The sequence below is a fragment of the Camellia sinensis genome, chromosome 8 (assembly GCF_055761805.1).
Source record: "Camellia sinensis isolate YWXY chromosome 8, ASM5576180v1, whole genome shotgun sequence".
NCBI classification, from domain to species: Eukaryota; Viridiplantae; Streptophyta; class Magnoliopsida; order Ericales; family Theaceae; genus Camellia; species Camellia sinensis.
The window spans coordinates 132,603,392-132,747,570 of NC_138968.1; the positions used below are offsets into that span (position 1 = coordinate 132,603,392).

General features: G+C 36.6%; 7 protein-coding genes, 1 non-coding gene and 3 pseudogenes across 14 annotated transcripts; 6 read left to right on the forward strand and 5 right to left on the reverse strand.

Annotated features, from left to right (window-relative positions):
* Positions 1 to 13,419: 13,419 nt before the first annotated feature.
* Positions 13,420 to 18,583, reverse strand: LOC114292068 (rust resistance kinase Lr10). Its single transcript, XM_082883504.1, has 4 exons — positions 18,511 to 18,583; positions 15,169 to 15,194; positions 14,773 to 14,805; positions 13,420 to 14,692 (listed from the first exon to the last, which is right to left on the reverse strand). Exon 4 carries the CDS (start codon positions 14,652 to 14,654, stop codon positions 13,593 to 13,595), a length of 1,062 nt encoding a protein of 353 aa, XP_082739630.1. The 5' UTR covers positions 14,655 to 14,692; positions 14,773 to 14,805; positions 15,169 to 15,194; positions 18,511 to 18,583; the 3' UTR covers positions 13,420 to 13,592.
* On the forward strand, positions 16,749 to 16,833 carry LOC114256716 (small nucleolar RNA Z102/R77; annotated as a pseudogene).
* Positions 17,165 to 17,251, forward strand: LOC114256717 (small nucleolar RNA Z102/R77). Its single transcript, XR_003627298.2, has one exon. It is a non-coding gene; the product is annotated as a small nucleolar RNA Z102/R77 (small nucleolar RNA).
* A 6,184-nt stretch (positions 18,584 to 24,767) lies between the features above and the next one.
* On the forward strand, positions 24,768 to 34,311 carry LOC114278458 (rust resistance kinase Lr10). Its single transcript, XM_082883503.1, has 4 exons — positions 24,768 to 25,702; positions 32,478 to 32,501; positions 32,582 to 32,611; positions 33,030 to 34,311. Exons 1-4 carry the CDS (start codon positions 24,868 to 24,870, stop codon positions 34,091 to 34,093), a joined length of 1,953 nt encoding a protein of 650 aa, XP_082739629.1. The 5' UTR covers positions 24,768 to 24,867; the 3' UTR covers positions 34,094 to 34,311.
* Positions 27,361 to 28,954, forward strand: LOC145797443 (S-adenosylmethionine decarboxylase proenzyme-like; annotated as a pseudogene).
* A 3,109-nt stretch (positions 34,312 to 37,420) lies between the features above and the next one.
* LOC145788800 (rust resistance kinase Lr10-like) lies at positions 37,421 to 39,816 on the reverse strand. The gene is made up of 3 exons (XM_082883505.1): positions 39,074 to 39,816; positions 38,779 to 38,805; positions 37,421 to 38,676 (listed from the first exon to the last, which is right to left on the reverse strand). Exons 1-3 carry the CDS (start codon positions 39,657 to 39,659, stop codon positions 37,550 to 37,552), a joined length of 1,740 nt encoding a protein of 579 aa, XP_082739631.1. The 5' UTR covers positions 39,660 to 39,816; the 3' UTR covers positions 37,421 to 37,549.
* Positions 39,817 to 41,168: 1,352 nt separating this feature from the next.
* Positions 41,169 to 69,186, forward strand: LOC114265566 (LEAF RUST 10 DISEASE-RESISTANCE LOCUS RECEPTOR-LIKE PROTEIN KINASE-like 2.5). 2 transcript variants are annotated; one of them, XM_028206394.2, is made up of 4 exons: positions 41,169 to 42,195; positions 67,460 to 67,480; positions 67,780 to 67,809; positions 67,989 to 69,186. In XM_028206394.2, the coding sequence occupies exons 1-4, from the start codon at positions 41,325 to 41,327 to the stop codon at positions 68,882 to 68,884; spliced, it is 1,818 nt and encodes a 605-aa protein (XP_028062195.2). In that variant the 5' UTR covers positions 41,169 to 41,324; the 3' UTR covers positions 68,885 to 69,186. The 2 variants fall into 2 exon arrangements, with proteins under 2 accessions (XP_028062195.2, XP_082739633.1); XM_082883507.1 differs by lacking the exon at positions 67,460 to 67,480.
* On the reverse strand, positions 69,146 to 80,700 carry LOC114265564 (zinc finger BED domain-containing protein RICESLEEPER 2). Of its 6 annotated transcripts, none has more exons than XM_028206387.2 (4): positions 80,564 to 80,700; positions 72,198 to 74,179; positions 70,221 to 70,288; positions 69,146 to 69,573 (listed from the first exon to the last, which is right to left on the reverse strand). In XM_028206387.2, the coding sequence occupies exons 2-3, from the start codon at positions 74,170 to 74,172 to the stop codon at positions 70,233 to 70,235; spliced, it is 2,031 nt and encodes a 676-aa protein (XP_028062188.2). In that variant the 5' UTR covers positions 74,173 to 74,179; positions 80,564 to 80,700; the 3' UTR covers positions 69,146 to 69,573; positions 70,221 to 70,232. The 6 variants fall into 6 exon arrangements, with proteins under 6 accessions (XP_028062188.2, XP_028062191.2, XP_028062193.2 ...); XM_028206390.2 differs by having other exon boundaries at positions 69,146 to 69,653; XM_028206392.2 differs by lacking the exon at positions 70,221 to 70,288.
* Positions 80,701 to 86,440: 5,740 nt separating this feature from the next.
* On the reverse strand, positions 86,441 to 121,270 carry LOC114265563 (uncharacterized). Its single transcript, XM_028206384.2, has 5 exons — positions 120,998 to 121,270; positions 120,615 to 120,684; positions 119,843 to 120,518; positions 86,862 to 89,845; positions 86,441 to 86,765 (listed from the first exon to the last, which is right to left on the reverse strand). The coding sequence occupies exons 2-4, from the start codon at positions 120,644 to 120,646 to the stop codon at positions 86,864 to 86,866; spliced, it is 3,690 nt and encodes a 1,229-aa protein (XP_028062185.2). The 5' UTR covers positions 120,647 to 120,684; positions 120,998 to 121,270; the 3' UTR covers positions 86,441 to 86,765; positions 86,862 to 86,863.
* On the reverse strand, positions 93,287 to 94,390 carry LOC145797444 (ribosomal RNA small subunit methyltransferase, mitochondrial pseudogene; annotated as a pseudogene).
* Positions 121,271 to 137,905: 16,635 nt separating the features above from the next.
* LOC145798061 (uncharacterized) lies at positions 137,906 to 138,586 on the forward strand. The gene has a single exon (XM_082885522.1). It carries the CDS (start codon positions 137,906 to 137,908, stop codon positions 138,584 to 138,586), a length of 681 nt encoding a protein of 226 aa, XP_082741648.1.
* The last annotated feature ends 5,593 nt before the right edge of the window (positions 138,587 to 144,179 follow it).

Here is a 144,179-nt window from a genome sequence, read left to right on the forward strand (position 1 = left end):
CAACCACTCCATCCTCTTTATCTTTGAAGGCCAATACTACTCCTAACCTGACGAATCTGATTCACAAAATCATTTATAGAATAGAACCTCCCAATTGAATGTGATTTCAGCCAAAGGCCTACCCTGGTTAATATGAGTTCACAGAGTTCCTCATTGTCTGGTTGCATCCCATAAAATATGCAGTCATTTCTATACTTCCACAAAGACCATAGGGTAGGGATAGTTCTCCAAATCTGACTTTCTCCCTTTCTAAATCTCCAGCCACACCACCAAAAGTAGCAAACTAGTCACTGATCTAGGGGTTAACCATTGCATACCACACCAATTCATAATTTTTGACCAGATTCTCCATACAAAGGGGCAAAGCACCATCACATGATCCACTGACTCAATCTCAGAGTGGCAGAAAACACATTCAAGATTCACTTCATCACTTAGAATACCAATTGTCACGCCCCCAAACCGCCCCTAGTAGTTTGGTGCCGTGATGGCCAGTAACCCGAGGTTACCGAAGGCCGTCTTACAAAAATCACACACAATCAGAGTATGAAATATGGGGCTTACAAGAGCGGAAGCAAAATATACATATAAACCGAGTTGTCCATGAGAGCCGTGCATAAGTCCAATGGAATGCCATACATCAAACATCTTTACAAGTCTTACAATTTTAGATACAACAAAATGGAACACAAAATACATCCTGACCAAAAGGCTTCTCAAGCCGACATATGCCAAAACAAACAAAGAAAACATAAGCCGAGAAGCATAATCTTCAAGACGATGCAAAACGCAAATCCAAAACATGTCGGCAAAGCACCCAAAACACATCGGCAATCACGTCTAGGCCTCAATGCCTTCTTGTTCATCACCTACATATATATAGAGAGGGTGAGCTTGGATACTCAGTGAATGATACTAGAAATAAAGGTTTTGCATGATTGATATCCAAGATTTCTTTCAAAACTATACATAGCATACTTTTCGATCAAGAGGGAAATCAAGTTCATTTGCCGGCTTTCAGGTTCTTGGATGTTAATAACATCTACTTATTTCAAGGGGTGATGACATATCAAGACAAGAGTTTCAAGACAAGCTGTGCTGCGAAAGTTTAGAGTCCTCTAGCACTAAGGACTGTCAAGACAAGCTGTGCTGCGAAAGTTTATAGTCCTCTAGCACTAAGGACTGTCAAGACAAGCTGTGCTGCGAAAGTTTAGAGTCCTCTAGCACTAAGGACTGTCAAGACAAGCTGTGCTGCAAAAGTTTAGAGTCCTCTAGCACTAAGGACTGTCAAGACAAGTCATCAAAACAAGATAGCATTTGGTATACAAAATAGGGATAGTCATTCATGCTAGATCAAGTACTTTTCAAAACAAGGCAAGACGAGATTTATGAAAGCAAGTGTAACATAGCTTTATTAAAAATACCACTCACATCGTTTCTTCACACGTCGGGGTCGAGACAAGCCCAAGTCCTACAACACATGGCAAAGCCTATTGAATGCGCTTTCAAACGAGTCTCTCATGTACACAAATGTTTTCGGAAAACATGCTGGGCACCAACCAGGTCTAGGCCGATGTTCCACACCTCCTTGCCGAGGTGTGTTCCCGAGGGCCACATGCAAGGAAAAGAGGTCGGGAAACTCTGGGTTCCCCTCTGTTGATGAACATGAAGAACATGGGTGTGAAAACATGAAAAATACGAATGTTTGATCATAATCTGCCATCACAAATCTGGGATTTTCGTGCTATGAGTTTGAAAACATGGACCTGGGTACCCGTGCTTGAAATCCTTGCGGAAACAAACACAAAATCATGATTCTTTATGCAAGCTTTCGGATCAAACAAGACTTTTCTTGAAGAACACATGAATGTCATTTTCTCTTTCTAAAATCGAGCTTCAAAACGATGCATGGCTTACAAATCATTTTCAATCATGCAATGCAATAACATAAACATAAAGAACATTACGAGTAGATCAAGAATCTAACCTTAGAATGCGGATCTAACGGTTGGATCTCTAGAAATCAAGCTTGAAGATCTACTTCTCTCTCAAGAACTCTTCTCCCTCTTCTAGAGCTTCTCTCTCTCTACAAGGCAAGTTTATGATACCAAATGATAGTTTTCTATACCCGGTTCTGGGGTTAACCCTCTGCTGAGACACGTGGCGGCGATTGGTTGGGTTCATCCTGAAAAGGTGGCTGACAGGCCAGACAAAGCATGGTGGAAGGGTGTTCAACAAGCAAAGCGGTATGGGCTCTCTGACAGGCTATGACATCGGCTAACAACGAGGCATACTAAGATGACAATGACCTCGGCTAGGAGGGACAACACTTTGACTAAGCTGTGCCACATCTTGGCCTAGATGTGCCACACCTCGGCCTAGGTCATACCGCTCCAGGACGAGATCACTTGGGTGCAAGGTATCATCTCGGCTAATGTGGTCAAGGCAAGGACTGAGGTCAACAAGGGGTTTCAAGATACTAATACTAGACTAAGGATGACCTCGGCATTGGAATAACATCGGCTAGTATAACTCAAGCAAGGCGTAACCTAGGTTTCGCATTAAGGGAGAAACAAGACAAGCACACTACACTTAGACAAATCACAAGGCTTCAAATCAAGACATGGATCGCATTAGCTCAAGCGAAACAAATCACAACATACACATGCAAGCTAAACAAGTCATAATCTTACCGATGCTCATGAACATGATGAGGACATAAAGTGTGGGTTCCTACACCAATTCTATGCAAATGTTCAATTTTCTTTAACTTACCTTTCCATGCAAGCCAAGAAAAAAATTGTGCTTTAGGTGGAGAAGAGTTGTTTCAGATCATGCCTAGTGTAATATCACTAGGGCACAAAGACTCCTCACACCATTTATAAGCAGAGCATACTTTGAAACCACCTGAAGAGTCAACCACCCAACTGATGTAGTCCCTAGTACCCATCCTTAGAACAGGGCCCTCACGAAGTTCTATTATCATTTTGTGCTCTTCTTCTTCATTCCATGCCAACAATGCTCTTTTAAAATTAAATGACCAAGAATTCTAAGTTCTTCTTTTTGTCAATTGCATACTCAAATTTAATTCTTTTTCCAATGATAAATAGAATAGTCTTGGGAATTAAGACTTTAAGCAGGTAGTACCCCTCCAATTATCCACCCAGAAATCGATTCTCTCTCTCCATCCCCGATGTTGATCATTATATTATTCATATAGAAGTTAAATAGCCTTGTATTAGACTGGCCTACAAATAAGATTTCACTCCGCACCCTTGAAATGTAATTTGCTTCCACAAAGAATGGGAACCATTTGCCACCCTCTGGCTTGTATGTGCTACAGATAAGTTCCTTCCACAGTGAATCATTTTCTAGCCCAAACCACCAACACCATTTAGCTAGTAGGCAATCATTGACAACCCTTGTGTTTCTGATCCCCAAACGACCATGCTTCTTGTTCTTTGTAATTTCCTTCCATTTCACAAGATGGACCTTCATTTTGGTATCAGAATCTCCCCATAAAAATGCTGCTTGGATCGTATCTATTTCCTTGTCAACACACTTTGGCATCCTAAACAATGATATATAATAAACTGGAAATGAAGAAAGGACTAATTTAGTAAGTGTCACTCTACCTGCAAAGAACAGTAGCCTCCTCTTCCACCCAGTTAGTTTCTTCTTAAATTTCTCCACCACAGGTTTCCATGTTGCTCTCCTAGATGGGTTAGCACCCAATGGCATCCCAATATACTTTAAGGGTAATTTCTAGTAAGTGTAATTTAATCTTGAAGCATACTCAACAACCATTTCTTCAAGTAATCCTATTCCACACACCACACTCTTGTGCAGGGCCGACCCTAAGATTTGTGAGGCACGAACTATGAAAATGGGACCCCTTTAATATATATATATATATATATATATATGTATATATATTTTTTAATAAAAAATTTATGCATAAAATGATAAGTATCAATAAATTTTTTTATTTAAGTTTACTTGCACATATAATTATGACTACAATCACAAGCGCTTCAATCCACAAATCACAATCCACTGATTATCCTGATAGCAAATAAATTATAAAAAAAAAAACAATTTAATGAAACAAAATTAGGACAAAAAAATTAGGAAAAAATTATTCAATTAAAACTAATAAAGACCTAGGCAAAAAAATTAGGGCAAAATTATTTATTCCACTAAAATCTAATAGATAAAGAAGGTTAAAAAAAAATTAGGACAAATTTATTATTCGACTAACTAATAAAGAAAGAATGTATAAAAAAATTAGGGCAACTTTATTTAATAAAATCTAATAGTGAGGAGAGGACTTACCATGAGAGAGAGAGTGTGTGTGAGAGAGTGAGTCGCCAAAGGAGTGTGTGTGTGAGAGACAGTGAGTCGCCAAAGGAGTGTGTGTGTGAGAGAGAGTGAGTCGCCAAAGGAGTGTGTGTGTGAGAGAGAGATAGAGAGAAAGAGAGTGAGTCGCTCAGTACTGTGCTCTTTGCGTCTGTCTGCCCTGCTTTATGCTTGCTTAGTATATGCTTCCTTCTTCATCACTATGTGTGTGTGTGAGAGAGAGAGAGAGAGCACTAAGCAATGTATATTTTATGTGTTGTTCTTCTTGGGCCTAAACACTTTTTTTATTATTATATATTTTTATTTTAATAAATATGGATCAAACCACACTTATAAATAAATATAGGCTAAACCATATATGGCCTTAATAAAATATTTTGGGACCCTTTAAATTGATCCTTAAAAAATAAAATAAAATTGGACCTATAAAATTCTACTAAATTTGGGGGCCCTATTTTTTAGCCAAAATTTTGGAGTCTAAGGCACATGCCTTACTAGCCTTAGGCCAAGGCCGGCCCTGCTCTTGTGGAAATTAATTATCAAACCTAATCAGCTTGTTTGGTTTCGTTTTTTTGAAAACAGTTTTCAAAAAATTCTATTTTCTTATTTTCCGTGTTATTTTGTTTTTAATGAATTTTTTTAATATTTTAAGCAATTTTTTTAATTTTTAGATATACCTAACATACATATACCTAAAAAGTAAAACATTTGTGAAAAAAACCTTTTAAAAATTTACTAAATACCAAAAATACAAAAAAATACGAATTCAGTACATTTTTTGTATTTTTATGTATTTAATAATTTTTTAAAATATTTTTTCACAAATTTTTTTATTTTTTAGATACATCTAAGTAAGGTACATCTAAAAAACTAAAAAAAATGTTTAAAATTTTAAAAATATTCACTAAAAACAAAAAAACACAAAAAACAAAAAACTTAATTTTCAAAAAACTTAATTCAAAAAACTCAAACCAAACACACAAAATATTATTTCAAAACACCTCGGGATCCTCTTGACTTCTGCCACTTCAGCTCACTTAGCTTCACATGATGGTATCATCTGCAAACTGCAGATGTGAGATATTAACTCTATTTGTGCCTACAGAGACTCCCTTAAGTGGGCCCAACTCCTTTGCTCTTACAATAACAAATTCAGTCGCCCAATTACAATATTGAAGAGGAAGGGTGATAGTGGATCCCCTTGCCTCAACCCTTTTTGTGGACAGAATTTAGATGTAGGAGACCCATTAACAAGCACAGATACTAACGCAGCGGAATACACGGGGACTAGATATCGTTCTAATAGACGAAATAGGCTCTCGAATCCACGAGAAAAATAGAACCTTGAATCCACAAGGAAGAGAAATATTATTAAATGAATGAATAAAAGTTGTATAAAAATTGTCTTTGCCATGAGGCTTACATAGCTATTTATAATAAACTAAATCTAATACTTGTAGGAAAAATAATTCTAAAATAAACTAGGAAAGTTAAATCAACATAAATTAGGAGACCTAAGAGAATAGGAAACTAGAATTCTTAACTATTTAAAATCCTAGTCAAAATCTAATTCTAAAATAATAAAATTAAGAAACCTAATAATTCTAAATTATTTATACTAAATTACAAGATTCCTAATGAAATAATTTATCAAAAATATTAAAGCTAAAAATACAAAAAGTCTTAAAATCTTGTCCTACATCAGTCTCCTCTTCTTTGAAAGAACTCGCCCTCGAGTTCATATTAGAGATCTGCCATCTTCCATGCCAAATAAACAGATATTTTGAATTTTTCAGTTGCTTGCCCCTCTTCCAAAAGTTGTATATAGGAAAGTTTTCTTTCTGAAGGTTCTTCTCTATATGCTTCAACTGGTTGACAAAATTAATTAAACAAGCATTGAAAATCAAATTAAATTGCTCTACACCAAGAAAATCAACCAAATTTACTTTGTGTAGAACTTGCATGCTCTCTTGATGTTGCACCATCTCAGATTCAATTGATTCTTCAACTATCAACCTTGGAATATCAAGTGTAGCATCAACCAATTTCTTTTTTGCACACAGCGGTTGTATTATCTCTTCTTCTGTTTTCACTTTGTTACTGGGCTCAATCAGATCTCCTTCTTCTTCAATATTTTTATGATTTGTTTGTAAACCTTTCTCCTCAATATTCAAATTACCATGTGTTGATGTATTATCAACACTCGAACAAGATTTTGTATCTTCTTTATTAGTTTTACAACTAATATCACCACAAATAATATTTTGATGCGAATTTTTTTCTTTTTCAACTACAATTTCATGGCAATGTTTTACCAACTCCATAGAAGTATCTTAATTTGTATATGACAATATATCTTCATGACCATGAAAGTAAAATTTTGTTGCCAAAAACTTTTTCATTGTTAACCATGAATGAAATTTGTCTTTACCTTTGCAAACTCGATAATCTTGTAATCCATTCTACCACTTCAATGCAATTTTATCAAGTTTGTATGATGCAAATATAACCTTCTTTTCATGAGGAATCTTCATGATTTCAAGGAAATTTTCAAGATCAAGCAACCAATCAAGAAAATCTTCTTTTTGAAACTTACTTGAACCATTAAAATATGAAATTTCTGCAAAATAACGTAAGCTAACAGGTTGGCCTCGGGTGAATCCTCCGGTGCAACTGCTGCCAACTATTGGTTGCCTCTAGTTGACGATTAGTCCCAAATCGGCAAGTAGATTACAAATCTCATTGCGAAGTTCGTGCACCTCTAGCCGATGTTCCTCAATCACATCCCATATGGCTTCCACCCTACGATCAACGTCAGTAGGGATTGTGTGTGCTCCATTGTCTTGTGTAATTGAGCTAGGCGAATCCATGCTCTGATACCACTTGACGCAGCGGAATACACGGGAACTAGATATCGTTCTAGTAGACGAAAGGGGCTCCCGAATGCACGAGAAAAATAAAACCTTGAATCCACAAGGAAGAGAAATATTATTGAATGAATGAATAAAAGTTGTATAAAAGTTGTCTTTGCCATGAGGCTTACATAACTATTTATAATAAACTAAATCTAATACTTGTAGGAAAAATAATTCTAAAATAAACTAGGAAAGTTAAATCAACATAAATTAGGAGACCTAAGAGAATAGGAAACTAGAATTCTTAACTATTTAAAATCTTAGTCAAAATCTAATTCTAAAATAATAAAATTAAGAAACCTAATAATTCTAAATTATTCATACTAAATTACAAGATTCCTAATAAAATAATTTATCAAAAATATTAAAACTAAAAATACAAAAAATCTTAAAATCTTGTCCTACATCAAATACTCTAGCAAAATTAATGCAAGTTCTAATCCAGTTGACCCACATAGGACCAAAACCAACATTTGAAAGCATATGCAACAAAAAATTCAAATTCACTTTTTTCTGGATTTTCTCCACCAATCCACCACTTCATTGAAGATCAAGACCCCATCCATGATGTATCTCCTCCAAAAAGACAGATTGTGCTTTATCAATCATTGCTGGTAACACTTTTTTCAGCCTATTAGCAAAAACTTTAGAGAGTATCTTGTAAGTAGAATTTATGAGCCTCATTGGTCTATAGTCCTGTAGGCTTGGTCTGTAGTCCTATTGTTGCTATTTTTTTGAATTTTAAGTAAATTTAAACACCGCTTGGCTTGCAAAAAGCACTTTTTAATAGTCTTTAATGCTGGGTTTTGTCTATATGCTTATTTTGCATTGAAATTTTAAAATATTATAACTTAAGTATATATTTAGCTATTTCAAATAAGATTCATGTTAAGTATGAAATTTTAAAATAGCATATGTTCAATATAAGACAGTTAAGCATGCATAGATAATTAAGCTTATCTAATTTTTTGTTTTTTTATTCTTAAATACATTTGGCACTTCCAAATTAAAAAATGGTTATATCCACTTTCAAATTGTAAACCTTAAAATAAAAAATTAAAAAAAAAAAAAAAAGAACGTGACATTCTTTCAAAAATTTTACACTCAACATTGAATATTGTTTGAAAGATATCAAAAAGTTAAATAATTTTATTTTAATTTTATTAAAAATGAAATTTTAGAATTAAAGTTATAGTTTTTAAAAGATTCTAGAATAAAATATAGATAAAAGACAAAGATGCCATGAAGATCCCACAAAAATGTTAATTTAAAAATCAAACGACAACATGTGACCTGCTTACTTCGTTGTTCAAACAAATAAGTCGGGAGTTATTGTTTAAGAGTAATTTTTAAAAATTATTACAACTTCATCAAATATTTATAATATTTAATTATTTGCCGTAAAATTGTTGGGGACCTTAAAATGGGAAAACACTACTCTGTCCTGCAACCACATTTTTTGTAAAGACCTTTCACTAATTTGTTAAGAAGTTTTCTCTGAAGACTGAAATCCTTACATTGCTATATTTTCTTGAGGTTCTTTTTTTTTTTATCAATGTATTTTCTTGAGGTTGAGACACTTTATTAGGTGCTTGTCGGTTTTTATTATTTTATTATTCACTGCAATTGAATTTCCAAGTTCAGGAAAATGTCATCGTCAAGTATAGTAATTCTTAAAAGTCCCAAGGTCATTTACATAGGGATTTATCGTGCAAGTCCAAAGAGTTTATGAAATGTTGATTTGAAATAGAGTTTGATTTTGGTCACAAATAGTTGTAAATGAAAGTTTTAATGAGATTAAGGTTCAGAGATCCACTCAATTGAGTTTCATACAAAAATTGATCTCAATCGGAAAGTTTAACAATTTATTTCATGAACAATATTTTTCAAAAGATGATTTCATAAAAGCTTGATTGGCTCAACATGTCAAAACTAGTAATTTAATTCACAAGGAATTCTAAGCATTCATCGTACCCGAAGTTAACGATAAATCAAAGAATTATACAGAATAAAAAAAAATCCAAATAAAATAACCAACAAAATAAAATGAAACCTTACATTAAAATCATGAAGAATAGTTGGCAAATATCAAACACTTGTTGTGGCTTCACTCCTTACCTTATGTCACTCCTTACCTTATGAAAATGCTTAACTACTCATAGTTAAAAACACAAACTTAAAATATAGAAAATATAAATAAAAAGAGAATGAAGACTTTGTTTGGAGATTAAAGTTACACTCTCCGCGTTCTCCAATTGAGCCCCCATCCTCTCTATTTATAGACCAAGAGAAGAACAAAACTGTTAGAATATATAATATATTATGTTAGTATAATATTATGTATATTATTATGTTTAGCTTTAGCTTTAATAATTAGTGTAGCATTAGCTTTATGCTTTCGGTGGCTCTCTCTCCAATGTATCACAGGCTATAAGAAGAGAGCTAGGCTCCCTTTGTAAATCAATCTATGAAATACACATTTCATTTATTCACTTGTTCTCTCTCTCTATCAATTTTATCTAATATGGTATCAGAGCTATAGGTTAAACTCTTGGTGTTCTTCGTCTTCCGGCGGGCGGCAACCTTGCCTTGACCGTCCGCCGGGCCTCAACCTATTCTCCTTTTGAACTTGTTGACAGTTGTATATATCGACAACAGCTCTACAATATTGACACTTGAGTTCACTACTCGGCATGTCTCAAGCCCATGCACCATCATCTTGCTTCTGCACACCAACATTACTGGTTACTCCGTGATCTCCGGCTTAGCCATGGGCATGGAACCCATGCACCATCATCTTGCTTCTCTCAATGCCAAGATTTGTGCTGCTTCCACCATGTATTGTCGAGCACCTCCATTGTAAAACCCATCTGCGAAAATGCAGATTACAACACTCCTTAGCACTACAAATGAATCAAGTGCCTCTGGGTGTTGACACTCTTCTATGTATGTCCAGCTTCGACATCCTTAGCGTCGCAGACTTCATTTTCATCTACAGGCGAGTCCTCGACCCTCTAATCGCCAGGCTACGAAAACCTAGCCCTTAGAGGCCTCACCGAGCTTCCAAGAATGGGGTCATGCACACTCGAACGGCGGCAACATTTCTCCCACTCGAACACCCACAAAACAACTCCAACGACACCACGGTACCTGCTGGAGCGGCGCGACTGAAATTGGGCAACAAGGCCAATCCATCTGCTATTGCTCCCGAGTCTCAGGCGGGCTTGCCTTCATCTCGCAGCCCGATTCGGAGCCTTGCACTGCCGTAGGAATACTTTAACCATCAGCACCTACTCTCTCTCTCCCTAAACTGTTATTCTCTCTTATACAATGGATTCCGGCGGCGACAGTCCGACGGAAAACACATTCCGGAACCCTCGCCGGAGCTCCAACACCCAGAGATCCCATTGAACTCCATAATCTCCAGCAATAGATTCTCCTCTTGGTTCTGTTGTTCTTCACCTCTGAAACTCTCTCAAACAGTGCGTTGCACACTACCCCAGGAATGATGATCACTCTCCTGGGCCCCATGCACATGCACCTTGAGAGACCGATGTAGTGGTGTTGCGCTTCTTTTTCTTTTATTATTAAAAACTTAGTTGGTGAGCCCCTTTCACACCCATGTTTCCCACTACCCACATACCCACCACACTTTTTTAATATTTCCACCTTTTCGTTTTGTTTTTATTTTTTTTTATTCATCAACCCATCTGGGCATGTCTCATCCGGGTGCTTATTTTATTTTCTTTTCTTATCTCTCTTTTTGACCATTACAACACAGCACCAGCACATTAGTTTTCCATAATCAACTCCCGGCATCACTCCATTTTCCAGTTCAGCTTTCACCCCAAAAACAACCACACAAAAAAAAAAAAAAAAAAAAAAACTTCTAAATCCTTATTCAAAGCAGCCTCTCTTTGCTCTTGAGGCTGTGATCATTACCGATAAGAACACTGATTCCTCATCACCATTCTACATCCAAAAACAAAAACAAAAAATACCAACATACAACAGTATTTTGCTCCACTTTATCAATCCCTTTGTTTCAACCTCAAATAGGTTTCTATCTTCACACCTATTTGAGTTTGAGGGGGGGTTATACATATATCATGGTGAGCATGGTTACACACCATGGTGAGCATGGTTACACACCATGCGAACCACTCAAGCTGGTGAGCATGGTTACACACCATGCGAACCACTCAAGCTGGTGAGCATGGTTATACACCATGGGAACCACTCAAGCCACCCCATGGCGCACTCTCTAAGTCGCCTCCTTGGTGCACCACCACAATCTTCTACAACGGTCCGGCATGACCCCATAAACTGTCCCGACATTGATTCCGGTCAGCTTCTACAACGGTCCGGCATGACCCCATAACCTGTCCCGACATTGATTCCGGTTAGCTTCTACATCGGTCCGGCATGACCTCGTAAACTGTCCTGCTACAACGGTCTAACATGACCATACAGTGTCTTCACCAACAGTCCGACACGACCATACAGTGTCTACTATCCTCTTTTATTTTATGTATTAGTTTATCTTCATGTTTTGTTCCTTTCCAAACTCAAGTTGGTTTTACCTATCCTCCTTGAGTTTGAGGGGGGATGTTAGAATATATAATATATTATGTTAGTATAATATTATGTATATTATTATGTTTAGCTTTAGCTTTAATAATTAGTGTAGCATTAGCTTTATGCTTTCGGTGGCTCTCTCTCCAATGTATCACAGGCTATAAGAAGAGAGCTAGGCTCCCTTTGTAAATCAATCTATGAAATACACATCTCATTTATTCACTTGTTCTCTCTCTCTCTATCAATTTTATCTAATAAAAACCAAACAAAAATACAAATCTGCTAATTTACGTTTTTCTATAAATAGGTGACTGTTCCACTGAATTTTTGTCCCCCCCTAGATGATAAAATCATGTTTTCCTCAAAGCATAAGAGTTTTAGGTCTGTGAGTATTCTTTCCAGGGATATAAAGTTCACCTAAATCAAATTTCTAAGTTGAAAGTTATGGCCAAATTAATGAAGCCGGACAGTTTAGTCAACAATGATGGCTGGAGTTCATCTGAAGTTGCAGCTCGTTTTTGACCTTGCAGAAGCTGGAATGGGAAGTTTTGTAAAAGATGAAAGTTGTAGATCTCTGATATATCTATCTACAGATGCAAACCTCATCCGAATCTGAATTTTGAGTCAAAATTTGTGGCCATATTAATGAAGCTGTCCAGAACAGATTTTTCATCTTCATTCCATTTCTTTTTACCTTGTTCAGCAGAACTCAAAACCCAACGTTATAACATGAGTGATGTCTTCTTTCATTTTCTTTTTAAAAATCAAAAGTCAACCCAAAATTTTATTTATATACAAATTATTCTGCAAAACGTAAATTTAATCTATTAAGCTCATAACTACAAATAAAAAGAGAGAATTAACATCATAAAAGTGTATTAATATCTAAAAATAATAGAATAATTATATTCATTCATCTTTAGGCTTGTGTTGTTATTATCCAATGGTTTGACAATTGCTTTTATGGTTGCTTTTAATTTTTTTTTTTAATACCATTTGCTGTATTTTTTATTTTTATTTTTGGGTAAGACCAATTTGTTTTTTAATTTTTAAATAATATGAAATATTATGTTCAAAGTGTATTGGAGTTTTTTTTTTTAAATCTAAAAATTGATTGGACACATGTCTAACGCACATTTAGGACCACCAGTCCTGAGTTTTTTTGGGCCCTAAACAAAATCTAAAAATAAATATTAGTGATGAGAGAGTATGCTGTGGCTGGCCTTTTGGACGAAACACAACTAGATCATTGACATTAGTAAGGGAAGTCTGAGAAGGGTTGGAAGAAAAGAAGTGGCATGGTGAACCTCTTTATGCATTAATCTAATGATCAATCTAATTTTTTGTTTGTTTCACTGTTTCATTCTATGTTTATAAGTAAGACAATTCTTGTTCAAAGATTGTATAATGGTTAGTCATGGTCTGAGTTGTACAGCTAGAAAGGTTTTTGTTCAAAGATTGTATTGGTTAGTCATGGTCTGAGTTGTACAGCTAGAAAGGTCTTTGTTTTTGTTTTTGTTTTTGTGAGAACTAGTTGTCGGACAACTCCTTTTACAATAACAGCAAATGCAAGCAAAACTATTTGAGAGCTGGTACACCAGATGTATTATTTGATAAGCTGTAAGAGTAGATAGATGATCACACAATCGTTCCTATTCTGATTAACTGAAACAAGATTTTTACTATAAATACAAAACTGATTAAAAAAATTCTAACACGAGCAATACTAATTTGATTATCTCACTCAGATTCAGAAATGACTTCTAACTTGCTGTAAAAAGACTTTCCACCTGCAGCAGTTCTGGGATTTGTGGTGGTAAATGGATTGGGGGGCATGGCCAGCGTGTCTCCATCTCCTTCTAGCATTTGAACCACAACTGTCATCGAAGGCCGGTCTCCTGGGTACCACTGAATGCACCAAAGTCCCACAATTGTTATTTTCTTCACAATCTTAGCATCTCCATCTTCCTCAACCACAATCCCCTGTTCATGATTTAAACGGTCATAGATCCATTCAGGGAAGTAAACTTCTCTGGTATTCTGTGTTGTAACATGGGTATTCTTCCTCCCTCCAACCATTTCAAGCAACAACATTCCAAAACTGTAGACATCTGATTTGTATGATACGTTCCCGAAGTTCCTGGAGAACACTTCAGGTGCAATATAGCCTACGGTGCCCCTAGCAGCAGTCATGGAAACAGCACTTTGTTCTTTCGAACACAACTTGGCTAGACCAAAATCAGAAATCTTAGGATTGAAGTTGTGGTCCAACAAGATGTTATGAGGTTTAATATCGAAATGAAGGATTCGTTGATCACATCCTTGATGAAGATATTCAATACCTTTGGCTATCCCAAGAGCAATACCTTGCAGCCTCTCCCAACCAAGTGAACATTTTTCCTGATTGGATGATATAAACTTCTCTAACGAATCATTTGGCAAGTACTCATAAACGAGAGCTCTTTTAAATCCATCAGCACAGTATCCGACCAAGCGAACCACGTTGATGTGGTGAATTCTGCCTATTGTTCCAACTTCGTTGATGAAGTCGTCCCCATTCCCCTTGACATCGTTGAGGATCTTGGCTGCAATGTGAACGTCATTGGAAAACTTTCCCTTGTACACTGTTCCATAACCTCCTTGGCCTAGTTTTTCCTTAAAATTATCAGTAATTTTCTTAATCTCTACATAAGTGTATCTTGTAGGCTTGAGAGCTCTGTAATCCTCCAAAAATCTTTCAATTTTCATTTGATCCTCTTTCTTTGATTTATTTGATCTGTGGACAAGATATACTGTTACCATGACTACAAGAAGAAGAAACAAGCCGGAAGGGATCACACCTGCAAATTTAAACAACCAAATTAGGAGGGAAGACTCCTTCTCTAGAAAAATCAAGGGAAGAGGCATATAGAAAATTCACCTTTAAGAACTGGGCTTGGGCTTTTTGTTTCACCTGTAAAAGAAAGACAAGATCAAACAGTTTGTCATTCATAAAATTATATAATTTATTTGCTATAGGTTTTCAGGATGAAAGCTCTTTCATTTGTCAGCAAGTGTCATAGTTTGTGGAGAGATCTGATGGTTACTCCAATGAGTCACATGACAGCGAAAATCACCTAATTAATTTGTAGGCCTATGTGACTCCTAGGACTCTGTTTGGATCATGATTTTCGAAATAGAAATGGGAAAGGTGAGGAAGATGTGAATGAAATACAACCTAAATTTTTTTATTTTTCTTTTCCAAATTTCTATCCAAAATCCTTGATACTGAAAGTAAAACACGGGGAAAACTAGTCGTAGAGGGACAGAGGAGTACCTGTAGCTTGTTTGCCAAGTGAAGGAGTACACTACTACAAAAATAGTTAAAGATCACACTTTGACAAAAAAAAAGATCTCACTTTTATTGAAAGTGTGATAAAAAAAATTAGATTGATATTTTAATCACACTTAATTTGATTGAGTGTGATAATATTTATTTTTTATGTCACTTTTCAATTAAGTGTGATTATATATATATTTTTTAATCACACCTTTTAATTAAAAGTGTGATTATATATACACTACTACTTTTTAATCACACTTTTTAAAACAAGTGTGATTATATATATATTTTTTAATCACACATTCTAATTAAAGTGTGATTGTTTATATATTTTTTAATCACACCTTTTAATTAAAGTGTGATTATATATACACTACTACTTTTTAATCACACTTTTTAAGTAAGTGTGATTATATATATATTTTTTAATCACACATTCTAATTAAAGTGTGATTGTTTATATATTTTTTAATCACACCTTTTAATTAAAGTGTGATTATATATACACTACTACTTTTTAATCACACTTTTTAAGTAAGTGTGATTATATATATATTTTTTAATCACACATTCTAATTAAAGTGTGATTGTTTATATATTTTTTAATCACACCTTTTAATTAAAGTGTGATTATATATACACTACTACTTTTTAATCACACTTTTTAAGTAAGTGTGATTATCTATATATTTTTTAATCACACATTCTAATTAAAGTGTGATTATTTATATATTTTTTAATCACACTTTTTTAATTAAAGTGTGATTATATATACACTACTACTTTTTAATCACACTTTTTAAATAAGTGTGATTATATATATTTTTTAATCACACATTCTAATTAAAGTGTGATTATTTATATATTTTTTAATCACACTTTTTTAATTAAAGTGTAATTATATATATACTACTACTTTTTAATCACACTTTTTAAATAAGTGTGATTATATATATTTTTTAATCACACATTCTAATTAAAGTGTGATTATTTATATATTTTTTAATCACACTTTTTTAATTAAAGTGTGATTATATATATACTACTACTTTTTAATCACAGTTTTTAAATAAATGTGATTATATATATTTTTTAATCACACATTCTAATTAAAGTGTGATTATTTATATATTTTTTAATCACACTTTTTTAATTCTCTCACTGACAATCTCCTCATATTATTAATCTCATCCATTCCAATGCTAAAAACAAACGGCACCTTAGGTTTAGGGTTTCCTAGTTATAAATACATCTTACTTTGACCTAGTTCACACAAATCCTAAACTCTTCTTCTTATTTCTGCAACTAGGCCCGCCGTCACTCCACACATTCTTCGCCCTCTCGACAACTTAGGGTATGTTCTCTTTCTTTCTCACTTCTTAAATGATCAGTTTCTAAAGTTGAAACTCAGAACGACGATGTCTTTCATACAAAGATTTCAACTTTATAATTTCACTATATTATGAATTAATTTAGTGAAAGATATTATTTTTTATGTTTCCTACTTTAATTGATACAACTGTTTGTTTGTTTTATACTAGAATTTGGATGAGGGAAATCTGATGTTGGCATGAGAATGAGATGATGATCATGATTTTATTTCCCTATTGGTTTGATCGCCTATATGATGGCATTTGTATTAGCTCTATCTGATCATTCTCTTTAAATACAACCATCTTGTTTGTTTATCTTTACATTGTTCTGTTTATTCTTAAACGCTCTGTCTTTTAGAATATTATGCAATATTTCTGGCTTTTGTATCATGGACGGATCATGGATTAGGGTGCGAAAGTATGTTTGGGGCCTTATAATTTTAAATTATTTTAAAATTTTCAGTATAATATTTGATATTTTTCAAATTTTTGGAGATGTAGATCCATCCTTGTTTTGCATCATGACTAATTGTATGAAAAACACCAAACGATTACTTTGTGCATTTTAATATTTGTGAGACGTGCAAAGATTTTATTCTTAAGAAAGTTGCTCGAGAGAATGAGATGATGATTATATTTGTTTCCCTATTGGTTTGATCACCAGGATGATGGTTTTGTTTCTGGGTGGGTAAATTTGATCATCAAATCTTGGGCGGGTTATGCAGATTGAAATCTTTTCTCAGCTTATTAGTATCTGTTATCATAATGTGAAATTCTTACTTTTTTACTATAAGTAAAGGTTTATATTATTTGATGGATTGGTGGTTTCTGGGGGGGATCATTACATAATTAACCCTTTCAGCAGCCCTTCATGGGAATTGCAAATGCAAAGTCAAATAAAGTATATTTAAGCTTCATGCTTGTTTAATCTGTTACGAAAGTTTTGGATAGTGACTTCATTTGCCTGATTTTATGTGGCTGCCCTATAATAATCCGACTATATTTGACATTTGTTCGGATCTCTTTGTCATTGTAAGTAGATCATTAATTTAATTTAATTTATTTAATTTAGTTTGGTGTGGCTTTTCATCCGAGTTGTTGAATTAATTTGTGTTTTTTTTTTTTCAGGTTAGAAATTTCTTGGAGAGATGCAAAATATGATCAAAGAATTCAAAGACTTAATTTTTCAAGTTTTTTTTATTTTTATTTTTAATATATGTAAGCACAGTTTAAATTTTTTTATTTAATTCCTTTGTATATACTTTTGAACATATTTAACTTTCATTTATGAAATATATGGCGCGATTCCATTGAATATGTGGTTATGATTCAAAGTATAGTATATAGTGTGTATTACATTCTTGAAATACACGTACAAAAATAATATTGATTATTCTTCAAATATGTCGAATCTTTTTAGTAATTAATCACATTTAAAAGATGTGATCTAAATATTATTAATCACAGGTTTTATTAGTTTTTAATCACACTTAAAAGATGCGATCTAAATGTTTTTAATCACACTTAAAAGATGTGATCTAAAGTTTATTATCACAGGTTTTATTAGTTTTTAATCACACTTAAAAGGTGTGATCTAAATGTTTTTAATCACACTTAAAAGGTGTGATCTAAAGTTTATTATCACAGGTTTTATTAGTTTTTAATCACACTTAAAAGATGTGATCTAAATGTTTTTAATCACACTTAAAAGGTGTGATCTAAAGTTTATTATCACAGGTTTTATTAGTTTTTAATCACACTTAAAAGATGTGATCTAAATGTTTTTAATCACACTTAAAAGATGTGATCTAAATGTTTTTAATCACACTTAAAAGGTGTGATTAAAAATGACCATTTTTAATCACACTCCCAAAGATCACACTTCAATAAAACTTAAAAAGTGTGATTAAATAACAAACATCACACAAAAAAAGTGTGATCTTTATCTGTTTTTGTAGTAGTGGTATCCGTAATATTATTGTGAGAACATTCAGTTTCATCATGTTTTCTGCTGCTGCTGTTATTCCTCCTCCGCAATCTACAATACTTGCCTATTTCTTCACACCTCGTACATATGGGCTTGGACCAACTCAATTGAAGTTCATTAGTATATAGAGAGCATCTCCAACCCACTAGGCATATGATGCTTGTTAGTCAAAATGCCTAATGTGACTCACTTTTTTCAACTCCAATGCACTAGGCATATGCTTAGGCATTTTGGCTCAGCTCACATTCACTAGCTACATGTAGCTAGCCTTCAAGGCTAGGCAAAATGTATTTAATCATTAAGATTATTTCCCTCCATCTTTGTTGCTGACGTGGCATTCTATAAAGTTAATAGTATTTGGATGAATAGCTAAAATAAAGAGCATGGTTGGGGTAAAAACATGAAATCGTTGACAGGCAAAATAAAATGTATACTTTATAGTAATATTTAGATAGGTAAAATGCCTACTACCATTGGAGATGCTAACTTTCTGCAAGATAATAGGAACTGCTGGATTAAAAAAATATCAGGTACCGCATAGACTGCGTGACCTTGGCTGCTGTTATGGCAATTATTTGTGATTGGAAACATTGAATTACTGAAATCTGCATTTTCTTTGTTATACCAATCCAAAGGGTAGGTTTGCTTTGTTGAGAAGGGACAACTGAAAAGGCTAAACTTACGTCGGTAATGTGGTAAAAATTCGAAGAGAGAGGGTTGGTAAAGTGGTGAAAAATTGACGGGAAAGGGTAGGTAAAGTGGAGAAAATTTGAAGGGAGTGGCCGATAAATTGTGGTTTAGATTTAGGAGAAGTTGTTCGAGAAAGCAATCACTGGGGTCATGTTGTTGTTAGGGAAAATCCGAGATTCCCTAACAACTGGTATCAGAGCTTACGATTTATTTGGGTTTAGTTATTTGTGTAAATCAATGGAGGGGAATGTGGGTCGTATGTCTAGCTTCAATGGAAGTAATTGGGTAACTTGGAAAACTAAAATGGAGGACCTATTATTTTGTAAAGATTTGTATGGACCCATTGAGGGTGCTAGTGGCAAACCCGAGGGTATGAAAGATGATGAATGGAATAGGCTTAATCGAAAAGCCGTTGGTGTTATCCGTCAATGGATTGATGACAGTGTGTTTCATCATGTTGCTACTGAAACTTCAGCACATGATTTATGGAAAAAATTAGAGGGCCTTTATGATAGGAAATCAGCCACAAATAAAGCCTTTCTGTTTCGTAAGTTGGTTAATTTAAAATATAAAGAGGGCAGCCCTATTCCGGAACATCTGAATGAAATAAAGAGTATTGTTAACCAACTTGCTTCTATGAAAATTGTTTTTGATGATGAGTTGCAGGCTTTGATGCTACTTAGTTCTTTGCCCGAAAGTTGGGAGACTTTGGTTGTGACCGTCAGTAATTCAGCGCCCGATGGAGTTGTCACAATGGGCCAAGTCACTAGTAGCCTGTTGAATGAAGAAACTAGAAGAAAATCAGCAGGCTCTTCTCATTCGGAAGCATTTGTTGTGAGAGGCCGAAGCAAAACAAGGGGGAGGAGTAAGACTCCTCATGGTCGTGATCAAAGCCGTGACAAGTCAAGAGATGGCTCTTTTTCAAAGAAAGACGTTGAGTGTTATTATTGCCATGAGAAAGGGCACATGAAGCGAGAATGCCGAAAGCTCAAGAACAAGGAGAAAAGGCGTGATAAAAGTGTGGATAAGAAGCAAGAAGACACAACAGCAGTTACTACCAATGGTGATCTCATGGTCGTTTGTGAAGATGATTGTATCAATTTTGTGGGCCAAGAGAGCAATTGGGTGATTGATTCTGGTGCTTCTTTTCATGTGACTTCTCGAGTTGATTTCTTCACTACCTACACTGCAGGAGATTATGGTTCTGTTCGAATGGGTAATGAAGGTTTGTCCAAGATTATCGGCATGGGTGATGTTTGCTTGGAAACAAATCTGAGCTGCAAGTTGTTGCTTAAAGATGTGAGGCATGTTCCCGACATTCGCCTCAATTTGATCTCTACCGGGAAGCTAGATGATGAAGGCTACAACAACAAATTTGGTGATGGAATATGGAAGCTCACAAAGGGTTCCTTGGTGGTGGCTAAGTGTAAGAAGACTCATACACTTTATTCGATGCAAGGAAAAATTTGTAAAGGTGTTGTCAATGCACTTGAAGAAGATACTTCTACTGAATTATGGCACAAGCGGCTTGGCCATATGAGTGAAAAGGGGCTGCAAGTATTGTTCAAGAAAGAGCTTCTACCCGGTTTGAAAGGTACACATCTTAAAACTTGTGTTCATTGTTTGGCGGGTAAACAACATAGAGTTTCTTTTCATAAAAATGTTGCTTCTAGAAAAGAAAATGTTTTGGAGTTGATTCACTCAGATGTTTGTGGTCCTTTAAAAGTTAGAACACATGGCGGTGCACTTTATTTTGTTACTTTCATTGATGATTATTCAAGGAAAGTTTGGGCTTTTTTACTAAAAACTAAAGATCAAGTTCTAGAAGTATTTAAGCATTTTCAGGCTATGGTTGAAAGAGAAACAGGGCAGAAATTGAAGTGCATCCGATCAGACAATGGTGGTGAATACATTGGGCCATTTGATGAGTATTGTCGCAGCCAAGGTATTCGGCACCAAAAGACAGTTAAGAAGACTCCTCAACAAAATGGAGTTGCCGAGAGAATGAACCGCACCATTGTGGAAAGAACAAGGTGTTTGCTTTCACAAGCTAAATTGCCAAGATCCTTTTGGGGTGAGGCATTGAAGACGGCAGTTGACGTGATCAATTTGTCTCCTTCCTATCCTTTGAATGGTGATGTTCCAGAAAGAGTTTGGACCAGTAAAGATGTATCTTATGCGCACTTGAGAGTGTTTGGTTGCCGAGCTTTTGTTCACATTCCAAAAGATGAGAGGTCCAAGCTTGATAGCAAGTCAAGACAATGTATTTTTCTTGGCTATGGGCGTGATGAATTTGGTTATAGATTGTGGGATCCGGTCGACAAGAAAGTCATTCGAAGCCGTGATGTTGTGTTTCTTGAAGACCAAACAATTGAAGACTTTGGCAAAGGTGATCAACCGGAGCCAAAAGCTAGTGATCTCATTGACATGGATTTACCTCCTTCATCTTCAGTTGATGATGAAAACGGGGGAGATGTGCAGCCACCTATTGAAGATGTAGAGGATGATGCTAATTCTAATGAAGTTGAGCCAGAAATTGAGGAAGAGCATCCAACTCAAGAACTACCACCACAACTTGAGTTGAGGAAATCTACAAGGGACCGACAACCTTCAAGAAAGTATCCTCCCAATGAATTTGTGTTGATTTCTGATCAAGGGGAGCCGGAGAGCTACCAAGAAGCAATTGAGCATACAAAGAAAGGTGATTGGAAAAAGGCCATGGAAGAGGAGATGAATTCCTTGCTTGAAAACCAGACTTATGATTTAGTGAAGTTGCCTAAGGGGAGGAAAATTCTGAAAAATAAGTGGGTCTTCAAATTGAAGAATGATGGCAAGAATCTGAGGTACAAGGCACGTCTTGTCGTGAAAGGCTTTGGGCAAAAGAAAGGTATTGATTTTGATGAAATTTTCTCGCCAGTTGTAAAGATGTCTTCTATTCGGGTTGTACTTGGCATGGCTGCAAGTATGAACCTTGAAGTTGAGCAACTTGATGTGAAGACCGCATTTCTTCATGGTGACCTTGAAGAAGAAATTTACATGGAGCAACCGGAAGGCTTTGTGGAAAAAGGGAAAGAGAAATTTGTTTGCAAATTGAAGAAAAGTTTGTATGGTCTCAAGCAAGCCCCGCGGCAATGGTACAAAAAATTTGACTCTTTCATGATGAATAATGGTTTTTCTAAAACCACTTCGGACCATTGTGTGTTTGTGAAAAATTTTCCGGATGGAAAATTTATTATTCTTTTACTTTATGTTGATGACATGTTAATTGTGGGTCAAGATTCTACCATGATAAACAGGTTGAAATTGGAGTTGAGTAAGTCTTTTGCTATGAAAGATTTGGGACCGGCAAAGCAAATTCTTGGTATGAAAATTGTTCGTGATCGCAAAGAGGGGCTGATTTGGTTGTCTCAAGAAAGCTACATTGAGAAAGTTCTTGAGAGGTTCAATATGGATAAAGCGAAGCCGGTTGGTTGTCCACTTGCGGGTCACTTCAAGCTTAGTTCGAATCAATGTCCTATAAGTGAGAAAGACAAAGAAGAGATGTTGAAAGTTCCTTATGCTTCAGCAGTTGGTTCTTTGATGTACGCCATGGTTTGTACAAGGCCGGATATTGCTCACGCAGTTGGTGTGGTGAGTCGGTTTCTCTCTAATCCGGGTAAAGAACATTGGGCAGCGGTAAAATGGATTCTAAGGTATCTTCGAGGGACTTCGAAGGTGTGTTTGTGTTTTGGGGATGGTAAGCCGATGCTTGATGGGTTCACAGATTCTGACATGGCTAGTGATGTTGATTCTCGGAAATCTACTTCGGGGTATTTGATGACTTTTGCAGGGGGAGCTGTGGCATGGCAGTCTAAATTACAAAAATGTGTTGCTCTCTCAACTACCGAAGCTGAATTTATTGCCATTACGGAAGCTTGCAAAGAAGAGTTATGGTTAAAGAAATTTTTGCAAGAGTTGGGTTTAAAGCAAGAAAAGTATGTGCTTTATTGTGATAGTCAAAGTGCTATTCACTTGAGTAAAAATTCTACTTTTCATTCGAGATCGAAACACATTGATGTGAGATACCATTGGATTCGTGATGTGTTAGATTCAAAATTGTTACAACTCGAAAAGGTTCACACAGATGATAATATTTCAGACATGTTGACAAAGACTTTGTCGAGGGACAAACATTTAAAGTGTCGAACTTTGGCGGGTATGGTTGATATCTCCACCTAAGTCGGTAGGGGGAGAATTGTTGGATATACCTCCTTATTGGAGTGTGGGACTCAATTGATTTATTAAAAGAGTTTGATTTAGTTTGGTATTAGTTATAATATATTTTTATATATTATATCTAATTTTGTGGAGACCTAATCCAATTTGAAAACAATTTGGGTTTGATTACAAAACCCTAGATTCACAATACATATTGGGGGTATTGTTTTTCCCAAAGAAAAAAACGTGAGCGGCAGCAGCTTTGGTGCTTTGCTTCAATTGGTATTGTTTGTAATTCTTGATTTGACTTGGTCAATCAAAAAATTGGTGCTTTGATTTGTGAAGAAGTTTGGTTCAATTTTCGGTTCTGATTTGGTTCGTTATTTTGGATCTTCTTCAACTCTGATTCTGAAGATTTTGGTTCTTCTATTTGGTGAGGTCTTTCCTCTTTGTTTATTTGTGATTATTTGGAATTCACCTAAGGGTGATTTTGTGAGACTATTAGTGTCTCGTTTGTAATCGTTTGGAATTATTTGGTTGATAGTGGAATCGGATTTCGATCCCGTGGACGTACCTCACATTGAGGGAACCACGTAAAAATTCTTGTGTTGTCTTTGATTTAATTTTTCCGCATTAGTTTTTATTCCCATTGATTGATTTACTTGTGGAGAATCACATCGATTTTTCCTAACACATGTATATATAACGACTGGTCTGTGTAATCGATTCGCATGACGAATACCTTGGCAGTCCCAAAAAATGGGAGGTCAAGCAGGGTATCTTTGGTTGGGGAGCAGGATAGTTGAAATCCAGGATACCCACAGTGATTTGGCTGATGGTCCTTTAGCCAGAATGGGAACCCTATGTCTGGGCCATTGTCCCCACACCTCCGTGTCACCGCGCATTCATCTGAATCTCGTGGACGTGGTTGTGGTTGTGGTTGTGGTTGTGGTTGTGGTGCTCCTCCAACTCCAAGAAATCCTGCTGCCAATACTACTGCTTGGAGTTGGAACAACAACAAGAGAAAGACCGAGAACAAGAGGAAGAAGAACATCATGGCCATTTCCAATTTTAATTTCCTTTGTGGAGTTCCAAATTCAATGCCTCGTCCTCATCCTCATCCTGTCTTTCTATATTGATGCTCATTGCTCGCTTGACTTCAAGTCCTCATCTTCTCTCTCTCTCTCTCTCTCTCTCTCTCTCTCTCTCACTGTGTATTGATGCTAATTGCTTGCTTGACTTCAAGTCAAACCCACTTCGTTGCAATTACTTGGTTAGTATCTATTGTTTTCATTGACTTGGACTTTTCAGGCAACGACTTACTTTACTAGCCCAAATCACATTCCAGTGATAATATTATAATGTGGACCTTGAACTTATTATTATCCACAGCAATTGGACTTGGGCAGATCTGATACCATCGCCTTTCCCGTCCATCATCCATCAATGTCTTGGCTTCTTTCCTCCATTCTTCTTCTTGTTCTTCTTCATGTCCTGTTTTTAGTAAATTGCGATGCTTTAAGAAGTGATGGGAACTGTGATTCTTCTTGTGGGAACATTCAAAACATCAGATACCCATTTCGATTTGAAGGTGATCCAGAAAATTGCGGAAAAAAGATATATGAACTGGCCTGCCACAACAATCGTCCACTGCTTAACTTATTCTCCAGCGGTAAATACTACTACGTGACGGCAATCAACTACAACAACTACACAATCCGACTCGTGGATGTGGGCATTCAAAACGGAAAGTGCTCCTCCCTCCCTCTTTATTCTTTATCCTCCGGAGACTTTTCTAGTGGTTATAATTCATATTATTATAATCCATCTAGTCCATATGAGCTCCAACGGGGGTTTACCCTTGATGCTGTAGCAGTGTTGATGGAATGTGAAAATCCAGTGAATTCTCCACTATACATGAACACCAGTAACAGTGCCTATACTAGTTGTATTAATAAAACAGTCGAGTCTACTTCGCAAACCCATTATTATTATTCTTACTTTCTGTTCGGGAACTTGAGAGCGTCGGATGTGGCAGACCTGTGCAGAATAGATGAGATAGTTGCAACTACCTTGTGGTCTCCAACAACAACAGCAAGTTACAACTCTTCCAGTAAATTCATGGAGTTCCACGCACAGTTGGCGTATGGATTTGAGCTTTCATGGGTCCGCAGTCTCTGTAAACAATGCACAGGCTATTGCTTCACTGATCCTACTACCAATTACACGACCGTCACTTGTTTCAACTACTGCGATTCCCAATTCAAGTTGACCTTTCCATGTGCGTAAGATTTTCTGCATTTTTTTTTTCTCAATAAATCTGCTTACACAGAACTGTAAAAATATATGTATTATTGATTGAATTTGATAGTTGTTTATTCTGTTTACAATGATTCATATATAGAAGAGAAGAAGGTCGTAGGTGAAGGGGTAGTGGAGGTGGTAGGTGGAGTGAGTGTTAGTGGAGGTGGTAGGTGGAGTGGGGTATGGTAAATTCTAACAGCCCCGCAAACTCAAGGAGGATAGAAACTAACCAACTTGAGTTTGAAGAGAGGAATAAAACAAGAAAATACATAAAAATAAAAAAAAATAGGAGACACTGTATGGTCGTGTCAGACCATTGGTGAAGACACTGAAAGGTGGTGTCATAACGTGGTAGAGGACACTGGATGGTGGTGTCATAACGTTGTAGAGGACACTGTATGGTGGTGTCATAACGTGTAGAGGACACTGTATGGTAGTGTCATAACGTGGTAGAGGACACTGTATGCTAACCGGAATCAAATGTCGGGACAGTTTATGGGGTCTTGTCGGACCGTTGTAAAAGGCTAACCGGAATCAATGTCGGGACAGTTTATAGGGTCATGTCGGACCGTTGAAAAAGGCTAACCGGAATCAATGTCGGGACAGTTTATGGGATCATGTCGGACCGTTGAAAAAGCTAACCGGAATCAAATGTCGGGACAGTTTATGGGGTCATGTTGGACCGTTGGAGATGCTAACCGGAATCAAATGTCGGGACAGTTTATAGGGTCATGTCGGACCGTTGGTGAAAGTTGCACCCTCAAAAGGTGTGCCCAATGTTGTCAAAAGGCGTGCCATCAAAAGGTGTACCCACTTTATCAAAAGATGTGCCATGAAAAGGCGTGCCAGTTTGTCGGGCGTCAAGAGGCGCGCGATGCGCGTGGCTGCCTCGGCTATTTAACCACGACGGAGCTTGAGGCCGAGGCAGAGGCAAAAAAAACTGAGAGAAACCTCTGAAAAATTCTTCGTTTTGCCGAGAAAGATACTCTGTAACACTCTATTGCCCAGAAAAATGGCCTCGTCCTCGTCTTCCCGTGGACTGCTCACCCTCTTTCCCGACCTCAACGAGTCAACAAGAGAGAGAACTGGTGCGGTGGCACTGGAACCTCAACCAAGCGCCCCGGAGTTTGCTCCGTTGAACTTTCCGATGCGGTCGGTGGAGCAAAGGATGGCAGTGCAGTCAGATGTGGAGGCCAATCAGTATACCTTGAAGTCATGTGTGGAAACCATGACGGCGGTTACAAATTTGTCGAACCGGCTGCAGAGTAGGACAAATGAGGTGCAGCATTTAAACTCCCAGCTGGCTCTACTCCAACGCATGTATAAGGATGCGCGAACAGAGATAAGTGTGCTAAAGGCAGAAAACAAGGAACTGAAGCGGAAGGCCACCGTGATGTTTCGATTCGGAGGTCCGCCATATGCTGCAGTGGAGGAGTATGGGGGAGTGAACGTGCTCGGTGGACTAGGAAGCACGGAGGCAACACCGTCAAGGGCCGCCCAGGACGGAGGCAAGAAGAAGAGACCTGCAATAGAGTAGAGAAGGGAAAAGAAAAATCCCACTGTGGGTGTGGTTGTTTGTTTTTTTTTTTTTTTTTTTTTTTTTTTTTTTTTTTTTTTTTTTGGTTGTGGTGTAAAATGGTGATCGGGGTTCCCGGAGAGGAATAAAATATGGGTGTTGTGCAAATTTGTAAATTGTTTTTTTTTTTTTTTTTTTTAGTGATTTATGTATTGATTTATTTATTTATTTATTTATTTATTTATTTATTTATTTATTTTTTAAAAAAAAATAAATAAATAAATAAAAGAAAGGAAAAGATATAAACAGATATATAGAAAATAAAAGAAAGGAAAAAGCAGACGGAATGGGATGATTAAAAAAAACCAAAAGAAGGCATGGGTGGGTGGAAAGGAAATAAAATAAAATAGGATGATAGTGGTGTCCACTGAGATCAAAACACCATAGGGGAATGGGAATGGGTTTGGACAAAATAATAATAAAGGAGTGGAGAAGGTTGGAGGGAAAAGGTGTTCATTCCAGGGTGGTGGGGTTTGCCCGAAGAGCGTGCATGGGGGACATTATTCTGTGTGGCGCACGGGGGTGGGAAGAGGTGTGCTGTGCCAGAGTGCACAAAGAGTGCACGGGGTCGGACTTGATATTTGTGTCCGTCACGGTGGCGGACATTATTCTGTGTTGGCCTCTGTCTTCTACAAAAATCAATCAGGCTCTGCTGCTGTCATGACCTATTCCTCTGGTATAAGAAAGATTCTTCCAGATTCTCAAATATGCGATTTTGATTTTGATCCCTGCGGTTATTCCATGAATTCCATTTGAAGGAGCTGCAATTTCAACCATTCATGTTACACCGGAGGATGGTTTCAGTTATGCAAGCTTTGAAACGGTTGGATATGATCTGAAAGTTGTGAAACTCGACCATCTGGTGGAGAGAGCATTGGCATGTTTTCTTCCAAGTGAATTCTCTGTAGCTGTGCATGCTGATGTTGGGATGAAGTCACTAGTGGAGCAGACGTGTTTGCTTGGTGTGAAGGGCTACTGCCTCGAAGATGTGAGCTACGAAGAGCTTGGAATGGGTGGTTCAATTGTGTATCAGAAGTTTGTCAAGATTGTTGACTGTGGATCTCCCAGATCTATTCTGAAGGGTGGTTGGAAAGAGGACGATGAAGAAGACGAGGACGGTGAAATGATCCGCGAGGAAAATCAGATCCCGGTGTCCGACTACGATTTCGTCATCGACGCTCTTCCCTTGGGGACGATCAGCGATCTGACAATTAGGTATGTATATTTATGTATTGATAGAGATGTCAGCGGAATAGGTTGAGGTCCGGCGGGCGGCCAAGGCGAGGTTGCCGCCCGCCGGTGAAGCGAAAAATATTAAGTGCTTAACCTCGCTCTGATACCATGTAAAAATATATGTATTATTGATTGAATTTGATAGTTGTTTATTCTGTTTACAATGATTCATATATAGAAGAGAAGAAGGTCGTAGGTGAAGGGGTAGTGGAGGTGGTAGGTGGAGTGAGTGTTAGTGGAGGTGGTAGGTGGAGTGGGGTATGGTAAATTCTAACAAGAACCATGTGGCTAAATCTGTTTTATGTGTTTGGTTGTGTACTGATTTTGTGTCCATAATCTTCGTTAGCCAAATTACACAAATAGTTGGGATTTGTATCACTTTGATCCTTTACTTTTAATTTTGATATATTTTATCTTGAATTTTAAATCTTATTTTAAATAAGAACAATTGAAGATATTGTTACTCCATTTGAAGGACAAAATCGTTTGTGTTGGTTAACTTATACATTGTTTGAAATATAATGGCATTTATTTTGATGAATAATGTTGAAATTTTTTTGGCTATAAAGTTCTGTTTGGTTTGATTTTTAAAATCTTTTTTCAGAAATTTTTTCTAAGAAACTAAATATTATTTTTATATAATTTTATATAAAAAAATAAAAATATATATTATTTTTATATAATTTTATCTTTTGGGAAGGTAGAAATAATTTTTTTATATTTATTTTTGTTAAATTAGTTTTTATTTTTTCAAAAGTCAAACATGGTAATAACTTTAATATCATTATTAAATCAATCCATTAAATTAAAAAATCCAAAACTAAAAACATTTATATATTAAACATATCGATTATACATTAAAAGCTTAATAATCATTCATTACATGATAACTATCATAAAATATCTATTAACAACAAATATAACCATATATTACATGGTAACCAAAAAAAAAAATATCAACAAAACATCCACCCATTACATGATTATCATCCAAACACATACTAAAATTAATTTGGTAAAAAAATTAAAAAATAAAAATAAAAATGTAAAAGATTTATCATTTTCATAGACTTTGGTGAGTAGAAACAATTTTTAAAATTTTAAAAATAATTTTTTGACATTTGTTTTTGTCACATTAGTTTATATTTTATCAAATTGATGAATTTTCCCTTGAAATGAAGCAACAATATATTCAATTATCCTTATTAGAAACAAGATTCAAAATTTAAAGTTAAATGTATCATAATTGAAAGGTCAAGAACCAAAGTTACATAAGTTTCAAACTACGTGAATCGTTAGTGTAATTCGCCCTTATATTATTTTGATCTCTACATTTTTAATTAGCTTAATTTTAACTCTTAATTTTATATTTTGTGTCAATTTAGTCTAATTAATAACATGCTAGCAATGATGGACCTAGAGGGGCCGATCGCCCCATGTGATTTCAAAAAAAAATCATTTGTTATAATAGTGTTAATTATAATTATCTTCAAATTATAGAGGCTCGTTTGACTTACAAATTTTAAATGGTCATCTTTTCTAGATATTTTTTAAAATTTAAGTGGCTGCTCTTTGTATCTATAAAACATTGGATCAAAGTATAAAATTAGACAAAATATAATAAAAAAAATTAGTTTCATATAACTACCATTGATTACAAGTCTTATTTCCAGTTAATAAAATAAGGAATTAGCTAGGTATTGATCAAATTCATTGATGAAGACATTATGCAAGATTTTAAAATCAATTCTATTATAGATATTTTTAATAGTATGAAAGAGTATCAAGCACAACTCAATATAGTTCACTTTGTAAATAGATTATTTTTTTATAGTTGCCTTTTGTAACTCAATGTGGATAAAAAGAATGGAAACACTTATAACTATAAAAAAATAAAATAAAGTAGCATAATTTTAATTTTTTGAGTCATAACTAAATATAAATAAAATAAAATAAAATAAATTGTCATAACTAAACATAACATAAGGTATAACTAAAAAAAAAATTAATCATAACCAAATGTGCATATAGTACACCTTTTTTAATGGGGTGTATATTACAATATTTTTTAAAATAAATGCTTATTTATATATATTTTCATCTTATTTTTGTTTTTTATATATCAGTAAAAAATTGTTATTTGTTATTCATATTTTCTATTTGAAATTTTTGTTAGTATTTATATGTTTGCCCCCTGTATGAAAATTCTGGGTCTGTCCCTAGCTATTAGTGTTTTTGACGGAAAATGATCATTGATTTGGTTGAAAGTTACTCACTAAATTGAACAAGTTCGTACTTTTGCCTCTAAAAGCATGATACTTGTAATTTACCGTGCACATTTTCTATTAAAAAAAACTAACCGTTGTAATCAGTTTGATTAAATTAAGACAAAATCATAAATTTATTATCAAAATTGAGTTAATTGAACTTACAATGACTAAAATGACACAATAACCAAAATACAACATAATTTGCCCATCTTTTCTTTTGTTTTTGATCAGCAAAATGAAACTTTATTAATGAAGAAAGCAAAAATGCTAAAAACTTACATCAATAAAGATGGAAAGTGCCAAAAGCATCATCGCTAACCTTAATAATCCCAACTAGGTTGGTACCACTAAGGAAGCACAATCATATGCAAGCACTAACCCGAAGATTGGTGAGAAGCCAATCAAGAGGAACATAATTTGCCCATCTTTTTTTGGTAGCAGTAAGGAAAGAAAAATAGGAGTTTTTCATTTTGGTTTTTTTATTTTCACAAATTGTTAGGTGTGTATGGATCGGTTTGATTCAAGTATCAATTCAAAATTTTTGGATCTACGACTAGACCAATCTTTCATTAAATTCAAACCAAACTAACAAAGAAACTCAATAAAACTTGAGTTAATTTGGATTGGAACGCGATTCCACTTTACTAAAAATAAGTGAATAATTTATTTTTAAAGAAAGTAGCCTCCATTTCAATCTTCCTTCATTATAAGTCATATATTTTTGTACGTAAATAAATAATCAACAATAAAAGTTTACGATAAACAAGTCTGGGTCATTTTAACATAATTCAAAAGAAAGCACAGCATTATTTCAAGTTTTAATACAAGCTAAATACCATAAACATTCACCATAATTCCAATACAAATATACGATGGTAAAAAAAAAAGGTCTGATTTATTTATTTATTTATTTTTTTCTTCTTCTCTTACAAGGCATGATTAGATATAGCAATATCTACCTTAGTATTTACTTCATACAAATTATATGAAAACAACTTAGCATAAATATACTTTTATTAATATATGTAAGTTTGGGACTTGGGGTGGGTCAATTTAAACATGTCCTAAATCAAGAACCAAATCAATACTATCGAATCCATGATTTTAAGACATAGAACCAAACAAAAATATTGGGGAAAAAAAAACCAACCAATGGATAGAGGTTAGTTTTCCAAGTTTTTTTTGTATGCTTATAATTACTACTCAAATTCAAAATTCTACTGAATGTTAGTCCAAAACTTAGTTGTCTTCAAACAAGATTTTTTACGAAAGCGAGATTTATAAATATTTTTTGTAAGAGGAATACTAGGTGTACAGAAATAAAGCACATAAATAAATGTTTACAGGCAAATTCAATGTGTGAACCCACCACAGCAAAACTAAGCACACAGAGTTTGTGTACTTTTTTTTTGGCTTATTTCTGCGCATTGATTTTTTCTGTTTCTATAATTTAACAGGCACCTAAACTGATGTTTAAAGGCCAAAAAATGTAAGGCTGCCATGTAACATATTGTGTCTGGGGATTAGCCTCAAAGATTTTATTTTATTTTTTATTTTTGAGAGAGAGATACCTTAAACTATCTCCTCAGTTTTTGTTTTTGTTTTTAATATATTTTAAGATTAATGACTTTAGTTTGCTAACATGATTTGTTTGTCCAAAAAAAAAAATGCAGGTCGCTTGGAGATGATTGCATACTGTAAGCACTCTTTAGTTTACTTTTTTTTTTTTAACTGCCTTGGTCACTTCACTGAATCTTTGGTACATTTTTTCTTTCAGCTTACGTCATTCCTTCACTACAAATCACAGGTAACATTTCTTCTTTTTACTATAAAGCTCGAAAATCTGAAGTTAAGGCTGCCTTTGTTTTATGAATTTGAGGGGAGATTTAAAAAGGGAAAAGGAAAAGATAGGTAAAATGTGAATGAAATATTATTTCACCTACGTTTCTTTGCCCTGTCCCTTTCCAAATCCCTCCCAAAATCTATGAATCAAACACAACCTAAAAGATAGGTAAAATGTGAATGAAATATTATTTCACCTACGTTTCTTTGCCCTGTCCCTTTCCAAATCCCTCCCAAAATCTATGAATCAAACACAACTTAAAAGACATGAAGAACCAAAATCCAATAACAAAAGATAGAAGAATTCGACGTACAATTCTATTGGTAGAGAAAAACGATTTCTTCTTCTTCTTATTTGTTCATGTTTTGATCTCCCTGGGCAGGAAAAATACTTGGAGTCAGAGCTTCATGTGGGATGCTATGCTTATTCGCATTTTTAATCTATAAGTTTCGGACAAGGCATTTATCAATGTTCGATACCATTGAAGGTTTCTTACGAAGTCAGAATAACCTCATGCCTATTAGGTACTCTTATTGGAACATTAAGATGATGACCAAAGGTTTCAAGGACAAGTTGGGGGAAGGAGGCTTTGGTTGTGTATACAAAGGAAAACTTCGAAGTGATCATATTGTGGCAATAAAGATATTAAATAAGCCCAAAGCTAATGGCCAAGATTTCATCAATGAAGTTGCTACCATTGGAAGAATTCATCATGTCAATGTGGTACAACTAATCGGATTTTGTGCTGACGGATCTAAGCGTGCTCTTGTCTATGACTTCATGCCTAATGGGTCTCTTGAAAAGTACATTTTTTCCCAAGAAGGAAATATCTCCTTGAGTTGCAAGCAAATGTATGAGATTTCTCTTGGCGTGGCCCGTGGGATTGAATATTTGCATCGGGGTTGTGATATGCAAATTTTACATTTTGACATCAAGCCTCACAACATTCTTTTAGACGAGAATTTCACTCCAAAAGTTTCCGACTTTGGGCTTGCGAAATTGTATCCAACAGATAATAGCATTGTGTATGTGACTGCAGCAAGAGGAACAATGGGCTACATGGCTCCAGAATTGTTCTACAAAAATATTGGACGTGTTTCCTACAAAGTTGATGTTTATAGTTTCGGAATGTTGTTGATGGAAATGGCAGGTAGAAGGAGGAACTTGAATGCATTTGCTGATCATACAAGCCAAATTTACTTCCCTTCTTGGGTTTATGACCAATTTAAAGAAGGGAAGGACGTGGAAATGGGAGAGAGCACAGAAGAAGAACGGCAAATGATAAGAAAAATGATAATAACAGCATTATGGTGCATACAAATGAAGCCTGATGATCGTCCTGCAATGAATAAAGTTGTAGAAATGCTTGAAGGAAATATTGAACTTGTGCAAATGCCTCCGAAGCCTTTCCTAACTCCTCAAGAGATGCCAACTGAAGATAACTGAATGAACCCCTTTCCTAACTCCAATAATTTGGAATAATAAATGTTGTACTATTGCAATAGTATGTATGTACTATATTGGGGTTGGGGTTGGGGTTGGGGTTGGGGTTGAGGGGGGGGGGGGGGGGGGGGGGGGGGAATCCTCACAACAATAAATAAATCTTCTTCCAGACATGATTGTTTCATAAATTTATATTTATGAAATAGTAAATTTTTAATAAATTTATTTTGCAGTGTATGAAATCTAACTTGGTTTGTCACTATTTAGCAAAAAATGCTCAAACAATGCTCAGGAGAAATGCTCAAAAGTTTGAATGTAGATTAATGCTTATAAATCTGTATTAGTTTTATTTTATTATTGATTAATTTGTCCACACTTGTAAAGTGTATTGGAGTCTAAAAAAAATCTAAAAGCAAATGACACATTTGGACACGTGCCTGACAAGTATTGCGAAGCATGAGTGTTGATGTTCACCTGTCCGACACACACATTTAGTACCAGTCCTGGGTTTTTTAGGTCCTAAGCAAAATCTTTAAAAGGTGCATATGGGTAATGAGAGAGTATGGTGTGGCTGGCCTTTTAGACTAAACAACTAGATATTGACAGTGAAGAAATAGAAGAAGGAGAAAGGGAAAGCAAATAAGAAGCAGAGAACAGGCAATATAAACTCTCTCTCTCTCTCTTTTCTCTTTTCTTTTTTTCTTCTGGTGCAGCTTTTGTATCTGCTATTCTCAAATTTTGTCACCGTTAAAAGTATTGTATTGACATGAGGCTGCGTATGTTGTGGCCCTACCTGGCTTTGAAGACTTCGTTTCTGCTATTCTCAAAGTTAATCAAAGTTATGAGTTCAATTGTGGAGTAGATTTTAGACATTAATTTTAGTGCCTAATGTGAGAGGGTTGTGGCTGGACTGCAGGATCAAATTGAGGAAGCAAAGAAAGTTTGACAAGGTTTGGAAGAAAAGATGTGACATGGTGAACCTCCTTATGCTTTAATCTACCGACCAAAAAAAAAAAAAAAAACTCTTGATTCTTTAATCTAGCTACTAGTTTAGTTAAGGTTTGTGTGTAGGATATACATGTTATTAACCCTTTCTTTAAGGGGATTTATGAATTTAAGATTTACTTTAAGGGGCATTTGAGGGAGCTTCTATTTCCACACAACAATTACACTCTATACACATCTTTTTTAATAAATAATTGGTTCGGAAGTAACATTCCGAAAATAAACAATTGGTTCGGAAGTAGCATTCCGAAAATAAACAATTTGTTCGGAAGTAGAATTCCGATTTTTTTTTTATTTTTTTGACATTCAACTTCTGAATGTGTTTATTTGATGTCCATAATAGTAATTTCACTTGAAAATAAAATTATAATAAAAATAATTATTATTAAGTGTGTGCAAAGAGGGGAATAGGGATGTGCTCATATCTTCATCAATCATATAGACCTTGAGCATAATTTGCGTGGTTGTCCTATTTTATCACTGTTACTCTGAAAACTGTAATCCTTTATTGCCTTTAAGGGAATATATGCTGTGCCATGGTAATGACTTGGTGTTTTCAGAAATATTGTCTATAACCATAGAAGCATAGTCACCCCTTTTTATTTCGAGACATTTGAAGGAAAATCAAGGAGAATGATATCTTCAATCTTGTGCAATTACCTGTTTTAATTTCTCAAAAAATTATATCGAAAATTTGAAGCTTTTTTTTTATTTTTTATATGGCTTGTTGAACTATAGTATACAAGAGTTTTATCTAATTATCATCCTAACAATCTCTGTTTACTTTTATAGGATATAATTTCTTATTTTCCACATAATTTAAAAAAATTGAGGCATGTTTCTTTGATGGCTTATGGATCTTTATAAAGACAGTGACAGGTAATCAGTTTCACTGTTTCATTCTATGTTTTTATATGGCATAAGACTATTCTTGTTCAAAGATTATAATGGTTAGTTATGGTCCGAGATGAGCAGCTAAGAATGGTCAGAGCATATTTGGGAAACAAAAAGGTAACATCCAGTTTTTCCTGCTTGCTTCCAGTCAAGAGGAGAACTAGTCGTTGGACCACACACCACTCCTATAATTTATTGAGTCCCCTCATCAAGCAGACTAGGAAATCATTTAATAATAGGTTTTTTTATTATTTGGCACAACTCGATGAATTTAGTAAAACCTTTTAAGATAACAATATGAGGAAAGTTCCCACCAGGTAACAACAACTCGACTTAATCCTACCTAAGCATATTCATATTATGTCACTGAGGACTTGGTGTGAAGCCTTGAAGCCCTTCTCATGGGTAAACCTCAGGTTCCTTGGGTCCTTGGAATTTTAAAATGTTTCACATTTTACTATTTTAATAGTTGAATAAAGTACATGAAGCTGATGAGAACATTCGTAAATGTAATATATCTTGAATTACTAAGGGCATCTCTATTGGTGTAGTGTTTTTTGTGTTATTTTCAACAAAAGTGCATTTTATATAGATTGTTATAAGCTGCTGTACTAGTGTGTAGTATTTACTGTGCTAAAATAGCACAGATACTTCAACAATGTAAATTTGTGTGTGTGCGCGCGTTTTTTCCCACTACCTATCAATCACAAACTTAAGTCAAAGTTACAAAATAAATAAAAATTGTTAAACAAAATAAAACACAAGACATAATCATTTAAAATTATAAAATAAAAATAAGATATGATTTCTATCAAAATCAGAGTTTGTTGAGAATATTATTACCCCACAAAGCGAAAACTCGAATCTTCTGCTATTTTGTTCTTTCTATGCAATTCCTTTTTCACCTCTCTTCCATTAAGCCTTTGAGTTCTTGCAGAATCAACTCCACAATCAATTGGATCTTGATTGGGATCTAGATAAATAGGTGAAAAAGAATCTTGGTGAGGATTCAATCGATAGGTGAAGATTTCAATTGCTTAATTTATTTGATTAATAATGAAACAGTAATAAATTAGTGATAAATTAAACTCCAATTATATTGATATAGTTGTAATTTTATTTTTTTAAAACAATCATATAGTCAAAGTTGTAGTATAAAATAGCATTGTGCTATATGGTGTGTCAAATTTGGCATAGGAAATAGGACTACAATATTTTTAGACAACAAATACAACACTGCTGGAGTGAATGTTTTAGTTACAATATCAACTTTCTTGGGTGCTGTTAAGAATGTCGTAATTCATTTGTGGGACAAGTCCTTGCCAAGAGCCTTCTGCTGCCAAGGCCTTTCTAACTAATAACACTGATTAGATATGTATATTTTGTTGCTTTCCAATGCATAGTACAATAATAGCAAATGAAAACAAAACATTTCAAAGCCTATACACCAGATGTATTATTTTCACACAATTGTTCCTATTCTGATTGATAGAAACAAGATTTCTACCAGATATACAAACCGATAAAAAGTTCAACACAAACAACACTAATTTGATTCTCTCACTCAGATTCAGTTTCAGTTTCAGATTCAGAAATGGCTTCTAACTTGCTGTCAAAAGACTTTCGATCACTAGCAGTCATTTGATTTGTGGTGGTAAATGGATTGGGTGGCATAGTCAGAGTGTCTCCATCATCTCCTTCCAACATTTGAACCACAACTTTCATTGAAGGCCGGTCTCCTGGGTACCACTGAATGCACCAAAGTCCCACAATTGTTAGTTTCTTCACAATCTTAGCATCTCCATCTTCCTCAATCACGATCCCCTGTTCTTCTTCATGATTTAAACGGTTATAGATCCATTCGGGGAAGTAAACTTCGCTTGTGTTCTGTGTTGTAACATGGGTATTCGTCCTCCCTCCAACCATTTCAAGCAACAACATTCCAAAACTATAGACATCTGACTTGTATGACACGTTCCCAAAGTTCCTAGAGAACACTTCAGGTGCAATGTAGCCTATGGTGCCCCTAGCAGCAGTCATAGATATGGCACTTTGTTCTTTCAAACACAACTTGGCTAGACCAAAATCAGAGATCTTGGGATTGAAGTTGTGGTCCAACAAGATGTTATGAGGTTTAATATCGAAATGAAGGATTCTTTGATCACACCCTTGATGAAGATATTCAATACCTTTGGCTATGCCAAGAGCAATACCTTGTAGCTTCTCCCAACCAAGTGAACATTTTTCCTGATTAGATGATATAAACTTCTCTAACGAATCATTTGGCAAGTACTCATAAACGAGAGCTCTTTTAAATCCATCAGCACAGTATCCGACCAGGCGAACCACATTGATGTGGTGGATTCTGCCTAATGTTCCCACTTCGTTGATGAAGTCGTCCCCATTCCCCCTGACATCGTTGAGGATCTTGGCTGCAATGTGGATGTCATTGGAAAGTTTTCCCTTGTACACTGTTCCATAACCTCCTTGGCCTAGTTTTTCCTTAAAATTGTTAGTAATTTTCTTAATCTCGGCATAAGTGTATCTAGTAGGTTTGAGAGTTATGTAATCCTCCAAAAATCTTTCAATTTTTACTTGATCCTCTTTCTTTAATTTATTTGATCTGTGGACAAAATATATTGTGACCATGAGTACAAGAAGAAGAATCAAGCCGGGTGGTATCACACCTGCAATTTTAACCAACAAAAATTAGGAGTGAAAATTCCTTCTCCAGAAAAAGAAGGAAAAAAAAAAAAAAAAAGCCACGGGGGGGTAGACAGATAATTCACCTTTAAGCACTAGGATTTTTGTTTCACCTGTAAAAGATAGACATGACCAGAATGTTTGTCATTCATAAAAATATATAATGTTTCTTATCTATAATTTATTTCCTAAAAGTTTTCAAGATATATGTAAGCTCTCTTTCAGTTGTCAACAAGGATCATAATTTATAGAGAGATCTGATAGATACTCCAATGAGTCTCATGACAGCTGAAAATCACGATTAATTTGTAGGCTTAAGTGACTCCTAACTGAAAGTAAAACACAAGGGAAAACTAATAGAGGAAGGAGTACTTGAAATACCAGTAGTAATTGGTGGTGGGTTATGTATGTTATTGTCAAAGCATTCAATTTCATCATGTTTCCTGCTGCTGTTGTTGCTGTTATTCCTCCTCCTCAATCTACAACACTTGCCTACTTCTTCACACCTCCCACATATGGGCTTGGACCAACTCAATCGAAGTTCATTAGTATCTAAATCAGGAGAACCATATAGAGGGGAATCTATTGATGTTACTGCATATAACTTTCCGCAAGATAATAGAAACTGCTGGATTAAAAAATCATCAGGTACCACATAGACCACATGACCTTGGCTGCCGTTATGGCAATTATTTGTGATTGGAAATGGTGAATGTCTATAATATGCATATTTTATATCATACCATTCGAATGGGTAGGTTTGCATTGTTGAGGAGGGACAACTGAAAAAGCTAAAATTACCTGGGTAATAATGTGGTGAGAATTTGAAGGGAGAGGCCGATAAACTGTGGTTTAGATTTAGGAGAAGCTGTTCCGGAAAGCAACTGCTGGGGTCACTTATATATAAAGACTGGTCTATGTAATTGATTTGCTGGACAAATACAGTTACAGTCACGAGCTCAAGCATGGTAAGGTTGGTTGGGGAGCAGGATAGTTAAAACCCGGGATAGCCACAGTGATTTGGCTGGTGATCCTTTAGCCAGAATGGGAACCTGATGTCTGGACCATATTCCCCAAACCTCTGTGTCACCGTACATTCATCTGAATTTAGTGGTCGTGCTCGTGGTGCTTGTGGTGCTTCTGCTGCCAATACTACTCCTTGGAGTTGGAACAATAACAAGAGAAAAAGAAAGATGAGGAAGAAGAAGATCATGGCCATTTGCATACTAATTTCCTTGTGGAGTTTCAAATTCAATGCCTCCTCATCCTCATCCTCATTTGTCACTTTCTTCAAGTCAACATCCTCTTTGCAGAGCCGGCCCTGGACAAAGGCAAGCAAGGCAGCCGCCTTGGGCTCCCAAATTTCGATAAATTTTAAAAATATGTCCAAATCAACTCATTTAACTTCACAATCTAAATTTAAGGTTTTTAGAGCATGTTTAACTCTTTATTTTTTTCCCAATTTAATTTGATTATAGATTTGAGTACAAACTTGATTTAAATAAATGATTTTTTTATTACTTATACATGAAGGGCCCCAATTTTAAGACTCCGCCTTCGATCTCAAAAATCCTATCGCCAGCCTTGTCTCTATCTTAATGTCAAATTCCTCATCCTGTATCTATCTTCAAGCAGTGTGTGACAAAATCAAAACAAAACTGCCATAGTTTGAAGTTTAACCCACTTCGTTGCATTTTCTAGGCTGGTATCATTTTCTATGTGACTATTTTAATTTCGAGCAACGAAATAGTTGGCCAAATCACATTCCAGTGATAATATAATAGAGGTGATGTGAGTATATGGTTTGATTTGGTTCGGTTCAATTTAGGAACAAATCAAGAACCAAACCACTACTTACCATTCAACTCTCTGAAATTTAGAACCAAACCAAATTATAAAAATTTTAAAACCAAATCAAACCGAATCAATAAAACGTGGTTCGATTTGGATTAAAGCCACGATTCTCACAAAATATTGATTACAACTTGCTCAAATGTCAAACAATATGCCGTTAGTTTTCAAACAAAAATTATTTAAATAATGAAGAGTGATGGAGACCCCCTCCAATCACCACCCCACCACCCCACACACATGTGGCAGGTGGTGATTGGAGGACAAGGGAAACAAAAAAAAAAAAAAGAAAAAAGAAAATCCGACCAATGAGAGAGAGAGGGGGTCAAAGGGGGTGGGGAAAAAAGAGGGTCTTAGACATTTTTGTTAAATAATTATGTAGAAGTAATTTTACCACTAATTACAAGCCTAAGTCTACTTTTCTTAAATTTGGATACTTTTTTAGGTAACATAAGTTGCAGAAAGTTATTAATAACTTGTGTATATGTGGTGGGGGTATTAATCAAGTAGTTGGGGGTATTATTAACAAAATATATATATTTAAACGGTTTGATTAGGACCCATTGAGAAAACTAAACTAATCCTTACAATCCAGTTTACAATTTTTTTTATTTTTTTATTTATTTTTTTTATTTTTTTGATATTTTTCCTTAGCCCTTTAATATAATATTATAACACAAGCCTTGAAATTACTAGCCACAACAAGGGGATTTGGGCAACTGCGAACAGACTCACTCTGATATGATTTCCCTTCCCTTCTCTTCCCTTCCATCATCCATCCATGTCTAGGCTTCTTTTCTGCATTCTTCTGTTTGTCCTGTTTTTAGTGAATTGTGATGCTTTAAGAACAAGTGATAGGAACTGTGATTCTTCGTCTTGTGGGAACATTCAAAACATCAGATACCCATTTCGATATGAAGGTGACCCAGAAAATTGCGGAAACAAGAGATATGAACTGGCCTGCCACAACAATCGTCCACTGCTTGACTTATCATCTGCGGGTGATCCTAAATACTACTATGTGCAGGCAATCAACTACAACAACTACACAATCCGAGTCGTGGATATGGGCATTCAAAATGGAAGTTGCTCCTCCCTCCCTCTTTATTCTTTATCCTTTGAAAACTTTACTGGTCCTGCTTTTTCTTATGATGATTATAATTCATATGGTTCATATAATCCAGATGAGTTCCAATGGGAGTTTCCCTGTCTTGAAGCTGTAGCAGTGCTGGTGGAATGTGAAAATCCAGTGAATTCTCCACTATACATGAACACTAGTAGGACTACTTATACTAGTTGTATTAATAAGTCTTCTTCGCATACCCATTACTACTCTTACTTTCTGTTTGGAAACTTGAGAGCATCAGATGTGGCTGATCTGTGCAGAATAGATGAGATAGTTGCAGCAACCTTGTGGTCACCTTTACCTCCAACAACAGCAGCAGCAGCAGCAGCAGCAGCAGCAAATTATAACTTTTCCAGTAACTTCATGGAATTCCACGCACAGTTAGCCTCTGGATTTGAGCTTTCGTGGGCCAAAATTCTATGTGAAAATTGCTCAAGAGGAGGCAGTTGCTTCATTGATCCTACTTCCAATTACACTGTCACTTGTTACAACTTCTGCGATTCCCAAATCAAGTTGACCTTTCTATGTGCGTAAGATTTTCTCTTACATAGCATGATTAGATATAGCAATATCTACCTTAGTATTTACTTCATGCTAATTATATGAAAGCAACTTAGCATAAATATAATTTTATAATAGGTTTGAGTCTTGGGTGGGTCGATTTAAGCATGGTCTAAACTAAGAACCAAACTAATCCTATTGAGTCCACGATTTTAAGACATAGAACCGAACCAAAATATTGAAAAAAACCAAACCAAACGAATGCATAGAGGTCTGTTTTTTGAGTTTCTTTGTACACTTCTAATTACTACGAAAATCCAAAATTCAAATACAAACAAGATGTTAGTCCAAAACTTTGTTAGTTAACATGAGTAATGGTTTCTTCAAACAAAATTTTTTAAGAAAGAGAGATTTATAAATATTTTTTGTAAGAGGAATACTAGGTACAGAGAAATAAAGCACATAAATAAATGTTTCCAGGAAAATTCAGTGTGTGAACCCACCACAACAAAACTAAATCTGATCCACACATAGTTTATGTGTACATTTTTTCTTTTTTTGCATATTTCTGTGCATTTATTTATTTATTTATTTTTTCATTCTGTAATTTAAGTGGCACCTAAACTGATGTTGTAAAACCCAAGTTGTGTGTAGGATTATTTTATTGGATAGATTAGTAATTAAATTAATTTATATGGGTCATTTATTAATATCAAAGAATTAGTTGTGAGATGGCATTATATTTCCTATTACTTAGATGGGTAATTTTGTAACTTTGTGAAATTAGGTTAATAAGCCCACCTATTGTGGCTTAAAGTCTTGGAAAACAAACGAAACAGAGGCTATGAATTGCTCCATAGGCGGCTAGGGTTTGAGAAGGTAAAAGAAAAAAGAAAAGAAAAAGAGAAGAGAGGTTCAAGTGAGGCTACAATAGGGATTGAAGGCAGCACGTTGGTGATTTTGGGACACCCATTGGTTAAGGTAAAATCTGTCTTTACTATTAATTATTAAGTTTATGTTGAGGAATTTAACAATCAATGCATTAAGGAGATTTGGAAGATCTATAAGTGCCTACTTAGGTTTTGAGAATTGGGTGCAATGTGTAAGTGTAACTTTGGGTGGGTAATAGAAACAATGGAGTTTTGTATCATGGGTAAAGGTGTGTTTGGCTATAAAGTTGGGTTGAATGGTTTGATCTCTTGGATATTAAAGTAATACATTAATCTAATATAGTGGTGCTTTTGTGGGTGTTTGTAACATGTAAAAAAATATTAATTTATTTGCGGTGTAATATTTTATTAGGTTTGTGAGATTGAGGTGGATCTTGGTAAATTGATATTAGCTTGGAAAATATTATTTTAGCTGTTTGAAGGTAAGTAACCCTCTATCACTGTTGGTTCATTTTTATTCCTATCGAATCGTTTAAAATCAGAAATATTTATTTATATCCTTCATGTTCTCTTAAAATAAAATATGGGTCAAGTATAAAACAACATCGAATATTATTATGAAAATTATTTGAATATTTGATGAAACTATTTTGAAAATTGTACTAAACATTTATTCTGAAAATATCGAATGTTTTATTTGAAAGTTGTGTATTGTTTGAATTTTGAACATCACTCTAGTCTGACTATGATTTGGACCCTAGCCAATGGGGGTTACTTATTGGCACAGAAACTAGTTTCTTTTGGGGCTTTACCACCGGCCTATGTGTGGTTCTGGGCCTTGTCACGGGCTAAGTGACCGTAGTCACCAAGACTTGGGTTTTGTGAATTGCATCATTGAACCATTTGATTATCGAACCATCAATTTTGAACAACGAAATTTCATTGAATTACCTCATTGTCTTTTCAATTAAAATGTATTGCTACACTGTTTATTTTCAGCTACGAAACATCTTACAAAATAATTGTTCATTTATTGAATGGTAGCAAAAAATATATTTATTGGTTATCGATTATTTTTTTTTGTATACTTGATCCAGCTAACAGTGATGGTTGGTTATTTACTGGGCTGTCTAGCTTACCCTTATTTTATTTTTCAGATTCTGAGGAGTAGAGCTGCGCGGGGTTTTTACGTGTGGGAGTGCCGAGAGTAGGACTATGATTTAAGTACTTGGATTATTATTATTATTTCTTTTATTAGTGGACTTGGTGGACAATTTCATATGATAAGAATTATCTATTTGTATGGTTTTTAGCATTATGATATTTAAGGATTTAATCTGAGTATTTTACATTGTTGGTTATGTGTTGGACTCTTAGCCTTGCATGCTCACTTAAATGAGTGTGCGGCGTTGTCACGGAGCTTGGGGCGTGACAATTTTATGGTATCAGAGCCAGGTTGTAATTTTAAAAGTTGGTATAGAATAGTGGTGAGATTGGGCAGATGTAGGATTGGGAACGCTTATAATTTGGTATAATGTTAATTTTATTTACATGTTGTAGGGACTTGAGAATAGAATAAGATGAGGTTTTATTATTGATGCATATAGGTTGCAATGGAACATGAGGAGACATTGGGAAATCTCGTGTGGTTAGTACAGATAGCAGGAGATTGCTTGTAGACTTGACTGTTTTAGATATGCAGGACTTTGACATAATTCTTGGAATGGATTGGTTGGAAACCAATTATGCTTCTGTTGATTGTCGAGGCAAAAGGGTAGTATTTCAATTTCCTGATCAACTAGAATTTTGTTTTCTGGGTAGTGGACTTAACACTCCTCCTTTGGTAGTCTCAGCTTTGCAAGCTAGACGATTGTTGAGGAATGGTTGCGAGGATTATTTTGCATCTGTGAGAGGTATTCATGAGACTGGATTGAAGTTAGAGGATATTCTAGTTGCAAAGGAATTTCCCGATGTTTTTCCTGACGACTTACCGGGTTGCCACCAGATAGAGAGATTGAGTTTGTCATCAAATTGATACTCGGCACGGGTCCTATCTCTAGGGCTCCGTATCGAATGGCCCAGCAGAGTTGAAAGAGTTGAAGGAACAATTACAAGAGTTACTAGATAAGGACTTTATTAAGCCTAGTGTTTTTCCTTGGGGTGCGCCCGTTTTATTTGTGAAAAAGAATAATGGTAGTTTTCGCCTTTGCTTTGATTATCGAGAGTTAAACAAGGTGATAATTCGAAATAAACATCCTTTGCCTAGGATAAATGACCTATTTGATCAGTTGCCAGGAGCACAAGTCTTTTCTAAGATTGACCTTCGTTCTGGCTATCATCAGTTGAAGGTTAAGGCAGAAGATATACCTAAGACAGCCTTCCGAACTAGGTATGGGCATTATGAATTTTTAGTGATGCCGTTTGGGTTGACCAATGCGCCTGCAGTTTTTATGGATTTAATGAGCAGAGTATTTAAACCCTTCTTAGATCAGTTTATGGTAATTTTTATTTATGACATTCTTGTGTACTCGAAGAGTAAAGAGCAGCACAAAGAACATCTGAGAATAGTGTTGCAGATATTAAGGGAGAATAAATTATTTGCTAAATTAAAGAAGTGTGAATTTTGGCTGGAGAGTGTATCATTTTTGGGTCATGTGATATCTAGAGATGGGGTGTCTGTTGACCCCAAGAAAGTGGAGGCGGTGGTAGAGTGGAATAGGCCTACTAGTGTCACTGAAATTCGTAGCTTCTTGGGTTTAGCAGGTTATTATAGAAGGTTTGTTGAGGAATTTTCCCGAATTTCTATGCCTTTGACTCGTTTAACACAAAAAGGGGTTAAATTTGAATGGTCTGATGATTGTGGGAAGAGTTTTCAGGATCTAAAGAGTCGATTGGTGTCTGCTCCAGTACTTGTAGTTTCGTCCGGAGATGAAGGTTTTACCATCTATAGTGACGTATCGAAGATGGGCTTGGGTTGTGTCCTGATGCAGAATGATAAGGTAGTGGCATATGCGTCTAGGCAGTTGAAGCCATATGAGCAAAATTATCCTACGCATGATTTGGAGTTGGCTGCCGTGGTGTTTGCATTGAAAATCTGGAGGCACTATTTGTATGGGGTGAAATGTGAGATATTCACTGATCATAAAAGTTTGAAGTATATTTTCACTCAAAAAGAATTGAATATGAGGCAAAGGCGATGGTTGGAGCTATTAAAGGACTATGATTTGACTATCAATTATCATCCAGGAAAAGCCAATGTAGTGGCGGATGCCTTGAGTAGAAAGGCCCAGAGTAATTTGGCTACCTTGATCACTGACCAAAAGAATATCTTGGAGGACTTGCAGAGGTTGAATATTGAGATTAGATGGCATAGCCATGGAGTGCAGTTGGCAAACCTTAGAGTTCAACCCACCTTGATTGATAGAATTCAAGATGCTCAGGGAAGAGATCCTCAGTTGTAAAAACTTAAGGCTGAAATGGAAATAGGGCTACAGATGGACTTTTGTATGCATAAAGATGGAAGCTTGAGATTTGGGGAGAGGTTGTGTGTGCCTAATGATTTAGAGCTCAAGAGAGAAATCCTGAGAGAAGCTCATAGTTCAGGATATACTGTATATCCAGGGAGCACTAAAATGTATAAAGACTTGAAGAGGAACTTTTGGTGGAATAATATGAAGAGAGAAATTGCTCAGTATGTTGCTCAATGTTTGGTATGTCAACAAGTGAAAGTTGAACATCAGAGACCTGCAGGTATGTTACAACCTCTTCCTATTCCCGAGTGGAAGTGGGAACATATTACCATGGATTTTGTGACAGGGTTGCCTAGGACCCAAGGTGGTAACAATGCTATTTGGGTTATCATTGATCGATTGACCAAATCCGCTCACTTTCTAGCTTTTAAGGTAGGGTTCTCCTTAGAGAAGTTTGCAAAATTGTATATCAAGGAGATTGTGAAGTTGCATGGTATTCCGGTGACCATAGTGTCTGATAGAGATATCAGATTTGTATCTATGTTTTGGAGGAGTTTGCATACAGCTTTGGGTACTAGTTTGAATTTTAGCATGACCTTTCATCCTCAAAGTGATGGATAGTCAGAGAGAACTATTCAGACTCTTGAAGACATGTTGAGGGCCTGTATTAATGATCTTGGAGGTTCTCGGGATGAGCATTTGGCCTTAGTGGAATTCTCTTATAATAATAGTTATTATGCGAGCATTCAGATGGCACCATATGAGGCTTTATATGGACGAAAGTGTAGATCACCTATTTGTTGGGATGATGCGGGCAAAAGAAAGTTGTTAGGGCCTGAGATTGTGCAACAAACAGTGGACAAGATCAATCTTATTAGAGAGCAACTTCGCACTACACAGAGTAGACAGAAAAGTTATGCAGACAACAGGAGACGCGATTTGGTGTTTGGGGTTGGAGACCATGTGTTCCTTAATGTGTCTCCTATGAAAAGAGTAATGAGGTTTGGTGTTCGTGGTAAATTGAGTCCTAGATTTATTGGACCATTTGAGGTTTTAGATCGAATTGGAGAGGTAGCTTACAGACTTACCCTACCACCTTCACTAGTTGGAGTTCATAATGTCTTTCATGTTTTGATGTTGAGGAAGTATATACCGAATCCCAATCATGTGATTGATTATGCACCGTTGTAGTTTAAGGAGGATTTGACCTATGAAGAACACCTTGTAAGAATTGTTGATAAGAAGGAGCAAGTTTTGAGGCGTCGAGTCATCCACTACGTTAAGGTTCAATGGAGCAATCACTCGGAGAGAGAAGCTACTTGGGAACTTGAGAATGAAATAAGACAAAAGTATCCACAACTTTTTGAGACTACAGGTATGTCAAATTTCGAGGACGAAATTTCTTTTAAGAGGGGAAGAATGTAAAACCCAAGTTGTGTGTAGGATTATTTTATTGGATAGATTAGTAATTAAATTAATTTATATGGGTCATTTATTAATATCAAAGAATTAGTTGTGAGATGGCATTATATTTCCTATTACTTAGATGGGTAATTTTGTAACTTTGTGAAATTAGGTTAATAAGCCCACCTATTGTGGCTTAAAGTCTTGGAAAACAAACGAAACAGAGGCTATGAATTGCTCCATAGGCGGCTAGGGTTTGAGAAGGTAAAAGAAAAAAGAAAAGAAAAAGAGAAGAGAGGCTTGTGCTGCAGAAAGGGTTTGGAAGAGTTGAAGGTGAAGGCAGCAAGCAAGGGTTTGGAAAAGTTTAAAATTAAAGAAAAGAAACCCAAACCAAGGAAGAGGGAAGATTCATAAGAGTGGTGGTTTTGCTTTATTCATCACTTAGGTAAGATTTATTTTATTGTATTCCTATCTATGATTTTAGTGTTAATATATCGATAGATGATTTTATGGGCATATATGATTAAATAGATATATTGATGTAGTCTATGTTGGGGGTCTCAATTTTGCTCAATTTTAGAGTGTATTTTGCATCCCATTTGGGTGGTTCATATTTTGAGATTGATATGTGATGGGTTAAGTTTAATGGTGGTGTATTTGTGGGATACACGATTGACTACAAGCAATTACAAATTTTTACGTGTATATAAACAACAATAGAATAATATGGGTTGAGAATTTCCGAAACCGTGATGGCTTTGTTTTGATGCTAAATTGTGGGAGTTCTTAATAGGCAATTGGGTTAATTTATTTTATTGTTGTTACAAGAAGAGATAGATAGGTGCACATAATAATTGTTTATGCGGTGTAATATTTTATTAGGTTTGTGAGGTTGAGGTGGATCTTGGTAAATTGAGATTAGCTTGGAAAATATTATTTTAGCTGTTTGAAGGTAAGTAACCCTCTATCACTGTTGGTTCATTTTTATTCCTACTAAATCGTTTAAAATTATAAATATTTATTTATAGCTTTCATGTTCTCTTAAAATAAAATATGGGTCAAGTATAAAACAACATCGAATATTATTATGAAAGTTATTTGAATATTTTGTGAAACTATTCTGAAAATTGTATCAAATGTTTATTCCGAAAATATCGAACATTGTATTTAAAAGTTGTGTATTGTTTGAATTTTGAACATCACTCTAGTCTGACTATGATTTGGACCCTAGCCAATGGGGGTTATTTATTGGCACAGAAACTAGTTTCTTTTGGGGCTTTACCACCGGCCTATGTGTGGTTCTGGGCCTTGTCACGGGCTAAGTGACCATAGTCATTAAGACATGGGTTTTGTGAATCAAATCATTGAACCATCTGAATATCGAGCCATCGATTTGAACAACGAATTACTTTGAATTATCTTGTTGGCTTTTCATTTAAAATGTATTGTACATTGTTTATTTTTAGCCGTGAAACCACTTTACAAATAATTGTTCATCTATTGAACTATAGAAAAAATTATATTTATTGGTTATCGATTTTTTTTTTTTTTTTTGTATACTTGATCCAGCTAGCAGTGATGGTTGGTTATTTACTGGGCTATCTAGCTTACCCTTATTTTTTTTCAGATTCTGAAGAGTAGAGCTGTGCGGGATTTTTTTTACGTGTGGGAGTGCCGAGAGTAGGACTATGATTTAAGTACTTGGATTATTGTTTTGTTAGTGGATTAATTTAGTGGACTTGGTGGACATTTTCTTATAAGAACTATTTATTTTTATGGATTTTGGCATTATGACAATTAAGGATTTAATTTGAGTATTTTACATTGTGGGTTATGTGATTAGATTCTTAGCCTTGCATGCTCACTTATATGAGTGTGCGGCGTTGTCACGAAGCTTGGGGCGTGACAATTTTGTGGTATCAGAGCCAGGTTGTAATTTTAAAAGTTGGTATAAAATAGTGGTAAGATTGGGTAGATGTAGGATTGGGAACGCTTATAATTTAGTAAAATGTTAATTTTATTTACGTGCTATAGGGACTTGAGAATAGAATAAGATGAGGTTTTATTATTGATGCATATAAGTTGCAATGAAACATGAGGAGACATTGGCAAATATGGCTAGGAATACACACTAGGGTTAAACGAATCGACGGACTGGTAATAATAATCAGTGAAGGAATGTGACTAATATTGGTAGTGGTTCTCAAGCAGTCGGAGAAAATCAGGGGCAAGAGTTGAAGGAACAATTACAAGAGTTACTAGATAAGGGCTTATTTAGGCCTAGTGTTTCTCCTTGTGGTGTGCCCGTTTTATTTGTGAAAAAGAAGGATGGTAGTTTTCACCTTTGCATTGATTATCAAGAGTTAAACAAGGTGACAATTCGAAATAAATATCCTTTGCCTAGGATAAATGACCTATTTGATCAATTGCAAGGAGCACAAGCTTTTCTAAGATTGACCTTCGTTCTAGATATCATCAGTTGAAGGTTAAGGTGGAAGATATACCTAAGACAGCCTTCCGAACTAGGTATGGGCATTTTGAATTTTTAGTGATGCCGTTTGGGTTGACCAATGCGCCTGCAGCTTTTATGGATTTAATGAACAGAGTATTTAAACCCTTCTTAGATCAGTTTGTGGTAGTTTTTATTGATGACATTCTTGTGTACTCAAAGAGTAAAGAGCAGCACGAAGAACATCTGAGAATAGTGTTGCAGATATTAAGGGAGAAGAAATTATTTGCTAAATTAAAGAAGTGTGAATTTTGGCTGGAGAGTGTATCATTTTTGGGTCATGTGATATCTAAAGACGGGGTGTCTCTTGACCCCAAGAAAGTGAGGCGGTGGTAGAGTGGAATAGGCCTACTAGTGTCACTGAAATTCGTAATTTCTTGGGTTTAGCAGGATATTATAGAAGGTTTATTGAGGGATTTTCCCGAATTTCTATGCCTTTGACTCGTTTAACACAAAAAAGGGTTAAATTTGAATGGTCCGATGATTGTGAAAAGAGTTTTCAGGATCTAAAGAGTCGATTAGTGTGTGCTCTAGTACTTATAGTTCCGTCCAGAGATGAAGGTTTTACCATCTATAGTGATACATCAAAGATGGGCTTGGGTTGTGTCCTGATGCAGAACGATAAGGTAGTGGAATATGCATCTAGGCAGTTGAAGCCATATGAGCAGATTATCCTACGCATGATTTGGAGTTGGCTACAGTGGTGTTTGCATTGAAAATCTGGAGGCACTAACTGTATGGGGTGAAATGTGAGATATTCACTGATCATAAAAGTCTGAAGTATATTTTCACTCAAAAAGAATTGAATATGAGGCAAAGGCGATGGTTGTAGCTATTAAAGGACTATGATTTGACTATCAATTATCATTCAGGAAAAGCCAATGCAGTGGCTAATGCCTTGAGTAGAAAGACGCCAAGTAATTTAGCTACCTTGATCACTAACCAAAAGAATATCTTGGAGGACTTGCGAAGGTTGAATATCGAGATTAAATGGCATAACCATGGAGTGCAATTGGCAAACCTTAGAGTTCAACCCATATTGATTGATAGAATTAAAGATGCTCAGGGAAGAGGTCCTCAGTTGCAAAAACTTAAGGCTGAAATGGAAACAGGGCTACAGATGGAATTTTGTATGCATAAAGATGGAACCTTGAGATTTGGAGAGAGGTTGTGTGTGCCTAATGATTTAGAGCTCAAGAGAAAATCCTGAGAGAAGCTCACAGTTCAGGATATACTATACATCCAGGGAGCACTAAAATGTATAAAGACTTGAAGAGGAACTTTTGGTGGAATAATATGAAGAGGGAAATTGCTCAGTATGTTGCTCAATGTTTGGTATGTCAACAAGTGAAAGTTGAACATCAGAGACCTGCAGGTAAGTTACAACCTCTTCCTATTCCCGAGTGGAAGCGGGAACATATTACCATGGATTTTGTGACAGGGTTGCCTAGGACCCAAGGTGGTAACAATGCTATTTGGGTTATCATTGATCGATTGACCAAATGCGCTCACTCTCTAGCTTTTAAGGTAGGGTTCTCCTTAGAGAAGTTTGCAAAATTGTATATCAAGGAGATTGTGAAGTTGCATGGTATTCCGGTGACCATAGTATCTGATAGAGATAACAGATTTGTATCTATGTTTTGGAGGAGTTTGCATACAACTTTGGGCACTAGTTTGAATTTTAGCACTGCCTTTCATCCTTAAACTGATGGACAGTCAAAGAGAACTATTCAAACCTTGGAAGACATGTTGAGGGCTTGTGTTATTGATCTTGGAGGTTCTTGGGATGAGCATTTGGCCTTAGTGGAATTCTCTTATAATAACAGTTATCATGCGAGCACTCAGATGGCACCATATAAGGCTTTATATGGACGAAAGTGTAGATCACCTATTTGTTGGGATGATGTGGGTGAAAGGAAGTTATTAGGGCCTGAGATTGTGCAACAAACAGTGGACAAGATCAATCTTATTAGAGAGCGACTTCGCACGGCACAGAGTAGACATAAAAGTTATGCAGATAACAGGAGACGCAATTTGGTGTTTGGGGTTGGAGACCATATGTTCCTTAAGGTGTCTCCTATGAAAAGAGTAATGAGGTTTGGTGTTCGTGGTAAATTGAGTCCTAGATTTATTGGACCATTTGAGGTTTTAGATCAAATTGGAGAGGTAGCTTCCAGACTTGCCCTACCACCTTCACTAGTTAGAGTTCATAATGTCTTCCATGTTTCGATGTTGAGGAAGTATATACCGAATCCCAATCATGTGATTGATTATGCACCGTTGCAAAGGATTTGACCTATGAAGAACACCCTGTAAGAATTGTTGATAAGAAGGAGCAGGTTTTGAGGCGTCGAGTCATCCACTACGTTACGGTTTAATGGAGCAATCACTCGGAAAGAGAAGCTACTTGGGAACTTGAGGATGAAATGAGACAAAAGTATCCACAACTTTTTGAAACTACAGGTATGTCAAATTTCGAGGACGAAATTTCTTTTAAAGAGGGAAGGATGTAATACCCAAGTTTTAAATATGATTATTTTATTGGATAAATTAGTAATTAAATTAATTTATATGGGTCATTTATTAATATCAAAGAATTAGTTATGAGATGACATTATATTTCCTATTACTTAGATGGGTAATTTTGTAACTTTGCGAAATTAGGTTAATAAGCCCACCTATTGTGGCTTTAAGTCTTGGAAAACAAACAAAACAGAGGCTGTGAATTGCTCCATAGGCGGCTAGGGTTTGAGAAGGTAAAAGAAAAAAGAAAAGAAAAAGAGAAGAGAGGCTTGTGCTGCAGAAAGGGTTTGGAAGAGTTGAAGGTGAAGGCAGCAAGCAAGGGTTTGGAAAAGTTTAAAATTAAAGAAAAGAAACCCAAACCAAGGAAGAGGGAAGATTCATAAGAGTGGTGGTTTTGCTTTATTCATCACTTAGGTAAGATTTATTTTATTGTATTCCTATCTATGATTTTAGTGTTAATATATCGATAGATGATTTTATGGGCATATATGATTAAATAGATATATTGATGTAGTCTATGTTGGGGGTCTCAATTTTGCTCAATTTTAGAGTGTATTTTGCATCCCATTTGGGTGGTTCATATTTTGAGATTGATATGTGATGGGTTAAGTTTAATGGTGGTGTATTTGTGGGATACACGATTGACTACAAGCAATTACAAATTTTTACGTGTATATAAACAACAATAGAATAATATGGGTTGAGAATTTCCGAAACCGTGATGGCTTTGTTTTGATGCTAAATTGTGGGAGTTCTTAATAGGCAATTGGGTTAATTTATTTTATTGTTGTTACAAGAAGAGATAGATAGGTGCACATAATAATTGTTTATGCGGTGTAATATTTTATTAGGTTTGTGAGGTTGAGGTGGATCTTGGTAAATTGAGATTAGCTTGGAAAATATTATTTTAGCTGTTTGAAGGTAAGTAACCCTCTATCACTGTTGGTTCATTTTTATTCCTACTAAATCGTTTAAAATTATAAATATTTATTTATAGCTTTCATGTTCTCTTAAAATAAAATATGGGTCAAGTATAAAACAACATCGAATATTATTATGAAAGTTATTTGAATATTTTGTGAAACTATTCTGAAAATTGTATCAAATGTTTATTCCGAAAATATCGAACATTGTATTTAAAAGTTGTGTATTGTTTGAATTTTGAACATCACTCTATTCTGACTATGATTTGGACCCTAGCCAATGGGGGTTATTTATTGGCACAGAAACTAGTTTCTTTTGGGGCTTTACCACCGGCCTATGTGTGGTTCTGGGCCTTGTCACGGGCTAAGTGACCATAGTCATTAAGACATGGGTTTTGTGAATCAAATCATTGAACCATCTGAATATCGAGCCATCGATTTGAACAACGAATTACTTTGAATTATCTTGTTGGCTTTTCATTTAAAATGTATTGTACATTGTTTATTTTTAGCCGTGAAACCACTTTACAAATAATTGTTCATCTATTGAACTGTAGAAAAAATTATATTTATTGGTTATCGATTTTTTTTTTTTTTTTTTGTATACTTGATCCAGCTAGCAGTGATGGTTGGTTATTTACTGGGCTATCTAGCTTACCCTTATTTTTTTTCAGATTCTGAAGAGTAGAGCTGTGCGGGATTTTTTTTACGTGTGGGAGTGCCGAGAGTAGGACTATGATTTAAGTACTTGGATTATTGTTTTGTTAGTGGATTAATTTAGTGGACTTGGTGGACATTTTCTTATAAGAACTATTTATTTTTATGGATTTTGGCATTATGACAATTAAGGATTTAATTTGAGTATTTTACATTGTGGGTTATGTGATTAGATTCTTAGCCTTGCATGCTCACTTATATGAGTGTGCGGCGTTGTCACGAAGCTTGGGGCGTGACAATTTTGTGGTATCAGAGCCAGGTTGTAATTTTAAAAGTTGGTATAAAATAGTGGTAAGATTGGGTAGATGTAGGATTGGGAACGCTTATAATTTAGTAAAATGTTAATTTTATTTACGTGCTATAGGGACTTGAGAATAGAATAAGATGAGGTTTTATTATTGATGCATATAAGTTGCAATGAAACATGAGGAGACATTGGCAAATATGGCTAGGAATACACACTAGGGTTAAACGAATCGACGGACTGGTAATAATAATCAGTGAAGGAATGTGACTAATATTGGTAGTGGTTCTCAAGCAGTCGGAGAAAATCAGGGGCAAGAGTTGAAGGAACAATTACAAGAGTTACTAGATAAGGGCTTATTTAGGCCTAGTGTTTCTCCTTGTGGTGTGCCCGTTTTATTTGTGAAAAAGAAGGATGGTAGTTTTCACCTTTGCATTGATTATCAAGAGTTAAACAAGGTGACAATTCGAAATAAATATCCTTTGCCTAGGATAAATGACCTATTTGATCAATTGCAAGGAGCACAAGCTTTTCTAAGATTGACCTTCGTTCTAGATATCATCAGTTGAAGGTTAAGGTGGAAGATATACCTAAGACAGCCTTCCGAACTAGGTATGGGCATTTTGAATTTTTAGTGATGCCGTTTGGGTTGACCAATGCGCCTGCAGCTTTTATGGATTTAATGAACAGAGTATTTAAACCCTTCTTAGATCAGTTTGTGGTAGTTTTTATTGATGACATTCTTGTGTACTCAAAGAGTAAAGAGCAGCACGAAGAACATCTGAGAATAGTGTTGCAGATATTAAGGGAGAAGAAATTATTTGCTAAATTAAAGAAGTGTGAATTTTGGCTGGAGAGTGTATCATTTTTGGGTCATGTGATATCTAAAGACGGGGTGTCTCTTGACCCCAAGAAAGTGAGGCGGTGGTAGAGTGGAATAGGCCTACTAGTGTCACTGAAATTCGTAATTTCTTGGGTTTAGCAGGATATTATAGAAGGTTTATTGAGGGATTTTCCCGAATTTCTATGCCTTTGACTCGTTTAACACAAAAAAGGGTTAAATTTGAATGGTCCGATGATTGTGAAAAGAGTTTTCAGGATCTAAAGAGTCGATTAGTGTGTGCTCTAGTACTTATAGTTCCGTCCAGAGATGAAGGTTTTACCATCTATAGTGATACATCAAAGATGGGCTTGGGTTGTGTCCTGATGCAGAACGATAAGGTAGTGGAATATGCATCTAGGCAGTTGAAGCCATATGAGCAGATTATCCTACGCATGATTTGGAGTTGGCTACAGTGGTGTTTGCATTGAAAATCTGGAGGCACTAACTGTATGGGGTGAAATGTGAGATATTCACTGATCATAAAAGTCTGAAGTATATTTTCACTCAAAAAGAATTGAATATGAGGCAAAGGCGATGGTTGTAGCTATTAAAGGACTATGATTTGACTATCAATTATCATTCAGGAAAAGCCAATGCAGTGGCTAATGCCTTGAGTAGAAAGACGCCAAGTAATTTAGCTACCTTGATCACTAACCAAAAGAATATCTTGGAGGACTTGCGAAGGTTGAATATCGAGATTAAATGGCATAACCATGGAGTGCAATTGGCAAACCTTAGAGTTCAACCCATATTGATTGATAGAATTAAAGATGCTCAGGGAAGAGGTCCTCAGTTGCAAAAACTTAAGGCTGAAATGGAAACAGGGCTACAGATGGAATTTTGTATGCATAAAGATGGAACCTTGAGATTTGGAGAGAGGTTGTGTGTGCCTAATGATTTAGAGCTCAAGAGAAAATCCTGAGAGAAGCTCACAGTTCAGGATATACTATACATCCAGGGAGCACTAAAATGTATAAAGACTTGAAGAGGAACTTTTGGTGGAATAATATGAAGAGGGAAATTGCTCAGTATGTTGCTCAATGTTTGGTATGTCAACAAGTGAAAGTTGAACATCAGAGACCTGCAGGTAAGTTACAACCTCTTCCTATTCCCGAGTGGAAGCGGGAACATATTACCATGGATTTTGTGACAGGGTTGCCTAGGACCCAAGGTGGTAACAATGCTATTTGGGTTATCATTGATCGATTGACCAAATGCGTTCACTCTCTAGCTTTTAAGGTAGGGTTCTCCTTAGAGAAGTTTGCAAAATTGTATATCAAGGAGATTGTGAAGTTGCATGGTATTCCGGTGACCATAGTATCTGATAGAGATAACAGATTTGTATCTATGTTTTGGAGGAGTTTGCATACAACTTTGGGCACTAGTTTGAATTTTAGCACTGCCTTTCATCCTTAAACTGATGGACAGTCAAAGAGAACTATTCAAACCTTGGAAGACATGTTGAGGGCTTGTGTTATTGATCTTGGAGGTTCTTGGGATGAGCATTTGGCCTTAGTGGAATTCTCTTATAATAACAGTTATCATGCGAGCACTCAGATGGCACCATATAAGGCTTTATATGGACGAAAGTGTAGATCACCTATTTGTTGGGATGATGTGGGTGAAAGGAAGTTATTAGGGCCTGAGATTGTGCAACAAACAGTGGACAAGATCAATCTTATTAGAGAGCGACTTCGCACGGCACAGAGTAGACATAAAAGTTATGCAGATAACAGGAGACGCAATTTGGTGTTTGGGGTTGGAGACCATATGTTCCTTAAGGTGTCTCCTATGAAAAGAGTAATGAGGTTTGGTGTTCGTGGTAAATTGAGTCCTAGATTTATTGGACCATTTGAGGTTTTAGATCAAATTGGAGAGGTAGCTTCCAGACTTGCCCTACCACCTTCACTAGTTAGAGTTCATAATGTCTTCCATGTTTCGATGTTGAGGAAGTATATACCGAATCCCAATCATGTGATTGATTATGCACCGTTGCAGAGGATTTGACCTATGAAGAACACCCTGTAAGAATTGTTGATAAGAAGGAGCAGGTTTTGAGGCGTCGAGTCATCCACTACGTTACGGTTTAATGGAGCAATCACTCGGAAAGAGAAGCTACTTGGGAACTTGAGGATGAAATGAGACAAAAGTATCCACAACTTTTTGAAACTACAGGTATGTCAAATTTCGAGGACGAAATTTCTTTTAAAGAGGGAAGGATGTAATACCCAAGTTTTAAATATGATTATTTTATTGGATAAATTAGTAATTAAATTAATTTATATGGGTCATTTATTAATATCAAAGAATTAGTTATGAGATGACATTATATTTCCTATTACTTAGATGGGTAATTTTGTAACTTTGCGAAATTAGGTTAATAAGCCCACCTATTGTGGCTTTAAGTCTTGGAAAACAAACAAAACAGAGGCTGTGAATTGCTCCATAGGCGGCTAGGGTTTGAGAAGGTAAAAGAAAAAAGAAAAGAAAAAGAGAAGAGAGGCTTGTGCTGCAGAAAGGGTTTGGAAGAGTTGAAGGTGAAGGCAGCAAGCAAGGGTTTGGAAAAGTTTAAAATTAAAGAAAAGAAACCCAAACCAAGGAAGAGGGAAGATTCATAAGAGTGGTGGTTTTGCTTTATTCATCACTTAGGTAAGATTTATTTTATTGTATTCCTATCTATGATTTTAGTGTTAATATATCGATAGATGATTTTATGGGCATATATGATTAAATAGATATATTGATGTAGTCTATGTTGGGGGTCTCAATTTTGCTCAATTTTAGAGTGTATTTTGCATCCCATTTGGGTGGTTCATATTTTGAGATTGATATGTGATGGGTTAAGTTTAATGGTGGTGTATTTGTGGGATACACGATTGACTACAAGCAATTACAAATTTTTACGTGTATATAAACAACAATAGAATAATATGGGTTGAGAATTTCCGAAACCGTGATGGCTTTGTTTTGATGCTAAATTGTGGGAGTTCTTAATAGGCAATTGGGTTAATTTATTTTATTGTTGTTACAAGAAGAGATAGATAGGTGCACATAATAATTGTTTATGCGGTGTAATATTTTATTAGGTTTGTGAGGTTGAGGTGGATCTTGGTAAATTGAGATTAGCTTGGAAAATATTATTTTAGCTGTTTGAAGGTAAGTAACCCTCTATCACTGTTGGTTCATTTTTATTCCTACTAAATCGTTTAAAATTATAAATATTTATTTATAGCTTTCATGTTCTCTTAAAATAAAATATGGGTCAAGTATAAAACAACATCGAATATTATTATGAAAGTTATTTGAATATTTTGTGAAACTATTCTGAAAATTGTATCAAATGTTTATTCCGAAAATATCGAACATTGTATTTAAAAGTTGTGTATTGTTTGAATTTTGAACATCACTCTAGTCTGACTATGATTTGGACCCTAGCCAATGGGGGTTATTTATTGGCACAGAAACTAGTTTCTTTTGGGGCTTTACCACCGGCCTATGTGTGGTTCTGGGCCTTGTCACGGGCTAAGTGACCATAGTCATTAAGACATGGGTTTTGTGAATCAAATCATTGAACCATCTGAATATCGAGCCATCGATTTGAACAACGAATTACTTTGAATTATCTTGTTGGCTTTTCATTTAAAATGTATTGTACATTGTTTATTTTTAGCCGTGAAACCACTTTACAAATAATTGTTCATCTATTGAACTGTAGAAAAAATTATATTTATTGGTTATCGATTTTTTTTTTTTTTTTTTGTATACTTGATCCAGCTAGCAGTGATGGTTGGTTATTTACTGGGCTATCTAGCTTACCCTTATTTTTTTTCAGATTCTGAAGAGTAGAGCTGTGCGGGATTTTTTTTACGTGTGGGAGTGCCGAGAGTAGGACTATGATTTAAGTACTTGGATTATTGTTTTGTTAGTGGATTAATTTAGTGGACTTGGTGGACATTTTCTTATAAGAACTATTTATTTTTATGGATTTTGGCATTATGACAATTAAGGATTTAATTTGAGTATTTTACATTGTGGGTTATGTGATTAGATTCTTAGCCTTGCATGCTCACTTATATGAGTGTGCGGCGTTGTCACGAAGCTTGGGGCGTGACAATTTTGTGGTATCAGAGCCAGGTTGTAATTTTAAAAGTTGGTATAAAATAGTGGTAAGATTGGGTAGATGTAGGATTGGGAACGCTTATAATTTAGTAAAATGTTAATTTTATTTACGTGCTATAGGGACTTGAGAATAGAATAAGATGAGGTTTTATTATTGATGCATATAAGTTGCAATGAAACATGAGGAGACATTGGCAAATATGGCTAGGAATACACACTAGGGTTAAACGAATCGACGGACTGGTAATAATAATCAGTGAAGGAATGTGACTAATATTGGTAGTGGTTCTCAAGCAGTCGGAGAAAATCAGGGGCAAGAGTTGAAGGAACAATTACAAGAGTTACTAGATAAGGGCTTATTTAGGCCTAGTGTTTCTCCTTGTGGTGTGCCCGTTTTATTTGTGAAAAAGAAGGATGGTAGTTTTCACCTTTGCATTGATTATCAAGAGTTAAACAAGGTGACAATTCGAAATAAATATCCTTTGCCTAGGATAAATGACCTATTTGATCAATTGCAAGGAGCACAAGCTTTTCTAAGATTGACCTTCGTTCTAGATATCATCAGTTGAAGGTTAAGGTGGAAGATATACCTAAGACAGCCTTCCGAACTAGGTATGGGCATTTTGAATTTTTAGTGATGCCGTTTGGGTTGACCAATGCGCCTGCAGCTTTTATGGATTTAATGAACAGAGTATTTAAACCCTTCTTAGATCAGTTTGTGGTAGTTTTTATTGATGACATTCTTGTGTACTCAAAGAGTAAAGAGCAGCACGAAGAACATCTGAGAATAGTGTTGCAGATATTAAGGGAGAAGAAATTATTTGCTAAATTAAAGAAGTGTGAATTTTGGCTGGAGAGTGTATCATTTTTGGGTCATGTGATATCTAAAGACGGGGTGTCTCTTGACCCCAAGAAAGTGAGGCGGTGGTAGAGTGGAATAGGCCTACTAGTGTCACTGAAATTCGTAATTTCTTGGGTTTAGCAGGATATTATAGAAGGTTTATTGAGGGATTTTCCCGAATTTCTATGCCTTTGACTCGTTTAACACAAAAAAGGGTTAAATTTGAATGGTCCGATGATTGTGAAAAGAGTTTTCAGGATCTAAAGAGTCGATTAGTGTGTGCTCTAGTACTTATAGTTCCGTCCAGAGATGAAGGTTTTACCATCTATAGTGATACATCAAAGATGGGCTTGGGTTGTGTCCTGATGCAGAACGATAAGGTAGTGGAATATGCATCTAGGCAGTTGAAGCCATATGAGCAGATTATCCTACGCATGATTTGGAGTTGGCTACAGTGGTGTTTGCATTGAAAATCTGGAGGCACTAACTGTATGGGGTGAAATGTGAGATATTCACTGATCATAAAAGTCTGAAGTATATTTTCACTCAAAAAGAATTGAATATGAGGCAAAGGCGATGGTTGTAGCTATTAAAGGACTATGATTTGACTATCAATTATCATTCAGGAAAAGCCAATGCAGTGGCTAATGCCTTGAGTAGAAAGACGCCAAGTAATTTAGCTACCTTGATCACTAACCAAAAGAATATCTTGGAGGACTTGCGAAGGTTGAATATCGAGATTAAATGGCATAACCATGGAGTGCAATTGGCAAACCTTAGAGTTCAACCCATATTGATTGATAGAATTAAAGATGCTCAGGGAAGAGGTCCTCAGTTGCAAAAACTTAAGGCTGAAATGGAAACAGGGCTACAGATGGAATTTTGTATGCATAAAGATGGAACCTTGAGATTTGGAGAGAGGTTGTGTGTGCCTAATGATTTAGAGCTCAAGAGAAAATCCTGAGAGAAGCTCACAGTTCAGGATATACTATACATCCAGGGAGCACTAAAATGTATAAAGACTTGAAGAGGAACTTTTGGTGGAATAATATGAAGAGGGAAATTGCTCAGTATGTTGCTCAATGTTTGGTATGTCAACAAGTGAAAGTTGAACATCAGAGACCTGCAGGTAAGTTACAACCTCTTCCTATTCCCGAGTGGAAGCGGGAACATATTACCATGGATTTTGTGACAGGGTTGCCTAGGACCCAAGGTGGTAACAATGCTATTTGGGTTATCATTGATCGATTGACCAAATGCGTTCACTCTCTAGCTTTTAAGGTAGGGTTCTCCTTAGAGAAGTTTGCAAAATTGTATATCAAGGAGATTGTGAAGTTGCATGGTATTCCGGTGACCATAGTATCTGATAGAGATAACAGATTTGTATCTATGTTTTGGAGGAGTTTGCATACAACTTTGGGCACTAGTTTGAATTTTAGCACTGCCTTTCATCCTTAAACTGATGGACAGTCAAAGAGAACTATTCAAACCTTGGAAGACATGTTGAGGGCTTGTGTTATTGATCTTGGAGGTTCTTGGGATGAGCATTTGGCCTTAGTGGAATTCTCTTATAATAACAGTTATCATGCGAGCACTCAGATGGCACCATATAAGGCTTTATATGGACGAAAGTGTAGATCACCTATTTGTTGGGATGATGTGGGTGAAAGGAAGTTATTAGGGCCTGAGATTGTGCAACAAACAGTGGACAAGATCAATCTTATTAGAGAGCGACTTCGCACGGCACAGAGTAGACATAAAAGTTATGCAGATAACAGGAGACGCAATTTGGTGTTTGGGGTTGGAGACCATATGTTCCTTAAGGTGTCTCCTATGAAAAGAGTAATGAGGTTTGGTGTTCGTGGTAAATTGAGTCCTAGATTTATTGGACCATTTGAGGTTTTAGATCAAATTGGAGAGGTAGCTTCCAGACTTGCCCTACCACCTTCACTAGTTAGAGTTCATAATGTCTTCCATGTTTCGATGTTGAGGAAGTATATACCGAATCCCAATCATGTGATTGATTATGCACCGTTGCAGAGGATTTGACCTATGAAGAACACCCTGTAAGAATTGTTGATAAGAAGGAGCAGGTTTTGAGGCGTCGAGTCATCCACTACGTTACGGTTTAATGGAGCAATCACTCGGAAAGAGAAGCTACTTGGGAACTTGAGGATGAAATGAGACAAAAGTATCCACAACTTTTTGAAACTACAGGTATGTCAAATTTCGAGGACGAAATTTCTTTTAAAGAGGGAAGGATGTAATACCCAAGTTTTAAATATGATTATTTTATTGGATAAATTAGTAATTAAATTAATTTATATGGGTCATTTATTAATATCAAAGAATTAGTTATGAGATGACATTATATTTCCTATTACTTAGATGGGTAATTTTGTAACTTTGCGAAATTAGGTTAATAAGCCCACCTATTGTGGCTTTAAGTCTTGGAAAACAAACAAAACAGAGGCTGTGAATTGCTCCATAGGCGGCTAGGGTTTGAGAAGGTAAAAGAAAAAAGAAAAGAAAAAGAGAAGAGAGGCTTGTGCTGCAGAAAGGGTTTGGAAGAGTTGAAGGTGAAGGCAGCAAGCAAGGGTTTGGAAAAGTTTAAAATTAAAGAAAAGAAACCCAAACCAAGGAAGAGGGAAGATTCATAAGAGTGGTGGTTTTGCTTTATTCATCACTTAGGTAAGATTTATTTTATTGTATTCCTATCTATGATTTTAGTGTTAATATATCGATAGATGATTTTATGGGCATATATGATTAAATAGATATATTGATGTAGTCTATGTTGGGGGTCTCAATTTTGCTCAATTTTAGAGTGTATTTTGCATCCCATTTGGGTGGTTCATATTTTGAGATTGATATGTGATGGGTTAAGTTTAATGGTGGTGTATTTGTGGGATACACGATTGACTACAAGCAATTACAAATTTTTACGTGTATATAAACAACAATAGAATAATATGGGTTGAGAATTTCCGAAACCGTGATGGCTTTGTTTTGATGCTAAATTGTGGGAGTTCTTAATAGGCAATTGGGTTAATTTATTTTATTGTTGTTACAAGAAGAGATAGATAGGTGCACATAATAATTGTTTATGCGGTGTAATATTTTATTAGGTTTGTGAGGTTGAGGTGGATCTTGGTAAATTGAGATTAGCTTGGAAAATATTATTTTAGCTGTTTGAAGGTAAGTAACCCTCTATCACTGTTGGTTCATTTTTATTCCTACTAAATCGTTTAAAATTATAAATATTTATTTATAGCTTTCATGTTCTCTTAAAATAAAATATGGGTCAAGTATAAAACAACATCGAATATTATTATGAAAGTTATTTGAATATTTTGTGAAACTATTCTGAAAATTGTATCAAATGTTTATTCCGAAAATATCGAACATTGTATTTAAAAGTTGTGTATTGTTTGAATTTTGAACATCACTCTAGTCTGACTATGATTTGGACCCTAGCCAATGGGGGTTATTTATTGGCACAGAAACTAGTTTCTTTTGGGGCTTTACCACCGGCCTATGTGTGGTTCTGGGCCTTGTCACGGGCTAAGTGACCATAGTCATTAAGACATGGGTTTTGTGAATCAAATCATTGAACCATCTGAATATCGAGCCATCGATTTGAACAACGAATTACTTTGAATTATCTTGTTGGCTTTTCATTTAAAATGTATTGTACATTGTTTATTTTTAGCCGTGAAACCACTTTACAAATAATTGTTCATCTATTGAACTGTAGAAAAAATTATATTTATTGGTTATCGATTTTTTTTTTTTTTTTTTGTATACTTGATCCAGCTAGCAGTGATGGTTGGTTATTTACTGGGCTATCTAGCTTACCCTTATTTTTTTTCAGATTCTGAAGAGTAGAGCTGTGCGGGATTTTTTTTACGTGTGGGAGTGCCGAGAGTAGGACTATGATTTAAGTACTTGGATTATTGTTTTGTTAGTGGATTAATTTAGTGGACTTGGTGGACATTTTCTTATAAGAACTATTTATTTTTATGGATTTTGGCATTATGACAATTAAGGATTTAATTTGAGTATTTTACATTGTGGGTTATGTGATTAGATTCTTAGCCTTGCATGCTCACTTATATGAGTGTGCGGCGTTGTCACGAAGCTTGGGGCGTGACAATTTTGTGGTATCAGAGCCAGGTTGTAATTTTAAAAGTTGGTATAAAATAGTGGTAAGATTGGGTAGATGTAGGATTGGGAACGCTTATAATTTAGTAAAATGTTAATTTTATTTACGTGCTATAGGGACTTGAGAATAGAATAAGATGAGGTTTTATTATTGATGCATATAAGTTGCAATGAAACATGAGGAGACATTGGCAAATATGGCTAGGAATACACACTAGGGTTAAACGAATCGACGGACTGGTAATAATAATCAGTGAAGGAATGTGACTAATATTGGTAGTGGTTCTCAAGCAGTCGGAGAAAATCAGGGGCAAGAGTTGAAGGAACAATTACAAGAGTTACTAGATAAGGGCTTATTTAGGCCTAGTGTTTCTCCTTGTGGTGTGCCCGTTTTATTTGTGAAAAAGAAGGATGGTAGTTTTCACCTTTGCATTGATTATCAAGAGTTAAACAAGGTGACAATTCGAAATAAATATCCTTTGCCTAGGATAAATGACCTATTTGATCAATTGCAAGGAGCACAAGCTTTTCTAAGATTGACCTTCGTTCTAGATATCATCAGTTGAAGGTTAAGGTGGAAGATATACCTAAGACAGCCTTCCGAACTAGGTATGGGCATTTTGAATTTTTAGTGATGCCGTTTGGGTTGACCAATGCGCCTGCAGCTTTTATGGATTTAATGAACAGAGTATTTAAACCCTTCTTAGATCAGTTTGTGGTAGTTTTTATTGATGACATTCTTGTGTACTCAAAGAGTAAAGAGCAGCACGAAGAACATCTGAGAATAGTGTTGCAGATATTAAGGGAGAAGAAATTATTTGCTAAATTAAAGAAGTGTGAATTTTGGCTGGAGAGTGTATCATTTTTGGGTCATGTGATATCTAAAGACGGGGTGTCTCTTGACCCCAAGAAAGTGAGGCGGTGGTAGAGTGGAATAGGCCTACTAGTGTCACTGAAATTCGTAATTTCTTGGGTTTAGCAGGATATTATAGAAGGTTTATTGAGGGATTTTCCCGAATTTCTATGCCTTTGACTCGTTTAACACAAAAAAGGGTTAAATTTGAATGGTCCGATGATTGTGAAAAGAGTTTTCAGGATCTAAAGAGTCGATTAGTGTGTGCTCTAGTACTTATAGTTCCGTCCAGAGATGAAGGTTTTACCATCTATAGTGATACATCAAAGATGGGCTTGGGTTGTGTCCTGATGCAGAACGATAAGGTAGTGGAATATGCATCTAGGCAGTTGAAGCCATATGAGCAGATTATCCTACGCATGATTTGGAGTTGGCTACAGTGGTGTTTGCATTGAAAATCTGGAGGCACTAACTGTATGGGGTGAAATGTGAGATATTCACTGATCATAAAAGTCTGAAGTATATTTTCACTCAAAAAGAATTGAATATGAGGCAAAGGCGATGGTTGGAGCTATTAAAGGACTATGATTTGACTATCAATTATCATTCAGGAAAAGCCAATGCAGTGGCTAATGCCTTGAGTAGAAAGACGCCAAGTAATTTAGCTACCTTGATCACTAACCAAAAGAATATCTTGGAGGACTTGCGAAGGTTGAATATCGAGATTAAATGGCATAACCATGGAGTGCAATTGGCAAACCTTAGAGTTCAACCCATATTGATTGATAGAATTAAAGATGCTCAGGGAAGAGGTCCTCAGTTGCAAAAACTTAAGGCTGAAATGGAAACAGGGCTACAGATGGAATTTTGTATGCATAAAGATGGAACCTTGAGATTTGGAGAGAGGTTGTGTGTGCCTAATGATTTAGAGCTCAAGAGAAAATCCTGAGAGAAGCTCACAGTTCAGGATATACTATACATCCAGGGAGCACTAAAATGTATAAAGACTTGAAGAGGAACTTTTGGTGGAATAATATGAAGAGGGAAATTGCTCAGTATGTTGCTCAATGTTTGGTATGTCAACAAGTGAAAGTTGAACATCAGAGACCTGCAGGTAAGTTACAACCTCTTCCTATTGAATTGTAGAAAAAATTATATTTATTGGTTATCGATTTATTTTTATTTTTTTTGTATACTTGATCCAGCTAGCAGTGATGGTTGGTTATTTACTGGGCTATCTAGCTTACCCTTATTTTTTTTCAGATTCTGAAGAGTAGAGCTGTGCGGGATTTTTTTTACATGTGGGAGTGCCGAGAGTAGGACTATGATTTAAGTACTTGGATTATTGTTTTGTTAGTGGATTAATTTAGTGGACTTGGTGGACATTTTCTTATAAGAACTATTTATTTTTATGGATTTTGGCATTATGACAATTAAGGATTTAATTTGAGTATTTTACATTGTGGGTTATGTGATTAGATTCTTAGCCTTGCATGCTCACTTATATGAGTGTGCGGCGTTGTCACGAAGCTTGGGGCGTGACAATACATATGCTAAGTAATTTAAAATTGATATAAAGAGAGAGAAACTATGAACATAGTGAGAAATTAGGATATGTTGTGCTAAACATTAAATTCAACTATCTCCCCAGTTTTTGTTTTTGTTTTTTTTTTTTTTTTTTTTTTTTTTTTGTAAGATTAATGACTTTAGTTTGCTAACATAATTTATATGTCAAAAAAAAAATTGCAGGTGCCTTGGAGCTGATTTACAGTAAGCGCTCTTTATTTCTCATCCATAATTATTTCATTATTTACAATCTTGCGATCACCTCACATTTCCAACCCAATTTTGCAATTCCTGTCTGTTGTGCAATAGTAGTATCATCATGAGAACTAAAATTTTCTTGTAAGGTTTTTTCAAATCTAAAGGCCTTCAATCACCTGATAAATGTTCAAAGCCTATAAATTCTTCCTTAGATTGACTAGCTTCTTCATTTCTTTTTTTATTTTTTTTAATTGCCTTATTGCCTTAGTCACTTCACTGAATCTTTGGTACATTTTTTCTTTCAGCGGATGTCATTTACTTGCTCACAATCATAGGTAACATTTCTTCCTTCTACTGTTAAGCTTGAAAATCTTAAGAATTTATACGAACCAAAATCCAATGATAAAAGCTGGAAGAATTCAACATACGATTCTATTGGTAGAGAAAAACAAAGGTCTTTTTTCTTTTCTTTTTTTCCTTTATTATTTGTTCATGTTTTGATCTCCCTGTGCAGGATTTATTCTTGGAGCTAGAACATTTTGTGGGATGCTATGCTTATTCGCATTTTTAATCTATAAGTTTCGGACAAGGCATTTATCAATGTTTGATACCATTGAAGGTTTCTTGCAAAGTCAGAACAACCTCATGCCTATTAGGTACTCTTATTTGAACATTAAGATGATGACCAAAGGTTTCAAGGACAAGTTGGGGGAAGGAGGCTTTGGTTGTGTATACAAAGGAAAACTTCGGAGTGATCATATTGTGGCAATAAAGATATTAAATAAGCCCAAAGCTAATGGCCAAGATTTCATCAATGAAGTTGCTACCATTGGAAGAATTCATCATGTCAATGTGGTAAAACTAATCGGATTTTGTGTTGACGGATCTAAGCGTGCTCTTGTCTATGACTTCATGCCTAATGGGTCTCTTGAAAAGTACATTTTTTCCCAAGAAGGAAATATCTCCTTGAGTTACAAGCAAATGTATGAAATTTCTCTTGGCGTGGCCCGTGGGATTGAATATTTGCATTGGGGTTGTGATATGCAAATTTTACATTTCGACATCAAGCCTCACAACATTCTTTTAGATGAGAATTTCACTCCAAAAGTTTCCGACTTTGGGCTTGCGAAATTGTATCCAACAGATAACAGCATTGTGTATTTGACTGCAGCAAGAGGAACAATGGGCTACATGGCTCCAGAATTGTTCTACAAAAATATTGGACGTGTTTCCTACAAAGTTGATGTTTATAGTTTCGGAACGTTGTTGATGGAAATGGCAAGTAGAAGGAGGAACTTGAATGCATTTGCTGATCATACAAGCCAAATTTACTTCCCTTCTTGGGTTTATGACCAATTTAAAGAAGGGAAGGACGTGGAAATGGGAGAGAGCACAGAGGAAGAAAGGTAGATGATAAGAAAAATGATAATAACAGCGTTATGGTGCATACAAATGAAGCCTGATGATCGTCCTGCAATGAATAAAGTTATAAAAATGCTTGAAGGAAATATTGAACTTGTGCAAATGCCTCCGAAGCCTTTCCTAACTCCTCAAGAGATGCCAACTGAAGATAACTGAATGAACCCCTTTCCTAACTCCAATAATTTGGAATGATAAATGTTGTACTCTTGTAGTATTATGCATGTACTGTATTAGAGGGGGGAAAAAATATCACATCCTCAAATAATAATAAATTATATTGGTTTGACACTTTCTTGAGAAGACACGTTCCATGTGCTAGTGGAAGAATGCTCAAAATAAGGAGTTCCATGTGCTAGTGGAGGAATGCTTTAAATAAATACATAAATACACACGCACACGCACACGCACACAAGAGAAACACAAATATTAATGTGGTTCAGCACACACCGAGACCAATTGAGAATACAATGGTGAGATCAAAAACATCCATAATCCAACATCAATATCCAAGATCCCTGCTCAAGGATAATTGAATCCATAAGCTCCTAGTCCCATGGACTTTCTGCTCAATGATATCTTTTACATCTCTCTCTGTCATACCTCTTGGCAGCTCCTCTACCCTTACAGCACCCTTGGCTACCTCCCCTCTTTTTACTTCTTCCCTTAGCCCTCTTGAGCTAATTACAACCAAAGTTTGAAAAAGAATTCCATCAAACACTACAGCTTTCACACAGGTGTGAAGGGAAGTATATACAACCTACAATTTCAGACCCATGAATAAAAAAATAATAAGCATAAAGAGGATTTCTTACAAATTATGCCAATGACAAGTTTTTGGAAAATTATGTATGTGCCAATGACCCCAGGACAGATGCTTGTAGCAACAGGGCCCCATGTAAATCTGTGGCTCCTGTAGCCATTTACCTTTGCCAAGTTTTCACATCTATTTGTTTTAGGTTGCAATCTATTGTGTACCACAAATACACGGAATGATCCAAGCGTGAACCCAGGAACAAATAATAAGAAATATCTATATAAATAAGCAACCTACAAATCCAAAGCCTGTAGTTCCATGAAAAAAAAAAAAAAAAAAAAAAAAGATACAATATTTGCTCAAAACCCTAAACTAGCTCCGGAAATAGAGGTCGGGAACAGATGTTAAAAAAAAAAAAAAAAAAAAAAAAAAAAAAAAAAAAAAACCTCTACATTGAGGCTTGAGATTAAAATGATTACAAAAAGTAAGTAGAAAAAAATATAAGAGAAGAAAATAAATGGAGGGAGAGAAAATGAGTAAAGATAATAGAGTAGAACCACAAAACCATACCAATAATCCTTGTTAATTCCCGTCATAGCATAGAGCCAAAGTAGACTGGCTTGAGGTAGATTTGGAATCTGATATAGCAAAATAGTATATATACTGTAGTTAGTAACAAATAAAATTAGGGAAAATTACAACAACAACAACCACCACCAAAAAAATAAAAAATAAAAAAACCCAAGTTTGATCCTAACTTAGTTGCACGAAGTGGAAGTGGAAGCGGAAGCAGAAGCGGGAGCGGGAGTGAGAGCAGGGAAGCGTGGCCATGTAAAGGAGTCGTAATTTGGGAGCTCTTATATATTATTTTTATTGAAATATTTTTAATTTATCTATAAAAACATTTTTTTAAAAAAAAATTAATTAGCATATATATGTTAGAAATTTTTTATTTTTATGTAATATTTAATTAATTAAATATAACATAAAAATATTTTTTTAAAATGAATAACAAATAAAAGTAGTGAAGTGATATTTTTTAGAGCACTAGTCATTATCTTTGAATAAAATTTATTATATTTTATTTAATAAAACAACATTTATGTTTTATTTAAATATATTTTTCATTTTTTATCTTATATATTATTTTTATTGATAATATTTTTAATATATATAAATATATTGTGAGATATAACTTTTTTTTTCTCCAATTAATATTTGAAATATATTATAACTATCATAAATTGTTATAAATTATATTTTATTTTGTGTTGTTAGATTTTACTTAAAATTAAAATCTATTTATTTTGTGGATATAAAAATTAACATTAACTTAATATATATATATATATAACCCATTACATTTATTTATATTTATAAAGGTAAAATAAATAAATAGAAAATATATGAGAATAATTATAAATACATTTAATATTTATATTATAATCAAAAGCAATAAAAAAGAAAGAGAGAAGAGAGACTCAGCAGAATCAAAAAAAAAATATTTTAAAAAAACAAAAGAAAGAGAGAAAAGAGACTCAAACAGAGGCGAGAGAGGAGACAGAGAGAAGAGGAGGAGGCGATCAAGAGAGAAGAAGAGTGGATCGAGGGAGAGAGGAGACGAGATCGATCGATCTAGAGAAGACGAGTCATGAGATCGAGAGAAGAGGGACAGACATATCAAGAGGGACAGACATATCAAGAGGAAGAGAAGAAGACAGATCCGCAACCAGATTCACGTTTCTCTAGCATCAAACTTGCGATTCTTCTACGAATCTGAGTCAGAAGCGCAGAATCGCACTTTTGAGGAAGAATCGTGAGCAAGTTGAACGATTCCTGCTACTAAGGATCCTAGTAGTAACAAATCAAACCCTGAGATTTAATTTGATAAATTTGAACCCTACATTTTTTATTGGATCACAATTCAAATCATCTGTCAATCTCAGTTATATTGCCTAAAGGAAACATCGCTTATACATATATGTGGACCTATGACATTGCCATCTTCATCTTACCAACAATCTGCTTGAAAGACTCATTGGTTCGGTCAGTTGTGTATTTTCTTTTCTAGCGAGTCAATTGTGTGCTCGATACAGCTCAATTTCTGCTTGGGCTTGGTGTTAGTTGAGAACATGGCATATGATGGTAGCAATGTTGGAGATGAAAGAGTTCCAGAGTGGGCTGCCGCCGGCAACCGATGACTAGTGATGAGTGGTGGTGCCCAACAGTAGGAGGTGGTAGCTGGGTTATTTTTGAAATATTAAAGTTTCAAAACCTTAATGTTAATTTTGTTAAAACTGTAATAATTATCTTCATAAAATGTTAGGTATAATGACAAAAAATGTCCATTTTCCATCAGTTAAGTTTAACAGAAATAATCGTGTGGTTGAGATTGTGATCAAATAAAAACTTCAGGGATCAAATTGAACAAATTAAAACCTCAAGGTTTGATTTGTTATTAGGATCAAACTATGGGTTTTTTTTTCTTTTTTTTTTGGTAATTTTCCCATAAAATTGTAGAAAATAGTCGATGACAAAATAACTAACCTTCAGGTTCATTCCGCATCCAGTCTTGTGCACACATTAGGGCTTGCACAGTATCTGATCTTAGTGAACTCCGGTAATGATCAAGCATTCGATCTCCAGTGCTGAATGCAAACTCCAATGAAACTTTTGACATGGGAATTCCCAAAATGTTGCGGGCCATCATAGATAGAATGGGATACCTTGGTGTGTGAACTTTCCACCAATTTAAAATGCTGAAATCCATATTGCGAGGAAAAAGTGGTTCCTCCAAGTATTTGTCCAAATCTGATTTTGTGTTTTGGCTCTGTGAAGTTTCATGGAGGAACCTGTCAAAGCCCGTTAGTCTATCCCGAGATTCATTACCACCCCCACCACCACCGCCTACTTGACAAGACAAGCCTTGACCATAAGAATCTAATGGGGAGCAAATGGCATGCCCATTGTAAAGTGTTTTCATACAATTAGAAACAATATCGATACAATCAGAAGCACTCGTGCCATAAATTTGAGGATAATAATACTCTACTAACTTCATCTTGAACCGAGGATCTAATATTGCTGCAACTGCCAAAGCCAAGCTGCACTTCTTCCAATAGTCATCGAATTTGCTTTTCATCTTCAAGGCTAAAGAACTAAGATAAGTATCCGAGTTCTGGCACCATTCAATCAACTGCAAATGCACATCACAAATCTCGTGAAAATATATATTTGCTGTCGGATACTTGGTCCCTGTGAAAACATTAGAAACCTCAACAAAGAGCTTCAAATAGCCGGTAATGGCACTTGCTCTGCTCCACTCTATATCAGATGGACACAATGTGTAAATGGGATCATGTTCTTGCAGAAGAGAAAACGCATCTTTATACACTAAAGCAGCTTCAAGCATGAAATATGTTGAGTTCCATCGTGTTGAATTATCAACACACAAGCACTTCTGATTATCAATGCTCGCAAGATGAACCATCCCGTTGAACTTTTCCTGTGCTGCTTGTGAACTTCTAACATACCTAATGCTTTCCCGAATCTTATGGGTTACCTCCGACAGTGCTTCCAAGGCATCTTGACCCATCAATTTAATAATATTTGCTGCACAGCGTACATCAAATAATTGACCATTACACAAAAGAAACCTGTTCTGGGAGAGTCGGTCTCTAATTCTACAGACGATATTGTCATTGGTAGAACTACTGTCAAATGTCATTGAAAATAATTTTCGATCGATATCCCAATCCATTAGACTTGTCATGATAAATTCTGAAAGCATATCTTCTGTATGAGAAGGATCAACCATTATAAAATTCAAAACCTTCTTTTTTAATTGCCAATCATCATCAATAAAGTGTGCAGTCAAAGATAAGTAATCAACATCTTCCTTAGCAACCCACACATCAGCAGTAATGCTGATTTTACCAGGTAACTTATCTAGCACCTCATACACCTTCTGTTTCTCTTTATGATAAATTTCAATACAGTCGGCCTCAACCCTATTAAATGTCACTAACTCGAACAAAGGCTGAAGATTTCTAACAAATAGTTGGAATCCAACATGCTCAACCATAGACAAAGGATAACCATGCAAAATAATCATGCGAGCGAGATCAAATCGACTACGCTTATTATCGAAGTTACTATGTCCAACATTAATGGTACCATCATTTGTCTGTTCTTGTTCATACCTATTATGTACGAGGTTAAGCATTTCACCCTTCCTCTGCTCTTGATCAAAACTAAAATTTGCAATCGCAAGAGTTGCTTCCTTTTTCTTTCCCTTTGTTGAAAGCAGTTGAACAATGTCATGGCTTGATCTTCTCCGACATCTGATTAAATGATTCCTCAAATGTGATGTCCCACTGGTACTAGAACCACTGAGTCTCTTTTTGCAATGCCTACAAACAGCCACATAGGTGTCACCTTTTTTAACCCTATCAAAATCATTCCATACAACAGATTTCAATCTACTAGTATTGACAATCACTGTCTCATCTGACATCTCCATTGCTTATCTGCACATGATAGATATAAAATGCAAATATTTTAGTTCTAACAAAACAAAATCGTCATTGCAATAAAATCAAACTAAAATTTGTCTATCACCACAAACAACAATAACATCTAAAATGGCAGCTACAATCCAAAACCCAGCACTAGGCAAAATCATAATGAAGCACATAACTTTAAACCATAGAATTCCTAAAGAACCCAAACCAATGCAAACCCATATCTAACGTATGGATAGTTTTATTTTTTTATTAAAATATATATATATATATATATATCAGTTGCATTTTATTTCTATCAAATGTCATTGAGAAAGCAAAAAATTGATAAGTTAAAATAAACAAAATAAAAACAAAAGGAGAAAAGATTTTTTTTTTTTAAATCCCCATGGCTGCAACATGAGCACCAAATTAGCAATGTGAATGAGGATAACAAAAAAGATAACAGACAACATGTTCTGAAGGCAACTACAGATTACTTCATAAAAACATAAATCTCAGGAAAGCGAAAAGATCATTCAAACCCATTTTCTTGAACCGCCATAGCAATAATTGATTAATATCATCTTCAAAATAATTCAAGGCTTAATGGTTCAAGAATCTGCACTTTGTAATAGTTACATCAAGGCGACCTCAGCACCATCATCAGCTTATGCAATGCACATGATATATTCCAGGAGAACTCTTTGTATCAAATTTGTAAAGTTGAATATTGCTGCATTCCTTGGGGGGTGCCCATTGTACCTTCACTACAATCTACATAATATATTCCACAAGTACTGTCCCGTTGTACCTTCACTACATAATATATTCCCGGAATGTGTTGTCCATTCCATGATATACTTTCATATAGCTCTTGGCAGTTTATAGAAATACATGTATGCTTGATGGGATGGATAATAAGCTAAGAAGCACGGACACTTCTAAGAAGGTGACGTATCCGTGTCGTGTCTGTGTCGGACACCGACACTCTTTGGACACTCTTAGGACACGTGTCCGACACTCTTCAAAACGTGTCCTATTTTTTAAATTTTTTTAAAAACCAAGACACCCTTTGGACACTTGGAGGACACACGTGTCAATTGCTTAAACACATATGTCTATCGATTAGAAACATGTGAAACTAATTATAAGTTTGAACAAAATAACTTAAGATACAGTAATAAAACAAAACCTATATAAATGTATACAAATTAGTGTCATATTGCATTCTTTATTATCTTTGAATGATATATTTATATATATAACATATAATAAATATATAAAATTATATATTTCATGTGTGTCCCCCACATGTCGTGTCCTGCATTTTTTGAAAATTAACGTGTCAGCGTATCCGTGTCGTATCCGTGTCCTATCCGTGTCGTGTCACGTGTCCGTGTCCATACTTCTTACATAATAAGTTTCATAAAATGAACAATTTACTGAGTGATGCAGTCATGCAGACAGTAAAAACAAAGAGAGGACCTTTGAATCTCGGTATTATTTCAAGGCAATGATAGGGACCAATGCAGAACCAAGATTTAGGGGTTGTTTGGAATGACCTAAATAAATGCACTTTTTGTCTTTCTACGAAAAGATGTGCAGAAAAGTAGAGAAGTGATGTGATGGAAAAAAGATAAAAAGATGGATTATTTTTGGGTTGCCAAACTTGGCCTTAGTCTTAATAAAGTATTATTCTGTGTTCATACAAGTTAAATACAGTAAAGGTCAGCTTTCAATATGATTTATAATATTCTTGGACATCAGCTATAGTCGTGGTCCATGGATAGTATGGATGAATAATTATTATTGGGCATTAAAGCGGAGAGACTATTTCCGCGACTTGAACCCGTGACCTCCAGGTCACCAAGGGGGTCAAGGCTGCGTACATCAACCCTTCCTCAGACCCCGCTTAAGCGGGAGCTTCATGCACTGGGTACACCTTACTATGGATGAATAAATGTTAGCTCAGTATTTAATGTAGGTTTTACTAGTCAAAGTACAAGTCCTATTAGTGTTAATCTACATGTAGTAATGTGAAGTTTTCAAATGCAATAAAGATTGGTCTAGAGAAGTTTTCAAAGCTTTTGAAGTCTTTCAAGTAGTGTGTTGCAACTAACCATACCAAAGGTAACCTATGTGTAGCGTTTGTCTTCCTCTAATTCTTTATTTTCTTTTCTTCTCAGTGTTCTAGTTACATATAAAAACCTTAGAGCTAGATGAATTCACCCCTTTTACTACTTCTAAAATCCCATTAGACAAACCCCACCCCACCATCTTTATTCACTCAAACCCAGATAGAACATAATCCACCAGTAAGTACAATCAATTCGTACTACTAATCATGGTCCCTCGCAGCACCCCAAGATTTGCCTTCCCTCGCTTCACTCTACTAATCCCAACAGTTAGGCCATCCCACACTAATAAAAACCCTAACCTAGAACAGAACTGGCCTTTCAAAATTTCCCATCTTTTCATGTCAACAATGCTCAGCCCCAAATAACCACCAACTACATTCATGTCTTCAACTCAACTGTACTCGTAGGCTTCCACACAATCTTTTTTCTCTTAAATTATTAAGTACACAGGCTTTCCCTAAATGATGAGCATAGAGATCAAATTATTTCTTCATCTTAATTATATTTATAGGCTTCCAAATAGCATTTAACAATGGAAGACGACAACAACTGTCAACAACAATAATAATAAGCCCCTAACAAGGTCTGATCACCATTAATAAATAATTTAACGCATAAATAAAAACCAGTGTTCTTATTTTTTTATAGCAATTTCTAGAATATTTCTAATTACCAATCATTCTTACTTCACAAGGCTCCCGTCAGTGTGGCCTTTGAGGAGGGTTAGATGCATGCAACCTTACTCATCAGTCTTAATGAGTGCTAATTGCCAATCAATTAAAACAAGTAAAAACAAAACCCTAGGATTTTGCTAACGATATGCTGAGAGTCATATCTTAATCATCCTCTCCTACAGGACTCCCTCTATTTCTTGCTTTTCTCCTATCAAAAAATTTATGATTAGCTTATTAAATTATACTTAATTTGCGGCTTGAAATAATGCTCATTATCATTTTCGTATATAAAAAAACAATTTAAGAAAAAACAGAACTGGTCTTGAATCCATCAATTCAGTATCAAAATTCAAAATTGGGGTTCTTTACCACATCTATTCATTATAGGCTTGAGAAATATTGAAATTGTTGATGAAAATTATATAGACTTGCCACCCAAGCAATTCCTATGGATTATAAGGTGAACAAATTTATGTGAAGGGAAAAAAATTCACTAATAAACCAGTTGAAGTAATCCCAAATATACAGATTTGTAATGGCATTGATAAGCAAAATGTACTAAAGTTATTAGATAGGTTAGGTGTAAATGTCACATGGTATAAAGGACCTAGTCAAATGAAATTCATTGGAGAGATCAGCACAAGGTTCAAAAACACATATTGGTTGCAGATGTGAAAAGTCCAAAGGTGACTCCGTGACAATGTGCATCATGGTATTTGGCAAATTCACAGAGATATACCACATACAAGGCTGTAAAAACATCTAGAGGAAAAATATAACATTGGAGAAACATAATAAACAAAGTACACCATCTAACACATTAGAAATTGTCCAAAATTATCAGTACAGCAGCGACCACCTACTACATTCAAAATCTACTAAACCAGTGGCACAAAAAGAAAAGGCACGAGACCATAACTTGACATCCCTTAATTATGGAACAAGGAACCATAAGTCCTATAAGGTTACATGAGCTGCCTCAACATCAATCTTTACTGATGTACCTTCTAATGGGAAGGTAGTAGCAACTGTAACAGCCCAGGATTCCTCGAAGGGTCTCTCAAGTGCCTATGAACTACAGGTAACATGAAGACTTTGGGAAGTTCTTTCCATTGAAGAAAGAGAAGAAAGAGCAAACAAGAACGGGGGCAAAGAAAGTAGAACAAAATGTGGTAGAGAAGAAAGAAATAAAGCATGAATCTAAAAGACTTTGTATTGCACTACCAATGTGAGAAAATAGCATATCTCTGTTTATGTCATCCTGGCCTCGTCCCACTGCCTAGTTCGTCTCATCTTTGTTTGTGTTAGACATATCTGCTATTCATGCATATTAAGGCCTGATAAATTTAAAGAATTGAACCAACATTGATGAGTAAAGGCAGTCAGACACTTTCTCATCTTGTACCTTAGCCATTAACTTAGTCATTTGGTGAAGTTAGACCATGCCTTATTGGAGTCAATTCTTTTTGGATTCTTGGTGATACCTTAAACAAAAACCAAGTGATGACTCCCAATCTTTTTCAAAATAACAAATACGAAAATAATTTTTTGGATACTTATGCTTGCACCAAACAGTTCTCTACTTAAGCGCATCTCCTAGAACCTATATTTGGTTCTCCAATAGCATTGAATCTCAACCTCTCAAATAATCTAGGTTGAAAAAATCCCCTTAGGGTTGTGCTGCACATTCTTGTAATCTGGTGCTTGAGCCACCAGAATTAGAGGATTTGTTAAGGTCTGGTCTCATTCTCCCTCAAGGACTTGGATCTAAATTGATTTTAGAGACCCCGACCATGATCGTAGTTTTGCAACGTAGCCCAAGAGAATTTAGTGCATTACCAATAGTTATAGTTGCCTCCATATTGTCAGACCAAGCAAGAGGAAAAATCTATCCTTCTGTCCTCACACGGAAACGTGATAAGTAGACCTAACCTTCATGGTTTGACCGTCCTATAAATATCCCCACAATGCATGGTGGCATGTTGATTTTCTCCATTTTTTACGTGAAAGCTCTAGCTCTCCATATCCAAACTATTCTCTCTCTCCCCTCTACTCCCAAACTGCCTCTGATTTTACGCAACCCATCCCTAGTGACCCAACACTATCTCAACACCCGTCATACTTTCTAGAAGGCTCTCTCACTAGCACACTTAGATGCTATCGCTAACAATTGACGAATGTATTTTGGGTTCCAATGGTTCCTCCCACTACAATTCTTGGTCATTACCAACATTTACATCTAGAATTGCAAATGACGTCAAAACCCTTTTCTTTAGGTAAGTGAAGGAGACTTGAACTTTAGTCTTTTACTAGGATAATATAACCTAAGCCACTGGGTATCCCTTAGGAGATGGCATCATTACCCTTTCTCAACATTTAATCAAACCCAACTCTTTCAAGAGGATTGTACATAAAATAGCTCCATTCAGAAGTACTCATAATATTTGCAACAATAAATAAATAAATAGAACTCCAACTACAATTATTGTTTGGTGCCAAAAGCTATGCAAAATCAACATTTTAAAATCATTTTGAAACTCCCACCAACAATTGCTAGCCAAGGCGATCTCTCTATCCAAAAGTCACCTATACTTTTCACTTAAACAGCTTTGTTTCAATTTTCGAGACTTCCTTTAGAAAGTAGGTTGCTTGTAACCCATTAGCTAATCTCAAACGATTCACATACTTGAAAACAGTATAAAATTAGAACCACCATGTCCAGTTGTAAAACATCATCAAAATACATTTTCTCAGATATCTCATGTTCCATTGAAACTGGCATACCATCACAATACCCATTCCATGAAGAAACAAAACAAAACAAAACAAAAATATGCCACCACATTCTCACTGGGTTAGAGCCAAGTTGTTCAATAGAACAGACAACAAGAAGGCCCAAAACCCAACAAAGGATGGTAGTTATCAAAAACTGAATTGATAACACCGCAAAACAAGCTAGTGATGAAAAATTTGAAATAACAATAACCCAGAACAAGCAAGTTATTTAGATTAATACCACTATAGCAATAGTTGAACAAAGACAACAAAGAAGCTCAAGCAACATACAGACAACCATAGAAAAATAATAATAACAAGCATTTAAATTCAGGAAATCATATTGAATAAGCATTTAAATGACTCTGTCAATACTCACAACCCACAAGAGAATAACAGTAACCAAAGTTACAGGAAAAAAAAATTCATGAGAACAGAACCCTTAAATTCTGCATACAAACAGGCTTTAACCGCCCAAAGAAGGCCGACCCAGATCAGATATAAGCTCTAAAAACCCGAAACCACCAAAGCTAGCGAGGTATATCCGACATGGGTCGACCCGATTAATTCAACCCACCGGACCTACCCGACCCGAGTCGTGTACTCATAAATCGGGTCACAAGTACCGGTTTAAAACCCTATCGGAACCCTGAACGCCGATCTTAAACCCACAATGAAACACCGAGAGGAAGACCGTACCGTAATAATAACATTCGGATTTCGGATTCAATATAAACCATTTTGCAGATTTGAACTTTATAAACTCTAATAAATCTCATATGTATTGCACAGAGAGAGAGAGAGAGAGTTTGAGAGCGTACAGAGAATGACGAAGACGCTTGCTGAGACCGATCGAATGGTTAGCGTTTTGGGGTTTTAGGGTTCGTCCTTCAGACTTATATAGGAAGAAAGAGAACTAATTCGGTGAGAAGGCGCGAACCCGACAATTGGTTTTTTTTTTTTTTTTTCCTTTCTAATCTAATAATTAAAAGATTATTTACTTAATTATTTATATATTAATAATAAATTTTAAAATATTAAAAATCATAAACTTTTTCATATATATGTAAAATTAATTTTCTCTAATTATTTATAAACCCCAACAATCATCCTTCCATGAAAACAATTTTTTTGAATAAATAAATTTTAAAAAAAATTATGGACATTTATTTATTAATTTTTCTTTACTTACTTATATTTTACTTAATTTAATTTTTTTTTTATGTTCCAATAAGTCTTATGAGTGACTAGGTATCAAAATACCTCTAATAATAATAGGGTGAAGCAGGCATTAATGTTCATATTAACAGTATGAATGTTCCATGATATAAATAATCACATTATCAGCATGAACTTTCACATTATCAAATTTATTTAATGTTAATGTTCATATCACCAAGTTACTAAGGGTTTAAAAAATATTTATAAAAATAAAATTGTTCATAAAATACCTTAATTATGAAAATTATGATTTACTAGATCAAATGTTTAAAATAATAAGATTTATTAGAATATAAGAATATCTTATAAATTAATTGAGATATAAGTACTTGAAAGATAATTTTCTAATAAATTTTTAAAAAAATTATCAATTCTTATATTTAGGTATTATTTCGAAAGTTAAGTTTTGAACTTAAAATATTACTCTTACTAACAATCCTACTAAAGGTGTCCATATCTAAATATAATTGGAGATTTAAACGTTATTTTTTTTTTTTTTTTAACAATCAATCACATGTGAGTATTTGTATTTTTAATATGCTTTTTAGTATGTAAAATTTTTAGCTAAAAAATCCCTACATGTTATCAAAAATTTTTTATTTTTTTACACATTTTTTTAAGTTAAAAAAAAAAATAAAGTCAATTTCTAAACAAGTTCTCAGTAATGATTGGCACTGACTTTCTAAAAGTATAAGGGTGTCTCCTATCCTTAACTTTTCTTTTTATTTTTCTCCATCAAATTCGTTCAACAATTTAAATCAAGCGCATGATTTGATATAGCTCACTCAGCCTCTGTTTGGCAAGTGAGGTCGGAGGCTTTTTTGGCTATTTTAGTCACAAAAAACAAAATAGGCTATTTTAGCCATAACAAACAAAACATCACATTCAACCCATAATCATTACATTCTTCTCTCACAAAAAAACTCAAAAAAGTCAAAAAGCAAAAAAACCCTTCCCAAACCAAGCTTTTAAACCCAGGCTAAAATAGCCAAAAAAGCCAAAAAGCCAAAAAGCCAACCCACTTCCCAAACCAAGCCTCAAATGATTTAGGCTTGGATCAGTTCCCAATTTTTAGGAGGTGGGGCGCGCTCCCTCTAATTCTCGGGCTTAGTTTGAGGTACATAAAAAAAAATCAAAAAATTAAAAAATTGCTTAAAAAATTAAAAAATTATCTCTATTCATTCAAAAAATAAAATAAATAAATAATTTTACACTTAATTATTACAATCGGTGCCTGTCTCGCCCACAAACTTTGTTGAATTTTTTTGAAAAAATTGCACAGGCAGGGTGTATAAACAACACGATGTTGTTCAGTCCGTGGGGGCCCATTACGGGTCCTGTTTTGATAATCTAAACCATTCAATGTGTACAACTCATCGAGTACTATACGCTTGTAAAAAATCACATTGATCAGATATCACTAACTACATAATCAAATCAGTTTTGTATAAAAAAATAGATGGTGTTATAGTTAACGGTTGACAAAAAAACTAATATGATCAGATAGCTATTGATATCCGATCAACGTAATTTTTTTACAAATATATAATACTCGACGAGTTCTACACATTGAACGTTTCCGATTAGCAAAACGGGACCTGTGGTGGGCCCCCAACAGCCGAACAACATCGTTCAATTCAAGCCCGAAAATGAGACAACCATTTCCTATCTCCTACTTAGCCCACTGCTCTACGCAAATTGTACGGGGCATACTATCTACTTCACTAAAACTTCTCTTATACACTCATTTATACAATTTTTTAATACACATTTTTTCATAAAAAGTCAAAAGTTAACCCAAATATTCATATTTTTTTCCTCAACATTTTAGTCAAAAAAATAAAAAATATGCTTATTTAATACATCCCAAACAACCCCTTAATCTCTTCCAATTTCATCAAATGTAAGTAAACAAAAGATGGGCTTGATGATAGCTAGTTGCTTCTGTGAATGTCAATTTTTGGGCCACAAAAGGCCTTGCCTTCATTTTGGTGGTGATTGGGCTACTAGTTGGGCCTTATTAGGTCTCAATTTGTTTTGTCAAGCCCATAACGTAATTGGACTTTAGTCTGGAACATCTTCAAAGGGGTCAAAACTGGTCCATTGTCAGCACTCTGGGTTAAATTGCATAAAAAATTGTGTTTGGTTTGAATTTTCAGAATTAAATTTTTTAAAAATTAGTTTTTTTTTGTTTTCATATTTTTTTATTTGTAGTGAATATTTTTAAATTTAAACATTTTTTTTACTTTTTTAGATGCACCTTACTTAAATGTATCTAAAAAATAAAAAATTTGTAAAAAAATATTTTAAAAAATTAATAAATACATAAAAATACAAAAAATATATTGAATTCTTATATTTTTTTAGTATTTTTGGTATTTAGTGAATTTTTAAAATATTTTTTTTACAATTTTTTTACTTTTTAGGTGTATTTATGTTAGGTGTGTCTAAAAAGTAAAAAAATTGCTTAAAATATTTTAAAAATTCAGTAAAAAAAAAAAACAGAAAATAGAAAAATATTTTTTCTGAAAAGTATTTTTTAAAAAGTGGAAACAAGCAATTGTATTTCAATTTTAAAAAAAGGAAAACACAATGGAGAGACTAGCTAGAAACTAAAATGAAATTTTTTGCCAGATCCAAATCCACGATGGTCATAGTCAGTTCATGACCTGTGTAATGCTTTTTATTGAACATATTAGATCTCATATATTCATCCCAAAAAAATAAATATGAACATTGAGTTCTTATGTTTTCATCACAAGTAATAATAATGTTTGTTTTATTTTTTTAAATAAGGTTACGAATCATAAAAAAAATATATTATAAAGAGTTTCATGAAATTAATTTTAGACTAATTATATAAAATATAATAAAATATTATAAACTAATTTTTAAAAAAAAATTATGATATTTTTTTCAATATACCTAAGATTATTGTTATTTTTTATCTTTAATTTGGTCTTGCAAGCTCTTAAATGTAATCATGTCAAACTGTTTGTTCTCTCTCTGTCATGAAAAGATTTCACGTGAGTTGCCTCACTCACCCCACTAGTTCATCCTTGGACCATGCCATGTCTCTTGCATGTATACCTAGCTATCATGCATGGATGTCCCTATGCATATAACTATATGTATATGCATGCATGTCATTATGTGTCTTCTTCACCCATACTTTTTTATGCAACTTTTGATGGCAATAATGCTATATCAACTATGAAAAATTATCCTTAGATTTAAAATTAACGAAATATGAGTCATATTTATAATAAATATAGATCATTAATATATTTTTTAGATAATTTTAAAAAAAAATTATAATGTTATTTGTTTTTTATATAAACTGTCATCTTTACTTTAAAAAAAAAAGTCTGATATATACGATGATATGTAAATTTCACGCCTATTATAAGTAAAATTGAATTATGCAATAAAAAAGATGTATGTAATTGGACTAGACTAAAAAAGTGACACACATTTCCAAACATATATATAATTTTGTGTAGCCTTTGTATTTTATTTCAAAGTGAAATACATACATAAATGTTGATTATATTTTTCAAAATATCAAAATCACATTGTTTTAAATGATTTGGTGTATGTATATTTAATTAGATATTATTTTTCAATGTACACACAAGCCATTTTTTAAACGAATTATCAACAAAAATACATTTTAAAAAAGTTATGCACGTATGGCGTATAACTCAATTGGCAATAAATTTTTTTGGTGATTTTCTTTATTACTAAACTTTTAAAAATTTGATCCAAAATATTTAATTTTTAAATCTTTCTACATTGAAAATTTTCAGTATACTTTTGTTTAATAAAAAAAAAAAACTTAAAATCTAAAAAAATCCACTAAAAACATAATTTTCTCAAACCAAATATTCATCTTGATCATGATTTTATTATTCCTTCAAATTAAAAACATGTAAACAAGAACTTTCACAAAAAGGAAAAAAAAAAATCATATATTTTTGTAATGCATGTTATAATTTTATCTTTTCTCATTAATTATGCAAAATAGAGTCACCATTACCTAGGGTTTATTTAGTATAAAAAATGAATAGTTTAGATTATTAATTTAGGACTCATAATGACTCCATGAACCTGAACAGTACAGTTTAGTTCAATTTGTAAACCAGAAAGATTCTACTCCCTTAACAATAAGTTGTTTTAAATTTATATAATTTGTTATCTTCTAAATTGTACCAAATACACTAAAACAAATTTTCAAAATAAAAAAAAAAAAAAAAACAGTTCAACCCACCAAACAGGCACAAGTGTAAATTATCACATGAACTAACTTTCAATTTGAAAATAATTGAATTACTGTTCCAAATTACAGTGAGTGATTCCAACACACTTTATACCATATTAAAAAAATCCAATTACTTCACCACCAACCATACCTATATTTATTGCCATGATATGACTTTGTATAAAGTAAATTAAAAGCTTTCGGAATATTTGAGGTAAGATATTAGGACCATAAAGAGAACAATCCTACATGCCCCACCTGTCTCAATTTCTAGAAATTATTCATTATTTTCGGAATTTGCAGAAGAGGATGAGAGAAACTATGGCCATTAGCCCAAGGTGTATGGCAACTTGACAACAAGACCTCAGGTTTTACTTTTTTCAGAATCAGTCACTTAAGCTATAACATATATAGTTGATAGAATAAAACTTTTACACCTGAGTGAATCGTATCAAGTGTCAAAAGTGTGAATACATGATTGAGTGACCTTACTATGTACTACCAGCTAAGAGTGACCTCTAAAGTCTCAACTCCGTAGAGTCTAATCACAAATGTCACTCCTATATAATTGGACCTTTTGAGACAAAGGGCATCTTGATCATTCAAATTCAAAATTCCATGTCTTTCTTTCTTTCTTTTCTTTTATTAATTTTATTTCATTTTTTTGTTTTTTTTTTTTTGGCTGCTGCAACTTTTGAAAACTTCCTATAAATTGTAAATAAACCCTACATTTTGAAATTCAATATGAAGTGCTAACCTGTGGTAATTTGGAAAAACCTCAGTGAAATGTTCAAGAATCAAGCAATGGATTTGAATTTGAAGGGAAGGTATTTGAGACCCCATGGATAATGAATTTAGATAAGTTGAAAAGAAAAATGAAAAAGATGAATAAAATATGAATGAAATATAACTACAATCTAAATTCACTTATTTTTTTCTTTTTCATTTTCAAATTTCTATTCAAATGCATAATTAAAGACACAACCTAAAACCCCATGAAAGTTGACTGAAAACAGATCTCCATAATTGCCCCGCAGCCAACAATTAAAGAAAGAAATATAGCATACATGCTACTTGCTAACTTTTCCTTTCTCCCAATTATGCAACTCAAATGCCATTAAATAATAACAACAAATAAATAAACTAAAATTAAAATTAAAAATAAAAATAAAAGTAAAAATAAACTCATAGGCAGCAATAAATCCATGGAAAATGATTTTTTGAGCACATAAATAACATATATATTTAATTGTTTCTCCAAAAATGCCAGGACGGAAAAGATAGAAGTTCTAAACAGGTTAAATATTCTACACCATTGAAAGTCACAAGTCATGCATAAAATTTACCACTTAAAAGGAGGATGTCATATTACATAACCCACCGTTGACAGTACCCGGCTGATGTATAAAAACAGAAAAGCATAACTTAACAGGTCTTTTGGCATTTCACAAGTCAGCTGCATCGGCATTTCAAATTTAACTTGACAGCCCAAGAGCAGTTCAGCATGACGAATACAGTGCCTCGGAAAATGGAAGCATTTCCTGTTGCGTTAGAGAAATAAGACACATTTATGAAGAAGCATGAGTGCAGATTTAAAAGAAGAAACTAAACATTTTATTAGGATAAAATAAACTTACTTTTAAAACCTGTAAATTTGGGCTGATTTCTTCTCGGATTCAGAAACCCTACCGGAAATAGTTGCTGCAGCGAAAGGAACGGTTGAATGGGTCGGCTTTGAGTTATCCTGATTCAAATTCGAACTCGGTTTAAGTATGTGCTTTGCTCCTGCACTTAGTTTAATGGGACCTGATCTTGCAATGCCATCCACATTAAAGGTATCAACCACAGCAGGTGAAACTCCCAGCTCATCTGTCCGAGTCTCAATCACCCCACATCCTACACTTCTCGCTTTTCCTCTGATTGAATCTAGTTCAAGTGCAGCTATGCTAGAATCTTCTTGAACTGTCAACTTAGGTATCTTAGTCAGCTTTGCAGAATCATCTGATTTAGCTGCAGGCCTCTTCCGGGTTTTCTTGCCCTGAAAAGGTTCTTTAACACTCACTCTTGGGATCATTCTCTCTTTGAACTTCATTCTATCTCCATGGATCTTATTAATGCCAGAAGTTTGTATAAACCCGCGACTCAGTGGCATGAGTGGAGGGTGGTGAGCAAAGGGTGCTGGACCAAGAAAATTCTGCATTGCTGAGTTGGAAGACATGGGATTGTATGGATAAGAAACTTCTGGCACAGAAGGGATATTTCGAAGGCTAGTACCAGACATTGTGCAGGAGTGACGTTTACCTCCCACATCAGAATAAGATTGACAAGAACCAAGTGATGTTTCCTTCGGCTGTGTTGCACTTAACAACCATGGTGGCAAGCTCTTAGAAGAGCTCTGAAACCAAGATGGCCGCCGGACATGTTCTCCACAATCTGGATGCAAGAAAGGAAACTCAAAGGCTGATTTTGTAGCATGATGCAGTTTCTGCTTGTTTTGTGAACTCATATTTCGACGAGGAGTCGAGGCCAATTTCGGTATCTGGGCATTGAGTTTCAGAGATTCGTACCCAGATATAAAGGCCTCTTGGAGAAGTGGAGTCCGACTAAATAACGGAGGAGAAGCAGCTGAAGGTAAATAAGGATGCAATTGAGAAATATGATTTCCACTGATTGTGGGATAGCAATTTGGATATCCTGTATCAGTTTTACAGTTGAGGTATGGGTAAGAAAACCCAGAACCTGGATTTTTCATCTGAATAGTGCTTTGTGATGCTTGATTGATTTGAGGTTCTGATAAGCAAGCTACATTCTCTTTTAATTTCCCTGAAGCAGAGTGTACAATCAAGTCCTGCTGAAGCTGTCTCCCCAACGACAAGCTGTCCATGGCAGTGTTGGCTTGACGATGCTCCGCTATGATTTGCTTGTCAGTCCAAACCTTTCCATCTTCGTATGCTTGCAAGTCTCTGGCACTTCTACCAACTGTAAACTCTTTACCCATCAGTCGCATTGTTGGTTGGGTCACACGCATTGGCACATGGTCAGAGCTCCCTTGCTGATTACCCTTTCCATCTCCAATTTGGTTCTGAACCTGGTTATATTGATTGTGCCCTTGTTGAGAGATGTTCATTAGCTCCAAGTCTGATTCTAGACGATCGACAGAGTCGAAACAGTGGACATCTGTTCTTTCAGTACTTTGTAATCTATGAAAACCTAACCTAGAAGACACAGGTATGTTAGGATTCTCTTTCACGCAGCTACGAACTGGGAACACTTTTAATTGGTCCACTGTTGGTGCTCCCCCAACATAATTTGTATCTTTGAAATTTGAAAGATTCACAGTGCCATTTGTCAGCATGTTATGCACAGCTAAGCTCCTTGAAGAACCTGTTACTGTACTTGTTGGCGGCCTTATCAGATGGTTAAACATGCCTTTACCAATTGAATTGAACTGGATTATTTCCCCATGCGAGTTAAGGGGCAAACCACAGAAATCTTCATCCATGCATTTTTCTTTACCTGTAACTGCTCTTTGCTTCCAGTCCGGAAAGGAACATATACTACGCATCAATTCCTTGGGAGACAGATGACGGAATGGTTGGTATTGCAAAGCTTTGTTATTGTAATTTACTGTGGTGTTCTGCGATGGACATGGAAGCCTTCCATTTGTATTTCCATTCATAGCAAAATATGATGATGAAGGCGGAGGAAATGCCTTTACATACCCCATGGAACACACTGCAGCAGCACTAGAGGTAGGATCCCCAGACTGATATTCAATCAATCTGTCACTTGTATTGGAAGCTCTTAAAATGTCTGCACCAACTTGAGTATTCACACTGGGATTATACCCCTCTTTTGGCAGCGAAGGGAACCTTGGAGAGCAAGCATACAAGGGTTCATGTGATGCGTCTCTGTATCCTTGTTCAATTGTTTGCGAATTTTCACTACGAAGTGCAACTTGATTTACAGTCATAGATCTGTCAGATAAATGCTCTTGACAACCCATATGTGGCCTCAGGAAATTTGGTGTATCAAGACAGCAAGTATCAGACAACTGCCTTTCACTTATAGGTTGAACCTCTGTCTCATTTTCTGTGCTAATTGAAACATCTTCATCACTTCCATCCACCTCAATGGTTAAATCTTTACCCCTTTCAATACCATGGTCCTTTACAGAAGCAGCAGGAATGGCATTGTAATTTGAACCACAAACATTTGGCACTTTAGGACAGTCTACAGAAGAAAAATCCTTCCTTCTTGGTCCCAATATGTCATCCTTATCTGAGAACCTGACGCGCCTATCCACTTGTGTACTACCAAACTGATTCACTTGACTAGAAATCTTTGAGTTGCATACCATGGGGTGCTCCCCTGAAATTCCCTTTTTTTTATTCTTGAGAATACTACGAACAGGAAAAACTGTTTTTTGCTGCTTGATCAACTTAGAAGTTTGCAGGAGTTTGTTCTTCTTGTGTGTAGCTGAACATTTTACTCTTGGTTTCTTCTTGTGACTGGTCACAGCATCCAAAATGCCCTTTCTCAACCCCTTACCATCTGATGAACTGTTTGGTTTTGTGCCGATATTGATTGCAGAATGCAGTTTGAGCTTACGAGGCTTCTCCTGAGAAAAAGCAGCACATAATTCAGTGTCATTTGAATGTAACAAATTTCAATGCATTCCAATGAACATCATTTCGATTATCAATTCAAACTCTCAGAAAAGAAGAACAAGAAGAAACATGTTCACTGAATTTCAGGTTTCACAATGGAACTTTAAGTTTGGACATGAAGGAATCAAATAGTGGTTTACCAAAGTTCTTCCAAGTATATGCATGCATATGCATTCAAAGATAATATCACCAAGGTATTAAGTTTAGGATTTTAGCCTGATTCTTTATCTGTTTATTGAAGATCGAATAAACAATTAGAAGTTCTAAAATCATCCCAAGTCCTCGGTACTCCATCTTTGTTCCACATGTAACTATTTAGCAACAACTTCAAGCTCCACAATATGCTCTAGACTGTTGTTGATACCCCATTTTGCCCAAAGTCTAAAGAATTTGCAGAAATAGAACTCACTATTGGATCCGGAATGCCCAAAAGCCTTTGGGCACAAATTTTTGTTAAAATTGAACATTGGTTAGGTGATTTTTCAACAAATCAAGGAGGAGAACCATGAAATTATGGTGTACTGTGTTACACCCATGGTTGTTAAAATCGCGATTCGGATCGTAGGATCGTACGATCCTACTTTGCCAAAATGATCCAAATCGTTGTAGGATCGATATTACAACAGGATCGCAAGTAGGATTGTGTAGGATCGCATGGGATCGTATAGGATCGTAGATTTTATGATTTTTCACCTTTTTTTTAATATGTATCATTTTAATTTTAATTTTTATCTTTTTTTTTAATAGAAAGTAGGATTTTACGATCCTCGATCCGATCCTACGATCCGATCCACCAGACCCTCTCACTGATCCTACTTAGGATCCCGATTTTAACAACCTTGGTTACACCTAATGATTTCCCTATTCATTAAGCAAACCTCAACCATTCAAATCAAGAAGTTCATGTACCTCAACCACACCAAATAAAATTCTAGAGAGTTTGAAAAAAAAAAAGAAGGAAAAGTCGGTGGACAAATTCCACCAAATAATTAGCTTTTTGACTTTCCAATCAAACAACAACAACATCATCATCAACCCATTCATCATCATCATCGTATTTTCATCATCATGCCTTTCTTCAGCTCCATAAATAAAGCAGCTCAGGAGGAGAAAAGGGGAGGAGATCTAAGAAAGAAAGAGAGGCTCGGGGAGAAATGCAGAATTGAGAGAGTTGGGGGAAAAAAAAGTTTATTTTTAAAAAAAAAATTCTGAGCAAAAAAGAAAAAATGTGTTAGCTATTTTGATTTTGTTTAAAACCCACAGGTGGATATTTGTATATATTGTTCATCGTAATGAACAATATTTTTATTATCTATTTACTTCCTTTAATCCATCCAAGTTAATCTATCTTATTTCATTTTTATCATTTTATCATACTTATGTTATCACTGTATTATTTATATATATGTGTATGTTTATCATAATATATATATATATATATATATATATAAATAAAAATGAATAAATGATATTTATCATAACACACATGTATACATATATTTTGGTGGAATTGCCCCCAAACATATATACATGTATGTATTGAATAAATATTATTTATCATAATATATATGTATATATATTTTGGTGAAACTGCCCCCGTATATATATACATATACACACACATGTAAAAATAATACCCGTATATATATGTATATATATATTTGGCGAAAACTAACCCCTATATATATATGTATGTGCATGAATATGTAAACACTTTACCATTAATTTCGCTAATCATTTTTCCGTATTAAAATTTTAAATTTTACTTTTGTTAAAATGTATGTATTATTGATTGATGTATTGATGTAGTATTGTATTATTGATTGATGTATTGATGTAGTATTACATTACAATTACAAAGATTCCTATTATATAGGAGTGTGTTTGGGAGTAGGTGGAGAGTAGGAGAAGTGTGGTAGGTGGTAGTGGTAGAGTGGGTTAGGTTTAGTGGAGTAGGTTTAAGTGGGTGTAGTGGGTTAGGTTTAGTGGAGTAGGTTTAAGTGGGTGTAGTGGGTTAGGTTTAGTGGAGTAGGTTTAAGTGGGTGAAGTAGGTGATAAATTTTAACAGCCCCCCGCAAACTCAAGGGGGATAGGAACTAGCCAACTTGAGTTTGGAGAGAGTTACAAAACAAGAAAATACATAAAAATAAAAGAGGATAGGTGACACTGTATGGTCGTGTCAGACCATTGGTGAAGACACTGGATGGTGGTGTCATAACGTTGTAGAGGACACTGTATAGTGGTGTCATAATGGTGTAGAGGACACTGGATGGCGGTGTCAGACCGCTGTAGAAGACAGTTTATGGGGTCATGTCGGACCGTTGTAGCAGACAATGTGGTGACAGTTGTTGTGACAGTTTACGGAGTCTTACTGGACCCTTGTAGAAACTAACCGGAATCTATGTCGGGACAGTTTACAGAGTCTTGTCGGACCCATAAAGAAGCTAACCGGAATCAATGTCGGGACAGTTTACAGAGTCTTGTCGGACCCTTAAAAAATACACTGTATGATGGTGTATATAGGCTGCCCAAATATAGATATATATGGATATATATAGTGAGCCCTCAAAAGTCGCGCCCTCAAAAGGCGCGCCCACTTTATCAAAAGATGTGCCATGAAAAGGCGTGCCAGTTTGTCCGGCGTCAAGAGGCGCGCGATGCGCGTGGCTGCCTCGGCTATTTAACCAAGACGAAGGCAGAGGCTGAGGCAGAGAAAAACTGAGAGAAACCTCTGAAAAATCCTTCGTGTTGCTGAGAAAGATAGTTCCGTTTGCGGGGAGAGATAGTCTGTAATACTCTGTTGCCCAGAAAATAGTCTGTAACACTTTGTTGCCCAGAAAATGGCTTCGTCTTCCCGCGGTCTGCTCACCCTCTTTCCCGACCTCAATGAGTCAACAAGAGAGATTACTGGAGCGGTGGCACTGGAACCTCAACCAAGTGCCCCGGAGTTTGCTCCGTTGAACTTTCCGATGCGGTCGGTGGAGCAAAGAATGGCAGTGCAGTCGGATGTGGAAGCCAATCAGTATACATTGAAGTCATGTGTGGAAACCATGACTGCAGTGACAAACTTGTCGAACCGGCTGCAGAGTAGGGCAAATGAGGTGCAGCAGTTAAACTCCCAGCTGGCTCTGCTCCATCGCATGTATAAGGATGCGCGAGCAGAGATAAGCGTGCTAAGGGCAGAAAACAAGGAGCTGAAGCGGAAGGCCACCGTGATGTTCCGATTTGGAGGTCCTCCATATGCTGCAGTGGAGGAGTATGGGGGCATGAACGTGCTCGGTGGACAAGGAAACACGGAGACCGGACTGGCACGGGATGCCCAAGATAAAAGTAAGAAGAAGAGACCTGCAGTAGAATAGAGAAGGAAAAGAAAAATCCCACTGTGGGTGTGGTTGTTTTGTTTGTATTTTTTTTTTTTTTTTTTTTTTTTTTTTTTTTTTGTTGTGTAAAATGGTGATCGGGGTGAGGCCCGATATGAATAAAATGAGTTTGCAGTTCGTCTTCTTCCTCCGTGTTTTTTTTTTTTTTTTTTTTTAATAATAAAATAAATAAATAAATAAAGAAAATAAAAGAAAAGAAAGAAAGTGGAGCAACGGGTGAGGTGCAAAAGGTGATGATAATGTTTTGTGAGTGGAGAATAAAGAAAAGAAAAGAAAGGGATGGTGTGGTGTGGGTGGTGGAAAAAGAAAAGTGGGAGAGAGAAAAAAGCATGTTCTTGTGAAAGCCCACCACTCGTGAAGATTCACATCAGGAATTTCAGCTTTAGGCCAGATTTTAACGACAGACGAATCAACTTTTGGAATGGGTACAAAGTCTCTCTTGCTTACATCCATAATAAATTTCACATCAGCGACAAGCTTCACATTTACAGCTAAACGGTTGAACTCGGAGTCTCCAGGATTAGCCAATAGCCTTCTTGCAAATTCTTTCTGAAGGAGAAGCGTTGCGCTCCGAAATGGGTGCGACCCAAACACCAACTTAGCCACCAGAGGCGAAGATATTCCATAAGGAATGTTGGCCACAACAAGATCAAACCTTGGAAATTCTGTTTTCAACGCATCACCGCATATAACAGTAAGTCGGTCCCCAAACCCATTCTCTGCAACGCGACTGTGGAGAATCTCCACCATTCGCTTGTCAATTTCGACCGCTACGACCTTCTGGGCAGCTTCGAGGAGCTTGAGAGTGAGATTTCCTGTGCCGGGTCCGATTTCAAGCACCGTATCGGTCGATTTTATATCAGATTTTCGTACGAAGGAGTCAAGAACTCGTGGGTTGGTGAGAATGTGTTGACCCCTGCTTTTCAACAGATGTATGCGACCTTCTTGATTTTCTTTTCTCTTTCGGATATTGTCATCGTCGTCTCTGAAGTTGTAGCGACTCCGACGACTAGGCTTTGAATGAAGAAATCGCAGGCCGAGGATGAGTCTTGAAACGTAGACTGAGATGGGTTTTTGGATGAATCTGGACCGTTGCTTCACGGGTTGGGTGACGAATCAGTTTGTTGAGGAAGGAGAGAGAGAATTAGAAATTGTGGGTTTGTCCGGCGGACGGCCAAGGCGAGGCTGCCGTCCGCCGGTGAAGCGGAATCACTAAATTCTCAACCTTGCTCTGATACCATGTTAAAATGTATGTATTATTGATTGATGTATTGATGTAGTATTACATTACAATTACAAAGATTCCTATTATATAGGAGTGTGTTTGGGAGTAGGTGGAGAGTAGGAGAAGTGTGGTAGGTGGTAGTGGTAGAGTGGGTTAGGTTTAGTGGAGTAGGTTTAAGTGGGTGTAGTGGGTTAGGTTTAGTGGAGTAGGTTTAAGTGGGTGTAGTGGGTTAGGTTTAGTGGAGTAGGTTTAAGTGGGTGAAGTAGGTGATAAATTTTAACAACTTTTATTGTCATAAATATTTTCAAAGGTAGATCCATCATAAAGAAATCAATAGATTTGGAAACGCAATACCGTAAGGGCGGTGTAGGGTGCCTAACACCTTCCCTACCCGTAACAATAAACCCCCGAACTCATCTCTGGATTTTTCAAGACCAAAATGGAAGTCACTATCAAATTCAAATTTTTGTAAAATATGTTTCCAAAATAAGATTGCGAATTCTAGGTGACCTAACACACTTGAATTTTATGTTAGGTGGCAACTCCAAATTTTTATTTAAAATCCTATAGTTTGAGTTTCAACCATTGGAACGTATTCCTTTCGTAGCATAAAGTCTTGATTCATCTTGAATAGGATGGACAAAAATCTGAATGCGACAACTGGCGATTTCACTGGGGACGTTAGAGGGTTTTGACTGCAACAAATTTCCTCTATTGATTTCTGGAGTGGATTTACCTTGATTTCTAAACAGCATAACGTTTTTTTTTTTTTTAACGGATGACAAATTCTTTTACACAAATTCATTTGAGCTACCTAGCCATCCACAAGCAACGTTGGTCCTGAACGCAAGAAGAAGCAACCAACCAATCCTCCACCACAGAGGACAATCATAACCTAATCCATATCTCACTTGCAAGAGACGGACCACGATCCGGTCGAATCACGTTTTCAAGCAGTTCCAAACATGGTCCCACGATCCAAGTTCAACGAACTGAAGCGCCAAATTGAGGATCTCCATTCGGTGATGCAACTTTTCATATCCTCGCAAGCTCTATTAGCTCCTATTCCTCTAGCAGCTAGTCATTCCAACAACTATACTCAAGCCGAATCCACAGTGTTTCTAGCCGGACAACCACCTATTGTTCCACCAATCCTTGCAACTCAAGCCACTCTTGCTGCACAATTCAACATTCCAACAATACCTCCTGAAGTTTCCATGCAGTCCCACCAAAGCAAGGCCATCCCCGTCATGGCGATATGGAAAGCAACGATCTCGAGCCACCTCATCCTCATAATGTGCCAACTCTCACCTTAGTCATCGACCGACTGTTACCCAAAAAGTCCAAAATACAAAGGAAGCATTGAAAACCCTCCAAGGCACCGATATATATATAGAAGCATTGACTTCAACGAATTATGCTTCTTTCCAGATTTTCAGCTCCCACCTAAATTCACGATGCCAAAGTTTTCCAAATACAATGGCACAGGAAGTCCAATTGCTCATTTGAAGCTCCATGCTGGGGCACTTTGTGGCTATGCAAGTAATTATAAACTTCTCATGCAGTTGTTCCAGCACAGCCTAACAAGGTCTGCACTTCAATGGTTTGCCAGATTGGAAATGCATCGAATTCAGTCTTGGATGGTTGGCTCATGCCTTTATCAAGCAATACAAGCACAATTGGGATTTGTGCATTGATTGAAGCTCATTGATGTGAATGACTAAGAAACCAGAAGAATCTTTCAAAGATCACAAGCTCAAATGGAGAGAAGCAGCGACACAAGTGAACTTGCCATTATCATACTCAAATCTGTCTCACTTTTTGTCCAAACATGCAAAAAGATCTATTTTGATAAGCTTTATGCCAGAATTAGCAAAAGCTTTGAGGATATCGTGATTCAAGGTGAACTGATTGAAGATGGAATAAAGACAGGACGTCTTATAGATCCTTACGCCAAGAATGGAGTAACATCCTCATCCAACAAAAGACCCCCAGTAAAGAAACCCGAAAAGGGAGAAGTTTCTCTAATTCTTCCTACCAATAACAACTCTCCATATCAAATGCAATATCCCAGGCTAGCGTAGCAATATTCCCAATGTCACTCTAGTCAAATCTTGCCTTTCCAGTCACAATATTAGCTCCCGTCGGGTATACTGCCATTGCAAGTTCATGCTATAGCAACCGGGGCAAACACTACTCTTGCACAAATGAGTCATCAACAAGCAAACGATCGCTGGAATTGACAATTCACTACACTGGCAATCCCCAAAGCTGAAGCCTTTAAGCAGCTATTGGCAGCAAGACAAGTAACACCAATTCCGGCTTGACCACCACTAATTCCGATCCCGAGAGGGTTTGACCCAAGCCTCCAATGTTCTTATCACTCTGGCCAAACAGGACATGATACTGAGCAATACTTTTCCTTGCGTCACAAAATACAAGACCTTATTAATGCCAAGATTATAGGCACACAAACAGTAATTCCTCCAAACATGCCCAATGTCACCAGCAATCCTCTCCCTAACCATGGAGTGATAAACTTCTTATTTGAGGAAAAAGAAACAGTCAATCCAGGGGCATTGATTGGTCCACCTGGGACCGTAGTGACTCATGAAGCAGGCAATCTTCGCATGGGCACTATTGCCATTCCTCATATCCGAGACACATCTTTAGCATCAACAAAGACTTCGACCTTTGAGCCACCGTTGAAAGAGACGCAAGTTACCTTTGATCAGCTTGAAGAACCTATGTTTTCCATGCCTTCAAAAAAACTATCAAAAACTAGTCACAACGAGCATGCACCGTTATTCCCTTGAGGTAAGAAATGCTAATCTTCTCAAAATTGTTCCATCAGTCATGAGGTAGAATTTTTACTAAAAGAGAACAGAAGAAGCTTATGGTAATAAATTCTATATCATGGACTAGCATATAGTATAATATTCCATTGTATTGGTATGTCATATAATTCGGCATAATTGGATTGCGTCCTATTGCACAAACATGTGACCTTCTCATTGCTTAAAAAAAAAAAAAAAAAAAAAACTTTGGTCGTATCCAATCAATCAAATCCATCATACCCCGTAGAAGTATCTATTAGCTCAAGTTCATTCACACCTCGCATGATAGATGCATCATATTGCACTATTATTACACAAACATGTGCTTTGGTTGTGTCCACACACATCCAAATTTTTTTCACATCTCGTAAAGTTATGTATATGCATCGTATTGCATTTTCACTCCAAGATAGGGACTACATAACCTCACATAACAGGTTAACGTGACCTATTGGAAATCTCAAATGGAAATCCTCGTATGTGATATGTCATCCAATACAAACAATACCTTCTCCTATGATTGGTATTGCAAACATGATATATCATCTCATATGCGTGATATAATTCACTCGTATGCATAATGGAATTTCAACAAACAATTTTCATAAAAAAAATTCAAAAAGATATCTATATGCACGTCTGATGTCATTCAGGTATCTCAAATGGAATCCTCATATGTGATTTGTTCTCCAATACAGACAAATACCCTCTCGTATGTTTGGTATTGCAAAAATGACATCATCTCATATGCATGATATATTTTGTTCGTATGCTTAATGAAAATTCCAACAACAAATTCCATACATTCCATGAAAATCCTCATATGTGATTTAGCATACAATACAAAAAATACCTTCTTGTATGTTTGGTATTGAAAACATGATATATCTCGTATGCATGATATAATTTGCTTGTATACATCCAATAAATGATTTTCATACATCATTCTTATATTTCAGATCAAGGATCCAAGCTCAAATACAAGTGGCCAAAAAAAAAAAAACTACAAAAATTCAAAAAAAAAGTGCAGAAAAAATCAAAATACAAAAGAATGAAAAAAAAAATCAAAATACAAAATAAATAAATAAATAACAGAAGAAAAAAGGGTTGTCTGTCTCAGATTTCGACAATGTTCAGAGCTCGGCGGCAAAGGTCGACTTCACTTGCAGACAGCTACATTGCTCGACTCTACCGTCAGCTGCCTCACCTCATCTTCATTTTGCTGAGGCCCTTGAAAACCTTGCTTCAGCATTTGCAGGGCTTCCGAAAGAAATGTATCCCAGTTAGCCATTAAAGGGGTATACCCAGGCATCAATGCTCTTTCCATGATTGTTGCCCGGCGCTTCAACTCCTTATTCTGCCTCTTCAGCTGGCTTATCTCTCGCCGAGCGTCTTGATACATACGCTGGAAGAGGGTGAGTTGTGCAATCAGCCATTGCACCTCATTTACTCTACTCTGCAATCGGCGCGACATATTGGATATAGCAATTGCAGTATCCACACACAACTTCAGCATATGGGAATTGGCTTCAATATCAGACTGAGCCGCCATCAGTTGTTCAACTGACACTGAGGGAAAGTTAAAAACAAGAGGTACATTCTGAATAGGCTCTGAGGAGCTTGTGTCAGGTATCTCCACCAAGGAATCATTAAGGTCAAGAAGGAGAGTAAGAGGACGGGAAAAAGCCATGAGAGAGAGAGAGAGAGAGATTCGAGCTATCACAGAATGACGATTTGCAGATTTTCGCTCTGTGTCTCTCTCACAGGCCTTGGCTATAAAGAAGATGGAGCAGAGAAAGAAAACAAAGAGGAGGAGATCAGGATAAGCGATGGGCGAATCGAGATGTCAGTCGTCAAGCGCCGCAAATGTTGGAATTGCAAATTCAAAATACGGCGCTCAACGTTTCAGGAGAAAGAGAATAATAAAAGAGAGAAGAAGAAGAAGAAGAAGAAGAAGAAGAAGAAAAGAAAGAGAGGTGCCCGTTGCCTCAATGAAGGGGAAAAAAAAGAATAAAAAAAAATAAAATATAAAATATAAAATATAAAATTAAAAAAAAAGGGGAAAGAGAAAAAAAAAGAAAAAAGAAAAAATAATAATAATATTCGGTATTCTTGGGGCAAAATGTGTCTCACTTGCAATCTTTGTATAATTTTGATCAAACAAAACTATACAAAGAGGGGCAGCTATTGATATCCCGTTTTGCTCCAAGTCTAAGGAATTTGCAGAAATAGAACTCACTATTGGATCTAGAACACCCAAAAACCTTTGGGCACAAATTTTTGTTAAAATTGAACGTTAGTTAAGTGATTTTTCAACAAATCAAGGAAGAGAACCACGAAATTATAGTGTATTGTGTTACACCCAATTATTTCCATGTTCATTAAGCAAACCGCAACCGTCCAAATCAAGAAGTTCATGTGCCTCAACCACACCAAATAAAATTCTAGAAAGTTTGGAAGGAAAAAAAAAAAGGAAAAGTCGGTGGACAAATTCCACTAAATAATTAGTTTTTTGACTTTCCAATCAAACAACAATATCATCATCATCATCATCAACCCATTCATCACCATCATATTTTCATCATCATGCCTTTCTTCAGCTCTATAAATAAACCAGCTCAGAAGGAGAAAAGGGGAGGGAAGCTGAGAAAGAAAGAGAAGCTCGGGGAGAAATGCAGAATTGAGAGAGTTAGGGGAAAAAAAAAGTTCATTTAAAAAAAAAAAAAAAAAATCTGAGTAAAAAAAATGTGTTAGCTATTTTGATTTTGTTTAAAATCCACATGTGGATATTTGTATACATTGTTCATCGTAATGAACAATATTTATATTATCTATTTACTTCCTTCATTCCATCCAATTTTATTTCATTTTTATTCATTTTATCATACTTATGTCATCATGGTATTATTTATATATATGTGTATGTTTATCATAATATATGTGTGTGTGTGTGTGTATTTTGGTGGAATTGCCCTCTGTATATACATATATATAAATAAATAAATGAATAAATGATATTTACCATAACACACATGTATATATATTTTGATGGAATTGCCCCCTAAACATATATACATGTATGTATTGAATAAATATTATTTATCATAATATATATATGTATATATATTTTGGTGGAACTGCCCCTATATATATACATATACTTATACACACACATATGTAAAAATAATACCCGTATATATATATATATATATATATTTGGTGGAAATTAACCCCTATATATATGTATATATGTACATATGTGCATGAGTATGTAAATGCTTTACCATTAATTTCGCTAATCATTTTTTCTGTATTAAAATATTAAATTTTACTTTTATTGCCCATACTTGAAGGTATGGTGTGAATAAAAATAAGTGAACAAAAAGGAGAAAATAAAAAAAATAAACAAATAGAGAGAAAAATAAAAAGGGGAGAAATAAAAAAAATAAAAAGAAAAGAGGAAGGAATGTGGGATTATGGGATTATAGAAAGATGGGTGAGAAAAGGAAAAAGTAAGAGCGAGAAGCGGGAAAGTAGAAAATGTACATGTAGGACATTTTTAAAAAAATATATCTCAGCCATTGTTTTATAATTTGAACAGATCTGAGCCATCCAAATGTCTTAGTAGGACAAAAATATGGTGAAGATTCAAAAATCGTCCTGCTTTATTATATAGTTACATATGTATATATATATTTGGCGGAAATTAACCCCTATATATATGTATATATGTACGTATGTGCATGAGTATGTAAATACTTTACCATTAATTTCGCTAATCATTTTTCTGCATTAAAATTTTAAATTTTACTTTTATTGTCATAAATATTTTTAAAGGTAGATCCATCCACAAAGAAATCAATATATTTGGAAACCCAGTACCGTAAGGGCGGTGTAGGGTGCCTAACACCTTCCCTACCTGTAACAATAAACCTTCGAACTCATCTCTGGATTTTTCAAGACCAAAATGGAAGTCACTATCAAATTCAAATTTTTGTAAAATATGTTTCCAAAATAAGATTGCGAATTCTAGGTGACCTAACACCTGAATTTTATGTTAGGTGGTTACTCTAAATTTATATTTTAAATCCTACAGCTTGAGTTTTAGCCATTGGATCGTATTTCTTTTATCGCATAAAGTCTTAATTCATCTTGAATAGGATGGACAAAAATCCGGATGCAACTGTGAGAATATGCCTATATTCAGTGTTCACTTTTAGGATTAGGAGTTAGTGTTCTATATCTATTAGATGTTCTATATCTATTAGAATTCTATATCAGTGATGTATTCGTTTAGGATTAGGAATTAGTGTTCTATATAAGCGATGTATTTTTTGTTCAATTAATTCAATCTAATATCCAATTTCATTCAGAAACCTTACATGGTATCAGAGCCTGATTCGAAACCCTAACAGCCATTGTTGAAGCTTTTCCGTTTCGTTGAACTCTCCGGTTCAACCGTGTCAATACGTGCGACCCATCTTATTCGAGATTGGGTTCGGTTCATTTGGTCTTAGTTTGAATCGACCCATCTGGTTCATCTGGTCTCTGTTCAAGTCGATCGTGGTTGATCTCCCCTCTCACCAGACTCGTGATCTTGGTTTGCTCTTGTTCCTCTCGATCGATTGATTCCCTCATGTTCAGTCTCACGATTTGGCTTCGCAAGGTGGTTCTCTCTGTAGTGAAGGTCTCTCTCTCTCTCTCTCTCGTATTGTTATTGGTATCTAAGTTCATCAGTATTTGACCCAGTTGTGCTAACTTTGGGATTATTACAGTTTGACCCCTCTAATTAATTTGTTTTATTTATACTTGGACACCATAAACTTTGTTTTATTATAATGTCGAATACTAAAATCCAAGCCATCAAATATAAACTCACTGGTGGCAATTATGCCTATTGGGCCAGTATTGTGAAGAATTTTCTTCTTGGTAAAAAAAAATGAAGTTATGTTTCTGGTTCTGTTCCTCGTCCTTCAGACCCGAAGACGGAAGGGTATTTGACTTCCTATGACACTTAGAATTGTGATAATGCCCAAGTTCTGATCTGGTTTCATAATTCTGTGGATGACCATATTGGAATGATGTTTTCCAAGTACAATACTGTCAGGAGGTATGGGATTATTTACTAGGTGTTTATCAGCAATCCAACTTTGCCAAGCGATATAAGTTGTAAACAGCTATTTAAAGTGCTCGTCAACGGGATCAAACTATTCAAGACTCCTATATTAAGATAATCAGTCTCTGGGATCAATTGGCTCTTATGGAACCACCTAGTCTCAAGATACTGGACGCTTATATTGAGTTTCGGGAGCAAGGTCGTTTAGTGTAGTTCTTAACAGCTCTCACCCCTCAGTATAAGGCTATCCGAGGTGGCATCCTTCACCGATCTCCTCTTCCCTCTATGGATGCTATTGTTCGTGAGCTCTTCTCCGAGGAAACCGGTCTTAAGACGGCTAGTAAGACTATGCCTCCTTCTGTCTTCTTAGCTCCTGCCAAACCTCCCTTGTTATTGACCCCACCTCCTTATCAGCTTCAGGCCACTACGAAACCTAAGAAAGGAACATTAGGGCCAGATAAGTGTGCTTTCTGCCATTAGAGGGGTCATTGGAGGAACAACTGTCTCAAGAAGGGACGTCAACCTGCTCTGTCATCTCAAACACAGTTCTGCGGTCCTACTTCGGGTACTTTCCGACTTCCTGCTGCTTACACTGCATCTACTGCGGCTCTCGATCCTGACTTGGCTTCCTTGAGTGCTCAGATTGCACAACTTCAGCATATCCTATCCACCTCTCAGCCATCCCCATCTGCCTCCGCTCTTACCTTTCTTCATTCAGGTTTGCTTGGGTCGTCTTCAAGTATCCCTTCTTCTGTCTAACTTTTTGATTCTAATGCCTCTCATCATATGACTCCTTACATTTCCTTACTTCAAAACTGTATTCCCCCACCCATTCCTATTACTATTAATACTGCTAACCGGTCTGGTATGTCTGTTCTGTCTATTGGGTCTGTCTTACCCTCTATCATATCTGTAGTTACTATTCCTTCTGTTCTTTATGTCCCTCAGTTATCTGTCAGTTTATTATCTATCAATCAACTTAATGCGTCTGGTTTGGATGTTATCTTTTCCTCTTCTGTCTGTTGTGTGCAGGATCGGGTGTTCAAGAAGCAGATTGGGACCAGCCCGTAGAGTTGGAGATCTCTATGTAGTTTTTTGCATCTCCCCTTATCCACCTCTCCAGCTGCACTTTTCTCGTTTCAGTTAGATTCTCAGTCGAGTCAGATTTACTTATGGCATTCTCGCCTCGGTCATTTGTCTGTTAACCACTTATGGTCTTTAGCTCAGTAAGGGTTGTTGGGTAAAGTTTTTCCTAGTCAAATTAATAAATGTCGGGGGTGTAAACTTGCTAAAATGTCAGCTTTACCATTTAATAAAAATACATCTATTTCTATTTCTCTTTTTTCTCTTGTGCATACTAATGTTTGGGGACTCTCTCCTATTCTTACTAAAAGGGGTTCTACATACTATGTGTCTTTTATTGATGATTACACCCGTTACACGTGGGTTTATCTTATGACTCATAAGTCTAACTTCTACCAGATATACCGTACTTTCCAGTTTATAGTCACTACATAGTTTGGGTCTACTATTAAATTGTTGCGGTCTGACTTGGGTGGGGAATACTTTAAAACTGAATTCTGTGAATTTTTGGCCAAATTAGGTACCACTCACCAAACTTCTTGTACTGATACACCTGCCCAAAATGGTCGAGCGGAGCGTAAATACCGTCATCTCCTTGAGACAACTGGGTCTCTCCTTCTCTCTGCCTTTGTTCCGGCTCCGTTTAGGGTGAGCCAGTTCTTACTACTGCTTTTCTTCTCAACTGTATGCCTACCCCCTTCTTTCTGGTCGGTCTCCTTATGAGGCTCTGTTTTCTCAATTTCCTAATTACTCCCTCCTTCGTGTGTTTTGGTCTGCTTGTTTTGTCCTTTTACCCCGTAAAGATAGGACCAAACTTCGTACCCACCCTGTCCTATGTGTCTTTTTGGATTATAGTCTCACTCAAAAAAGTTATCGCTGTTATGACCCTGTTTCCCGTCACCTTTATGTCTCCCGCCATGTTGTCTTTCTTAAACGTCTATATTACTTTCAGCTTCCTCCTCTCACCACCCCAGTTTCCAAAGAGAATTTGGTTCATATTGATCAATTTCCTTCTGAAGTCCTGTCTGATGAGTACATCTCCACAGTTCCTCCTGAGCTTGTTCCATCTTCTCCTACTGCTTCACCTCTGGCTGCTTCTCCTCCTTCAGCTTCTTCTCCTCCTCCGTTGTTAGTTTATTCTCATCACAAGACTCCTCCTTTACCAGTTGTCTCTGCCCCTACTGCTGATCCTCTTGTTTCTGACGACTCTCTTCCTGCTGCACACTAATATCCTCTTCGAGCGCGTCATCCTCCAAACAGATTGGGTTGGTCTAATACTTGTTTTTCTGCTTCTTATCGTACCTTTTTGTCTGCTATTCACTCTTTTGTAGTATAGCGATCTCGGTTTTTTCTACTGTTGTTGAACTGTAATCCGGACTTGGTTCCGTGGAGTTGGTTGTTGTATCTATCTTGTTATCGTCCTTTAATTTCATTTGTTTGAGTTTTAGGATGTGTTGGGCATGTTTCGAACAGGTGGGCTGAACCTTAGTCTAAAATCTTGTTGCCAGGTTTTTGGTCGTTCCGCTCGAGCGGGCCTTGTTGTGCTCGAGCAGATATTGTACACTCCTAGTATTTCGTGTTCCTGCAAAACTTCTGCAGGTGTGATTTCTACGCTCGAGCGGGTTTCTTTACGCTCGAGCGGTCGCACTCGAGCGGGTACTCTGGCGCTCGAGCAGGAAGTACTTTTTGGTGTAAGTTCTGGGAGGGAAAAATCTACGCTCGAGCGGACTGGTTTTCGCGCTCGAGCGGATGTACTTTATTCTTGTGTCTTGGCGCTCGAGCGGGCCTTCTTGCGCTCAGCGTACCTAGTTTTTTGTTCTTGACGCTCGAGCGTTGTGTTCTCCGCTCGAGCGGGAATGTCGTATATCAGTTGGCAGCTAGACATTTTAAAATCACTTTTTACATTCTCTCTCTCTCTCTTACTTTCTAAAAAGATATTTTGAGAGCTCCTCTCTCTAGAAACCACATTCTCTCTAGGGATTGATCTAGTTAGAGTATTCTCCTACCCTTTGGCCTTTACAAAAAGTGTGTTGATCATTGAGGGCTACATTTTGATCCGAGAAATTTGGTATTTGGAGCACTTCCGAGTTTAACTCTTCTTCTCCTTGGGTTCTACATTTGAGGTAGGGATTTCCTTGTTCTTTTTCAATACTTCGTCTATAGATAGACATGTGGTAGTTTTGTATTGCATGAAAATCATATCCACGTTGGATTTGTTTGAAATCATGAGAAGGAACCTAGGGTTGGTTGTTTAAAAATGGTTATTTTATCATTGATGGTTGTTTTGGGCTAATTGGAGTGTAAATTAGCATGTTATAGTTTATAGAAGAAAAAGCCCTAAATTATATTTTGATTTGGTAAATTAAAATGGAGGATAGTTAACCTATGTTATAAATCTCTATTGTTAATGTGAGTTGGGTGAAGGTGTTAATGCCTAAGAGGTTAACTTTGACTTTGGAATGGTTTTGAAATGAATGTAGTGGACTAATGTGAGTTATGGCTTTATTATTAATGGAATTGGTTTTGTAAAACAAAAGGGATGGAATTGGTTTTGTGGAAACAAAAGGGATGGAGTTGGTTTTGGTGAAAACGAAAGGAAATAGAATTTGTTTTATAAAATGAGAAAAGTATCTTTGATATAAGTATAAAAATTGGATTGTTGTTTCTTGAGTGTTAAATACACACACGTGGGGGGGGGGGGTTGCATCTTTAACTACCGTGTTAATGTTATTGCTGGGTTTGTGGTCTCATAGTAATTGAGTCTCTAATAGATGTACTAATACTTGCATCTAGAGGTTTTGTCCTTGGTCATCCGTGGAGGATGACATGGTTGTGTTGAATTGTCGTGTATGCATTATATCATTGTTGAATGAACATCGTATGTGATGAAGTGTTGAGATACATTATATATGTATACTTGCTCGGGAGGAGGTAGTTATTTGTTCATATACTTTAACACATTGCTTGTAACTTGATGGTTTGTGTATATGTGTTATACATGTTGGTTATGCCCTGTTATGTTTTGATTAGTGGTGTTACACCTTGCGCTAAGAATCAGAGGTATCGTGACCTTCCAGCTAGCGCCTGGAGAACTGACTGCGCTGAGAATCTAAGGCAACATACCCTTCCAGCTAGCGCCTGGTAAACTAGCATGTTATTGTGAGAGGTGTACCTTTGGCTGACTACGCATATAGCTAGTAGAGCAAAGTTTTGTTGTTGATGTTTCAGTGTGCGTGTTTGCTCTCTGAATCAGTGTGTCCCTCGTCCGTATGTGTTGTGTGTCTCCTCCACACATTCTGCACCAAATCGCGTCTACTCAAAACCAGATCACCGAGAAATTTCACCACCCCCATCAGCACTGACAGACGGGAGAGAGACCAACCTCACCATCTCTCTCTCTCTCTTGAGGAATGATGGGAAGGTATGTGTAGAAAATAAGTGGAATAGGTTGAGGACCGGCGGGCGGCCAAGGCGAGGTTGCCGCCCGCCGGTGAAGCGAAAAATACTAAGTTCTTAACCTTGCTCTGATACCATGTTAAAATTGATGTATTATTGATTGATTTATTTTGATATCTATTACAATGATTCATGATTCCTATATATAGAAGAGAGTGAGTGTGTAGTAGGTAAGGAGTAGGTGAAGTGGAGGTGGTAGTGGTGTAGTGGGTTAGGTTTAGTGGAGTAGGTGAGGTGGTAGTGGTGTAGTGGGTTAGGTTTAGTGGAGTAGGTTTAAGTGGGTGAAGTAGGTGGTTTAAGTGGGTGAAGTAGGTGGAGAGTAGGTGGATTTTAACAGGGAATATCATGGATTGTGTTGATTACGGTTTTGGAGGGCCAAGTTGCCTCATTGGTTTATCTTATGCATGTTGGTGAGTTGTTATCTCCCTTTTTATAACGGTGCATGTATAGATTTGATTGTATCGGGAAGAAGCCAAAATGTCATTTTTGTCTTTTGGAAAGTATGAAGGAGAACGGATATTTTAAAGAGATATATGTTTTGAAAAGGTGTACCTATGTATGTTAGGAAAATGGAAGAGAGTAGTGGACTTAGTAAATTTATTTCCTAAGGTATTGTTAATGTTATGAAAGATTGGGAACGGGGGTTAATGAAAAGAAAAGAAAATTGAATCACCTATGGCGTTGATTAAAATAGTTGTTTTCAAGAAAAGTTCATACTTATGTATATTTTGTATAAACTGTCACATTACTATTCTAGTATGAGATTGGGTATTCATGATTATAGCTATCTGTAAGTTGTTATTGTTGAGGGCCATGTTGAGATCCCTACTGGACTATATGTTCATCCCACGTTGTTGAATCTTTTTCAGGTGTTGAGCTGAATGTGCTGCAAGATTTGGATCTTCTTATTTGTTGGCCACGGGGCCTCTCTTGTATTGGCGGAATGCCATATGTGTAAAAGGATTGTACCCTCCTTCTTGATTCATTAATGATGTAAGCCCAAGGGCAATTTATTTATTACACTCATGTTGTATTTACTTGCATACGAATGAAAGCAATGTTATTCACTTCTACGAGTTGAATATACGAGTTTATTTCCGCATGTTATCTCTGAAGTTGAATTAAGTAAATGTAATTGGTAATACTTCGAGTAATAAAAAGTGGAGCGTGACATGTAGAACCTCAATCTTACAAGGAGGCCTATCAGGATTCTCATTGGGTTCACACTATGGAGGATGAGTTGTTTGCTCTACAGAAAACTAGTACTTGGGAATTGGTTCCTTTGCCTGCTGGTAAGAATCTGGTTGGTTGCAAATGGTTCTACAAAGTCAAGACTCATTCTGATGGTTCTCCTAAGCGCTACAAAGCTCGTCTGGTTGCCAAAGGTTTCTCCCAGGAGTATGGTATTGATTATGAGGAGACGTTTGCTCATGTTGCCAAGATAACTATTGTCCGTACTTTGATCTCTATCGCTGCTATTCGTTCTTGGCCTCTTTATCAGATGGATGTTAACAATGCTTTTCTTAATGGCCATCTCACTGAGGAGGTTTACATGCGTCCTCCCCTGGTCTTCACCATTCCTCTAGCAAGGTTTGTATCTTCAGCGTGCTCAGTATGGTCTGAAGCAGTCTCCTCGTGCATGGTATGATCGCCTTCAGACTGCTGTTACTGAGTTGGGTTTCATCCTTCTGCTTCCGACTCTGCTTTATTTCTGAGACATACCTCGGCTAATTTTGTTGCTCTCTTGCTATATGTGGATGATATGATCATCATTGGCTCTAACTCTTCTACTATCTCTGAGGTCAAGCAACATCTCTTCCGAACCTTCGAAATGAAGGATCTGGGACTATTATGGTATTTTCTTGGTTTTGAGGTGGCTTCTTCTCCCAAAAGTTACTTTCTGTCCCAGGCTAAGTATGCCAACGATGTTATCCATCGTGCCAGACTTACTGACACTAAGCTTTCTGATACCCTCATTGAGCTTAATGTGAAGCTCAACACTACTGATAGTGTTCCTCTGGACGATCCTACATTATATCGCGAGCTTGTGGGTTGCTTAGTCTATCTGACAGTTACTCACCCTGATCTTGCCTGTGCTGTCTATGTGGTTAATCAGTTTGTTTCTGCTCCTCGCTCTACACATTGGGCTACTTTGCTTCAGATCCTTCGGTATCTTCGCAGTATTATCTTTCAGGGCTTGCTATTCTCTTCTACTTCTTCCTTAGATTTGGTGGCCTATGCTGATGCTGATTTCTGTATGTTTCTTGGTAATTCCCTAATTTCTTGAAAAAGCAAGAAACAAACTATTGTTACCCGTTCTACTACCGAAGCTGAGTATCATACTATGGCTCATGCTACTCCTAAAATTATTTGGCTTAGTGGTCTCTTATCTGACTTAGGCGTCTCTCAGTCTTCCCCGACCTCTCTCTATTGTGACAACCGAAGTGCTATTCAAATTGCTCATAACAATGTCTTCCATGAACGGACAAAACACAATGAGATTGATTGTCACTTCGTCCGTCAGCATTTGCAATTTGGCTTTATCTCGCTTCCTTTTGTCTCTTCGACTCAGCAACTTGCTGACTTCTTCACCAAGACTCACACCACTGCTCAGTTTCAGTTTTTTCTTAATAAACTCTTAGTGTTTTCTACTAAAACACATTGAGTTTGACCGGGGGTGTGAGAATATGCCTATATTCAGTGTTCTCTTTTTTCCTTTTAGGATTAGGACTTTCTATTAGAATTCTATGTTAGTGATGTATTCGTTTAGGATTAAGAATTAGTGTTCTATATAAGTGATGTATTCTTTGTTCAATTAATTCAATCTAATATACAGTTTCATTCAGAAAACTTACAACAACAACTACATCTATATGGCACAAAATGAACCATTGGGAAAACACTGAAGCTTCTCTAGTAAGTCTACAATTTCTCATTTTGGAGAGGTGATGGATTGTAAATGATAGAAGAAAAAGAAGGCAATGATGTTGAGTATTTGCTTCTAAAATGGGGATATAGTCACTCAACATGATATTTGCCCGAGGTGGTTTTTTAAATTGTCAGACAATGGTTACTATTGACAGTGTTGTCAAAATCGTACAATACACGATATCATTGGGTATGAAAAAAGATACGAATCGTGGACCCATATCGTTGATGACTTGAACTGTGAAATATATTTCCATATCGTACAATTCCCTATCATATCTGTTAAAATCCACCTACTCTCCACCTCTTCACCCACTTAAACCTACTCCACTAAACCTAACCCACTACACCACTACCACCTCACCTACTCCACTAAACCTAACCCACTACACCACTACCACCTCCACTTCACCTACTCCTTACCTACTACACACTCACCCTCTTCTATATATAGGAATCATGAATCATTGTAATAGAAATAAATATAAATCAATCAATAATACAATTCTCTATTTCTCTTTATACATTAAATTTCTACATGGTATCAGAGCAAGGTTAAGACCTTAGTATTTCTCGCTTCACCGGCGGGCGGCAACCTCGCCTTGGCCGCCCGCCGGACCTCAACCTATTCCGCTTATTTTCTACACATACCTTGACTTCTTCAACATTTTCTTACACCCCTCCTCCGCTATGTCGGCGGCGGCACCCGCATCATCGTCTAGCCTCTATCGCCGTTCACCTCGCCTCTCACATATCCGTGGTTGTACTCTTACTCGTCGTCGTCGTTGGCGTTTCTGGCGCTGCTTTTCTGCTCGTCACTGCTGTTTTTTCCCGATTTGCTCTCTCTCTCTTAGCCATGGATTTGGGTGTGGGGTGTAGAGCTGTGGCTCTGTTGTTGGTAGCCATATTTGCTGGCTTGAAGGTTTCAATGGCAGCAGTGTACAAGGTTGGGGACTCCGCTGGTTGAACCATCATTGGGAATATTGATTACAAGGCCTGGGCTGCTTCCAAGACGTTTCATGTTGGAGATGTCATCATTTTCGAATACAATTTTCAATGTCACGTGTTGCAAGTGCCCCACAAAGAATACCAAGCCTGCAGAAGTGTAAGACAGTAACATGCATCTTCACATACAGCTTGGGTAATGTGTAACTGTCAAAAGCACAAGCTTCTTGGACATCCCTCTCTCTCATCTTTTCCCACTTTCAAACCCACTTTAATCATATCTCTCATTTCTCTTAATTTATTTCATCCACAAATATTTTTCTCTATTTTCTTTATCCATTATTTTCTTTTATTTTATTTTTCTTATTAAACAAAACAACACCACAAAATAACACCAACAACATTCCACAACCTTGTCATTTTATTCATATCAGGGGATCAACCCCGATCACACTTTTACATCCAAAAAAAAAAAAAAAAAAAAAAAAAAAAAAAAAAAACCCACACAAACAAAAACAAAACTACCACAGCCACAGTGGGATTTTTCTTCTCTACTCAGCCGCCGGTCTTTTCTTCTTGCCGCCGTCCTGAACGGCCCTTGCCGGTGTTGCCTCCGTGTTTCCTTGTCCACCGAGCACGTTCAATCCCCCATACTCCTCCACTGCAGCATATGGCGGACCTCCAAATCGGAACATCACGGTTGCCTTCCGCTTCAGCTCCTTGTTTTCTGCCCTTAGCACGCTTATCTCTGCTCGCGCATCCTTATACATGCGTTGGAGCAGAGCCAGCTGGGAGTTTAAATGCTGCACTTCATTTGTCCTACTCTGCAGCCGGTTCGACAAATTTGTGACCGCCGTCATGGTTTCCACGCATGACTTCAGAGTATACTGATTAGCCTCAATATCAGTTTGCATCGCCATTTTTTGCTCCACCGACCGCATCGGAAAGTTCAATGGAGCAAAACCAGAGGTGTTTGGTTGCGGTTCACTGGCCACCGCACCAGTTATTTCTCTTGTGGGCTCGTTCAGTTCTGGAAAGAGCGTGAGCAGGTTCTGGGTAACTGGACGGGAAGAAGAGGCCATGTTTTTGAGTTGCTAAGTGTTTCAGAGAAGGGTTGGTTTCCGGGTGTTTCAAGATTTGCAGAGACAAGCTCTCCGAGCGTTCAGAGGTTTCAGACTCGTATGCACAGCCTTCGCCTCAACCTTGTTTTAAATAGCCAGGGCAAGCCACGCGCATCGCGCGCCTCTTGCCGCCCGACAAACTGGCACGCCTTTTCATGGCACATCTTTTGATAAAGTGGACACGCCTTTTGATGGCACGCCTTTTGATGAATTGGGCACGCCTTTTGATGGCACGCCTTTTGACAAAATTAGGCACACCTTTTGAGGATGCGACTTTTTAAGGGTCCGACAAGACTCTGTAAACTGTCCCGACATTGATTCCGGTTAGCTCCTTTATGGGTCCGACAAGACTCTGTAAACTGTCCCGACATAGATTCCGGTTAGTTTCTACAAGGGTCCGACAAGACTCTGTAAACTGTCCCGACATTGATTCCGGTTAGTTTCTACAAGGGTCCAGCAAGACTCCGTAAACTGTCACCACAACTGTCACAACATTGTCTGCTACAACGGTCCGACATGACCCTATAAACTGTCCCGACATTTGATTCCGGTTAGCTTTTTCAAGGGTCCGACAAGACTCTGTAAACTGTCCCGACATTGATTCCGGTTAGCTCCTTTAAGGGTCCGACAAGACTCTGTAAACTGTCCCGACATAGATTCCGGTTAGTTTCTACAAGGGTCCGACAAGACTCTGTAAACTGTCCCGACATAGATTCCGGTTAGTTTCTACAAGGGTCCGACAAGACGCTGTAAACTGTCCCGACATTGATTCCGGTTAGTTTCTACAAGGGTCCCGCAAGACTCCGTAAACTGTCACAACAACTGTCCCAACATTGTTTGCTACAACGGTCCGACATGACCCCATAAACTGTCTTCTACAACGGTCCGACATGACCCCATAAACTGTCTTCTACATCGGTATGACACCACCATACAGTGTCCTCTACATGGTTATGACACCCCCATACAGTGTCCTCTACAACGTTATGACACCACCATCCAGTGTCTTCACCAATGGTCTGACACGACCATACAGTGTCTCTTATCCTCTTTTATTTTTATGTATTTTCTTGTTTTGTTACTCTCTCCAAACTCAAGTTGGTTAGTTCCTATCCCCCTTGAGTTTGCGGGGGGCTGTTAAAATCCACCTACTCTCCACCTCTTCACCCACTTAAACCTACTCCACTAAACCTAACCCACTACACCACTACCACCTCACCTACTCCACTAAACCTAACCCACTACACCACTACCACCTCCACTTCACCTACTCCTTACCTACTACACACTCACCCTCTTCTATATATAGGAATCATGAATCATTGTAATAGAAATAAATATAAATCAATCAATAATACAATTCTCTATTTCTCTTTATACATTAAATTTCTACAATATCACAATTCAACTCGTATCTCACGATTAACTAAGTTTTACATTCTTCTTCACCTTTGGCCCCATTGGCTACTTTTCTCAATATCAATCACCATAGTTGACACTCATTGAATAGTCATGGATTATATTATCAAAAAAATCCCATGTAAACGAGACCCAAATTCAAATAAACTTGCAAGAAAAATTGACTCCCATACTCCTTTTGTTACAGGAAATTAAACTACTGACATGAATCTAATTGAATCCTTATTAGCCAATTTGGTCATTGGTTATATGATTTAATAGCTTATTTTTGCAATATATTTATATATTATATGAAAATACTTTTTTTTTATTTTTTATTATCTATATTTATATATGTTAATGTATCTTACAATTCACAATATGATGCATGATACATAACAGTGACAAAACGACACACGATATGTATCACAATTCGACATCACTGATTGTTGGACTTTATTCTATATCCCCGAATACAAACGGAAGCATACCACACACACACACACCAAAGAGAAAAACAACAATCACAGTGAGATTTACGTGGTTTAGCCCAAATTGTCTACATATCCATCAAAGAAAAATTCCACTATATATAAATAAAATAGAAAATAAATGTGAGATAGCCAAAATACTCAAAACTCTCCGACCACTACGCGAGCCCCATGCTCAAGAGTAGTTTAGACTTTGCTCTTACCACTCACATCTCTATTTTTCCTCAACGCCCTCTCACCAAAACCTATAACCCCCATAACTATTTATAATAATCTACCCGTAAGAAACCTAGTTCTCATACAATAAGGTAACCAAATCCTACACAAGCATTACAAGTTTGCTAAGAAGTTCGTCCTTTGTTTCTGCAATTTAAAGGGGAAAAAATTTGTGAAAATCCCTCTTAAATTCTTTCCCACAACCAATAGAACACTTGTACTCTATAAAGCACTGATATTTCAAAACAAGTGTCGTAGCCATGTCGAACACGCCACGTGGTGTATCCCTTCATCTAATTACTTTGGACATGTTTGGTTTCATTCTCTAAAAAAAAAAAATAGAATTTTTAAAAAAAAAAAATTAGAAATAGTTGGACTAAAATAAATATCAAAACTATATTTTTAAAAATTATTTTTGCCTTCCAAAAGGATAAAATTATATAAAAATCGTAAGTATTGTTTATTTTTTTCATTTTTTTCACGAAAGTAATTTTGTGTTTTTCAAAAAAAAATTCTAAAACAAGTTCCTCAAAACCAAACCAAACATGACCTTAACTTTTAGGGAACACTCCAAGGACACTTAGGGGGGAGAGCAATCAACAATGTTGAATCCAATCACCCCTAGTCTTGAAAGAATTCACACGCGGCCAATAGCTTCCCAAAATAAAGGGAGATCCACTAATTACTGCTCACGAAAACATCCGACCACACTTCAGGGACACACCTGGCACACGCCTATTAGTTTTTTTCCCTCACTTTTCTTTAGTGCTTTTGATGGATGTTGAATGTTGAATGTTTATTACTTTTTTGCATTGATTTAAATACTTAATAAATCATCCATAAAAAAAGTTCAAGACAATTAATGTAAAAGTAATATTTTTTTATTATATCGAATTACTGTTAATTTTTGTTAATTTTATTGTTTGTGTATGTAATATTAAACTACATAACAAATAAAAAATTATGAAAAATTATTTTTATTGCCGTGTCCCATGTTCATGTCCCCATTTTTTTAAATCACCGTGTCTCTTGTCCATGTCCGTGTTGCTCTTTTACAATTTTGTGGTCTCAAATGGGTTGGATTATTGTAATGATTAAAGGTATTTTTGATGACTGCACAAATGTGTGTGATTCCTAAATATTTTCAATCCTATATCTAATACAAACTTGCTTATTGGAGAGCTTATCTCAATTTCTAGGTTCAGATTGCATCTTTGCATCACCTGGTGCATCTTGTCCACAGATTCAATAACGTATTTATCCCTTGCATCCCTACAAATGGATGTAACTCATACAATCAATCGCCCAAGTGACACCTACTTCAAAGGATATGACTCCAACCATTGATTGCAATGATCAACTTTCTTGACACAAGCTGAAAAGAAATTAGTGTTGCACCATTTAAATGTCACATGTTCACCCAAGGCCCCAAATTTTCATCTCTTTGATCTTTGAAGACCCCAAAAATTTGTCTTTCTTGTCTAAAAGCATAGGAAAATAATAAATTCTCCTTATATCCTAAGGCTCATCGCCAAAGAAAATCTCCTTATCTAATGGCCTATACAAAAAGCCCTTATCCAAAAGTCAACAAAATAAAAACCCTCCTCCGTGTCCATATGTTGTCCAGGGAAAAAACAAATCTTATTTAAAAGCTCAACACAATAAAAACTATCTTTGTCTAAATATCCCCAATAGCATAGGCTAATAGATAATGATTTTAAAGTTTGTAGTTTTCTTTTTTATTTTAGTGACAACTTACTGAGGCCATGTGATTAAAATTTATATAATCCATATGATTAGATGTCACAGTTCACTATTAAAATAGTTCAAATCAAAGGCACATATCAGTGAGTTCAAATCAAAGGCACCTCCATGATTTATGTTGGTGGGAGGAACAATTCAAACTACTTATGGTAGTTCAAAACACACTCAGAAAGATAACTTGGAGCTACAAACACCAACTTCCATTTTACTGACAACATTTTGAAACAAAATACAAAGGAGAAAGCTTTGTCTTTTAGGGTGTGTTTGTTTGGACAGATTGGATAAAGGGGGATTGGAATCCACCGGATTGTTAGTCTTAGGATACATTGTCCCCGAACTATTTGATTGGACTAGATTTGTATCCCATGTTTGTTTAGTTATGGGATTAGATATCAAGAAAGGATTATTTGGTTGGATAGAATATGAATCTTATGTTTGTTTGGGATACTATGGAGAAATATAAATGTTCAAATGATTATTTTACCCTTCCAATTATTTACTTAGTAATAGTAATATTAAACATATCTTTAATATTTTAATTATTTTTAACTAGATTAAATAAAAATTTATTTTATTTTATTTTTTACACAATTAAATAAATTTATTTTTAAAAAATTAAATAAATTAAATATCAATAAAAATATATGTTATTTTTTTGATTAAGATTTTAAATAAATTTATTTTAAATAATAATAATAATTAAATAATGAAATTAAATAAAACATCTATTAAAATTTAAATAATGAAATTAAATAAAATATAAACAAAATTTTAAAATAAAATATCAATAAAATATCTATAAAAAATTATTTTAAAAAATTAAATTAATAAAACATCAATAAAAATTAAATAAAATTATTTTATTTTCAAAATTGAGATATTTAAATTTTATTAAATTTTACTAAACATAATACATAATTAAATAGTAGAGGGTTAAAATAGTCATTTCACCACCTAATCTCATATCCCCCTTATCCCTCCATCTGTGTTCTACCCCCCCATGAGACACAATAGTCCAATGAATTTGGGACTAATAGTCCAATGCGAAAATTTTGAACTAAACAACAGATAGTCGAATCCCACCCCTCAATCCCTCAAACAAACACCACCTTATTCTCACTGCTTCTTTCTACTCCCACACTGTTAACTCGCACAAACACTAGCTATTTATAGATAATCCTAGTAGTGTGAATACATAATGTGAACTACAACAATACAATTCTTATTCGAATTCTTCAGCCTTCATAAGCACAGTAAGTGCCAACCATGTTTGAACTCCATCTTCAGCTATGATCTAGGTCCTAGCTTATAGCTTGAACTTTACTTCTAGAAGCAAGTTTACTCCACAACAATTTAGAATCATGGTTTAGACCAACATATTAATTGTGAAAACATCACAATTATCAAGGAAAGAAAGTAAATTTTTACTAAGCAGAAGGATAGAGATGTATAGTCCTCGCAACTAAAACTTTTCCACCTCCAAATTCTCTTTGCAAAAAAAATATGGTAAGTACCTCTAGCAGCAAGTCAAGATTAAGATAAAATCCAAAAATATCAGGCTTGACAATCAGAAACACATAAATTGCATAAAACTAATCACAAAAAGTATCCATTCAAGAAAATAATAATCCAAAGCATAACTCAAATCTTGAAGTACTTTTCTTCAACCAGAAACTCCAAAATCAAACAGACATATTATAAAAAGATGGATAGATGGAAATCATGTTTCCAAACACAAAGAAATACATAAAATTGCATGAAACTAATCACAAAAAGTATCAGTTCAAGAAAATAATAATCCACAACATAACTCAAATCTTGAAGGCCATCAGACATATTATTAGATAGATGGCAAATTATGTTTCCAAACACAAATTTCACTCATAAAACGAGTAATGCCAGGGACACAACCTCCAAACAAAGAATGGGATACATACCTCTCACATGGGATGAGATGTGTTCCATTCTGTATTTGGTGGTTGTGTTCCTGAACTTATTGACAGAAGTCATTTTTTACTATAAAATACCATAATCCATATATGTTGTACTTTTCACATCTAATCAGGCACCAAATAAGAGTGCATGCAATCAAGCATAATGCTAACACAACAAGGAACACCACCCACTTAATCAGGTGGATGGAAAGGTCAAATGGAATTATTTCAACTTTTTGATAGGATGCAGACACCAGTACTGAATTGACCCGATCAGAAGTTACAATCCAGTCTGATTCCAAAGGAATAATCATTCGGTAAAGTTTTCATCTGAACAAGACTACTAGTTAATAGCTATTTATTCAAAAAATTTCATCTCCAGGGGTCTATATAAGAATCTGACTCATTCCAATGATCCAGACAGCATTATGCATATTCCTTATCTAATCAGCAGCAGGTAAGATCCTTTTCACTCTCATCTACCAAAGCCTTAATCAGTTTGGTTGACTGAAAAACTATTAGCTTCACAGACGCATATTGTGAAAACAAAATTCCTTCTAGGTAGAAATGCAGAAGTGAGTTCTTAGCATGATGCTGATGCTATTACAGTATTACTCGCATATTATCCACAACATACAGGAAGATAGCATCCAATTCTATCCAACATCATAAAAAGAATATCATGAAATTATACACAAGTATCGGAGATAAGCAATTCATGATGCAGCCACTAAAAAGACCAGCCGGACACTGAGGGCTAAGAGCAAGACCAACCAATCAAACACATCAGTATATCACATGATCCCGCACCTTTTGACCAACCACTTCTTTTCTTTATCACCTTGATGCTCATAAACTGAACAAATTAATCTACCATGATTTCCATAATCATAATCATAAGCCTTTAAATAACAAAGAGTTGCTCATCAACATAATCAATCAAAGGCCATAGAGAAACTGGGTTTTAGTCCTTCAATCCAGGCAGCAATATTTGAGCTAACAAAACTGCGAAAAAGCTTAACAGTCCCGTACCAGTGCAATGCCCAAAATGTAGCACGAACTCAATTCCATCAACTCTTTAATTTAATAAAATCAAGAAGATAATACAAATTATAATTGCAAATCTCAACAAACATCCAATCTAAGCAAGATAAGATCCACTCAAAAGCTAGTCTCCATGTTATATACTGAGATGATATGATTTTTCTACACTTCTATCGGCACTGCATGTCGAGCAATGTACAAACTCAATTCATCATATTAAACTTCCACTACACCTCCAAGCCATTGTGTCATGCAATGATGCAAATATCCCTTTGGAAGTTTTACCATATAAAACTCCAGTTATGCAAGTAATGCCTACTCTAAGGCCTACTCCAGCAGTATTTCCACCGATTCAGATGATCAACATTTCAATCTATTCTATCCATATGGCCAACATCTGACCATCATATTAACATTTAACAGCCCACAAAGGTCAAGAGACAATGATGGTTTGAGAAAAATATATTCAAAAAGCATAATCAATCTAGGATACACTGCTCTACACCTCATGAAAAGCCCTCACTGTCCAATCCGTACTTCACAGCTGGAGCACCATACTCCGTTGTATAAACCTGTTGAAAGCTTCCCCAACATGAGAACCCCATGTCTTGTTTTAACTTTTTCTCTTTTATACTGGAACCACAATGCCGCGCAGCTCACAAACAAGTACAATAAACAAGCCATTGTTTTCGTCTTGAAAGGTATACAGACTTTAACCAGCTTTTTCAGCAGCAAATTTAGGCGCCAAGTGATGGAAACAAAGAAAGAAAAACACACTAAAATCTAAAGAGTCCGACTCCGAAAACCCATAAATCAAGTAATTAACAATTGAGAATCAAGACAATTATAGTACCAATGAACAATAACTAATATTTTATGCTCCAAATAACATGCAAACTCCACAATCAATAAAGAAACCAACTATTGTTTATGATACTAATGACATGTATTATCGCACAAACAATTAATTAAGAAATAATCAACAAAAGTGTATGGTAGAAATCACATACCTTCTTAGCAATTGACTGAACCAGTCGATCTCTTCCAATCTTTAAACCCTTCTTCTTGATCTTGTTCATTTTCTTGGACTTCTTCAACTTGCTCATGGTTTCATCTTTCAATTTGGGTTTCTTCTTCTTCTTCTTCTTTTTCTTGTTCTTCTTCTCGTTACCTTCAACGTACGAACCAAGAACATCACACAGGGCCAAAACCTTCGAGTTGTGAACCTCATTCTCTTCGCTACTATCCTCCTCCTCATCATCATACTCATACTCATCCTCATCATCATCGTCAACTCTCTCAACTTGTGGAGCCACCGCGAAAATCTCCACGATCGATCTCTTCTTCTGCGTTCTCGACTTGGCCTTCAATTTCACCGAACAAACCGACTCCAATTTCTCATTTTCTCGATCCAAAACAGTCTTAGATAATTCTAGAGCCACCTCCATTTCCTCCGCCTCGATATTTCCTAACTCGAAAGCAGTTTCGTTACACGATGCCTTGGACGATTCTCCATTTTCTTTCGATCGCTCAACCTTGAGCAAGTCAGACCACCACCTGAACTTCTTGACGGTAATCGGAGGCAGCGAAGCTTCTACATCTTCCTTTCGAGTCTCGTCCGATGATCCCCCACCAAACGGCCAGCATTTCACAACATCAACACTCCTCATCTTCGATGCATACTCTCTAAAACATCAAATAATCACAAAACGCTTTAACAAACACTGAAACACACAGAGAAAATGATAGCGAAAAAACTAGCAGTATCATCAGCAAACTTACCGGATCGAGAAGCCCTCGAACTTCACCGCCATGCCTCCACACTCCAGTCCTCAACTTCTAGAGAGAGAAACTGAAAGAAAAGCGAGACTTTTATAGAGAGATTAATAAGAGAAAGTAATTAGACAGGCAGAGTAGATCACGTCAGATTTTCTACGGTCCAAATTCGACTTTTAGAGAGAGAAAGTGATAGATTAGAAGGAAACAAAAACATCTATAATAATTTCCACGCCTAGAGAGAGAAACAAAGAGAGAGAAAGAGACTAAACGGAGTAACTCATCGACGATTAAAGCATAGATATTAGAGATTAGATAAACTTTCAAGCGTCGGAAAATCGAAATCAAAGAAAGAAGAGAAAGAAATGGAAAGAGAATAACAACAAAACCTCATATCCTCCAAATCAGCTTCAACGACGATGAATATGTACAAGCACATAGCTACATGCATGTGTATGTGTTGAGAGAGATCAGAACGAGGCGATCGAGCTTTCTTCCACCACCACCACCACCACCACCACCATCGTCGGAATCCGAATTGTAGAGAGAGAAAGTAGAGAGAGCATCTGCACTTTTTTTTTTGTGTTCCCGCTCTGTATGTAGAGAGAGAGAGAGATGAGCGTGGTGTGGTGGTTTCAATCCTATTTTCTGCTCAACTTTTTTTCCCTTATTTAAGACTGACAGCGACCTATGAGAGCGCAACCGAACGAAAAATTAATAATAATCAAAAATGAAAGAGAATATAAAAAATAAAAAAATGATTTTTATACTGACATTTTATATTACGTACTCTCGTGTAAGTAATGCTGAGAAAACATTCGTCCTATACTATACGCGCCATGTCCCATCGCGTTACCTATTTTCTTATGGTGAAATTTCAATGTTTAAAAAAAAAAATTAAATTAATAATAAATTTTATAAAACTAAAATCATGATTTTTTTTTATTTATAATTATATAAGTAATTTTTAAAAAATCATTTAATTTTTCTTTTTCTTAATTACATTTGGGACTAAATTCAATGGGTACTTTTACCTATAAAATTATAATAAATTTTGAAAAATGTTGGGTGATCCGAATTTTTGTGACTTAAATGACTCAAATGCGTGACGTCGTTTTGAGTGTTTCGAGCAATTCGAATCATAATTTTTCAGGTCACATAACATTGTTGATAAATTTTACAAGTTTAATATATTGACTTTCATTTTAAAAAGTATATAATAATATTTAAGAGCTCTAATACAACTCTAATGATGTAGAGTGGTGGTGTTATATATACCAATTAGTATATTAACTAGTGTACCAACACTAGTTATAATATTATTATTGACTACACTCATTAATCACATTACAAATACTACAAATACTAAAAACCTCTTAAATTACGCCACATCATCAATTGGTACATTAGTTAGTAAACTAATTGGTACATATAGCATTATTCGATGTGGAGAGTACTCATGTAAAGATGGGCCCACACTCCTCTCTATCTCTCTCTCTACTCGCTCTCTTCCACCTCACTAGAGCTCCATTTAGAGTTATGTATCATTATTCAAAAGTATAACATGGTTAAAGAACACAGATAGGAACTAGTTGTTTTTCATCCTGTCGATTAATAAATTCATTTATGGCTTTATTTAACGGGTACTTTTACATATAAAATTTCAAAAATTTAATATTTGATCTCAATTTTAAAAAGTATAAAGCGGCCAAAAAATACAGATAGGAACTAGTTGTACTACATTCAATACAAATTAAATAACATTATTAACGGGTGTGTAACAAAAAGGAAATAAAATCCAACCCACCAACTTGTGCTAATTTGAATCCAAATTATGAAATTACGTCTTGAAAGCAATTTTTTAAGTGTGAAATTTCACAATATTGAAAACTAAAATTAAATTTTCAGTTTTGAAAACGTACACTATGAATTTTCACAATGTTAAACACACATTTAATAAGTGTGAAATTTCACAATTCTAAACTCAAAAGGTGTGAAAAGTTTTTCTTCTCTCTTTTTTTTTTTTTTTTTTTTTTGTAATTTTGTGTCGGTGATTTGATGAAGAAAAATAATTTATTCTTAAGAAAGTTTTTTTTCAATTTGACTTATAATGATATGATATAATGTTAACTTTTAACTTGTTACTCAATGACTAAAATGACGCAAAATATAAATTACTGAAACTACCAAGGTAATTTTCTTTATATTTTTTTTATTAATATGATTATAATAAAGTCTCATGAATTACTTAAACCCTCAAAGTTTTGGGAAAATGAATTTTAACAGATACACCAAAAAAAAACAATACAAAACAAAACAACCATCATATACAACTAGACAGATTCAGACCCTAAACTTCTACCGGTGAAACAACTTGTCATATCCATAATATTGCTTAGAAATTGTAAATCTGAATGATTTGACAAATTTATCACGACTTGGCTAAAACATTTTCCTACTATATTATATTTATAAATATATCATATTTATTATAATCATAATATAAAAATAAAAATAAAAACTCTCAAAATTAGAAACAGACACAAAAATAAAAGGAACACTGATCTCCCTCAAGATTTGAAAAAAAAAAAAAACATCAAATTCACAAATTTGACGTAATACATTGCGTCCTTATTATTTTAATTTATTCAACTTTTAATATCCTTTTCATTAGTAATTTGTTGCTCATTTTAAAAAAATAATAATATTATCATATACTTTAATGTATATTTTATCATTGATTATTCTTATGTTTACATACCATACATAGTAGTTATGTTTGCTTTAGTCTAACTCAAAAAAAAATTAATATAATTATATTAAATTTGTCAATTTTATTTTACTTTTTTCAAGCTTTAAGAGTGGTGATTGTAATCTATATCTATATATTATATAAGGAAAAAAAGGTTTCTAAGTCACAAGTCTTGTGAGAATTCCAATATTTCAATATTAATTTCTAATTTTTTAGTTTAAAAAAATAAAAATACTAGAGATTCCAAAAATTTTACCAAATGTCTGTAAGACTCACATGGGACCCACATTTGTGTGGGTTCCACAATCATATGAGACATTGGATAAAAATTTTAGTAGAATTTTTGGGATCTCTAGCATCACCTTTCACAAAAAAAGCCTCAGTATTTATTTATTGACTTCTCTCATACACTATGGTTAGTGATGGGATTGTTAAATTAATTTTATAAAATATCTAAAAAAATAATTTGTATATTAAAAACATATATAAAACAAATATAAATTTTTATTAAAAAATAACAAGTTGCAACTGTAAAAAATAAATAAATAAATAAAAATTACACTGTGCATTTCCTTAAAATTTTTTAAAAATAATTTGTATATTAAAAAAATCAAAAATAAATATAAATTCTTATTAAAAAAATAACAGGTTGAAATTGTGAAAAAAAAGGAAAAAAAATTACACTGTGTATTTCATTAAAATCTAAAAAAAATAATTTCTATATTAAAAAAATATCTAAAACAAATATCAATTCTTATTAAAAAATAACATGTTGCAATTGCGGGAAGAAAAAAAAAAGAGAAAAAAATTACATTGCAAAAAATAATTTGTATATTAAAAACATATACAATTGCGAAATTACACTGTAAATTCTTATTAAAAAATAATAAGTTGCAATTGCGAAAAAAAAAAGAGAAAAGAAATTACACTGTGTATTTCATTAATAATGTTAAAAAAATGTGTCAAGTATTTGTGTAAAAGCTTAACACGTGTTCACTCTTAAATTATCAAGTGATTATAGATGAAACCAAACATCTCAGCTTTAATAGCTAACAAATATTAGAAATCCGACCATTGAAGCGTAATGACTGTTAATTAATAGAATTCACCAATCTTTTTGTCTTCTCAAATGTTCTCTTTTTTGGTTTATGTATTCATTCTAATATTGATAGAGAATTAAACGTGTGGAAAAGTGAGAGACATTAAAATTATATATTGAGTTATGAAATTGTCGTGATAAAACATAAAGGTTATCTTCCTCTTCTATGGTGATTTATCTAGTTATACTTTCAATTAAAATGTCAGGTGTACTTTTATATCATCATTGAACGTTGTTTTCATTTTTTTTAAATATTTTGTCTCACAATTGTTTGTGTAATAAAATTTATTACATATGTGTTTGTTAAAGCTATAAGATAAACCTAATGCAAGAAGTGCAAATTATTTCAATATCATTCTCAGGATTAGAAATACAAAAAATATAAACAAAAGTATATGAATAGATAAGATTTTATAAATTTTGTTTGTGAATATCACTTCTTAAATATCTTATAATTTATTTATTTTTTGTATTACATTTTATGTTTAGCTTTTTTACTTTTTTATATATAATTTTCTTTGTTTTGTTTAAAAGTTTATTTTTAAAAATTAATAAATAAATAAATAAATCATTTTCTATTTCAAACAATTTTTCTTTTTGTTTTTATTTTTTCTTAAAATAGTTTTAGTTTTGGGCAATTACTTACTCTTTATATATATATATATATATATATTGTAATTTTGTGCATTTTAAATGTATGATATTTTTACTATTATACTCGGAGATGCACTATAAAAGAAGTATCATTCGAAAATCAAGCAAGAAGAAGAAAAATAAATAAAGCAATACGATGAATGTGGAGCAAAAATCAAAGATCAAAACTTCCAAAGCAAGCAAACAAACAAACAAGCGAGTAGAATAGAATATTTGACAATAGACATTTGAAAAATTATAACAAAATTTTATAACTTTCCTTTTTGCTAAGAAAATTCTATTTGGCACTAGTTAAATAAAATGCTTTTAAAATAATTTTTTTTTAATTTGAAATTAAAACTATAGTAAATTTATGTAAGCATAATTGCTAACCACATTTTTTTACTTAATATATAATATTTATATTGACTATCTTTTTGGGGTTTATTGTTTTAAGTATTTATATATAAGTACAAGAAGCTTGTTAGGAATAAACATTTAGGCCTGGTTTGGATTTTAGAAAAAATTCAAAAAGTCAAAAAGTTATAAAAAAAAAAAAAGCAAAAAAGTCATTACTATTCACAAATTAAAAATATAAAAATATTAATATACATAATATTTTAATACAAACCAACTTTACATTGTGAAAGGTACCGAATTTTTTTTTGATCAGTAAAGAAAAAGAAACTTTATTGATGAGATGGGCAAAACAAGCAACAAAATACATCAATAAAGGAGGGAAGTGCAAAAAGAATCATAGCTAACACTCCACAATCCCAACTAAGTTGGCACCAAGGAGGAAGCACAATCATCTGCAGCATTAAACCCACAGATTAGCGAGAAACCAATCCAAAACAAAGAAACAAAAACAGAAAAAAAAAACCACCCAAACACACAACCTACCAAAACTTCCAATTTGTATTCCAAAACCGCATCAATTTGTAGCCCACCATCAGATCAGCACAACAGCACTACATCACTACAGCAGTTCAATTTCATACTACAACAATTCAGCACAAATTACTTAATTTCAACATTATACACTACAGCAGATCAGGCCCAACAAGCCCAGATAGATCAGCATCAGCCAACTGAAGCAAAGAAGACATGAGCAGCAACAAACCAGAGCAGATTCTTGGACACTTCAGCAAGAAACACCAGTAGAATTAGGCTCATGGACACTTCTGATCAAACCCAAGCATCCAGCAGACCTCAAAGACAGTCGGCAGACACTCATCCAGAGATAACAGCAAACCTCCATGAATCTCCTCTGGTCATCACAGGAGTACTGAAACAGATCCAGCGGCACAGCACAGAGGATTACAAAATGGCAACAACAAGAATAACAGAAACCCAACCCTACTACTGAACCACAAATTAAGGAAGCTTAACTAACACCAAATTGACTTCTAAGTTAAGCCAAATCAATCCCTGACCATAATGAGATTCCACCCAGCAAGCAAGGACACAATCACCTACCCCCCACACACCTGCGAACCTGATCCAGATTCTCCACCATATCATGGACTGAATAACGCAATAGCCTAGAATTATATTTAATCCACAAAGCAATTTTGGTTTTGATCAAATCGCAGACTTCCTCTAAGTAGAGCTGTTTATCCTTGAAAATGCACTCATTCCTCAGAGTCCACATAGACCATAACACAGCGAATGGAATTACAGTGAAAGGTACTGAATTGATGGGAAAGTACCGTGAAAGGAACAAAAAAAAAATTACATATATATATTTATTAAGTTAGACAGTAATGTTGGGCCTGTGGAGCCTACCACGGGTGCCGTTTTGATAATCTAAAACGTTCAATGTGTAGAACTTGTCCAGTACTATATGTCTGTAAAAAATCATGTTGATCGAATATCGCTAACTACATGATCAAATCAGTTTTGTATAAAAAAATGGATGGTGTTATAGTTAACGGTTGACAAAAAAACTAATCCAATCAGAGATATCCGATCAACGTGATTTTTTACAAACATATAACACTTGACGAGTTGTACACATTACACGGTTCCGATTAGCAAAACGAGACTCATGGTGGGTCCTCACTGGCCAAAGAGTACCATCCAAATGGTTGCCCGAAAAGGTGGCAACCATTTCCTATTACACCACTCTGCAAACTTTGCTACTACCGTACAACCTATACTGTCAAAACTTTTCCTACACACTAATTTATACAAATTTTTAATATACATTTTTTCGTAAAAAGTCAAAAATTTAACCCAAACATCCATCTTTTTTCCTCAACTTTTTAGTCTAAAATGACAAAAAGTACATTTACTTAGGATATCCCAAACAACCCCTTGGTTATAAATTTTGCCCCTATATTATTTTTAAATTTTGAATAAAAATAAATATAAAATAATTAATTAAAAATATGTTGCATTTATCCTATTCCTTTTCTGTATGCCAAAAAAAAAAATTAAGATCACAATTCATATATATATAAATAATTATAAACACAACTTGTGCATTGTACGAGTGTAACATTAATTTATCTAAAATAAAAGTTATACATTACGTGAGTGAAGATATTTCGACACCTAAACAACTACTAGTGTGGATGTGTTTTGATCAACGGAATAACTAATTAGTTATAGAGGGTGTTGTTTATGTTTTTTTGAGTTAATTTATAACTTTTAATTTTAGAAAAGTTATTTTGAACTGTCTTGTTAAACTTATTTCAAATAATTTCTGATTCTAATAATTTATTTTAATTCAAAAAATCTGATTCTGAAATGCTGTTCACCATTTACTTCTGATTATCAATTTCTGCTGTAAATATGTTAATTTACGATTATATTCTTAGATTTTTTTATTTTTATTTAAAAAAAAAAAAACCCAAATGGACTATAAATTATTATTATTATTATTTATGAGAAATGTACATAAGTAGTGAATAACAAAAAATAAATATTAATTGAAAAAACTACTTCACAACTTATTTAATAAGCAATACTCAATAACTTAAATTTATAATCTAACAGTTACACTAAATAAATTAATAATTTTTAATTAAAATTATAAATTATAATATATTAAGTTATAATTTATAATATATTTTAATAGTTATACCAAACAAGACTATACAAGATGGTCATTGATGAAATGGCTTCACTGCGACGGTCGTGAAATGCATGATAGTTAGGTTGTGTTAGGGAATAAGTTAAATTAGTTAAAAAAAATCAGTATAAAAATCGATTTATATATTTTTTGTTATATATATATTTTTTGTTGTAAAAAATATATAATTAAATTTTAAAAATTCTTTTCACAAAAATAACTTTCAAAATTGATTTTGAAAATTAAACTAAACGGATCATATATATGTGTTTTCCTCCCTTCATAAATGAAGTTTTTATATTTTTGTCCTATATATATATATATATATATTAGTTTAAAAAGATCCATGCAAAGTATGGGCTATTATTACAGTATATTTAAATTTTTATTTTGATAATTTTTTAAAAATTAGAATATTATTTTATGAAATTGAATATAATAAATTATTAGATATATGATAGAATTATGTGATATGATATGTATCCTTTTTTGATTTATTATACACCTAATGATGTAAATTTCAATTCTATTACCATATCATTTTGGGTGAATTTATAAGTCTTTAACATTTCTTGTGAATTTATAAATATAAAAAAAAATTATGGTGTATAAATTTTTTCAACAGATAAATATAAAACAAATAGTAAGACAATTCTCCCATTCAACAAAAATTACTTAGATAATTCACTGAACTAATAAAGAAATAGAAGAAAATATATATATACAAATGACTAATTTTATTAATACATAAATCATACTCGATAAAAAATGACTAATTTTATTAAGTAGTAAATCAACAATTTTTAATAATATGAAAATTATTTTTCAGTTGATCATTTTGTTAATAAATAAAGTATTAAGTCAATTACCAAATTTTAATAATATGAGAAATATTTTTCAATAAACTATTTTAATAATTTATTATTGCATAGGGAAATAGTTTTTTTCCCTTAATATTATGTTAAATTAAATTTTATAACAAACGATAGTTGTAATTTCTAATATTATAAGACCGATTCACATTTTAAACAAACCTTATGATATTATGTTTTATAATTGACTCAAAATATTTGCGTAATTATGAAAAAATCTGTTTCATAATTGACCGAGAATGTTTTCGTAATTACGAAAAAACTTGTTATAATTGACCAAGAATATTTACGTAATTAAAAAAAAACCTTCATTCAACATATAAGTCACAATTAATCAATTATTTCAAATGAAAAAAAAAAAAAAAAAAAAACGAATCCCAAATAACTAAGCGGTTGTTATATATTTATATATATAATAAAATAAAATTTTCAAAAACTAGAGTCATTTTTGTCGCTGGTGTTTCCAACAACAACTCAAATTCCCTCATAAAGGGACCCCACGCACGTTGCTTGCACTTGCACAACGTTTGATATCGAAGATAAGAGTCATTAGAAACTGACCGTGTAAGATTTGCCACATATTTTATGATAGAAAAATGTTTCGGACCTTCACTGGGTCGATCCCCAGTGAGGTGACATGTTATGATTGGATAAAAAAAATTTATTTTATTTATTTATTTTTTTTTTTTGAGTTTTAGTCAGTGAAAGCTCGCCATTTCACTGGGGGTGCAACCCCCACTGGAGCCTGCAACAATGTTGTTTATGATATCATGATGTTTGATGAATAACAAATAAAAGATATTTCATGACAATTAAATAGTTTAATCTGCCTAAATTTTTTACTAAACTAAAATTAAAAATATAATTATTACTCTTTTAATTCATGATGAACAGAAAGTTAAAGAATTAAGACAAAGATTCTTATCACAATAAAAGAGAGACATACATACACAATCACTTTATTTGTTGTATGAATTATGAAGATTTTATATTTCATTTGTCGATCAATAATCCTCACAAAGAGAATAAAAACAACAATAGTGATGGACAAGTACCAAATCAACAATGACGATAGTAAGAGAGGAAGGTCCATATCATCTTTACACCTCTCTTTCTTCCTCTAAATTTATACAAAGCAATGTAGAGTTATAAAATCTTTTCGTAAAAATTAATAATGGAGATGGGTTTTGGTGATTTAATAATTCAAGATATTATAAAACTATGAGAAGAATTACTAATGTGTAGGTTATTGAATGGAATTTGTGGTTTATTCGTGCGCTAATTGTGTTCACTATCGCCGGAGCCCCCCTTTCTCCCCGTTACCTTTTCCTCTCACCCGTCCAGGTGTATGGTCACGACTAGATCCATGGCTTCTCACCATAATACCGCCGATCACCAAACAGACCCTCCCCATCCAAACAACCCACCACAGTACATCATCAAACTTACCAACAGCATTAACCGCATGGCCAAGCAAAACCAGGCCCTGATCAGTGCTTTACTCCAAAGAAACCTCCCCGCTCCACCTCCAGATATTTCACCCAACCAAGAAAGAACCCCGGTCCACACTGCTCCACAACCCCCTCCGCTCAACCCAGAAGGTTTACAACCTCCTCCTCCTCCACATATGAGCCTACCACCTCCACCTCCACGCCCGTCAATCGTGGCACTAGCCCCTGAGGGGGAAGCCAGCAGCGTCCAGCCTGCATTGACCGACCATGGCGACAACATTCCCCTCTGGGATACTGAACTCCGAGCTATGAAGCTCCAACTACAAGGGGTCATGCAGAACATTCAGCATAAGCCCTCAGTCACCGCCAACTCGCCTTTTGTTGCCTCCATCCGGGACAAACCATTGCCCGCCAAGTTCAAAATGCCCACCATTGACTCTTTCGATGGCACGACGGACCCAGTCGACCATCTGGAAACCTACCGCACCCTCATGATCCTCCATGCTTTCCCTGACGAGATCATGTGCCGAGCTTTCCCCGTGACACTGAAGGGATTAGCTCGATTGTGGTTTAGCCAGTTACCGGTGGACTCCGTCTCTGTAGACGCGCCCGTGGGCCTCACTACAGTTCGGACTCGATTTGTGTCACAGTCCTTAATCTGAACCAAAGAGTCCAAATCCAGCAAATCGTTTTGAGAAACAGATTTTTGAAAAGAAGTGCCAAACATGGACTGCTTTGCCAGATACAGAGTCGCCACCTAAATATTTTATTTTGAGGGAATTTAGGAAACCCTGACTCGGTGCCAAAGGCCACGTGTCCGTCATCACCAAAGTTGCCTCGGCTCGGGAACTTGGGTACGATTGGGGAAGGTCATCTATGAGCACCCCCTCTCGCCCGATCCGAAGATCGGCCTCTACTAATCATGATATCCAATTTTGAAAACATTATGTGTTCTTATTCCAGTTATTAGCCTAGAATTACTATGTTATGCGCACAGCAAACAAGTATAGACCAAATCGCCTAAATTGGGACAAAACATTTCATGTTTGTTTTGAAAATGGTTCGTTACTCGCAAGTAGGCTAAAATGCAGGTTTTGCCACCCTCAAGTGGGCTTAAAATTCACAATTTTAATGCGTTATCCCAATTTAAGCAATTTGACCTCCATCCACAGGCATTCAAGCAGTTATATCACATAAGCAGCTAGCCTCATGGTAGTCATGCAATTATGGCAATACTCACACGCATGCGACATGCTAAAGCATAAAAGCTCACCTAGTACTCCAAGCCAAAACAGAAACCAGTTAGTAATCACATGCATGATCCTAGTTCATATTTGAAGTGGCTAATGCAACACATGCAAAGATGCAATCCAAACAGGCTCGGCTATCCTAAACATGGCATGTGAAATGCTGCAACTAACAAATACTCAATTTGGAATTGAAATACGAGTGCAGTTAGCATGATGTACCGAGCCTGGTGCATGTAAGACAAATGTATGGATGCACGCATGCTAAGCATAAGGTATGCTAATTTAAATATGCCCTAGTCTACCATCATGAGCGGGTAAATAAAAGGAAAGAAAGACGTGGGGTTGGAAGACATACACACACTCACGCACACTTATTACACAATCGCCCTCGCTCGGAGGGTCCGAATAAATATTACAGTCCGAATGAATAATACTAAATTAAATATTACAAAATTTCTAATCTAATTAACAAATTAAATGCAAAGAGAAGATGGCCGCAGCCCCCCGTCTCGAGATGCGTGAATGATGCATGCTCGGATTTATCTTGCCCCGAAAGCCCGTACCATACCACTGCTGCCTCTGTTTACATTGCCCTGCTTCTCTAAAAACTGCCAAAATCCTGGGACAGGTTTCCTGAACCCGTAGGACACCATCGGCTGAAGGGAATACCCACCGGCCATGGAACTTACCCATCGGCTGGGGTTTCACATTATCGGCCACCAATCCATGGTCGGTCGGCACTCTGCAGTACCAGTCGGCAGTATATAGTGCCGGTCGGCAGAAACTCCCTGTAGAAACTGGTTTTTGACAGCAACAAGGACAGACAGTGTATGGCATGGAATTTCAAGCGAATGTATGCGCGGGCACACACCCTATCATGCAAGGGACACAAGGGAGCATGACCCTCGACCCTCGGGCCATCAACCGTGCATTTTGATGCGTGATGGCCTAAGGAGCCAAGGTTGCAATTCAATGAAAATGCATGCAACATATAAATGAAAACCAAGACCCTATCATGCCAAAGTCAAGGGCCTCGGTGACCGAGAGTTGAGACACATTACATCACTTATAGTATGAACAATTCTCCCCCCTCGCACTTGGTTTGACACCCCAAACCAAGCAATGCAATGCATGTTATGCAAACATGGCTCGAAAATGCAACATATTACTAAAATGCAAAGCATGCCAAATGTAATGCAACATATCATGGCAAGCATGCAATGTTCCTAACATGCAATGCTAATATGGTACAATGCACGCATGCAATTAGAGGCAACAAGTCAAACATACAACCATGTCCAAGAAGGGACTTAGACTGAAATGGGAGGCCTCAAACACCCCCCAAAACAGTGGCTAAAAGTGCCTCAAGTGATGGACAAAATGCACTACAAACATGCAAGCCAAAAGAGGGGCCAAAGCTAAGGCATAACAAAGGGCATTTTACCACCACTAACCCAAACAAACATGGCATGAACTATACAACCAAAAACAGAATTTTGGCATGCAAAAAAAGCCCCAAAACCCACACATATGGCATCCCAAATGAAACAAACACCTAGGCATACACAATGCATGTTTCAAGGCCTAAGAGGGTGCAACTTCAAAGCATGAGAGGAGCAATGAATGCAAGTATGCAAGCATGGTTTAGGGACTGAAATGACATGCTAAGTGATTCCAAATCACCGAAATAGCCTAACCAATGCATGTTCATGACCCACACCCTTAAGGCTCTCAAGCCAAAATGCAAAGCAACTATATCAAGCATGCTAAGCAAGACCAAATCAGTGGCCAACAGACCTCATGCATGGCAAAATATGGTCAAGAACTTCACAAAGTGAAGCCAAAGTATGAGAGCACGGTAGTCAAAAGTCATGATGCATTCCTAGGCACAAACAGGGGAATACAAAGCAAGTATGTTAAGCATGCAAAGGGTCACCAATCCGACCAAAAACAGAGATAACATGTGACCTAAATAGCACCAAAAACATCTGATACGGAACCAAAAACAACAAAGCATATATGCTACCCTTATGAGCCCAAAACATGCACAAATGAGACACCAAGGGAGAGGGGTGTCCCTCCCCTATACAAGACTTCAAACCTTCTTCTTAACCACTGAAAATCCACTGGATTTCAGTGGTGAAAAGAACCAAACACTCAAGCAAATAGAGGCTAACAATGGAAGCACCAAAAGGTCCAAACAAGGCCTAAGAGGGTGAGTTCGACCCCCAATGCCAAAACACCCTTAATGAAAGTTCTTAAGCAGGAAAATATAAGACTTTTTTATGTTATACTCAAAGCTTGAATCAATATGCAAGACAGGTCAAAAGCCAATGCAAGATTGGGGAAACTAAAGTGAAAATCTTACCCTTGAAGAACACTTCAAGAACAATTGGTCTAGCCACACTCTTCTGAGCAAAATCAGTCAAAATCTCAAAAAACAACCCTCTTTGCCTATCAATCTCGGAGCAAGGTGTAATGGTGTGTGTATTAGTGCAAAAGTAAGGTCAAAATACACTTTTAGGCCAAGAAAACACACACAAGGGAGGAGAGAGAGGGAAATATAGAGAGAGAGTGTGTGTATAAGATGTATATGTATATAAGCTCTGGTTTTTTTTATGTTCAAAACTCTAACCCTAACAATGGAAGAAGAGAGGTTTTTAAATAGGCAAAGGGAAATGATTTAAGCTTCTCAAAGAAGCTAAATGAAAGGGGCAAAGGGGGCAAAGGAGTCAAGGCTTCTTGGGGAAGCTAAGACAGCTGGCCAAGCTTCTTGAGGAAGCTTTGACAAAAGGGTCAAGCTTCCTCAAGAAGCTTTGACCAAAAGGGGGCAAAAAGGGCAAAACAACCACTATATGCACGGGGAGGAGTGTTAGTGCATTCCAGCTGGCACAGCTGGCATGCACCAAGTCTGAAGGGTGCAAAAGAGTCACACCGGCCAGCAAAAAAAAGGTCACCGGCCAAAACAATGTGCCGGTCGGCAAAATATAGTACCGACCGGCCATTGGTTTTAAAAAACCACTGCCGGTGGCACCAATAAACAGCCGGTGATGTGAGGGGACAGCCGGTGGGGTATGGGAATGGCTAACAAGCCATTCTCTGCCTTTCAAGGCAGAAACACAAGTGTTTGGTGCAAAACCAGACACCGAGAAGTCGAGTCGAGAGATCCTGAGGCGAGGCGCGCAGCCGAGACCTCCGGGAACTCGAGACAAACACAAGCACGGATGATCACCGAGTGTTCCAAAGGTGACGTCCAAGTCTTGAGGACGGTCAAAAATGGGGTGTCTACAGTCTCCACCTTTCAACACCTCAGAGACTCTTTCCTGAGCCATTTTATCGGATCCCAGCGTCAGAGACGCCCAGCCACCCAACTCCTTAACATTCGTCAGACCGAGGAGGAGTCGCTCCGCAGCTTCGTCACCCGCTTCAACACCGAAGCCCTTCAAGTAGCGGAGAACGACGACAAGGTCATCCTCACGGATTTCATGGCCGGCCTACGGTCGTCCGATTTTCTTTTCTCTCTCTCCAAAAACCCTCCAACCACCATGGCAGCCCTACTATCCAAAGCCCAGAAGTACATGAATGCTGAAGATTCCCTGGCCGCTCGGCAGGAGCCAATCACTAAAAATCCGATCCCCAGAGACAAGAGGAAAGACTCAGAACCCAGGACTGCCCAGTATAATAGCCAAACACCCCATTATAATGACTGAACCCACTGAGCTGACCGGTCGGCTCTGACCCGACCGCCCGGTCGGTTCGAGCGGTACACACCACTCAACTCTCCCATAGAACACGTCCTCAATCAGATCCAGCGGGACTACCCCCTCAAGTGGCCCCTGCCTTCACGAAACCCTTCTAATCGGAAAGATCAGTCCAAATACTGCCGTTTCCACCAAGACCATAGCTATACCACCGACGAGTGTGTTAACCTCAAAGATCAGATCGAGACCTTCATACGTCAGGGCCGCCTCAGCCAATTCACAGACACCCGCCCTCAGCAGAGGCAAAGAACCGACCTTCCCAGGAACAATCGCCAGCATACACCACCCCGAAACCAAGCCCCACCTAACCAAGGCCATGATCGCCCACCGCCACAGCCTCGACCTCCAGGCAATCCCCCTCCACCAGTCGGAGAAATCAGAGTCATTTCAGGCGGCCTTGCTTGCGGGGGACCATCCCGCTCGGCTCAGAAGGCAGAGCTCAGCAAAATAAGGCAGGGCTCAGACAAAGCAGTAGCGACGGTGGACTGACCTTCCAAACAGTCAAAACAGTGGATCGAACCCATCACTTTCATGGACACCAACTGTGCAGGAGTCCGTTACCCACATGATGGCCCCCTTGTCATTTCCGCCATCCTCTCCAACTACCAGGTCAGACGAGTTCTCATAGACAACGGCAGTTCTTCAGACATCATCTTCCTCAATTGCTTCCGCCAGCTCAAGATTGGGGAAGAAAGGTTGTCTCCTCTCCAAACCCCTCTGGTCGGTTTCACCGGCGACCGTGTGACCTCTATCGGCTCCATCGATCTACCTATAACCATTGGCAAACACCTGAGGCAGACCACTAAGTTGCTCACCTTCCTTGTGGTCGACTGCCCCTCTGCTTACAACATCATCCTTGGCCGCACAGCCCTAAACGCCTTCCAAGCCATCATATCCACCTATCACCTTGCCATCAAATTTCCTACCGATCTTAGCGTCGGAACTGTCAAAGGAGAACAGACCGTGGCCAGGGAGTGTTATGTCGCCTCACTCAAAGAAGTCAAGCTGAAAGAGGCCATGATCATCGAAGGGCTTGACGTCCGAGACGAGGACGAGCTGGTCAGAGGAGAACCTGTGGAGGAGCTTGTTGAAGTTAACATTGATCCCACCAACCCAATCAAAACTGCCAGAATCGGCAGCCAACTACCTTCCCAAGCCAAGGCCGACCTTACCGCTCTCCTGACCGAGCACAGAGATGTATTCGCCTGGGCCCATTCAGACATGCCAAGCATTGACCCCTCCTTCATAACCCATCGCCTCAGCATTGAACCCCACTTTCGACCTCACCGCCAGAAGCAACGCATTTTCCATCCGGAGCGCAACACTCTTATAGTCGCAGAAGTTGACAAGCTCCTCGAGGCCCAATTCATCAAAAATGTGGACTACCCTAGATAGTTGTCCAACGTGGTCCTCGTCCGCAAACACAATGGCAAATGGCGACTCTGTGTCAATTACTCTGACCTGAACCGAGCTTGCCCCAAAGACAGCTACCCCCTTCCCCGCATAGATCTGCTGGTCGACGCCACGGCCGGTCATCAAATGCTCAGCTTCATGGATGCCTTCTCTGGGTACAACCAAATCCTGATGCACACATCTGATCGGGAACACACATCATTCATTACCGACCGAGGTACCTACCACTATTGTGTAATGCCGTTCGGGTTGAAGAATGCTGGGGCCACCTATCAACGGCTGGTTAATACCGTTTTCCATCACCAAATAGGCCGGAATATGGAAGTCTACGTCGACGACATGCTAGTCAAAAGCAAATATTCCTCCGATCACCTCACTGGCTTACGAGAGACCTTCGCCACCTTGCGCAAGTACCAGATGAAGCTCAACCCAGAGAAGTGCGCCTTCGGCGTAGGATCTGGAAAGTTTTTGGGTTTTATGGTCAGTCAGCGCGGCATTGAAGCTAACCCTGAGAAGATCAAGGCCTTGGTTGAGATGTAGTCACCTAGGACGGTCAAAGAAGTTCAAAGACTCACCGGCCGAGTGGCGGCTCTCAACCGCTTCATTTCCCGTGCAACAGATAAGTGCCTACCATTCTTTAAAGTTCTTCGGCAGACTTCTGAATGGACAGCTGAATCCGAAGAGGCCTTCCAACAGTTAAAGCAATGCATGGCCAATCCTCCCCTTCTTTCACAGGCAATCACGGGCGAGCCCCTTTTCCTCTACTTAGCAGTGTCGAGCACCGCAGTCAGTGCAGCTCTCCTCAGAGAAGATGGCTCAATCCAACGGCCGGTCTATTACATCAGTCGGGCTCTCAGGGGAGCGGAGCAGAACTACCCCTTATTAGAAAAACTGTCCCTGGCCTTGGTCATTGCCTCCAGATGACTCCGCCCATACTTCCAAGCCCACTCCATAGTGGTTCTCACCGACCAGCCCCTGATAAAGGTCATGCAGCAACCAGAACTCTCAGGCAGACTAATGCAGTGGTCAGTAGAACTCATCCAGTTCGACATCTCTTACCGGCCTCGGACAGCAATCAAGGGGCAAGCTGTAGCTGACATCATCCTGGAGTTCACCAATCCGGCCCCAACCACTACCCCTCCACTTCCACTAACTCCAACAGAGCCAGAAGATCCTCATTCTTGGACTCTCAATGTCAACGGTTCGTCTCGCAGAGAAGGAAGTGGGGCCGGCCTCATCCTCACCTCCCCCGAGGGCGACTATTTCAAATGTGCCCTCCGTCTCTTGTTTGAAGCAAACAACAATGAGGCCGAGTATGAGGCATTGATAGCAGGACTCCGCCTTGCCAAGGACATTGGTGTTAGCCACCTCCGAGTATTCAGCGACTCCCAGCTCGTCGTCGGTCAGATGACGGGGGACTTCGACGCCAAGAAAGACACAATGCGAGCTTACAGGGATATGGCACTCCCCCTTGTTCGCCTTTTCAATACCTTCCACATCAGGCACATACCTCGGGCGAAAAACTCCAAAGTAGATGAGATGGCTCAGCTGGCCTCTGCTGACCATCCTAATCTCAGCCATGATGTCCGTCTCGAATACCTACACCACCCGGCCATTTCACCTGACCTGCATGCTGTACAGTTCATCCAAAACGAACCCATCCCTTAGGCATCCGACATTCTCCTATTCTTGACCACAGGGGCACTCCCAGATGACCAACAGCAGGCAGCTAGCCAAAGTCCGATCCCGAGCATCCAATTACATCATTGTCGATGGTATATTGTACAAGCGCGGTTTTTCCCGGCCATATCTACGGTGCCTCAATCCAGCTCAAGCAACTTATGTAATGTAGGAGATCCATGAGGAAATTTGTGGTAATCATTCAGGCGGCAGGTCCCTTGCCCACAAGACACTCCGTACTGGGTATTTTTGGCCAACTCTTAATCAGGATGCAACCGATTTCGTGCTCAAATGTGATAAATGTCAACGTTTCGCCAATATCTCCCATGCTCCTCCTACAGAGTTAATCACACTCTGCAGCCCTTATCCGTTTACCAAATGGGGGATCGACTTGGTTGGTCCACTTCTCACCAGTCGAGGCCAGACCAAGTTCGCGATTGTCGCCATTGATTACTTCACCAAGTGGGTCAAGGCCGAACCCCTTGCCACAATCACCGAGCGGAACACCACCAGGTTTATCTGGCAATTGATCGTTTTCCGATTTGGCATCCCTCAAGCCATCATCTCCGACAACAGCAAACAATTTAATAACGCAAAGTACAGAAAATTTTGTGCAGATCTCCAGATTCAACCATGCTTCTCTTCCTCCGGTCATCCCTAAGCAAATGGCCAAGTCGAGGTCACCAACCGTTCTCTTCTGAAAATCATCAAAACTAAGCTCGAAGCTGCTAAAGGCCTTTGGGCTGAGGAACTACCAAATGTACTCTGGGCTTACCGAACCACTGCTCGCATTCCCACTGGGGAAACCCCTTTTCGCTTAACATATGGCGTTGAGGCGGTTATTCTGGTAGAAGTCGGTCTGCCCGCCCCCAGGGTTTTACATCCGGATCTCGCCTCAACCGAAGAGCTCCATCGAACAGACCTGGACCTCATCGAAGAGCTCAGAGAGACTGCTGCTGTCAGATTGGCTTCGTACCAGCAGAAAATGAGAACACACTACAACCGCAGAGTTCGACCACGAGAGTTCTCTGTAGGGGACCTTGTCTTAAGAGAAGCGACTCTTGCCACAAAGAATCCAACCGAGGGCAAACTGGCAGCCAAATGGGAGGGACCCTACGTTGTGAAAGCCCGACCACGACCAGGCACTTACCGACTTCAAGACATGGAAGGCCAAGACCTCCCCCATCCCTGGAATGCAGAACATTTGAAGCGTTACTATCAATGAGTTCATACTTTTGTATTGCCAACATTGTTGTATTTTCCTCTTTAATACATAATGTAAATTTCGACCGAAGTTCTCAGCTTTTATAATTCAACTGTCTGTATGTCGCTCCCATGACACTTTCACTTGCAGCACTCAAAGCCTCGTCCAGACAGAGCGCTAAAAGCCTCAGCCAGACTGAGCACTCAAAGCCTCAGCCAGACTGAGCACGCAAAGCCTCGGCCAGACCGAGCACTCAAAGCCTCAGCCAGACTGAGCACCCAAAGCCTCAGCCAGACCGAGCACTCAAAGCCTCCGCCAGACTGAGCACTCAAAGCCTCCGCCAGACCGAGCACTCAAAGCCTCCGCCAGACCGAGCACTCAAAGCCTCAGTCAGACTGAGCACCCAAAGCCTCAGCCAGACCGAGCACTCAAAGCCTCAGCCAGACTAAGCACTCAAAGCCTCGGCCAGACCGAGCACTCAAAGCCTCAGCCAGACCGAGCACTCAAAGCCTCGGCCAGACTGAGCACCCAAAACCTCAGCCAGACTGAGCACCCAAAGCCTCAGCCATATTGAGCACTCAAAGCCTCAGCCAGATTGAGTACTCAAAGCCTCGGCCAGACCGAGCACTCAAAGCCTCGGCCAGACCGAGCACTCAAGGCCTCGGCCAGACTGAGCACTTCAAAGCCTCAGCCAGAACTGAGCACTCCATGCTGAGATCATCCTATCCACGAAATTTCGTAAAGCAGGACCACGTTTTTAACACTCAGTCACATTTTGAAACTTATTTACAATTCCAGGACCACGTTTTTACTTAGTTAGATTCCAAAGGTGTTCTCACGTATTTCATTTACTACTCAGATTATCTCCCACCCCACCCAGCTTGTTTCTCCAATCTCTTCTATACAAGTTTACAATTAACCGTTTAGTTACGATTTGCAACCTACTTTTCTGTCCTCATCCATGGATTCTTCATCCGTACTTATTAAACTGGAAGTACTAACCCCATTCGAATATTATGTTCTACAATTTCATAATCCAATTTTTCAATAAACCACTATCATCCTTTCAATTTTCATACAAATCCAATCTCACTCTGCAGGGAGGAACTTTTAACTTAACTTTGCACGAAATTTTTATTGCACAATTTTTATGACCAGTTTTTATGACAAGACTTCATTCATTTTAGACAATACAGGCCAACACAGTCAACTGACAACATAAACGAAATTTTATTCATTTACAATGTGTACACAAGTTCATTACAATAAAACAAAAAAAAAACAAAAAAAACAAACACAGAGAGGGGGCTCTTCATCTCCCTTGGTTATTCCTCCTCGCTGGATACAAGCTCTTCTTCTTCAATGCCCTCGTCCAGGGGGGTCTGGGCCACATCATCTTCACCAATCGTTACACTACTCAGGTCCCAGTCTGGGAACAACTCTTCAGCTCTGCGTTTGAACATCTTCCAACCGCTGTCCCAGAACTCAGCCATTTCATGCTTATAGAAGTTTGACTGCAGGAAGCTCTCAATAACTTCTGCCTCCGTCCTACCTCCAGCAGTCGTCCTTGATAGGCCCACCCCCCCAGATTCTTGCCCAGCCAGGTTTCTGGCGACTGCGGCATCTACTGCCATCTGAAGTTCGGGAGACCCTTTGTATTGCTCTACTGCTGCGACGCACAGATCGGGGTAGGCCGCCCTCTCAGAAGCCGCTTTCGCCCTCTCTTCGTCCAGCTCTCTCTGCAGGGCCCCCTTTTCAGCAGCCGCCGTTGCCCTTTCCTCTTCCATTCCCTTCCTCAGACTCTCCATCTCCGCCATCGCCTTCGCCTTCTCTGCTTCCAACTCCCTCACAAGCCTCCCATTCTCCTCCTCTGCTTTAGCGCGCTCATCCTCCAACTCCTTCAACAGATCTCCAATTCTGGCATCTGCCTCATCTTTTTGCCTGACCAGCTCTTCATTGCTGCTCATGGCCTCTTCATGCCGCTCGACCGCAACGGCGCAGGCTCTTTTAGACTCCTTCAACTTTTTTTGTTCGCCAGCCAGTTGGAACTCGAGCGACGCGACCTTACGGTGTGTTCCCTCCAGCTCCAACTTGACTGCTTGCAGCTCAGCATGGGCAGTCTTCCAGTCGGCACTCTCCTTCTTCAACTTGGCCAACTGGGCCTTGGCCTCTTTAACTTTTAGCTTGGCAACCCCTGCTTTCCTTAGAAGGGCCCCTGCCAAGGTGGTTACCTCTATTTGGGCGGAGCATAACCCCCTCAGCAGGTCCACCTCATTGAATCCGGATGCCAAGCGCAGGGCTGTCTCCTCCACAATCTTCACCAAGCGGTCTGCCCCCGCCCTGGCTGGGCCTTCTTCTCCCTTCAACCTTCCAGCTACCGCGCGAGCGTGATAGATTGCCGTGGCCAGACGGACCCCTCCTTCCTAGGGTGCAGGGCCCCTTTGGGTCTGCTCCCTCCCGCTCGGCTTAGCCTCAGTCAACCCAACTCCTACTTGCATTGTTGGGGCAGTCTCCACAACCTCCAGTGTTGGGGTGACCCCCACCACCTCTGGGGTATCCTTGGCCACAGGGGCCTTCACCTCAGCTGGGGCCACCTTAGCCCTCTTGGCCCCAGACTCATCTGCAGCTCCCTCTGGGGCACTCATCTTCTTTTTCTTCTTCTTCTTCAGAGCCTCCCCCTCCTTTCTGGCCTGTTCTTTTACAGGATCTACTGGGGGCGGTCGTGGCTCAAAACTGTTTAAGTCCTTCCCCCCTAGCGGCCTTGGGCGCGGTCAGATCCTCTCTCGCGCGATCGGTTAAGGCGGTCGATCTCCTCACACTTCCTTCAACTTCGTGGCTTTGGCAAGTATGGCCTGATCCTCTGCTTCCTGAACTTCTCTTCTCGCCTCCAATTCTACTCGGTCGAGGTCCCCACCTCTCGGCTGCGGTCCCAACCCTGCCTCAAACAATGCGAATGGCTGAATAAGCTCGTCCCATTTGGTCTTCTCTCTCTCCCTCCACTCCTTCACCCTCTTCACCCTGTAGACGTCCCCGAATGCCCCGGGAGGGTGAGTCCCGTTCTGTTCATTTGTGGGGTCACTACAGTTCGGACTCTCAAATTGTCACGGTTCTTAATCTTGAACCAAAGAGTCCAAATCCGGCAAATCGTTTTGAGAAACAGATTTTTGAAAAGAAGTGCCAAACATGGACTGCTTTGCCAGATACAGAGTCGCCACTTAAATATTTTTTAATGGGGAAATTTAGGAAACCCTGACTCGGTGCCGAAGGCCACATGTCCGTCATCACCGGAGTTGTCTCGGCTCGGGAGCTAGGGTACGATTGGGGAAGGTCAGCTATGAGCACCCCCTCTCGCCCGATCCGAAGATCGGCCTCTACTAACCGTGATATCCATTTTTGAAAATATTATGTGTTCTTATTCCAATTATTAGCCTAGAATTACTACGTTATGCGCGCAACAAACAAGTATAGACTAGATTGCCTAATTTGGAAATAAGCATTGCATATCCGTTTGTTTTGGAAAATGTTTTGAAATTTGTTACTCGCAAGTAGGCTAAAATACGGATTTCAACGAGTTTTTCCAACTCAAACAATCCAACCTTCACCCACATGCATTCAAGCAGTTTATCACATAAGCATCTAGCCACATGGTAAACATGCTGTCATGGCAACACTCACACGCATACGGGATGCTAAAGCGTGAATACTTACATCGTACTCCGTGCCAAAATAATAAACTAGTTAGCAAACATGCATGTCCTAGTTCATGTTAAGAATGGCTAATGTATCGCATGCAAAAATGTAATCTAGACAGGCTCGGTTAACCTAAACATGGCATGTGAAATGCGATCAACTATCACATATTCAGTTTTGAATTTGAAGTACAAATGCGATTAGCGTGATGTACCGAGCCTGATGCATGCAATACAAATGCATGAATGCACACATGCATAGCATAAAGTATGCTAATTTTAAAGATGCCCTAATATTAACCATCAAAGCAGGTAAGTAAAAGGGAAGAAAGAAGTGGGGATTGGAAGACATACACACCACCCACGCACACTTATTACAGATTTGCCCTCGCTCGGAGGGACCAAATAAATATTACAAATTAATTAACTACGCAAGCTAATTAAATATTACAAATTGCCTAATCAAATAAGCAAATTAAATAAGCTAAGAAAAGCAGTAAACCGCCTCGGGAGGAGGGCCAGATGCAGCGCGTGCTCGGGTCTCGCTCGGAAGTGCACCTCTATGCATAGGTTGCCTCTGTTTTCCTTCCTTCACTCCTCTGGAGGCTGCCAAAACCTCAGGACTGCTCCCTTGGATATCGGGGAATGCCACCGGCTGGGTGGAACTGTCACCGGCAGTGTATTATGG

Coding starts and splice junctions, on each gene's coding strand:
- LOC114292068 (XM_082883504.1), bottom strand. CDS start 14,654: ATGGTAACAGTATATCTTGTCCACAGATCAAATAAATCAAAGAAAGAG.
- LOC114278458 (XM_082883503.1), top strand. CDS start 24,868: ATGTCTTGGCTTCTTTCCTCCATTCTTCTTCTTGTTCTTCTTCATGTC. Junction 25,703..32,477: donor ATTCAAGTTGACCTTTCCAT/GTGCGTAAGATT, acceptor AAAAAAATGCAG/GTCGCTTGGAGATGATTGCA. Junction 32,502..32,581: donor CTTGGAGATGATTGCATACT/GTAAGCACTCTT, acceptor TTTTTCTTTCAG/CTTACGTCATTCCTTCACTA.
- LOC145788800 (XM_082883505.1), bottom strand. CDS start 39,659: ATGCTTGAGCTCGTGACTGTAACTGTATTTGTCCAGCAAATCAATTAC. Junction 38,806..39,073: donor CCCACCACCAATTACTACTG/GTATTTCAAGTA, acceptor TATCTTTTACAG/GTGAAACAAAAATCCTAGTG. Junction 38,677..38,778: donor AAAAATCCTAGTGCTTAAAG/GTGAATTATCTG, acceptor TTAAAATTGCAG/GTGTGATACCACCCGGCTTG.
- LOC114265566 (XM_028206394.2), top strand. CDS start 41,325: ATGTCTAGGCTTCTTTTCTGCATTCTTCTGTTTGTCCTGTTTTTAGTG. Junction 67,481..67,779: donor TGCCTTGGAGCTGATTTACA/GTAAGCGCTCTT, acceptor TTTTTCTTTCAG/CGGATGTCATTTACTTGCTC. Junction 67,810..67,988: donor TTACTTGCTCACAATCATAG/GTAACATTTCTT, acceptor CTCCCTGTGCAG/GATTTATTCTTGGAGCTAGA.
- LOC114265564 (XM_028206387.2), bottom strand. CDS start 74,172: ATGGAGATGTCAGATGAGACAGTGATTGTCAATACTAGTAGATTGAAA. Junction 70,289..72,197: donor GATGCGGAATGAACCTGAAG/GTTAGTTATTTT, acceptor TTGCTATATCAG/ATTCCAAATCTACCTCAAGC.
- LOC114265563 (XM_028206384.2), bottom strand. CDS start 120,646: ATGGCGGTGAAGTTCGAGGGCTTCTCGATCCG. Junction 120,519..120,614: donor TTCGAGGGCTTCTCGATCCG/GTAAGTTTGCTG, acceptor TTGATGTTTTAG/AGAGTATGCATCGAAGATGA. Junction 89,846..119,842: donor TTCAGTCAATTGCTAAGAAG/GTATGTGATTTC, acceptor GCTTTTTCTCAG/GAGAAGCCTCGTAAGCTCAA.
- LOC145798061 (XM_082885522.1), top strand. CDS start 137,906: ATGCAGCAACCAGAACTCTCAGGCAGACTAATGCAGTGGTCAGTAGAA.